The sequence below is a fragment of the Eschrichtius robustus genome, chromosome 6, assembly GCF_028021215.1.
Source record: "Eschrichtius robustus isolate mEscRob2 chromosome 6, mEscRob2.pri, whole genome shotgun sequence".
NCBI lineage: Eukaryota > Metazoa > Chordata > Mammalia > Artiodactyla > Eschrichtiidae > Eschrichtius > Eschrichtius robustus.
Genome location: NC_090829.1, coordinates 75,440,207 through 75,555,305, shown reverse-complemented (window position 1 = coordinate 75,555,305; position 115,099 = coordinate 75,440,207). Strand labels below are relative to the sequence as shown.

Below are 115,099 nucleotides of genomic sequence, written 5' to 3'. Positions count from 1 at the left end.
CGTGAGCCATAACTACTGAGCCTGCGTTCTAGAGCCTGTGAGCCACAACTACTTAGACCTTGTGCCACTACTACTGAAGCCCGCGCGCCTAGAGCCGGGGCTGGGCAACAAGAGAAGCCACTGCAATGAGAAGCCCACGCACCGTAAGGAAGAGTAGCCCCTGATCGTGGCAACTAGAGAAAGCCCAGGCAGCAGCAAAGACCCAACGCTGCCAAAAATAAATAAATAAAAAGAAATTGGAGGTTGCGATCTGACGTTTCCCTCTTGGCCTCTATCTTGCCTGCCATTATTGGTTCCATTCCTCGCCCCACCTACCCCCCCACACACCCAGAAAGATCCGAGCCGCGTAAATTATTGTCAGCAGGTTGAGTAACAATTAGCAAAAGGTAACACTTTTAAGTGTTTGAGAAAAGTGAAGCGCTTGGCTGAAGCCGTACTTGAGTTCTATCTTAAGTGTTTCTTGAAGCCCTGGAGATATCTGATAATTTTCTACAAACACCTCAGTTGAATTTTCGAACCTGCTTCCTAGACAAGCATTCACTATGGTAACCTGATGGGAAGCGCTCACTGGGTGTACCAGACTGTGGTACCTTGAAGTGCCCTGTATACAAAGTCTGGTCATCAATTTTTCAAGGAGAGAAACTGATCTTTCTGCCCAAATAACTTGGCTGTTCAAAGCTGTGACACACAATTTTCTCCTCCTCCTGATACTTCCTCTGGCTTGGTAGCAGTTTTTCCCACTCATCCCTAAAACCTCAAGTTATCATGTCCAAGTGCTATTATCACTTTGTTCAGAAATCGGTTATGACCTTTCTCATATTTTTTTTTACAATTATTTACTTATATGTTGGTCTGCCCCAACTAGACTTCAGACTCCTTTAAGGCAAGGACCCTATTTTATTATTTTTTTCTGTTACCAAACCTAGGATATTTACTCAATAAATGTTTAAAGGCATTTAATCAGTTTTTCAGGGAATATCCGTGCTACGCAAATTCTCAGGAATTTTTTTTTTTTTTTCTTAGTTCCCCCACCAGGGATTGAACCCAGGTCCTCGGCAGTGAGAGTACGGAGTCCTAACCACTGGACCACCAGGGAATTCCCAGGAACCATTTTTAAATCAGAAGACTATTTTATTAATTTATTATAGGAGAAATAGATATCTTCTTTCCAGGGACAGATTTGTATCTGTTATCCTCTGCCCTTTTCCCAGTTTTGAGATACCCAGGAAACTAAGTCCTAGAGCCATTGGGATAAGTGCTCTGTGCTGGTGACTTGAGCATCTCACCCTGCAGTGAGTAGTGTTAGAAAACAAAATTCAACTGAGTAAACTTTGAAGATCTTGTTGGCTTTATTCAACAATTCATGGAGCAGGCAGCATCCCATGTAGCAGATAGAAAGGCGTTCCAATGAGCTGTACGAAATGAAAAACTTTTATAGGAGGGAATGGGGGCAAGGAAGTTATACTAGCAAAAAGTGGATTGGCTGTAGCAAGGACACTTTCCTTTAGGGGACGGCAGGGCTCTAACGAACAGATTCCCTTACTAGTGCTGACCAAGTAATTCCTGGTTGACTGGTTTAAGATTCCATTTCGGGGAGAGCTGAAACTATAATTAAGTTAAATATTAAGTCCCGGTTTGGTGATGTGTGGTTAGCATAAGTGACTCCATTTGGGGCCTGTTGTCTTGTTTTAAACAACTGGAACAAGGAAAAGGACTCGGGGCTTTACAAAGCAATCACCTGAGGGGAGGCCACAGTGCTATCTGTGGTTTCTAAAAAAAAACCAAACAAACAAAATACTAAAACAGAGTAGGGACATCTGTTTCCCCTTCATTCACACCTCTGTTTGTGTGAAAAAAAAAAATTCAAGACTGCCTTTGAGGGGCTTCCCTGGTGGCGCAGTTGTTAAGAATCCGCCTGCCAATGCAGGGGACACGGGTTCGAGCCCTGGTCCAGGAAGATCCCACATGCCACAGAGCAACTAAGCCTGTGCGCCACAACTACTGAGCCTGCGCCCTAGAGTCCTCGAGCCACAACTACTGAGCCCGCACGCCACAACTACTGAAGGCTGCGTGCCTAGAGCCTGTGCTCCGCAACAAGAGAAGCCACCACAATGAGAAGCCCATGCACCACAACGGAGAGTAGCCCCTGCTCGCCACAACTAGAGAAAGCCCGCGTGCAGCAACAAAGACCCAACACAGCCAAAAATAAATAAATAAATAGGTTTAAAAAAAATACAATATCTAACAAGATATTTTTAAAAAAAGACCGCCTTTGATATCCATTTTAAGTCGTTCACCTAGATATAACTTTGTTCCTGTATCTTCTTAAGAGATGGCCTTGAAGAAACCAAATTTGAAAAATCAGAAGGGTGTTGAAGTGTCTAAAATACGGATAGAAAGGATTGCATGTTCATTTCCCCTTATCTTATATACATATAATACATGTTCATTGTGGGAAAATTAGAAGATAGTTATGCATAAAAATAAAAGCTATCCATGCTCCCACACCCAGAGAGAAACACATCACATTTAACATATATCCATTCAAATATCATACACATATATAATAAAAATGGAACCACACTACAATGCTAATTTATAATTTATTTTATTCACTTAGTACAGTAAAAACACCTTTCCATGCAATTAAATATATTTCTACAGAATCTTCTTAAAGGCTACACTTTTGTAAAAAATTGTAAAAAATTTTGTATTGTAAAAAATTACTATAACTTATTTAATCTTATAATCCTCAGTAGTTATAATTTGATTCTAAGCTTGACTTTTACAAACAACACTGCAGTGACCATCCTTTTATATAACATCTTTGAGTACCCAACCAGTTATTTCCTTAGGCTAAATAGGCATTGGAAGATTTACGGAAAATTTCATTTAAGCTCGGATAGTACCCGAGGAATTATTTCTGCTCTTTTACAAAAAAATATATTTCTTAAAAATTGATATTTGTGGGACTTCCCTGGTGGTCCAGTGGTTGGGACTCCTCGCTCCCAATGCAGGAGGACCAGGTTCGATCCCTGGTCAGGGAACTAGATCCTGCATGCTGCAACTAAAAAAAAGAGATCCCAAACACGGCAGCGAGGATCCCACATGCCGCAGCTAAGACCTGGCATAGCCAAATATTTTTTTAATTATTAAAAAAATTGATATTTGTATCCACTAGATAATACATCTTACCCTTGGGGCTGTCTATAAGCTAACTTTTTTTTTTTTTTTCTGGCCGTCTGCTCCACCCAGCTTGCAGGATCTTAGTCCCCCGACCAGGGACTGAACCCGGACCCCTGGCAGTGAGAGCACCAAGTCCTAATCACTGGACCACCAGGGAATTCCCAAGAAATTCTTTTTAATAAAGAGACAAAACTAGTGTTTATGTTAAGAGCCTGGGGTGGGAGAAGAAATGGTATCTCGAGCTTTTTAATGGGTCCATCTTTTGGACACCCTACCTTGAAGTTTTTATGTGCTTGGCACTTTACATACATTTTCATGAAATGCCCCTGCAAGGCAGGCATTATTTTCCCCATTTCACAAAGAAGCAGGCTTGGGTAATATTTGACAAGGTCACATAGCCAGCAAATAAGGGGAAGACCTGAGATTCAAACCCAGATTTATAGGATACCCAGTATCCAAGCTCTTGGGCCATGCTGCTCTGGATGGGGGAGAGGAAGAAGAGAGATTCTTCTGGAAAAGGGGGCAATTGGCAGAAATCGAGGGTTCATTCCTCACCTGAAAACCCAGAGAGAAGCACATTTCCTTGGATTATGAAGGCAAAGTCACTTCACTGGCTAAAGTCTGGGAAAGCCCAAAGCCAACTCCATGGAGATTTCCAATACAGATGCTCTCTGTTCTTCTGATTCAGACAGGAGAAGGATACCCACTCCAGCACCCCCTTGGGGGAGGACCGCAATGGTAAAAGTCTCAGGAGCAGGGGTGACCGGCCAGGGTGGCTCTAAGGCTGAGTCGCCTTCTGTGTGGACACATTCCCCACCTCATCCAGCCAGAGGAACTTCAGTCTCTTATATCTGAATAGCATGATTTAGGCTTCCATTTTGTCATGAGTTTAACAAATATTTATTGAGCTCCTGTGTTAGCCTAGAAACTTCATGAAACACCCATTCTCTGCTCCCATCATCCAGGTTCTGTCTCCCTTCCCCAGGATTCTCCTCCTGTGTCTGGCTGGCCCCCCAGGGTCTGTGAAGATCACATTCTTCTTGCTCTGAAACTACACCCTTCTCCTTGACCAGCAACCAGCCCCCAACCCCACCCCGTCTCTCATTTTAGTGTCAGTGTGGGTGACATCTGCTTCATGTATTCTGAAGATGTATATTAGGTACATACACACTCATGACTGTTATGACTTTCTAATGGAATTGATATTTTATCATCGTGAAGTGTCTCCATCTGTCTGATGATACTCTTTTTCTTAAAGCCCATTTTGTCGATATCAATATGGCCACACCAGCTATACAATGCTCATTGTTTTGTTTGCATGGTAGATCTTTTTCCATTTTGTTATCTTCAACCTATGTGTGTCTTTATTTAAAGTTTCTCTTATAGACAGTATAAGTGGAGGGGGGAGAGGAAGGCTGCATCTGTGAGAAAATTTAAATTACCATCAATCAGTTTAAAACATTTATGTCTTACATGGAATCTTCTGCTTGGAACTTCTGGTATCATTTGCCCCATGCTGTGTGGACTGCCACACGGGAACGCTTTGCTGTCACTTATCAGAGGCACAGCCCTCCTAAGGGGGATCCTATTCTTCTTCAGTCAACTGGCCAACCACCCCTGAGAGCAGCGGTTCCCAGGGTAGCAAAGCAAGGGGAGGGGCATGGCTGTGAATGTGGACACTCAGGAGCAGAATTAAGTGAGGGCAGGACACAGGAGAGAGGGAGAAGCATCTGGGATCTTACCTCTGCCTGAGAGAAGCATCCTGTCCAATACACGTTCAGAAAGGTGAGCAAGAAACAGGCAAGAGATATAAGCTTTTGTGACTGATGACCTTTGGGTAGCTTTTAAATTGTTTCTTCCTAAACTATTTTGCCCTTTTTATTGAATCTATAGAACAGTAAAGGACTTTCCAAATACGAGAAATAATTGTAAGTAAGTAAATTTATACTGAATGTACTTTGCCCTGTGTTTAGACTGGTTGTTTTCTCGACTTGGGATTTTTCCATGACCTCCTTCCCACATACTCATTAACCCTCTTCATTGAAGGCTGGCTTTTTTCTGTTCTGGCACTTCTCATCTTGTTTACTAGCTCTGTCTGTCTCCTCTTCCAGGCTAATGAACTCAGCAGTAAGAACGGGGTGGGCCATGCCTCACGTCTCTGTGTCCCCTGCACTCAGCATATAGGTCTGCTGAACTAGTGAATGAGTGGGAGGGGCACAACATACAAGACAAAACAAGCAAAGAAATAATAACAAACCACACTTTTACTTATGAAAGCCAGCCAGGCCTCCTGCCTACCCTAGCTCTCACTGTACCAAGCAGGCCAAAAGAAAGCCCTTCCTCCTCCAGCTTCTGCAGGCAACTCCTCACACAGGAATTCTCCCTGAAACTGCAAGGAAGGGGGGAGGTAAGAATGGTAGAATGGTTACGGTGGAATGGTGGCCAGTGCTGTCTCCTCTTGCATCCCTTCCCCAATCCCAAGGTGGGCCCTCCTCCCTAGCCCCTTCCCCATGGGATTGGTCCTGTGAGGACCCCAGCTTGGTCCCTGAGAATCATTTCCTTGAGATTGAGAGGCAAGCAGCAGGAGTCACTGTGTCCCTTTCTGCAGCTGGGCCCTAATCAGTCAGATCTCTGCTTCTACCAGGAGTGTCTCTGAGCCGCCCTACCATCCTCACCTCTCCCCTTTGTTAGGAAAGAAAAGCACTGACACTGCAGAGATCCGAGTCAACTGATTAATCCCAGAAACCACCAACTTCAGCCCTGAGGGGAATGGCAGAGGAGGGTTTTTTTTGTTTTTTGTTTTCCTGTATAAATAACCCAAACTGGAGATCATAGGTAAGGTATTGTCTCAGAGATCCTCTAATCCAACCCCTTCATTTTTCTGATGAGGACAGAGAAGCCCAGAGAGGCAGTTCAATTTGCCCACAGTCACTGCTAACAGCCAGTTAGTAGCAGAAGGTGGTTGGGACACAGCTCTGGTCCCGAACTCTGATTGAGGGGCAGAGAGTGCCTGATTCAGCTTCTTCTGAAGGCCAGGTGAGCTCACTCACGGGAACAGCCATTTCCTTGCCTGGAGGGGTGGAGGAGGGGGAGTTTTTTCTTTTCCACTTGAGGAGGGATGAGGTGCTGGGGACACAGCCACAGGTATCTATCAGCCAGTGAATGAATGAACAAATTGTGGTATATTCCAAACAATGAATTCCTATTCAGCAATAAAAAAGAATAAACTATTGATACACGAATCAACATGGATAAATCGCAGAAAATTACATTGAATGGAATAAGCCAGACGCCCTCCCAAAAGACCATATTGTTTGATTGTTCATATAAAATTCTAGAAAACTTGAACTAATTTATGTGACATAAAGCAGATTAGTGAGGTAGTGGGTTGAATTGTGATCTCCAAAAATCACCATTGGTGGTTGGTGACGTCCCAATTTCTGGAAACTGTGAATGTTACTTTACTTAGAAAAAGCGTCTTTGCAAATGTAATTAAGGATATTGAGATGAGATCATCGTCTTGGATTATCCTGGTGGGCCTTAAATCCAGTGTCAAGTGTCCTTACAAGAGGATACTAATACAAGTAGTCCCTGGAAATGGGAAAGAGGTGGAGAGAGGGGAGAGGTGGGAAGGAGAGATTACAAAGGGGTAAGAGTAAACTTTTGGGAATGATAAATATTTTCATTATCATGATTGTGATGATGTTTCATGGATGGAGACATATGTCAAAACTTGTCAAATTGTATACTTTGTTTTAAGTCCATTATACATTAACAGAACTGTTAAAAAGATGAAAGATCCATGGGTCTAAAACAAGATTCCACTCGCAATATTCTGGCTTTTTGGAAGTAGTCCACATAACATTGATATATGGTGCACTCTCAGAAAACTGATCATGAGATGAAACACCAACATATGAAGAACAGCTGAATAACCCCAGAATATTAAAATTTGGAGAACTGATATATATATATTGGTATATAAAGTAATCAAATATATTAAGTATTGCAATGTACAAAACATTCTCATCTTATATGAACTTCATTAGAACTGAGACCAATGACATCCTTGTAGTGAGATAGATTTTGATGCCCCTCCTTGACTTCTTCTGTTGGATCTTCTGTTTTTCATGATCTCTTATCTTCTCCAATTCCTGTTGTTGTTGTTTTTTTTCCCCCTCTTCTTATGTTTTGCTGGAGCATATACTTTAATAGCTTCCAGAAAAGGAAATGCTGGCATAAAATTTTTTTGAAATCTTGCATGTCAGATTTGTCTTTTGGCTGGGGATAAAATTCTAGGCAAAATTGGAGGTATTGCTCTTTTATTGTCTTTTAGCTTTCAGTGATGTTATTGAGAAGGCTGATGCCATTCTCTTTTTAGAATCTTCTCTTTATCCTTAGTGTTATGAAATTTCACAATGATGTGCTTTGGGTTGGGCTTTTATTTTTTTCTCTATTGTGCAGGGTATTCATGGCATTTCAAATGGATTCACATCATTTACTCTGGGAAATTTTCATAAATATATACATACACATCATACACACATATACATATATCAAAATAGTATCATCCCTTCCATTGGTTTTCTTTCCCTGGAATCCCCACTAGTTACATGTTAGACTTCCTGGATTGCTTCTCTCATTTCCGTATCATTTCTCTCCTATTGTCCATTGTTTATCCTTTTGTTCTATTTGCCGAGAGCTTTTTCTCACTTATCTTCTAGACCATCTATTGAGTATTTAACTTGAACTATCATATTTTAAATTTCCAAGACCTGTGCTTGTTCTCTGAACAGTCCATTTTAAAAATAGCATTTTGTTCATGTTTCGTGGAAGCAACATCATCTCATCTGCCTGAAGATTTAATTTTTTCTGAAGTTACTTCCCCTGACTTCCTGAATTATCTGCTTCCTCTAATTTCTTTTCTCCTGTTTGCTTTGATCTCTCTTTTATTCATGTTGGAAGCTTTCCTCAAATGTCTGCTGATCCTTAGCTATTAAAATGAGTAATGATATGCTGTCTATATATACAGTGTGGTGGACGATGGATATGTGTAATGTATTGGTGAGAGGGTGGAGGGTTATGTTGGAGGAACTGCTGACTTGGCTTTACTGTAAAGTAATTAACAGGGTTGTCAGCTGAGCTTTTTGCTGGTGGCCCCTTCAAATATATCGTAGGACTTCTTTTTTTCTGGAGTTGTTCTCCTAAAATGGATCTTTTAATCTCTCGCCTAAGGGTATAAGCCTGACTGCCAATATTTTAGGAATGGGATAGGGGAAGGGGCTGAAAGATCTGAATTGGTTCAATCAGAACCAATTGGTTCTGGTTCAATCTCTCAAGAGTCTCTTGTAGGGTGGAACAAGGGTTAGTCACCTGGATGCATTGTTTGGGGCTTCTTATGCAGACTTTGAACCAACCCTGTTGTTTTCAGCTCACTGCTCAACTCTGCCTTCCACATTACCTAGGTATCACTGATGCTTTTCTGGGATTTGGAAAGACCAATAGCCTTGCCTGTGTCAACATCCCATTCTCAGGAATTAAGTTTTAGCTTCTTCCCTCATCCAAGTCTCTGAGGATAGGGAGAGTATTTGCCACATCAGAGTCCAATGCAGGGTAGCAAAGCAATACTTTTATTTTATCCCCAGCCAAAAGACAAAGGAATCCCAGCCCCAAAGGAATACTCAGCAGATGTTTGTTGAATGAATGAAGGTCTAGCTAAGTGACTTGAAGTGAGCACTAAACTTTCTGAGCAATAATTTCTTCATCTGTAAAGTTTGAACAGCCATCCCTGACTTTACAATTTCACAGGGTTGTTGTGGAGTGAAGGGACTCAATACTTTTCTTCTTCTTCTTCTTATTTTTGGCGACAAGTAGGTATTAGAGGTGATGTTGGTTACAACTTGCAGAATTCAGTGAATCAATATGCAGATGCCATACCTCTCCCAATACACAATCTAAAGGCCAGAATTTTCTCTTTTTTTCACTTCTAGTCTTGGACTTCTTAACATACAATTCCTAATAGCCAGAAGGAAAGTGTACATTTAAAACTTTGCCCCAAAAGATAGAGATACAATTGCTACAAAGACTTGTTTCCCTGGCCAAATATTAACAAGGTGTAGATTAAAAAACAAAACAAAAACAAAAACAAAAACCAGAAAAGGCCTCTACCTCTTGTTAAGTGAATAAGCTACAGCAGATGTCAAGAAGAGAAGGACAAGGTAAAACAGTTACCCTAAAGTGGTATTATTTCACTCCTGTCAAGGGGGGAAGATTTCAATTACTCATAAATGTACTTTTAATAAGAATTTTAAAAAATCATATTTCAGTAATTCTTAAAGTGGTTCAAAAATTCAAAGAAATAAATGGGCATTCAAACGGTTCAAAGAACAAAACAAAAACCTCCAGTTTCATTTGATATTCTTGCTCTATTTCCAGTTTATTTAAAAGTCGTAAAATTAAAACATTTTAATTTAAAAAAACTGTTATTAAATTTACTCCCTTATTTCCCTAAGAGATTCCTGAAGGTAAGGATTTAAAATCAATGTCCTTCTCGAATGAACAGGGCAATAACTCCGCTAAATATAAACTTTCTATTTCTCTCCATTCATAAAACAGACAAAGGCATCATTGTTCTCTAGTTTTATTATTTTTTAATCTTCCCAACACATGAACTATAACTCATTTTGAGATTTTTCAGTGCATTTCACAGCAAAAATGAACAAGGGAATCATTAAAATGGTTGTACATTAACCAATTATCTTCTTATAATTTACAATTTGTTGAAAAAAATTATTATTTTGCTGTTTTCATCCTATTAGCCCCCTTCAATAAAACACAATTTATCAGAGCACAAAGCTTAAGCTTCTTATGATGATGCAACAGATACAGCCACTTACAATGGCTGATGGATAACAGGTATATGTTACACACACTGATTGGAAGACCACATCAGAAGAAACAGAGTAAGGCACCACTCTTGGAAAATTAAGGTAGCTTGAAGTAACAAGTGTTGAGCACCATAAGTAGGTGCTAAATAAATACGTGAATGAATGATGAAAGCCATAATTAGCACTATTCTATTAATTGCCAGCAATTCTTCAACCTCAATAAAATACTTATTTAAAAAAAAAGACTGTACCTGAATACAACTTCCTGATATCTTTTTTTCCTGATACCTTTTTATGTCATACTCTTTCTTCAGCATTTGCGTTTCCTTGAAAAAACAAAACATACCATACATGCACTTAGTCACATATATAACTTCTGAATTACTGACAAATATGAATAGTTGTTTTAAATTTTGAGTGAACAGAGGTAAGATAAAGCATACTTATCCAGAGGGATAGCACGTAATATTGGATATATTAACCTACAAGTGAAAAAAAGGTAAGGAAAACAGTAAGTCTTATTTTTTAATATTTGCTTGTTCTTTAATGCCTCAGTTCTTGAGAAGGGCCAAAATCTCATCATATTGACATGACCACGTTTTAAAAAACTGTCTCTCAAGTATAATATTTAATAAAACTAGGTATTGAAAAATGCTCTGAAATTTTTCAAGTCAATGCTGTTTTCAAGTATATTAAAATGCTCAGAAGAAAAAATTCTCCATGGTTATAATTCTAATCAATTTATAAATATACTTTTTAAAAGAGAGTTCCAACAGAGGTGGATAATGGATAAGTTCCTCAGACACAGGCACACAGTCTCTTTGAAGGAACAGAATGCCTTGTTACGACAACCTGGTTGACTTTTTTTTAACACTGATTTCAGGCACAATGGCTGAAGCCACTTCTGGGTCATCTTCTTCCTCCTCTTGATTTGTTGTAAAAGTAGTGAATACTTCAGTTACTGACAGAAAGCAAAGCACAAACTCTGAAAGAGACTTCAATTTTCACTACAAAGAAATCAAAATCACTGAGTTCTCACTGTTGTGTTTATCTGCTGCCCCCATGCAAAAAGAGGGGATTCAAACTTAGCTTTTGGAGCAGGAACTGGATAAAAGATTAATCATCTAATAATTCAGGTGAAAGGGCTTCAGATGATATTGCTCACATCACATGAACGGCTTGGTGAGAGGTCCATCGTGCTTCTTCAACACTTTGGTCTTGCTGCAGTTCTATGGTGCCCTAATTGGTACATTCGTGTGTAGTTAGTTTCAGTCTGTGCAATCAGGAAGCAGGTCACTCAGTGCAATGACTCCATTCTGGGAGAGTTTAGGGTAAATAGAGAAGTTCATTTGGTCGAGTCTTAGACAGTGTGTGTCACTCTGCTGGTTGTACTGTTGGAATTATTTTCCAAAGGGGTTTGTGATAAACCCAGCCATCTCCCTGAAACAAGTAGAAAAATAAATTAAAGAACCATTCCTCTATTATGTTCAGAATCAGTAACCAAAACTAGATGCAATGCCTTCATTGAAATCGAATTCTGTTCTCACATTTAAAAATAAGAGTTTGTGAAGAAAAAGCCTCTGTGCTTAAGACACCAAAAAATATGTGTGGTTTAGCTAGGATTAGGTGAGAAGTTCTGGTCTGGGAAGACCTAGTTTGTGCTCCATGAATATTTTACTTTGCAGGAGTCATTTGTAGCAATTCTGCCAATTTTGCGAAGATGCTGCAGATTGAGCCCCACTGATGGAGTGACAGGCAGCAGGTGGAGCACAGGAAATGGTCACCAAGGTACGAGCTGTTCTCTACACCTCAACCGGCATCTCTAGGATCTGAGTACTGTTTCCTAGTTCTTTCCTGACTCTACCCTATTAGTTTTCCCTGGTTCCTGTGAATAGAAGGATACCAAAAGGAGATAAAGTTAGTCAAAGAGTGAATGAAAGACAGGAGAAGACCAAGTGAGGAAAAAAGTGCTGCAGCAAATGCATGAAGCAGCATACTGGGGTGAGAGCTTGGTAGAGCTGAGGTCACAGTAGCTAAGACTGCAGTTCGGTGTTTATGCGACTAGGTGAAGTAAGTCAGATTTGAACCTCTGTCCGTAACCCCTATATCGCCCTCAATTTATTTGCGTTAAAAAATTTTTTTTAGGGACTTCCCTGGCGGTCCAGTGGTTAAGACTTCACCTTCCAATGTAGGGGGTGCGGGTTCAATCCCTGGTCAGGGAGCTAAGATCCCACATGCCTCATGGCCAAAAAACCAAAATATAAAACAGAAGCAATATTGTAACAAATTCAATGAAGACTTTAAAAATGGTCCACATCAAAAAAAAAAAAATCTTCAAAAAAATATTTAAAAATATATATTTACCCTACCTTACTCCAAAAATGGCTTACGCCCAGCAATTATGTGGGTCATAGTGACGAGGACTCTCTCCTTGACCAAACTTTAAAAGTTAGACTCCTCTGTCTCTCTTCTTGACTAAGCCTCATCCTAGGCCTGCTAAACTCAGTTTTAGCAAAAAAACATCCTGATGAACTAGTTTATCAAGAATTCTCTCATCTTTGATATCCAATGAAACTCTTCTCCTCGCATTTTTGATCTAATCATGTGCCTCCCCCGACCCACCATCCTTGACATCTGACCAAGTTCCTCTTCGTAATCTTCCATCCACTCCCTCATCCTGCCCACTGGCTATAAATTCCCACTTATCAACACATTCAGAGTTGAATTCAATCTTTTTCCTCTACTGCGATATTCTTGAATAAAGTCTTCCTTGTCATTTTTAATAAGTGTCAGAATAATTTCTCTTTAACAACAGAAACCATTATGTTGTTTAAATTAAATCACCTGATTGATAATTATCACAAAACACAAAAACACAAAAGATGTCTCCTAACCACATTACAGAATGCTAGGTTTAGAAGTTAAGACGTGCCACCTGACCATCTCACTTCACAGATGAAGAAACTGAGGCTCCGAGAAGTGAAATGAGTTGTCCAACTTCACCCAGGAAGGGCAGAGTTCTTTTCAGTGCACCTTCTATATAATTACCTACATTTTACAGATGAGGAAACCGAAGTTAGAAGTGGTAAATAAACTATCCAAGGTATGAATGAGGTTCAAACTTAACACATCTGCCTCCAATGTGGTCCACTATTCTGCAAAAGCCTTCCTGCTTGCATTTATATACATCTTAAGAAATCTTAAACATCCACTCAAGAGGATACGACCAATAGATCCTGATGGATGTGTAAAATCGCAAGAGAGGAAATGGAAGATCTAATAAATTAAATGTCAGTGAGAAATGGTCAGGAAAAGAAGGTAGGTATTATCAAATGATACTAGAAACACTTTAAATTCATTTATACTTTCTCAGGTTACTCTACCTCCTCTTTTTATATCAAGTGACTCTACTCCTCCATCTAACTAAAGCCAACTCCAAACTGGTCTGTTGGTTTGACAGCAATAATGAAAGTACCAAACAAGTGGAAAAGCTCTTGTTACTCATAACAATATGTATGAAACATCTACTAAGTGCCCAGCACTGTGTTTAGGACCACAGGGGAGACAAAATTGACTTTCAATAACATATGACTCTTCTTAGCAAAGAGCCATACCTGATGGCAATAGCGCCAAAGTTGTTATGAACTTCGTGGTACCAGTGTCAGCTAACTACCATCCTCATCAGCCTCACCTCTCCTCTGCAGTGCTTCTTACAGCACAGTCCATGGTCCTGTCACACACAGGATGTGACGCGGCAGCCCCAGGGGCTTAGGCAATCAGTATATGACACTAATCTAACCCATCTGTTGTTGTACCACTGTGTCATGGCACACCATTTAGAAAGCCATCTTACATCTTACCAACTAAAGAGGCCCAAACCTGAGTCAGCATCTCCAGTCTACTGTTTCATCAGGCAGTGAGTTAAGACTATCTAGGCAGAAAGAAATTCACTACTTTATTAGACAACTGCCATATCTTGCTATCACTTTCTACATTCTGTCTATCCAACATCACAAAGTATAATAAAGGGATTAAGTGGTAGGTTCTTAATAATATCTCTCAAATAAAGAATACATGAGAAGTAGCATGTTTACATGTCATGTTAGTTACAAGAACCAGGAGGCCTATCTTTTAAAATCTTTTAAAATTGGTTGCATCTTTTACCCATTACAGCTTCTTGCTCTCAGCCCCTAGAGTTCATTTTTAATGATTTATAGAAGTCTTCCCTTAGAAAAATTCTCCTCTTTAGAATCTGCTTCTGGTATGCTATTTTAGTGAGCTTGAAATGAAAAAAATCCAAGGTTACCAGACTATAATTTTGCATAGTAGTTACAAAGGTTTATCTTTTCATATAAAAATGAAGAGATGTAAAGTACTTTTCCTTGAATTCCTATCCATGTAAACATTTGGGGGACTTCCCTGGTGGTGCAGTGGTTAAGAATCCGCCTGTCAATGCAGGCGACACAGGTTCAAGCCGTGGTCCGGGAAGATCCCACATGCCGTGGAGCAACTAAGCCCGTGTGCCACAACTACTGAGCCTGTGCTCCAGAGCCCGTGAGCCACAACTACTGAGCCCATGTGCCACAACTACTGAAGCCCGTGCGCCTAGAGCCCGTGCTCCACAACAAGAGAAGCCATCGCAATGAGAAGCCCATGCACCACAACAAAGAGTAGCCCCCACTCACTGCAACTAGAGAAAGCCAGCATGCAGCAACGAAGACCCAATGCAGCCAAAAAGAAAGAAAGAAAGAAAGAAGAGAAGGAGGGAGGGAGGGAGGGAGGGAAGGAAGGAAGGAAGAAAGAAAACAGTTGAGAAAAATTATAGCAATGAAACTACTACAATAAACTGTAGGCTTTTAAGGGTAATCAAAATTCACAGACTGTTTTTCCAGATTCTTTCCTGACAGACCAATATTAAAATTCAATGAGTTTCCTTAGACTTGGCTATGGACAAGAAAACTTTTCTTGGCATCAGCTCTGGTCCATTATTCACCTTACTGTGAGTTCTACCAGAAAGTAATAAACAAAATAAAACAAAACCTTTAAATGCAGAAAAGACTTTAGGAATCATTTTGTCTTACCTCCAAAACTAGTGAATTAAACACTTCTACATAAGCCATGGTCTCTTACATGAGTCTAGCGATGGGGAACACATTACTATAAAATGTACGCTTGTCATTATTGGATATTTTTTATTGTTATACATTCCTTCATATGTTAAGCTCAAAATGCTTCCTGGTAGTCTGGGCCTAGCTCAAGTCTGCTATTGGAGCTGATAAGAAACTTCTACGCGATAAGCCTAACCTATATTTGAAGAAAGTTATAATGAATGTCTCCAATTTTCTGTTTTCCAGCCTAAACACCCCCCACATCACTCTTTTTTCCTTAAACATTGCAAAGATTCTAGTCACTTCTCACTATCCTCTGTGTAGCCATTTAAGTTTTTCATGCATCCTTAAAATGTGGTCTCTGGAAGTGAACAAAGAGTTTCACTGTGGTACAAAAGGCAACAAATTGTCAATTGCATATTCTGTTATTGAGATTAAAGATTAATGTCGGTATTTTGTGGCCAATTTAAATCCCCAAATCTATTTCATCTGAACTGCTGGTAAACTATTCTACTCTGAAACTATTCTACTTTGACAAACTGTGAAAAGCTCATGAAAAAGCTCATGGTTAAGCTTGACTATTTTTAGAAATAAAGATATTTAAGTGATAATTCAAGAAAGCCTACTAAGCTAAAGTTCTCACTAAGTAGATAATGAGTTTTAGTCTGAAGACATGTAGGACATATACCTCTTTAATAAAATATTTGGTTTTCCAAGGTGTGCCTGTTTCAGTACGATGCCTTTCTTCAGTCCTCTGGCGTTCTTCCAGGGTACGTTTATGCTCTGTGGCCTTATCGATTTCAGATTCCCTCAGAGAGTCTGTCACATTTCTCCACAATCGCCTGAAATCCGAAAACCACACATTTTACATTCTTCAAAAAAGATAATTAAATAGAACTGATACCCTCAAAATTAACAGTGATTTTAATAAATTACATTTCCCGAATCAGATCTATAATTTCATGCCTATGAGTTACAAGAATGCTGACACTATGTTGCTGATGTTAATGTCCAAGATGCTGCTGCTTCTGCTTCTTTTTAAATTAAAAATAATTTATATTTTCCCAAGTTATATAACCAAGATTTTTATTTTTAAGAAACTTAGGAAACAATAAGCAAAAGGAGAAATAAATTTTTAAAAAGCTGAAATAGAAGAGACCACTTCTGCTTCTGTACGTGATTAAATAATGGGCACCAGATTTACCCTCCTGCTTTCAATCAACTACAGAACCAGACAAAATATAATGAAACAATGGTTTTCAGACATCGAACAAAAGGCAGCACAGGACAGTGACTCCTGAGAGCAGGCAAACAAATGAGGGGGTCCTATGAGTGCTCCAACTGACGAGTTAGAGTTTGCAGGCACAGCACGGGGGCAGGGCGGGGGGAGCTCAACAAACTCCAAGCCAAAGAAATCTGCCAAGACAATTCTTTGGGGAAAGTATAGTCTGTTCAACAAATGGTACTGGAACAGCTGGATATCCCCGTGCAAAAAGGTGACCTTAGGCTCTCACCTCACAATAAAACTTAGAAGAAGATAAAAGAAAACAATGATACTCTCACCTCATCAAATAAAAACTGATTACTGAAATAAACACCATTAAAAAAATGAAAAGATGAGCAAGAGACTAGGAGACAATATTTATGAAACACATACCCAATAAAGGATCTGTGTCCAGAATTTACAAAGAACTCCTATAACACAATAAGACAACAAACAATTCAATTTAAAAAATGGGTGAAATTTATAAGCAAGCATTTTAAAAAAGAAGATATACAAATGGCTAATTAGAACATAAAAACATGCTCAACATCATTAGCCAGTAGGGAAATGCAAATTAAAATCACAATGAGATACTATTTCACACCAGCTAGAATGGGCATATATATAAGACAGGCAATAACAAATGTTGATGAAGATGAGGAGAACTGGAACCTTCATATGTTTCTGGCAGGAATGTAAAATGGTGCAGCCATTTTTGAAAATAGTTTGGCAGTTTCTTGAAAAGTTAGACATAAAACTACCACACAAACCAGGAATTCCACTCATAGGTATTTACCCACGAGAAGTGAAAACATGTCCACACAAAGGTCTGCACAAGAATGTTCACTGCGGTATTAATCATCATAGTCCAATACTGGAAATGTCCATCAGTTGGTGAAGGGATAGACAAAATGTAGTGTCACATAATGGAATACTTTTCAGTAATAAAAAGGAATGAAATATTGATACATGTTGTACCATGAATGAACCTGAAAAACGTGCTAAGTGAAAAAAGCTAGGCATAAGAGATCACATACTGTATGATTCCATTTATTTGAAATGTCCAGACAAAGTAAAATTATAGAGACAGAAAGTAGGTTCCCTGGGACTGGGGGCAGAAACAGGGATTAACTGTCAATGGGCATGAAGGACATTATGGGAGGATCAAAGGATTCTAAAACTAATTAATGGTAAAACCTGCACCACTAAGGAAAGTTACCAAAAATCATTGAATTGTACACTTAAAACACGTGAATTTTATGATATGTAAAATATAACTCAATAATATTTTTAAGTGGCAATTTTAATATTAAAGTAGAATTCAAAGCAAGAACTATGACCACGGATAGAGGATCATTTCATAATGGCCAAGGGTGGGGGGCAATGCAGCAAGAGGACGTGGAATCTTTTCAGGGTCAGCATTCTGGAGAAACAGAGTGTGGTTCCTATTTGCCAGGAAGCTTGAGGATGTTTCCAACAACCGTGTTACCATTCCTGAGAAAAGGGCATATAATCTTAAATGTGTATGGCCCAAACAACAGACGTTCAAATAACATGACACAAAAACTTATAGAACTATAAAGAGAAATATTCTATTAAAATTGGTAATTTCAGTAACTGATCTCAATACCTCTTCTCAACTGATAGAAAGAATGCACAGAAAATGAGTAAAGGTACAGAGGACTAGAAAAATACTATTAATCCACTTGATCTAATTGACATTTACAGAATACTCTCACCTAACATCAACAGAATACACATTCCCGTCAAGTGCACACAAAACATTTACCAAGATAGAATGCATTCAGTGCTATAAAACAAATCTCAATAAGTTTAAAGGATTAAAACCACACAAAGCACATTCTTTGACCAAAATGAAATTAAATTAGAAATGAATACTGAGAAGATATCTGGAAAAGCTCCAAGTATTTGGAAATTAAACAACACATTACTAAATAAGTTCAAGTCCAAAAAAAAAAAAAGAAAGAAAGAAGAAAAACCCACAAGGGAAATCAGAAAAAACATATCAAAAAGTTCAAAAGGTAGAGGCCAGATCAAGATGGCAGAATAGAAGGACGTGGAGGTCCCATCCCCCCACAAACACATCAAAAATATGTGGAACAATTCTCACAAAATACCTGCTGAATGCTGGCAGAGATCTCATACAACCAAAGCTGCAAAAAAGGTCACTAAGTAGTTGGGATTGACATGTATACACTGATGTGTATAAAACTGATGACTAATAAGAACCTGCTGTATAAAAAAATAAAATTAAAAAATTAAAAAAAAAAAAGATCACTAAGTAACTGGGCAGGATGAAAGAAAAAAACAAAGGAATCGGGACAAGACCTGTGCCCCTGGGAGGGAGTTGTGAAAGAGGAAATGTTCCCTCACCCTGGGAAACTTCTTCACTGGCAGGGAGATCAGCCGGGATGGAAAGGGAGTTTCAGAGGCTTGAAGGAGAGTGCAGTAGCCAGCTCGTGGCATGCAGAACAGAGAGAGACCTGCACAGAAGGTCCTGGCCAACTCCATGCACTCCCTAGCCCAAGATGCATGTCTGCTGGTGTGTGCAGGGGCTGGGTGCTGAAACTCAGGCTTCAGAGGACAGACCTGGGGAGCAGATTGGGGATGGCTACATGGAGACAGCCTGAAGGGGCTGGAGTGAGGCCCAAGCCCCAACCAGGGGTGTGCAGAGGAAGGAGCCTGGGTCTGCCACTGAAGCCCCATTGTTAACATCTGAGTGCAAAGGAAGGGGTGGGGCCCGTCACAGCAGCCTCATTCTCAGTGTGCTCACTGCAGGATGGGTCTGCCTCTATGAGTTCTGGGAGCACATAACCACACACGGAGGTGGGGCTGAAATCCGAGCCAATCCCCAGGGACTGCATTACTTTAGAAGCAGGGCTGAGATCTGAGCGTCCCAGCAGCTGTGCGATCTGCAGATTTACGTGCTATGGGTGGCTTTGTAAACTCAGTGCTTGTGGGACATCTGAGAAGATTACTGGTGCACCCATGGCCGGGGTGGGCCTGGTGACAGCAGCTGCAGGCTATGCAGGTACACACCAGAGGTGGGGCCAGGGATCTGGGCTGACTCAGTAGCTCCCACAGTGGGTCTAGGTGTGCGACTATGGCAGTCCTGATGCCTGACTTCAGCAGTTCTGCACCAACGGATCTGTGCTAGTGGCTTTGTGAGCACAGAGCCTGAGGGACACCTGGCCGACTGCCCGAATTCCCATGGTTGAGGCAGGGCTGAGGGCAGCACCAAAAACTGTACTTTGTGAGCCTGCACAATGGGTGACAGGCAACACCACAGAGCTCACTTCCCAGTGGACAGCTCCGACGGAGGAATACTCAGTGGCTCCTCTCCCAGAGGACGCGCTCCAGTCCTTCCTACCTCATACCACAAATCAGAAACAGATCTGGGGGTGTCTACTCCAAAAACTGGGGAGCAGGCCCTGCCCCCAGCAGGGCTGTGACACAGAGGAGACCCTGCTCAACATCCATTGCAGGCTCTGGCCACCACAACAATCACACCCCCATCAGTGGGAAACAGCCAACACACACTGAGGAAAGATGTGGCAGTCATACATACTAAAGACAGCCCTTATTCCAAAAATATTAGCCTCACAGAGGCTACACCAGGACATTCCCACATAAAGACAGCCCTTCAAGACCACAGTTGATTAACTGTTTCTCCTAAACTCACAGAGTCAGAGAAATACAAGTAAAATGAAGAAGCAGAGGAACCGCTCTCAATTAAAAGATCAAGAGAATTGCCCTAAAGATGAAACAGACATCTCCAGTATACCTGATTCTGAGTTCAAAAAGGAGATAATGAAAATACTGAAGGAATTAAGAAAGGCTATGGATAGAAATGCAGATTACTGTAAAAAGGAACTAGAAACTATTAAAGAGGTACCAATTAAAATTAGAAAACTCATTTGCCAAGACAAAAGCTGAGCTTAAAGGCAATAAATAGCAAACTGGATAACTCAGAAGAACGAATAAATGATCTGCAGGGTAGAATAATGGAAATCACCCAATCAGAACAGCAGACAGAAAGACAAAAAAAAAAATGAAAGCAATATACGAGACCTATAGGATAATATAAAGCATGCCAATCTATGCGTAATAAGGATCCCAGAAGGAGAAGAAAGAGAAAAGGGGATCAAAAATGTACTTGAAGAAATTATGGCTGAAAATTTCCCTAATCTAAAGAAGGAAACAGTTGTGGAGGTACAGGAAGCACAGAGGGTCCCAAACAAGATGAACCCAATCAGACCGACACCAAGACATATTTTAATTAAAATGGGAAAAGTTAAAGAGAGGATTCTAAAGGCAGCAAGAGAAAAACAAAGTTAATTAACAAGGGAACCTCCATAAGGCTATCAGCTGATTTCTTTACAGAAACACTGCAGGCCAGAAGACAGTAGCAAGATATATTCAAAGTCTTGAAAGGGAAAAAGGTGCAACCTAGGATACTCTACCCAGCAAGATTATCATTTAGAATAGAAGGAGAGATAAAGAATTTCTTAGACAATCAAAAACAAAAAGAATAAAGTAATACTAAACCTATCCTAAAAGAACATTGAAAGATCGTCTCCAAACAGAAGAGCAGCAAGAATCTACAGCAAAGAGAAAATCACAATTGGAAAGTAAATCACTTAAATAAGCCAGAACACAGATTAAAAAGTTTTTTTTTTTTGGAAAGCGATGATAACTACAATGAACAGCAGAAGGATAAACATGAAGATGTAGAAGAGGACATCAGAATCATAATACATGGGAGAGGAGAGTAAGAAAATGCAGATTTTTTTTTTTTAAGACTGTGTTTGAGCCTATATGACTACCAGTCTAAAGCAAGTAGATATAGTAATGGGCTAACATACTTTAAAACCAGGGTAACCACAAATCAAAAACATACAATATATTCACAAAAGCCAAAAAGAAGGGAACACAAGCATAATACAAAAGAAAACCACTTACAAATAGAACTATCATACGACCCAGCAATCCCACTACTGGGCATATACCCTGAGAAAACCATAGTTCAAAAAGAGTCATGTACCAAAATGTTCATTGCAGCTCTATTTACAATAGCCAGCACATGGAAGCAACCTAAATGTCCATCGACAGATGAATGGATAAAGAAGATGTGGCACATATATACAATGGAATATTACTCAGCCATAAAAAGAAATGAAATGGAGGCATTTGTAATGAGGTGGATGGAGTTAGAGTCTGTCATACAGAGTGAAGTAAATCAGAAAGAGAAAAACAAATACAGTATGCTAACACATATATACGGAATCTAACGAAAAAAAAAAAAAAGGCCATGAAGAACCTAGTGGCAAGACGGGAATAAAGACACAGACCTACTAGAGAATGGACTTGAGGATATGGGGAGGGGGTGGGGTGAGATGTGACAGGGTGAGAGAGTGTCATGGACATATATACACTACCAAATGTAAAATAGATAGCTAGTAGGAAGCAGCCGCATAGCACAGGGAGATCAGCTCGGTGCTTTGTGACCACCTAGAGGGGTGGGATAGGGAGGGTGGGAGGGAGGGAGATGCAACAGGGAAGAGATATGGGAACATATGTATATGTATAACTGATTCAGTTTGTTATAAAGCAGAAACTAACACACCATTGTAAAGCAATTATACTTCAATAAAGATGTTAAAAAAAAAAAAAAAAGAAAAAAAAAAGAAAACCACCAAACCACAAAAGGAAAAAGGAACAAAGAAGAAATACAACATCAACTGGAACACAAGGTTCAAAATGGCAATAAATACATATCTATCAATAATCATCTTGAATGTTAATGGACTAAATGCTCCAATCAAAAGACACAATGGGGACTTCGCTGTTGATCCAGTGGTTAAGACTCCGCGCCCCCACTGCAGGGTGTGCGGGTTCAATCCCTGGTTAGGGAACTAATATCCCACAGGCTGCACAGTGCAGCCAAAAAAGAAAAAAAAAAAAAAAAGAAGGACAGAGTGGGAAAAAAAATGACAGAGTGGCAGATTGGATAAAAAAAACAAGAGCCTATAATATGCTGCCTACAATTGACCCCCTTTAGGGCAAAGGACACACATAGATTGAAAGTGAGGAGATGGAAAAAGTAATTCATGCAAATGGAAATGACAAGAAAGCGGGGAGAGCAATACTCAGACAAAAAAGACTCGGACTTCCCTGGTGGCACAGTGGTTAAGAATCCACCTGCCCATGCAGGGGACACAGGTTCAAGCCCTGGTCCAGGAAGATCCCACATGCCGCAGAGCAACTAAGCCCGTGTGCCACAACTACTGAGCCTGTGCTCTACAGCCTGCGAGCCACAACTATTGAGCCCGTGGGCCACAACTATTGAAGCCCGTGTGCCTAGAGCCCGTGCTCCACAGCAAGAGAAGCCACCACAATGAGAAGCCTGCGCACCACAACGAAGAGTAGCCCCCGCTCACCACAACTAGAGAAAGCCCGCACACAGCAACAAAGACCCAATGCAACCAAAAATAAATAAATAAATAAGTAAATTTATATTAAAAAAAAAAAGACTTTAAAACAAAGGCCATAAAAAAACAAAAAGAAGGACACTATATAATGGTAAAATGATCAATACAAGAAGAGGATATTAAACTTGTTAACATATATGCACATGATATAGGAGCACCTAAATACAAAAAACAAATATTAACAGAAATAAAGGGAGAAACTGATGGGAATACAATAATAGTAGGAGACTTTAACACCTCACTCACATCAGTGGACAGATCTTCCAGACAGAAAATCAATAACACAACAGAGATCCTAAATGATACAATAGAACAGTTAGACTTAATTGATATTTTCATCCAAAAAAACCAGAATACACATTCTTTTCAAGTGTACGTGGAACATTCTCTAGGATTGACCACATACTAGGAAACAAAACAAACCTCAACAAATTTGAGAAAAGAAATTATTTGAAGGACTTCCCTGGTGGCACAGTGGTTAAGAATCTGCCTGCGAATGCAGAGGACACAGGTTCGAGCCCTGGTCCGGGAAGATCCCACATGCCGCGGAGCAACTAAGCCTGTGTGCCACAACTACTGAGCCTGTGCTCTAGAACCCATGAGCCACAACTACTGAGCTCACGGGCAAGAACTACTGAAGCCCATGCACCTAGAGCTTGTGCTCTGCAACAAGAGAAGCCTGCACACTGCAACAAAGAGTAGCCCCCACTCGCCGTAACTAGAGAAAGCCCGCGTGCAGCAACAAAGACCCAGCACAGCCAATAAATAAATAAATAAATAAATTTACAAATAAATAAATAAATAAATTCAAGCATCTTTTCTCACCACAACATCATGAAACTAGAAATCAACCACAGAAAGAGAAATGAGAAAAAAAAAAAAGGTTACATGGAGACTAAATAAGATCCTACTAAGAAACCAGTAAGTCAGGGCAGAGTCAAAGATGGTGGCAGGGGAGGATGCAGAGTTCGCATCTCCCCACAACTAGGGTGCCTGCCAGATGCTGGTGGGGGAACTTGACACACAAGGACACGGGAGGAACCCCCGAGTGACCAGGTAGGATGAGGTGGGGGAGTAAGGGGGGAGGAAAAGTGGAGGCTGGACAGCACCGGGCACCTGAGGGGTAGCTGGGATTGGGGAGAGGTTCCCACTCCTGGAAGGACCCTCGGGGGCTCGGAGGATCAGGGGGGAGCATGCCTAGCATCTCTGCTGCCCAATCAGGCCCCGGGAAGCCTGCAGGGCTCCCAGGCAGGGTCCTCGGCCCTCCCAAGCCCCTTCTGGGCCGTGTTGGTCCTAGGGGTGCAGGAGAGAGGTGGGGGAGAAGAGGAGAGGTGGGAGGGAGGGGCCCTCCAAGACCGAAGGATCAGGGGAGGTGCAGAGGGCGTTTCCCCCACCCACTGGGGCCCTGGGAGCCTGCTGGGCTCCCAGGCCTGGTCCTCTGCCCTCCAAGGCCCCCTCCGGCTGCGGGGGTCCTAGGGGCGTAGGAGGGAGGAAGGAGGGGAGAAGAGGAGGAGGGGAGAAGAGGAGGAGAGGCAGATGTGGGGGATCATCTGGAGCCAGGGGATTAGGGGAGGGGCCACGGGTGTTTCCCTGCCCACTTGGCCCTAGGAAGCCTGTTGGGCTTCTGGATCTGGTTCCCTGCCTTCTGGGGTCCCCTCTGGCTGCGTGGGTTGCAGGGACATACGAGGCAGGGAGTGGGGAGAAGAAGAAGAGATGCCAACGAGAAGGGGCCCACCAGGACTGGAGGATCGGTGGGAACACGCCTAGCGTTTCCCCCACCCACTCGGGCCCAGTGAGCCTGCTGGGATCCTAGACCTGGTCCTCTGCCCTCCAAGGCCAGAGGCACGCCTAAGCCCCACCCCCATCCCCTCAGGGCCTTTTCCTAAGCACAGGCCCCACCCACCACCTAAACCCCACCCCTGCCTAAGCCCCACCCCCCCCAGCCAAGGTCTTCTCAAGCTTTTTTTTTCTTCTTTTTCTTCTCTTTTTTTTTACTATTGTGGTTCTTTTTTACATTCAGGTCATTGTTTCATCTATATTTTTATTTTTTTTATTCTTCCTAACATCTGTTAGTTTTCTAATCTAATTTTATTTTTTACTCTTTGTTGTTGTTCTGCTCCATTTTTTCTTTTCTTTGTTTTTTCTTTTCTTTTTCTTTTTTTTTTTTGCCACCCCACACGGCTTGCAGGATCTTGGTTCATGAGCCGGGGGTTGGGACAGAGCTCCTGTGGTGGGAGCTCCGAGTCCAAACCACTGGAATAACAAAGAACCTCAGACCCCAAGGAATATGCATCGGAGTGAGGTCCCCCAGAGGTCCTCATCTCGGCACCAAGACCCAGCTCTACCCAACAGTGTACAAACTCCAGTGCTGGAAGCCTCAGGCCAAACAACCAGTAAGACAGGAACACAATCCCACCCATCAAAAAAAAAAAAAAAAAAAAAAAGAGACAACAAAAAAATATGTCACAGATGAAGGAGCAAGGTAAAAACCTACAAGACCAAATAAATGAAGAGGAAATAGGCAACCTACCTGAAAAAGAATTCAGAGTAATGATAGTAAAGATGATCCAGAATCTCGGAAATAGAATGGAGGCACGGACTGAGAAAATACAAGAAATGTTTAATAAAGATCTAGAAGAACTAAAGAACAAGCAAACAGAAATGAACAACACAATAACTGAAATGAAAAATACACTAGAAGGAGACAATAACAGAATAACTGAGGCAGAAGAACGAATAAGTGAGCTGGAAGACAGAAGGGTGGAAATATCTGCCAAGGAGCAGAAAAAAGAAAAAAGAATGAAAAGAATTGAAGACAATCCCAGAGACCTCTGGGACAACACTAAACATACCAACATTCGAAATATAGGGGTCCCAGAAGAAGAAAAGAAAAAGAAAGGGTCTGAGAAAATATTTGAAGAGATTATAGTGAACAACTTCCCTAACATGGGAAAGGAAATAGTCACCCAAGTTCAGGAAGCGCAGAGAGTCCCATACAGGATAAACCCTAGGAGAAACACACCAAGTCACATATTAATCAAACTAACAAAAATTAAATTCAAGGAAAAAATATTAAAAGCAGCAAGGGAAAAGCAAAAAATAACATACAAAGGAATCCCTATGAGGTTATCAGCTGATTTTTCAGCAGAAACTCTGCAGGCCAGAAAGAAGGGACAGGATATAATTAAAGTGATGAAAGAGGGGCTTCCCTGGTGGCACAGTGGTTAAGAATCCGCCTGCCAATACAAGGGACACGGGATCGAGCTCTGGTCCAGGAAGATCCCACATGCCGTGGAACAACTAAGCCCGTGCGCCACAACTACTGAGCCTGTGCTCTAGAGCCCGCGAGCCACAACTACTGAAGCCTGCACACCTAGAGACCGTGCTCCACAACAAGAGAAGCCACCGCAATAAGAAGCCCGCGTACCGCAATGAAGAGTAGCCCCTGCTCACTGCAACTAGAGAAAGCCCGCGCGGAGCAACAAAGACCCAACTCAGCCATAAACAAACAAACAAACAAATAGATAAATAAAACCAAAAACTGATGAAAGAGAAAAACGTACAAGCAAGATTACTCTACCCAGCAAGGATCTCATTCAGATTCAACAGAGAAATCAAAAGCTTTACAGACAAGCAAAAGCTAAGAGAATTCAGCGCCACCAAACCAGCTTTACAACAAATGTTAAAGGAACTTCTCTAGGCATGAAACACAAGAGAAGAAAAAGACCCATAAAAGCAAACCCAAAACAATTAAGAAAATGGTAATAGGAACATACATGTCAATAATAACCTTGAATGTAAATAGATTAAGTGCTCAAACCAAGATACAGACTGGCTAAATGGATACAAAAACAAGACCCATATACATGCTGTCTACAATAGACCTGCTTCAGACCTAGGGACACATACAGACTGAAAGAGAAGGAATGGAAAAAGATATTCCATGCAAATGGAAATCAAAATAAAGGGGGAATAGCAATACTCGTATCAGATAAAATAGACTTTAAAATAAAGACTGCTACAAGAGAGAAGGAAGGACACTACATAATGATCAAGGGATCAATCCAAGAAGAAGATTATATAACTATAATAATAAATATTTATATTATAAATAATATTTATGCACCCAACAAAGGAGCACCTCAATACATAAGGCAAATGCTAACAACCATAAAAGGGGAAATCAAGAGTAACACAATAAGAGTAGATGACTTTAACACCCCACTTATACCAACGGACAGATCATCCAAACAGAAAATAAATAAGGAAACACAAGCTTTAAATGACATAATAGACCAGATAGATTTAATGGATATTTATAGGACACTCCACCCAAAAGTGGCAGAATACATTTTCTTCTCAAGTGCACACAGAACATTCTCCAGGGTAGATCACATCATGGGTCATAACTCAAGCCTTGGAAAATTTAAGAAAATTGAAATCATACTAAGCATCTTTTCTGACCACAATGCTATGAGATTGGAAATCAATTACAGGAAAAAACACTGTAAAAAACACAAATACATGGAGGCTAAACAGTGTACTACTACATAACCAAGAGATCACTGAAGAAATCAAAGAAGAAATAAAAAAATACATAGAAACAAATGACAATGAAAACAGGACGACCCAAAACCTATGGAACACAGCAAAAGCAGTTCTAAGAGGGAAGTTTATAGCAATTCAATCTCACCTCAAGAAGCAAGAAAAATCTCAAATAAACAATCTAACCTTACACCTAAAGCAACTGCAGAAAGAAGAACAAAGAAAACCCAAAGTCAGTAGAAGGAATGATATCATAAAGATCAGAGTAGAAATAAATGAAATAGAAATGAAGAACACAATAGCAAAGATCAATACAACTAAAAGTTGGTTCTTTGAGAAGATAAACAAAATTGATAAACCTTTAGCCAGGCTCATCAAGGAAAAAAGAGAGTGGATGCAAATCGATAAAATTAGAAATGAAAACGGAGAAATCACAACAGACACCACAGAAATACAAAGGATTATAAGAGACTACTACAAACAACTATATGCCAATAAAATGGACAACCACAAAGAAATGGACAAATTCTTAGAAAGGTACAATTTTCTAAGACTGAACCAGGAAGAATTAGAAATATAAACAGACTTATCACAAGTATTGAAACTGAAACTGTATTAAAAATCTTCCAACAAACAAAAGACCAGGACCAGATGGCTTCACAGGTGAATTCTATCAAACATTCACAGAAGAGCTAACATCCATCCTTCTCAAACTCTTCCAAAAAATTGAAGAGGGAGGAACACTCCCAAATTGGTTCTATGAAGCCACCATCACCCTCATAGCAAAACCAGACAAAGATATTACAAAAAAAGAAAATTACAGACCAATATCACTGATGAACACAGATGCAAAAATCCTCAACAAAATACTGGCAAACAGAATCCAACAACACATTAAAAGGATCATACACCATGATCAAGTGGGATTTATCCCAGGAATGCAAGGATTCTTCAGCATATGCAAATCAATCAATGTGATACATCATATTAACAAATTAAGGAATAAAAACCATATGATCATCTCAATAGATGCAGAAAAAGCTTTTCACACAATTCAACACGAATTTACGTTTAAAACTCTCCAGAAAATGGGCATAGAGGGAACCTACCTCAACATAATAGGGCCATATATGACAAACCCACAGCAAACATCATTCTCAATGGTGAAAAACCAAAACCATTTCCACTAAGATCAGGAACAGGACAAGGATGTCCACTCTCAAGACTCTTATTCAACATAGTTTTGGAAGTCCTAGCCATGGCAATCAGAGAAGAAAAAGAAATAAAATACAAATTGGAAAAGAAGAAGTAAAACTGTCACTGTTTGCAGGTGACATGATACTATGCATAGAAAATCCTAAAGATGCCACCAGAAAACTACTAGAAATAATCAATGAACTTGGTACGGCTGCAGGATGCAAAATTAATGCACAGAAATCTCTAGCATTCCTATACACTAACAATGAAGAATCAGAAAGAGAAATTAAGGAAACACTCCCATTTACCATTGCAACAAAAAGAATAAAATATTGAGGAATAAACCTACCTAAGGAGGCAAAAGACTTGTACTTAGGAAACTATAAAACACTGATGAAAGAAATCAAAGGTGACATAAACAGACAGAGAAATATACCATGTTCTTGGATTGGAAGAATCAATATTGTGAAAATGACTATACTACCCAAAGCAAACTACAGATTCAGTGCAATCCCTATCAACTACCAATGGCATTTTTCACAGAACTAGAACAAAAACTTTACAATTTGTATGGAAACACAAAAGACCCCGAATAGCCAAAGCAATTTTGAGAAAGAAAAACGGAGCTGGAGGAATCAGGCTACCTGACTTCAAACTATACTACAAAGCTACAGTAATCAAGACAATATGATATTGGCACAAAAACAGAAATATAGATCAATAGTACAGGAAAGAAAGCCCAGAGATAAATCCACGCACATATGGTCACCTAATTTATGATGAATGAGGCAAGAACATACAATGGAGAAAAGACAGCCTCTTCAATAAGTGATGTTGGGGAACTTCCCTGGTGGCACAGTGGTTAAGAATCCGCCTGCCAATGCAGGGGCTGTGGGTTCGAGCCCTGGTCCGGGAAGATCCCACATGTCACAGAGCAACTAAGCCCATGAGCAACAACTACTGAGCCTGTGCTCTAGAGCCCGAGAGCCACAAGTACTGAGCCTGTGTGCCACAACTACTGAAACCCGTGCACCTAGAGCCTATGCTCCACAACAAGACAAGCCACCGCAATGGGAAGCCCGTGCACTGCAACAAAGAGTAGGCCCTGCTTGCCACAACTAGAGAAAGCCCATGCACATCAACGAAGCCCCAACGCAGCCAAAAAAAAAAAAAAAAAAAAAAAGGGGGTGCTGGACAAACTGGACAACTACATGTAAAAGAATGAAATTAGAACACCACCTAACACCACACACAAAAAGAAACTCCAAATGGATTAAAGACCTAAATGTAAGACGGGACACTATAAAACTCTTAGAGGAAAACATAGGAAAAATACTCTTTGGCATAAACCACAGCAAGATCTTTTTTGACCCACCTCCTAGAGTAATGAAAATAAAACCAAAAATAAACAAATGGAATCTAATTAAACTTAAAAGCTTTTGCAGAGCAAAGGAAACCATAAACAAGAAGAAAAGACAGCCCTCAGATTGGGAGAAAATATTTGCAAATAAAGCAATGGACAAAGGATTAATCTCCAAAATATACAAACAGCTCATGGAGCACAATATCAAAACAACAAACAACCCAATTAAAAAATGGGCAGAAGGGGCTTCCCTGGTGGTGCAGTGGTTGAGAATCTGCCTGCCAATGCAGGGGACATGGGTTCGAGCCCTGGTCTGGGAAGATCCCACATGCCACGGAGCAACTAGGCCTGTGAGCCACAATTACTGAGTCTGTACATCTGGAGCCTGTGCTCCGCAACAAGAGAGGCCACAATAATGAGAGGACCACGCACCGTGATGAAGAGTGGCCCCCACTTGCCGCAACTAGAGAAAGCCCTCGCACAGAAACGAAAACCCAACACAGCCATAAATAAATAAATAAATAAACCCAAAAAAAAGTTCAAAAAAAAAAGGAAAGTAGCGTCCTAGTACATGGTTCTCCTTCCTTCTGTCATGGCTTCCCAATCTCAGCTCAGTTCTGTCTAATTCCACTTAACACACACTTACTGATATTTAAATTTAAAAAAGGGCAGAAGACCTAAATAGACATTTCACCAAAGAAGAAATACATATGGCCAAGAAGCACATGAAAAGATGCTCAGCATCACTAATTATTAGAGAAATGTAAATCAAAACTACAACGAGGGGGCTTCCCTCGTGGCGCACTGATTGAGAGTCTGCCTGCCAATGCAGGGGACACGGGTTCGAGCCCTGGTCTGGGAAGATCCCACATGCCGCGGAGCAACCGGGCCCGTGAGCCACAACTACTGAGCCTGCGCGTCTGGAGCCTGTGCTCCGCAACAAGAGAGGCCGCGATAGTGACAGGCCCGCGCACCGTGATGAAGAGTGGCCCCCGCTTGCCGCAACTAGAGAACGCCCTCGCACAGAAACGAAGACCCAACACAGCCATAAATAAATAAATTAAAAAAAAAAAAAAAAACTACAACGAGGTATCACCTCACACTGGTCAGAATGCCCATCATGAAAAAGTCTACAAACAGGACTTCCCTGGTGGAGCAGTGGTTAAGAATCTGCTTGCCAATGCAGGGGACACGGGTTCAATCCCTGGTCCGGGAATATCCCACAAGCCACGGAGCAATCAAGCCTGTGCACCACAACTACCGCGCCTGAGCTGTAGAGCCTGCAAGCCAAAACTATTGAGCGCACATGTCACAACTACTGAAGCCCGCGCACCTAGAGCCCATGCTCCGCAACAAGAGAAGCCACTGCAATGAGAAGCCCGCACACTGCAACAAAGAGTAGCCCTTGCTCACCACAACTAGAGAAAGCCCACATGTAGCAACGAAGACCAAACACAGCCAAAAATAAATAAATAAATAAATTTCTTTTAAAAAAATCTACAAACAATAAATGCTGGAGACGGTGTGGAGAAAAGGGAACCATTTTGCACTGTTGGTGGGAATATAAATTGATACAGCCATTATGGAGAACAGTATGGACGTTCCTTAAAAAACTAAAAATAGAACTACCATATGACCCAGCAATCCCACTACTGGGCATATACCCATAGAAAACCATAATTCAAAGGGACACATGTACCCCAATGTTCACTGCAGCACTATTTACAATAGCCAGGACATGGAAACAACCTAAATGTCCAACAACAGATGAATGGATAAAGAAGATGTGCTACATATATACAGTGGAATATTACTCAGCAATAAAGAGGAATGAAATTGGGTCATTTGTAGAGATGTGGATGGACAAAGAGTCTGTCATAAAGAGTGAAGTAAGCCAGAAAGAGAAAAACAAATGTTGTATATTAACGCATATATGTGAAATCTAGAAAAATGGTACAGATGAACCTATTTTTAGGGCAGGAATAGAGACGGAGATGTAGAGAATGGACATGTGGACACAGTGGGGGAAGGGGAGGGTGGGACGAACTGGGAGATTAGGTTTGACATAAATACACTACCATGTGCAAAATAGATAGCTAGTGGGAACCTGCTGTAAAGCACAGGGAGCTCAGCTCAGTGCTCTGTGATGACCTAGATGTGGGGGAAGGTGGGGGAGGGAGGTCCAAGAGGGAGGGGATATATGTATACATATAGCTGATTCACTTCATTGTACAGCAGAAACTAACACAACATTGTAAAGCAATTTTACTCCAATAAAAAAAAAAGAAGAAAGGAAACCAATGGGTCAATGATGAAATCAGAGAGGAAATTAAAAAACACCTTGAGACAAATGACAATAAAAACACAACCATACAAAATCTATGGGACGCAGCAAAAACAGTTCTTAGAGGGAAGTTCACAGTAATAGAGGCCTTCCTCAAAAAACAAGAAAAACCTCAAATAAATAACCTAACCTACTATCTAAAAGAATCAGAAAAAGAAGAACAAACAAAACCTAAAGTCAGCAGAAGGAAGAAAATAATAAAGGTCAGAGCAGAAATAAATAAAATAGAGATTAAAAAAAATAGAGAAAAATCAATAAAACCAAGAGCTGGCTCTTTGAAAGGGCAAACAAAATCGACAATCCTCTGGCCAGGCTCACCAAGAAGAAAAGAGAGAGGACCCAAATAAACAAAATAAGAAACAAAAGAGGAGAAATACCAACCGATACCACAGAAATATAAAAAACTATAAGGGCTTCCCTGGTGGTGCAGTGGTTGAGAATCTGCCTGCCAATGCAGGGGACACGGGTTCGAGCCCTGGTCTGGGAAGATCGCACATGCCGCGGAGCAACTGGGCCCGTGAGCCACAATTACTGAGCCTGCGCTTCTGGAGCCTGTGCTCCACAACAAGAGAGGCCGCCATAATGAGAGGCCTGCGCACCACGATGAAGAGTGGCCCCCACTTGCTGCAACTAGAGAAAGCCCTCGCACAGAAACAAAGACCCAACACAGCCATAAATAAATAAATAAATAAATAAATAAAATTAAAAAAAAAAAAACTTTCTTCCAAAGAAAACAAAAGACCAATAACCCCCAGGAATGTAGACAAAAATCTGTAATTAAAGTTTAGCAAAGAGAATACAGTAGCATCTCTTAAACATCTGGTTCAATAATAGCCAGATTCTTATATCTGCTTCTACATTCAATCTATTGTGATACATATTGTTTTAGTTAAAGTATATAAGGAAAATATGGCTTTACACAGACATATAGCTGGAAAATGGAAGAATATTTTAATAGATATTTCAAATAACTCAGTTCTTTGATACCATACTAAAACTCAGCAAATGGTAGTTTTTAAAACATTAGCTGCAATGTGGAAACTGAAAAATGTCAATGAATTTTTCATGCTCTGCTACATGGAAATCCATTGGTCTAATTTGCACCTTGAATGGAATTTTTACCCATGTATAATTTTGTAATAACATGCATTGGTCATCTGAAAAATGATCTTCCAGATGTTGACATATTTTATCATATTTTAAAGATCACATTCATTAGTTTCACCATCAATTTCATCAGAAAACTCTTTACTAGGGAAGTTTTCAGTTTATTGTGACAAATACAAGTTTTCCAAAATTTTGATTTCTGTCTTTAAAGCTCCACTTTTTTCTCCAGTTTTTTTGTTTTTTTCGGCCGTGCCAGGTGGCACGTGAGATCTTAGCTTCCCAACCAGGGATTGAACCCGCACCCCCCTGCATTGGAAGCACAGAGTCCTAACCTCTGGACCACCAGCGAAGTCTCTTTTTCTCCAGTTTTACTGAGATATAATCGACATACAGCTCTGTATAAATTTCAGGTGTACAGCATAATGACCTGACTTACATATATTGTGAAATGATTACCACAGTAAGTTTAGTTAATCATCATTCATCCTCTCATATAGATGCAAAATTAAAGAAATAGAAAAAAAATTTTTTTTCCTTGTGATGAGAACTCTTAAGATCTACTCCCTCAACAGATTTCAAATATACCATACAGTAGTGTTAACTACAATCATCATGTTGTACATTACAACCCCAGTACTTATTTATCTTATAACTGGAAGTTCATTCAATTCCTTCACTCCTTACCCCACACTTCTGGTAACCACAGTCTGATCTCCTTTTCTGTGAATTTTTTAAATTAATTTTTTTATTAAGGTATAGTTGACATGTAACATTATATTAGTTTCAGGTGTACAACATAATGATTTAATATTTGTATTACTATGAAATGTTCACCACAATGAGACTAGTCAACATTAATCACCGTACATAATTACCAAAAAATTTTTTTTCTTGTGATGAGGAGTTTTAAGAACTACTCTCTTAGCAACTTTCAATTATGCAATACAGTATTATTAACTATAGCCACCATGTTGTACATTACATCCCCATGACATTTATTTTAAAACTGGAAGTCTGCACCTTTTGACCTACTTCATTCATTTCACCCACTCCCCAGCTGCCCACCTCTGGCATTTCAGCAATACACCAATCTCTGTTCTCTGTATCTATGAGCTGTTTGGTTTTGGTTTTGGTTTTTTTAAGATTCCACACATAGGTGAGACCATACAGTATTTGTCTTTATCTGTCTGACTTAATTCACTTGGCATAATGCTCTCAAGGTCCATCCATGTTGTCTCAAATGGCAAGATTTCATTCTTTTTTATGGCTGAGTAATATTCCATTGTGTGTTTTTGTGTGTGTGTGTGTATATATATATATATATATATATATATATATATATATATATATATATATATATATATATGACATTTCCTTTATTCATTAATCCATTTATGGACACTTAGGTTGTTTCCGTATCTTGGCTATTATAAATAATGCTGCAGTGAACATGGGAGTACATAGTTTTTTGAGGAACCTCCATACTATTTTCCATAACGGCTACACCAATTTATATTCCCATCAACAGTGCAGTGTTTTTTATTTTTCCCTTGGATTCCATATGTAAATGAGATCATATAGTATTTGTTCTTTCTCTGAGACTTCACTTCACATAAAGCCCTCAAGGTCCATCCATGTTATCACAAATGGCAGGATTTCCATCTTTTTAAGGACTGAATAATATTCCACTATATATATATATATATATATATATATATATATATATATATATATATATATATATATATCTATATATCTATACCTCACAACTTCCTTATCCATTTATCTGTGAATGGGCACTTAGGTTGTTTCTGCTTAAATTTTATTATTAGCAAAAAATACTGCCAATTGTTTTCCTTGAAGTGCCATGTTCACATCGTTCATTTATAAGGAAAATGTCTGCCCAATATTAAAATTAGAACAGCCTTAGTTTGTCTGTCAATCATTTAAGTAAAAATAGTGTTTCAAGAAAGGGTAATTTGCTTGTAACTCAAACAACTGCACAAGTGCTCTTTCTCCAGATAACCACTGTACTTCTTTATTATCTAACACAAGTGTTTTATGTATACTCCAAATTTGTCATGCAGAATATTAAAAGACAGGTAATCAATGTTCCAGATTTAATAAAACTAATAATCTGTACCGCTTTTCAAGCACATTTTAAAAAGAAAATGGCATTTAAAAAACTGCAAGGCTGAAAAGAAAAAAGTTGCATGGCAGTGAGGAGTAATACCACAACTACTTGTACAGTTTGGTGCCACTGCTTGATTGGTGCTAAGGCCCAGCAGTGCTACCCACCATTGCTTACATATCACCAATGCAAGTGCAAACAGAGAGAAAAAGGCGAATAATATCTTAGCATTATTATGAAAGTTTTTTCAACTTGCAGACCCCCTGTACAGGTCTCAAGCGCCCCGGGGGTCCACATACCAAACCTTGACAAACTCTCCTAAATAAATCCTAAATACACCCATAGAAGAATTTTTTTCAATCACTGCTGTTTTATTTTTTGACCCAACCTGAGTTTTCGGTTAAAAGGTATTAAATCCCTTTACACATCTACTTATAAATTGTTTGGTTTCATTTATGTGATCTTAAGATGTTTAACGCTTCCTTGTATTTGATACAGTAATACTTCCATGTGATATAAAATTTAAACAGTACAAAAGGGCATTCTGTGAAGAGTAAGTCTCTTTGTTATCCCAGACCCCAGTATTCCTCTCTGGAAGCAACCACTGTCAATACATTTTGGAGACTACCTTGTTAACACATATAGATCCACTTCATTTACTTTTTTTTTTTTCCCCCCAAGCCTTTAAGCAGCTCATTTACTTTTAAAGGTCTATGACATATATTGCCAAAATACCCTCTAGGAAGGCTGTAGCAGTTTACCTCTCTAACCAGCAATATGAAAATGTCTATTCGCTCATACTTTTTCCAAAAGAGATACCATTTTAAAAAATGAATTTGTCTTATTGTTTAATTTGTATTTCTTTGAATTCTAATTACACTAAACAATTTTTCATTTTCTTAGTGGGCATTTTTTTTTTTTCTATTTTTGTGAACTACCTCTTTGTGTCTTTGCCCATTTTTCTATTGGGGTACCCATCTTTTTGTTAATAATTTGGAAGAGTTTTTATGATAAGGATAGTAATCCTTTGACTACTAAATGTTAATATTTTTGCCCAGTTAATGTTTTATTTATACTAAAATGTGACTATGTATCACATAACATCATAGCTGGTACGGGGTTTAAGAGCATCAGATCAGACCAATTCTTTCAATTTACAGATGAGGAAGCTGATGCAGAGCAGTGAAGTGACTTGCCCAGGGCTGGAAGTTAGTGAAAAGGCTTAGATTAAGATCCAGAGTTTCTGACTCTTTCCTGGATGGATGCAAGGATGACATACCTGGATTCAAATGGGTCCTGCTTCTCCAGAGGTCTTACTCTTTTCTTCGTCACTGCCAATTTAGTCAAGTCCACGTACTTTGTCTCTCCATTGCTGTAAGTGAACTCAAGAACACTATTCCATTCCCCTTGTACTCTGCATACAACAGTGTTGGTGATGTTGTGCTTTACTTCACCTGTAACCCTAGAAGCAGGCAGAAAAAAAAAAGATATGCTCTAATAAGTAATATTGCTTATTTCTTAGGAATTCTGAAACCCAGAATGTACTTTGTGAATTCTGTTTAAATTAGTTACACATATCACTTCAATTTGTCAGCGCCAAAGTCAGTTACAATTACAAGTCAATTTGTCAGTTACAAAGTCTTTGTAAATCCCTGATAGTTCCCTAGATAATTTTTTCAAACAACAACAACTTAATTTGAGAAAGAATACTAGGAGTCAAACTGGAGACTTAGTTACCATAAATGATCACAAAGTGTGGTATTTTAAATGCTTGCTACAAACAACCATTATAATATTAAAACTAAGTAGGAATATGAAAAATATTAACATTTCTTTTTTATTACAGTATAAAAATGTTGCAACACTATACTCTATTCAACTTTTTTTCAAACTAGTCCTATTTAAAAGGTTAGAGTCCCTATATTTTAAATTCTGGATATACAGATTCTGTATAAAACCACATAAGCTTAATTTTAAATTAAATATAGAAACCAGACAAATCAGTAAGAGGTAGAAAAAAATAAAAGATACATTAAACATTTGTTAATTCTCTTGACAAAAAGAGCACTGGTATACAAAAATTATCACTATCTACACAAAACTCAGACAACTCAAGCACTAATGTTGTTGAAAGTTTAATGAAGAGTTATCTAGCTGGATTATCAACAGACAGACAGGATGCAGCTCAAATGAAGGTTGGACTAGAAACAGGTCTAATTATTTTTAATGAAGTACTTTATGTTCACTGTCGGACACAAACAACAACAGGGTCAGATTCGACAGAGGTTCAGAACTCAAAGAATAGTGGGCAAATGTTAGGTTCTGGTCAGTGTGCCAGGGATTATGGTTTATCTGGATTCAAAAGAGAATCCAGGGACTTCCCTGATAGTCCAGTGGGTAAGACTCCACGCTCTCAATGCAGGGGACCCAGGTTCGATACTTGGTCAGGGAACTAGATCCCACATGCATGCCGCAACTAAGTAGTCCGCATGCCGCAACTAAAACCAGGCTCAGCCAAAATATAAATGAATGAATGAATATTAAAAGAAAGGGGGGGGGGCGGAATCCAAAGGACCAAAGCCCAGGTTCAGGTGACAGCTCAGGAACCACAAGTAGCATTTGCCAGATATCAGCCAAGGACCTGGGAACCAGAAGGTTGTAGTTGAATTTAGGGAGTCCATAGTTTTTAAGCAGGAGAAGTGAATGGTCTACAAATTCAGAGCTCAAGGCAGAGGTGTAGGAGCCAATAAGCAAATGAGCCAGATCTTAAGAGATCAAGGTGTACGAGGGTTTGGAATCCAAGAGCAGACCAAACATCCAAAATTAAACGTTAGGCATAATTGTAGCTCATTGGACACAAAGAACACCAGGACTACAAGTCTGCTTGATTACAGCAGGAGTGGGAACTCTAGGTTATACCTCAAAGCGTTTGAACTTAAATAACTACATTGCTAAGGGTTTTTGCCTGACTGAATGTTTTTTGTGACATCCATGTTTCCTCTCTGATCCCACTTGCCAACATCGTTTCCTTCCTTGAAAATTTATCTGTAACTAAACATGATATGAACAGATGACACTGAACACTTACTTACCTCTTCCATCTTCCAACCACATATACCCAGAACTATATTCTGCAAACTGAGGAATAATAACCCGTTTCTCACTTGATCTTTCTTTTATTGCCACAATCTCTCAAGTTATCATTATCTCCTTCACAAGCCTTTCCACTTAAAAAGTAACAAGCCCTAGGTCCCTGTTCATGCGTGCTGGGTTACACGGGGTCTTTGCTGCTTAGTGCAGCTACACAGCAAGAGCATCGTGACAAGAACTGGGGCAGGGAACAAGAACTGCACATGCTAGAGGCAGGCCATGAGGAACTTGCAAAAGGAGCATAAGGAGGAAGAAGGGCCTCGCCTCATTTTGCTTATAACAATTCTTCTTAACAGTCTAATGCAGGGTTGGCGAACTTCTATAAAGGACCAGAAAGTAAATATCTTAGGATTCGTGGGCCAGGCTGTCTCTTTCACAACTTGACTCTCTCACTGTAGCAGGAAAGCAATCACAGACAATATGTAAATGAATATCTAAATGTCTAAAGCATATAAATCTAGGTCTTGTATCAAATAATGATATGGGATACGCTGCCTTTAAAATACTTACCAAAGAGTTAAATTTTAAGTTGCCATCCTACTCATCTCTAAAGTGAGGATAACTGATAACCGATAAGGCATTTACTCTCTCACTTTCTAAGAACAACATCAAGTTCACTTTTTTTTTTCATATTTACTTAATTATTTGGCTGTGCAAAATAAGTCTTAGTTGCAGAACGCAGGATCCTTGTTGTCGCGTGCAGTATCTCCGTTTCGACATGCAGGATCTAGTTCCCTGACCAGGGATCGAACCTGGGCCCCCTGCGTTGGGAGCATGGACTCTATCCACTGGACCACCAGGGAAGTCCCCAAGTTGACTTTTTTTTTTAATAGACTTTACTTTTTTTTTTTTTTTTTAAGTATTTATTTATTTATTTATGGCTGTGTTGGGTCTTCGTTTCTGTGTGAGGGCTTTCTCTAGTTGTGGCAAGTGGGGGCCACTCTTCATCGCGGTGCGCGGGCCTCTCACTATCGCGGCCTCTCTTGTTGCGGAGCACAGGCTCCAGACACGCAGGCTCAGTAATTGTGGCTCACGGGCCCAGTTGCTCTGTGGCATGTGGGATCTTCCCAGACCAGGGCTCGAACCCGTGTCCCCTGCATTAGCAGGCAGATTCTCAACCACTACGCCACCAGGGAAGCCCCCCAAGTTGACTTTTTAGATTATCTAGACCCTGTCTCTATAGCTATTTAGAATACCAGAAAATCATTGGATATATTAACTTGGCTTCACATAGAAAAATTTTATTTAAAGATTGAAAGTTAAGACTTCAGCTTTGGGTTTTACTGATGTACATGTAAGAAATACCACATGAAGGGAATTACATCTTATGCAGAACTAAAGATGACATTTTTCTATTATGTTACTCAATGCCACTACATAAGAATACTTGATACAAATCCCTTCAAAATTTAATACCAGGAAAGTAGTTTGTCTCTCCTGAAAAAAGTGATAGGCGTCCTTTATCAGACAATAAGAAGTATGTTGAGCATCACGTTGCTCTTTTTACTTTAGCAGAAGAGTATTTTCGGGTACAATAATTACCTAATCCCAGGTTCACAGCATTATTGTCCTTTTCCATCACTATGGTTACTATAATAACAGACTTTATTTTTAATTGTCTATTATACATGAGTTTTTCCTAAAAGCCTTATAAATGCTTTCCAAAGATAGGGTCCTGCATTCTAATATTAGACTAAAACCTTAGGCAGAGATCGTCTTTTTACTTTTCCATATCTTCAGTGTGCAGAAAAGTATGCCACTTAGCAGTTAGTTAACATAAATCTTAATGACATTATACTGCTACATATATTTAAAAAATCACCATCCTAAAGTGAATGTGGAAAATGGGATCAGGAGATGGACAAGGGCATGAGGAATAGTTAACTAGGCCTGTTTGGCTCCATCAGAGAGAGTTGTGGAAAATGAGGGAGTAAGGAAAGACAAGTGGAAGATAATATATTTATATCAAATGCAGACAGCAGATAATGTGTCTGCTTGATTGCAGACAGCAGTAGAAAAACTAGGCTATGTCTGAGGAGGGAGGCATGGTTATTAATAAAGACATGAAAGAGAGTCTTAGTTAAAATATTCTATAAAATTGAAGAAGAAAAGATATCAAAATAGAGAAGTATGTTTCAAATATGAATCTTTTAAACGAGAAATTAGGTAAAACCATTGGTCTTAAGGGAACTCAGAGTGGAAAAAATGAGGAAACTTTGGAGTCAACCAAAAGTATACTTCCAAGTAACAAAAAGATCCAATACTTGTGGCCTTGTGGATAGGTAAAAAAGTATGAAGGGAGAAAAGAAGCCAATTTAAATAAGAAATTCAAAGAAAGAAGATGGCAAATATAATGACTGATCACTAACAAACCAAGGATATCTATCTAAAATTATTAGGAGTCTTAAAAAAGTCAAAGTATGAAAACCAAGAGAAAATTTCTATGCAGGATATTTGCAGCAAGGAACCATCTAAATGTCATGGCAATGGTAAGATTTGGGGGATGAATTCTGATTCTCTAAATTAAGGTAGTCCTGGCAATATGATAAATTATAACTTATATTTATCATTATAATTTAAGGCAAGATAAAGCACTGGTTCAGGACAAAGGTTTGGATATTTTGCATTTGACAACAAAATTAACCTGAGCTCAAAACTATAATCTGAGTTTTTATAAAGGGACGTTTGAAACATAATCAAGACTTAAAAATTAATCAGAATAGCTATCATATAGTTGAGCTGTTACAAAAGAAGAAAATTCTGAACATGCAAGTGAGGTAACATTATGTGTACTACTAGATACGAAATAGGTGTTAACTGAAAACTATCAGAAAATTCATATGTAGAAATACAAATGAACGTATGTAGGGAAGCCTTTAACAGCCTCTTATTTCCTTCTCGGTAGCAGAGATTTAATAATGGAAAGGAACCCGCTGAATCATAATAAATATGGGAAAGTTCCCACTCATGGCTCAACATGTGATAACGCATATGGATAGAATAAATATGGGAAATCCTTAAAAGGGATTTTATCTCTTAATCAACCCAAGAAAGTTCACAGAGGAGAGGAACCTTATAATGAATAATAATGATTTCAAGAAAGTCCACAGTCGTGGACTTCCCTGGTGGCCCAGTGGGTAAGACTCCACGCTCCCAATGCAGGGGGCCGGGGTTTGATCCCTGGTCGGGGAACTAGATCCCACGTGCATGATGCAACTAAGAGTTTGCATGCCACAACTAAGAGTCTGCATGACGCAACGAATATCCCACATGCCGCAACTAAGACCTGGAGCAGCCAAATAAATAAATAAATAAATAAACAAACAAACAAATAAATAAATAAATAAATTAAAAAAAAAGATGTGATATATATCTTAAAAAAACAGAATATTACTCAGCCATAAAAAAGAATGAAATATTGCCATTTGCAACAACATGGATGGACCTAGAGAATATTACGCTTCTAGTGAAGTAAGTCAGATAGAGAAAGACAAATACTGTATGATATCACTTATATGATATCCACTTATTTCTTATATGTGGAATCTAAGAAATAATACAAATGAATGTATATGCAAAACAGAAACAAGACTCACAGATATAGAAAACAAACTTGTAGTTAACAAAAGGGAGAAGGAAGGGGGGAGGGGCAAATTAGGGGTATGGAATTAACAAACTATTGATACTACATATAAAATAGATAAGCAAAAAAGATATATAGCACAGGGAATTATACCCGTTATCTTGTAATAACCTATAATGGAATATAATCTGCAAAAATACTGAATTACTATGCTATATACCTGAAACACAATATTGTAAATCAAATATACTTCAATTAAAAAAAAGAAAAGAAATTCATCAATATCATTGTCAATAAAAAGTGCTGGACTTGGAAAATTTATCACTGTAGCTGTGTCCCCTAAGCATTTGACTCAATTATATACTTTGAAGAATGGTTTCACCAATGCAGGAATGTTACAGGGATATAGATTTCAACTTTAACTTCATATAAATAAAGGGAGTCTGAAAATGGAATAGGCTGCCTCATGCATTATGAGTTCTGTACTAATAATAATGTACCAACACAATGAACAAATCAGTTATCGGGTATGATGCAAAAGGATTTAGACACCTAGCAAATGTTGGTGTAGTGACTTCTAAAGTCCCTTCTAATTGTAAAGTTTGAATCCTGTGATCACTATGGTGAGAGGAGTAAGTAGAAGCACATATAACAAAGTGTGAACCATATTAAAACCTTCTCTAAGAATAAAAGACGACTATTCTGACAATCTCCAGTGATTCTGTTTGGGTGATCTGTAATTTTTTTTAAATTCTCTGCTTCAGTGTTTTTGAAATCTGTGTTTTTTAAGGCCCATTCAATGCCTGGGAGCCAATAAATCTTTCTTTCCACTTCTAAGACTGTTGAGTACCAGAGCTGTCCGGTGAAGAAGTAAAATAGCTATATGCACTGAAAGTCTCATATGTGACTGAAGAGAGTGCATTTTGGTATAACCATGTAAGAAAACTGTTTGGCAGTAATAAAGTTAAAGTTTCATTCCCTACAGCCCAGCAATTCCACTCCTAGGTATCTACCAAACAGAAATTCATACATACATTCACAATGTTCTAGCAGCACTATTTGAAATGGCCCCGAATCAACTTCTATACTTTTGTATGTATGTTATTCTTCAATAAAAGCTTTGTAGAAAAAGAAAACTATTCCTACTTCAGGACAGTCAGAATAGACATCAAAAGCTTAAGGAAAGAGTCAGTATCCTTTTGAGGATCCTATTAGGAAACTTGTCTTCACGTAGTTGGGTGATCTGGACGAGTGCTGAAAAGACCAACAAGCCACTAAAGGGGTATAATAACTGGCCGATTCCTAGATGGAATTAGAACAAAGCCACATTCAATACTGGTGCCTAAAGATATTGGTTTCCATCATTGTGCTTCTTGAACTATTTCTTATGATTAGATGTATTTTCATCCTAACTTGTAGCAATACTATCTCTACTGAGGTCTGGATCCAAGTCTGAATCCCTTTAAAAGCAGAAATTGGGCCAGAAGCTACATATCCATTTGTTAGGAGTTCTAGTTTACAAGAGAAGATAGATCTGTCACTATTTTTAAAACCAGATCGTGATTTCCAGAATGCCTTCAAAGATCAAATATATTAAACAAAAAATAAACATGAATAAAAATCCAATCCCATTCCACCTAAAACAAAGCAGAAAAAGAATAAGGAGTTATAGTACAAGATCAAACTGATAGAATAAGAGCCAGGTATCACTAAAATATTCTTACCGGTGCAGTTTGCCACCATAAAATGGCTTAGTATGAAAAGTGATGCTGGCTGAATACCCAGTTTTTGCACAGTTGACATTGACTTTGCCACCCAGTTCTACCCAAGGAACAGTTAAAATTGACCGGGCATATGCACAAGGTAGAGAAAACGTATACTCTTCTCCATGCTCTAGTAGACTGAGGATTCCTGAATGTGAAAACATAAAAGTGGTTAATATCTTTAAAAAAAAAAAAACAAAAAAAAACAGCTATGAAAAATCCATATTAAGTTTTTCTCCTGCCTGGTAAATGAACATCATAATTTTGCTTAATTTTCTTTTAGCTTTGGATGAAATTGGCTTCATTTACAATTGTATTTGACAACAATTCCTGGTAATAGTGAATCGAGGTTACTTTCATTATGACTTTATTATCCCTTTGGGGTTCATGGGACCAGAAAATGTTGCAGTGGAAACTGTTTAAGAGTTCTCTCTAATGCTCCTAAAAGTAAAATAAAACCTTAAGTCAGAATTTAAGTCCATGCTATACTGTATCATCATAAGATCTGATCATTAGTTAGTACTAATAACTTTTTAAGCAGTTTCTGGAATAACTAAATATCTAACATTATAGAGTCATAGACCTTAATCTCAGATGGTATGATGGGGGGCGGGGGGGGAGAAGGTGTTCTTCATTCTATTCATATTAAGAAAGAAAAAAAGTAATTTTATGATATAAACTAAGGTCCTCATAATAATTTTGTTTGCCAAATTCTGAAGTATTTAACGTGAAGTTACAAGAGTTAGAAGTGGTAGTTTTCAAATAAATATTATTCTAATGGGGCTTGTTCCATATTAAGTGATGCTATAAAGATGATTTTAAAAAACATATAAAAAAGGGAATTACAAAAAAAAAGGGGAATTACATAAATGAATAATCAATCTATCCTAGATAATTAAGAGACATTAAGGAGACTTGAGCTACATTACTAACCTAAGCTCATTACCTAGCTCACCATAAAAACAAATACCGAACTAGATGTGTACTACTAGTCTGAACTATGATGGCATGTCTCTCTAAATGAATGCTCGTTAACTACTGTGTTCTTAATGTTCACAAATAAGGGCAAAAATTATGGTAAATATTTTAATATAGTCTATTTTTAGGATAAATAGACAGACTGAGATTCTAAAGTAGTCTACTTTACATAAAGCAACGCCAACTATTAATTTGTACTGCCCTTAACAGTTTTCACAATGGGCAACAATTAATATTGAGCCATTTGAAAAGGAACATGGCTCTGTATGTGATACATTTAATATAATGGGAGCTGTCAGAAGACATACATAACATACTTGGTTATATTTCAAGTATTTAATAACTGTTGATTAATTCTAAGTTGGAAAGGATATCACGTACTTTTCTAAAAACATTTGGCCTTATAAACTAGATTCATGATCTTTGATTTCTAGGAATATAATTAACATAAGTAATATTCACTATGGAATTTAACATCTAAGAAATATATAATCAGTTTCTAATGAATGGGAAAATAAGACTAGTTAGGATAACTGAGATTCAAAGTATTCTAAAATCTCATTTATCTGATAATTAAACAGAATTTTCCCCTACTTTTCAATAAAAACATGGCTGCTGACAGAAGCAAAATAAACTGTCAGAAGTTCCATTCTCTGATTTAATTTACTTTCTATTGAGAGTGTCAATAGCAATTTAATTTAAAAAAGGCAAATCCATGAATATATAACTAGCAAATCAAAAAGTAACTATCATAGGGCTTCCTTGGTGGCGCAGTGGTTGAGAATCTGCCTGCCAATGCAGGGTACACGGGTTCAAGCCCGGGTCGGGGAAGATCCCACATGCCACGGAGCAACTGGGCCCGTGAGCCACAACTACTGAGCCTGCGCGTCTGGAGCCTGTGCTCCGCAACAGGAGAGGCCACGATAGTGAGAGGCCCGCGTACCACGATGAAGAGTGGCCCCCGCTCGCCGCAACTACAGAAAGCCCTCACACAGAAACGAAGACCCAACACAGCCAAAAATAAATAAATAAATAAATAAATTTAAAAAAAATAAATAAATAACTATCATATACATCCTTCTCAATTAATGCATGGTTAAGATATTAATGCTTTTCCTCATTTCTTGAGGTATTTCCTTTCTTGGAGCGGGAGAGGATACTATCACCAGATACTCTCTGTTTCATGAACTGGTAAGAGTAACTGTCTTCGGGGAGAGTGTGTCAAAGAATGAGGGTCTAAATCCGACTATGCCTTAACTTCTGTGATCCTGGACACATCCCATCACCTCTAGGCTTCAGGTTTTTCATCTCTAAAGCAAGTAAACTGATTTGTGAAGAGCCTAGGGTTAATGTGAGGCAGCTTATAACTGGAGATAGCAAACTATTTTTTTAACTAATAAAATATCTTCTAATGTTATAAAAGTTTTGATTAGTTTGAAACATTTGGAAATTGGTAAGACTCCCAGCACAACAGGAGTTAAAGATGAGGAAAGCTTAAAAAGGGGATAATATATTTTCTTCAAGGCTAAAATAACACAATTTCAAAATGTTAGGGTCATAAGCTTAATTAGGCCATGCTTATACTGCAAGTTTATATTTAGAACAAATTTTCCTATGCACGAGAGTGTTCCTTAACATTAAAATGGCAGACCATTATATTTTCATTAACTCTGCGATGATTTCTGTGGAGATTTTTTTGTTGTTGTTAATCTGTTTTTTCTAAACTTAGCCAAAAAATATTGTATTTCCTTAAATTGTTTTTTCATAATCATTTGCTGGAGTAGATATAAAGTTTGGCAATATATTTTAAAATATTCTATGAATATCTCCTATGAAATACAAAAGATATAGATATAGATTTACCTAGAAAATATTTCTTGAGTGCTGTTTATAATAACAAAAACATGTTTTAAAGCATTATCAATAACTTGGGAAAAAGAATATTCAGTGCAAAAAAGGAGGACAAAAAACTACATAGAGAGAATCCTAATTTTATAAAACTAAAAGTATGAACATACACACAAAGAAAAAATACAAAATACTAGCTAAATTTATCTCTCTCTGGATGAAGGGATTAGAGATACTTGTATTTTCTCCTTGATACTTTTCTAAGTTTTCTAAATTTTCTATAATAAAAATAATTTACATTTAAAATCAGAAAAAAAAGTAAAAAAAAAGAATTCATATTTGTTGATAGATATGCCCCCTCCCCCCGCCACCAGTATTCTGAAACATACTAGGAATTGGGAAAAAAAGTAGTACACATAGCAGTTCAAATTTATAACTAATATTTCTCTAGCTTCCCCAAATTTAAGGTTATAGTTTGATATTAAAAATTGGAGAATAATTTTTCTACTTACCTTCCCCAACCATTGTCACACCTATCGACATGCCTAAGAATTTGCTCTTAGTCCAGATGTGCACATTTACACACATCTTCCTCTCGGCACATTCTGCATAAAATCCTGAGACTGGAGGATGATGGGAAACCTGCTCAGCAACAAATCTGACCGTGTAACAGTCTGATCCCACCTGGCTCAAAGCCTCCTCTGACGGAGGAGCATGATTTGTGACAGCCTGGGTGGAAGAGCTGCTAATGACACTGGATGCTACCTCGCGTTTTGGCATCCTCCAGGAACAGTGAAACGTTTCTCCAATGATAGGATTGTATGGTTTCTTAGCAATGGCTCCCTTACGGCCTTCATGAAATGAGGTAAGGTAGTATTCAACAAAACGAATCATTCTGTCCTCAGCTGTAGCTCCATTAGAGATGGCTATAAACAGGTCTGGATGAGACATAAAGTCTGCATACATTTCCAACAGGGAACGCTTCTCTAGGATAAATGTAGGCAGCACCACCTAAAACAACAACAACAACAACAACAAATCAACCAGAGAGAGCAATACAAAAAAACAGTAATTAGTATCTTCAGAGAACTGAGGGGCTACTCTTTGTTGCGGTATGCAGGCTTCTCATTGCGGTGGCTTCTCTTGTGGCGGAGCATGGACTCTAGGCATGTGGGCTTCAGTAGTTGTGGCACGTGTGCTCAGCAGTTGTGGCTCACAGGCTCTAGAGCGCAGGCTCAGTAGTTGTGGCACACGGGCTTTGTTGCTCCGTGGCATGTGGGATCTTCCCGGACCAGGGATCAAACCTGTGTCCCCTGCATTAACAGGGGGATTCTTAACCACTGCATCACCAGGGAAGTCCCTATAATATTACATTTAAAAGAACAAAATAATGGGGAAAATGGCTATTACTTATTCACAACATGCAGGCCAGGACCATGGTTACCTTCTTAGTTGCTGTAGTCCCAGCACCTAGCACAGTGTCTGGAATATAAGAGGGGTTTGATAAACATCTGTTGTATCAGTGTCATTGTTAGACAGGAGGTATATGCGACTGCAGTTTAGTCACCAGGTTCTTTAATGTTGCTCAAAAAGTACCATTCTTTTAAATGTTATATGGCTGTTCATAATTTGTGATCAGTTAATGCTAATGATTTTATATATAAATACAATATATATGTATTTCTTCAATTAACAATGCACAAATGTGGGGAAACGATATTAAATTCATTATTCATGTCAAGAGAGACTTTACCATCTGGATTATTATCACAGAACATTCTTTTCAAATGTTCTTATGCCTCATAAACCCCAACACTGTTCTTATGCCTTACAAACCTAAATCTACTAAGGGACAGCAAATACCATAATAACCAAATAAACTCCTTACCTGACTGCTCATTTTAACCTATTTTACAACTAATAGTCTTTTCTGAACCACTAATATAAAAAATATTTCTAGAATAAAAATGATACCCAGTTGAATACTAAGGTTAGATGAATGTTTAAACGGGTTTCTTTATTCCTAAAATGTCTGCTTCTTAGTAGGCTATTAATTCAATCAATTTACTTAAAAACCCTCCTATGATTACTATAAGTCTAAGTAAAGAAAGAAAAGTGTTTTTGATTTTGAAATGCTTCAAAGTGAATGCTAAAGGCAAAATGCCTTCTATATTTAAGTTGCATTTTCAGGTGAGTAACTCACTGGAATCAAACAACCTTTTAATTTACACTTCCACTACCTTCAAAACCTCAATTTGAAATATACCTCGTGAAGTCAATTTTGAAATCCCACACTAATGCAAAGTAGTGTCAACAGTAACTCAAAGTATGTAATTCCACAGTAGTAAATGTTTGACACACATAGGTTTTGAACCTTACTGGCTTTTTAAATCAATGTCATGGATTAATTGTTAAATTAAGGCACACTAAATTAGATGAACTGGGAATGGAGAAGATGGGCCTAAAATTAAAAACTACAGAACAGTGCTTCTCAAACTTTAATGTACATATTACTGAAATGAAGATTCTGTTTCTCTAACTTCGAGATTGGGGGCTGAGATTATGCGTTTCTAACAAGTTCTCAGGTGATGGTGATGCTACTGATCTTCAGACCACACTTGTTTTCTTCTCTCAGTTTTATTAAGGCATAATTGACAAATAAAACTGTAAGATATTTAAAGTGTACACTGTAGTGATTTGATATACACATATATAGTGAAAGGACTCTATCAAATTAATTCAGGCCACACTTTTAAAGTAGCAAGGCTGTAGACCAGGGGTTTGCAAACTATGGCCTTTGGGCCAAATCTGGCATCCTGTTTGTGTAAATAAACTTTTGTTGAAATACATCCATGCCCATCCAACATATTATCTATGGCTGCTTTCACACTACAAAGGCTGAGTTGAGTACTGCTGATCCTTAAACAATATGGGTTTGAATTGCAGGTCCACTTATACGTGGATTTTTTCCAATAAATATACAAAAATATACATGTATAACATCATGTGCAAGACTTGTATTGAAGTGGATAGTCTATTCTTACACAGGCTTAAGGTGAGTAATATGTAATATAAAATGAATAATATGTTAGTTTTCTTACTGTTTTATAACCTCGCTTTCAAAGAATTACATTAAAGTACCATACCTCTCTCACAATGAGAGAAAAACTGTGTATTATCACAGGTATGTGGGTTTTTTTTTAAAATGTAAAAATGTTTCCAATATTGTTTCATGAATATGACTGCAATACTGTATGTCATAAAAATTTTATAACAATTCATTCATTAGTGTATAGGCTAGGCTACCATGAAGCTGATTACACTAGGCTACCATAAAGCAATCATATTGCTGCTTCTTCATTATCAATGCATGAATCATTATATCTGTAAATAAATATAAATTTTTTTCACATTATCTTTTCATTTTTGATGTCTAGTATATACTAGCAATACATATACATAGAAACAAAATTTGCATTAATTGAGTGTTTATGTTATTGGTAAGGCTTCCAGTCAACAACAGATTATTAGTAGTTAAGTTTTGGGGGAGTCAAAAATTATATGCAGATTTTCAACTACATGGGGGGTTGGCGCCCCTAACCCCTACATTGTTCAAGAGTCAAGTATAGTTCCAACAGCGATCTATGTCCACATAGCTAAAAATATCTACTATCTGGTCCTTTACAGAAAATGTTTGCTTATCTCTGTTATAGATTAATAATACCCAAAATGCACTATCCAAAATGGGAAGTAAGAATAAAGTAGAAGTATCAATGACTTTAATGGTTTTGTGGGATTATATCCTTTTCTTTAGATTTTCCAATTCTGTATCCCAATGGACCCCTTTTATTTTGTACAGGAACAAGACTATAGGTCTTCATTTGCCATGTGACTTAATGCTGCACAAAAAACCTATCACATTTTTTATGAAAATAAATGCTGATCAAGAGATTAAGAAACCAACTCATAAATATTAAAAAGCCTTGACATTAACAATCATAGGTATAGTCCTAATCTAATGATCTCCTTAGACTGTTTATCCCATTACTTACTCTTGTTAAGTCCATGCCCAGCTTGAGCTGTGATAAGAGATGTAGGATAACACTGCGTTGCTCTTCCACAGCTCCCAGGTCATCCTCCTTGTTGTCACAAGTATCCTCCACCTCATCATCTGCATTTATTTCTTCAGGTTCCTTGATGCAAAATAAAGCAAAAGTCTATTGTTACTAGTGCTTATTAATATTCATTAAGAATAAAAGTATAAACATCAGATGAAGACATTTATATTGGGCCTAAATGAATCTGAGAACAGACAAAAATCTTCCTGAAAATACAACTTCCATCACTTGGCCATGGAATAGATTTCCTTCAATGAACCCATTATCACTGACATTGAACATACTGTGGTTTTGTCATAAGTATCACACATAAAACACACCTATTTTGTGAAAACAGGATTTTTCAGAAAAAGTGAAAATGTCTTACCTGAAACTTAGGCTTTGCAGGCTTTGACCACCTGCCAGGGGACCCTACCACTACCTATAATTTAAGATGTTTTGAGAATTAAATATTTGCCCTATTTTTAAGCTAACACTATAAAAGTAAAATTTTAAAGTGACTGTACATGTCAAATCTAACTTCTGTAATCTATATTTAGATATTCACGCATCTCTGGAGTTGTCAGGAAGAAACTTTGGGGATGAAGAGAATTCTAGGTGCAGGTATAGAAAGCTTGTAGTTGCTTATGCAGTCTTAATGCCACAAAACGTTCTCTGCATAGTTTTTCAATCAATAAAACAGCCCCCTGAAAAACCAAAAATGTTTACTCTCATCTCAATAGGGTCTTCGCTCCAAATAACTGGTTAAGAGAAACATAATTTATTTCTATTTAAGCATAAATTTCATATTTTATTTCATAACTTTTGAAATAAAAGTTTCAAATCCCAAGATTCTATAATCTTATCAGATGTCACTTTCCATGTTTATGTGGGGATGGTGTCCCATCTCTCTCAGTGGTACCTCATTCCATTACCTTTGTGCAAGACAGCCTTCATGAGTATATTATCTTTGGTATTGTATTAAGTTTTAAGTTATGAGGATTTTAAAAAGGAAATGATTCTGTTAATGTCTCTGCCTTTAACTTTCTCTTCCCATAACCAAATCCTATCAAACAAGACGCCCATCTGTTCTATGTAGCTAGGCAAAGAAAACCAATCCTAATCAGGCAAAAAATCAAGAACTTAATGTTCTCAAAATATTAAAAACAAAATACAAAACTTGGTGACACAGTTAAAGAATAATGGGTTTCTGGTCATTCTTTTGCCTTTGTTTTTCTCCTTTTTCTTCTCTCTCCTTCGAACAAAGAAATCTTTACTAGCTCAAATTCTGATAAGTCAATTAATGGTCTAGTTCCTTTCTTCAGAGACCAAACAGAACAACTGTGTATATCAGAATTATTTCTGTTTTTATGACCTTGAGGAAAGATCCCAAAGGCAAGTTTCTCAATTCCCCTTTTCAATGGCTAGTAAGTCTTTCAGGAACTATTTCCTGTTTTCTACCCTAAGTCAGTTGCACAATATAGTTTAAGTATACCAGTGAATGTTTACTCATTATGAAACAGGGGAAAACCGATTATCCCTCTTTCTATATATGAATTCCAAATATAACAATTTTTCATTTGAGAAATGTTGAGGGGAAAAAAACTAACAGATCTTAATTAAATAATGTTCTCCAACCTTCTGAAACGTACTATTACATTTGAGGTCAGAACCTAGGACACAGATTAATAATGCAAATACAGCCTTAAACATTATTATACACAAAGTTATACACAAAGTTTACTTTGTGGTTTCCTCTAATGAAAATAATATTAAACTAAAGAGAGAAAATATAATCTGGTATGGGTATGTATGTATACGTATAGCTGATTCACTTTGTTATAAAGCAGAAACTAACACACCATTGTAAAGTAATTATACTCCAATAAAGATGTTAAAAAAAAATCTGGTAGAAAAACTACAAGAATACAGTTTTTGTTGTTTTTATAAAAATAGTCAAACCACTTACTAAAATAGAAAAAAAAGGAATTCTATTCACGATTAAATACTGATTCTAAAGCATGATGTGAATGGAAGAATTTGGAAGCTCTCTTTTCTTTTTGAAATGGCCCTTCTTAGAGATTGTCATGCCTTTCTTAAAGAAAAGCTTAAGGTTAGGGCTTCCCTGGTGGCGCAGTGGTTAAGAATCCGCCTGCCAATACAGGGGACACAGGTTCAAGCCCTGGTCTGGGAAGATCCCACATGCCGCGGGGCAACTAAGCCCGTGTGCCACAACTACTGAACCTGCGCTCTAGAGCCCGCGAGCCACAACTACTGAACCTGCGCTCTAGAGCCCGCGAGCCACAACTACTGAGCCGACGTGCCACAACTACTGAAGCCCGCTCCTAGAGCCTGTGCTCCGCAACAAAAGAAGCCACCGCAATGAGAAGCCCGCGCACCGCAACAAAGAGTAGCCCCCGCTCGCCACAACTATAGAAAGCCCGTGTGCAGCAATGAAGACCCAATGCAGCAAAAAATAAATAAAATTTAAAAAAAATAAGGAAAGCTTCAGGTTAAAAAAAAAAAGCATTACAAAAATTCAAATAAACATGCTCAAACATATAAAATCCCTAAAAACCCAGAATGGTTAGCAAATACAGTGGCAAGGCCTGTTGAATTTCTAGGAATTCATACTATTTGGAGATTGCATGGCAGAGGGAAACCCCAATATTCTGCAAAACTCATACTAATCCCATTTTTGTGCCTTCCTGATTTCTGACTTGGTCACTAAGGAACTGTGGGCTTCATTCTAGCCTCACTGAGGTTTACCTCCTCTATCACTTGACAGCAAAATTTCCACTACTGTAATATATGTTTCGAGCTTGCACTGACACTCCTATTCCAAAGAAGGCATATGTGAAAGTTTTGAAAAATTCAGGTCTTTTCTGGTATGCTTGAGTGGAGTCTAATGTCTTTTGTAATTAAAAAAAAAAAAAAATCTATGCACTTATTTTTTTCTATTTGCACTAGGTCATACACTTGGTCTACTCAACATTTCAAAAGATTTGGAAATTCAACGATCCTCTCCTCCCCACCTCTGTGCCCCATCTCTAACATATGCCTCTATCCTGACCTCCAACATGCTTTGTATTCTCATTTAGAAGTATGAAAATGTTGGAGTGTATGACCTATAGTTTATAACTTTTCACTTGTAAATTATATCTCTAGTCCTGATCTCTCTCCAAAGCTTTGGTTACATCATTTCCAGTTGCTTTTCATATACATTAACAATCATATGTCCTCTTCTCAAATAAAATTCAACATGTTCATAAACCATACTAAACCTTTTCTTTCAAAAAGCTCTTTCTTCCTAATTTTGCTAGCTTTGTGAATGGCACCACAATTTTAATCATTTAGTCTCAAAAACTTGGAGTCATCTTTGATCCAACCCTATATCCAGTCAATCACAAGCTCAATTGATTTTTCGTTTGAAATGCACATTACCTATTCATTTGTCTTCATTTCTACTTCCACACTTTAATTCTATCCACACTTTAATTCCAAGTCATATCATATACCAGTCTTTTAAAACATATCGCATCCCTCCCCATGCTCATGATCTCATTATGTATCACATTAAGACGAAATTCTTCTGCATGAGTTTTATGTTCCTTGGGGGCACAGTTTACACAGTATTCTATGGAGCAGTGCTCGGGGGATTATCATTCCACATAGCATGCAACATGAATGGTCATCTGGATTTGTAAAATCCAACAACCCTGGGGTCATTTTCCATAAACCAGGTACTCTGTTAAATTTATTTTATCTAAATAACAATCTTATAAGGTATTACTACCCTTGCTTTACAGATGAGGAAGCTAAGCATGGTTAATCAATTGGCCCACATGTTAGTAAATGACAGGACCTGGGTTCAAAATCATCAGGCAAGCCTTTTCTGCAATAAGTACACATGCCTTAGTATCCCTGCTTGTGTTACTCCCCCATCTTGAGATTCCCTTACTACTATTCTTCTCTTCAAACCTTGTCTCCTTTCAAAGCCCAATTTCAATTCCACTTTCTCTCCAAAGCATTCCTCATCCACTCTACTCATACCTCTCTTCTTTCCCTGAATGCCCATATCCCAAGAATCTAAGTGATATCTATTAAGATGAAAAAAAATAAAAAATACTGCTTTATGTTATCACCTCATTGTTTCAGTATACATATGTTGTGACTCTAAATAGATTTTAAGTCTCTTCAGTGAAAGAACTGTCCTCTATTTTTGTGTCTCCTCTAATTCTTAACGTTGGACTTGTCACATATTAGCTAACTTAATGAATACTTACTAACTGCTTGACTCCACAGATGAATTAGTCAAAAAGCTATAGGAAAAAAAGGATTTTTTTTCTTTCTTCTCCCCCACCCACCCTACTGCCACTGCCTGCCTCACTGAGTCAAGACCTTTGCCAGCTTTGGAAGTCCCTGTGTCATATGTTTCTCTTAAGAAGTAATTTGCTGTTATATAAATAACCATAAACCATGCATTACTCATGACTCAGTAATTCTAGTTGGGAATATAACCTAAAGAAATAATCCAAATAAAGGGGAGAAAAAAAAATAAAGCAGTAGACAAAATGATACAGCATTATTTATAAGAACAAAAAATAACAAACAACCTAGACATTCAATAGCCTACTTCAACCTAAAAACTTTTATTATATAGGCCAGAATAACATATAAGAATACTTATGAGAAGTAGCAAGTAAAAAGAGCTTAAAACAAAACTATCTATGTAATTATGATAACCATAAATATAACAGATGTAAATTCAAAAGGCAAAAAACCAGTATGATTTGTTACAGTGGTGGAACTATGAATAGAAGAAAACACTGTTTAGCTTCTGAGAAATGTGGAATTAATATTACTTTATAAAAATATTAAACCCTAAGACTGTGTGCTATTTTAAGTAGACTAACACTTTTAAAAATTGGTTTGGTATAGTGCTTACTATCAACAAAACCTTAATGTTAAACTTTTAAACTTATGAACTTAATAGTAAACACCTAGTAAATAATGTTAAATTAAGAAATGTAAGAGGTAAATATCATGCAAATAATTTTCTATTAGAAGAGCGATTTTCCAGAAAAAGAAAAACATGCAAATTTCATTTTTTAAATACATTTGAAGCAAAAGTAAACTAAAACTAAAAAGGCCACATAATTTAACCTGGAAAACTATGTACAAGTTTTACACAATAGACCCCTTCCAAAGCCAGTGCAGTTTAAGGTAGAAGAACAACGTCTAGAGTATGCTCTCATTATGTTGATTTGCATGTCCTGACAAAGAAAAGGTGCTTTTCAGTGATTCCTAATTTTTACTCCAAAACTCTATGTTCACATTACCTTACCCTTGCGAATAGTCCAGATTCTGCAACGCACTGCTCTTCTGGTACTGCCACTGGCTTACTCTGCTCAGTTGCAAAGGGCTGGTCAGCTCCATTTTTATAGTGGTTTGATAAAGGTATCTTTGGTTCTAACCACTCGATTGTCGTTCCTGATGAAGTAAGAGAAAACTTTCGCTGAAACTTGCTCATAATCTGTAAAGTTCAGCAAATGTGAATTTTATTAAACAATTTTCTTTTGAGCCTACAAGGCTAAAAGCAATTGAACCTGTTAAGAGGCTCTGCAAGACAGTGACTTTTATCTCATTAGCATGAGCATCACGATTGGGTATTTTACAACACAGCAACCTGCAACTTGAAATCAGATACCATTTAAATGAATCAACCCTGAATAGGACTAAACTCACTTCTTATGCAAATCTATGAATCATAAAGTGTATTCCTACCCTAACAGTTGATTTGCTGGCCTTTCTGCATGAACCCTGTCCCTCTAGTGATAAGAAGTATGCAGTTAGGCTAAAGGAAGTCACAATTACAGGAGGAACCTGGGACTGTGAAACGATAAAATCTGCTTCAATTTGGGGTTGAACCTTATTCTCAGTAGCAATTTTCTAACTAATCAAGATAACCCCCTTGATCTAATTTAAGAATTGCAAATACATGTCCATTATGTTTTTTCCAATCATATAAAAAAGCTCCATATACTTTTAAACTGAAAGGCTCTCCTACTGAATAAATAATAGCTGACCGAGTGAAAGACAGTGGTCACATTTAGAGACCTGTCATCTTCTCAATTAATGACTCAATGTCTCTTATTACCCTCAACTAGTTTAACAAAGTGGATTCTATGCCTAATCAATAATGGAAAATGTTCCATTTGATTTCAGAGGCTGATCTAGGTTTCACAGAAACTTGGTTATATAGTGCTACATTAAGGGATGCTCAGACAACCACAGCAGAAATTAAAAGGAGTATGGAATTTACTTAGTCTATAACAAAATCCCAGACTTGAGTAGAGGAATAAATTACAAAGTACCTATCAGGCTACCAGAGCATCTTGCCTTGCCACTCGGTTCAGTTTCACTTGGCACTGGGGTGGCGGGGGGGGGGGGGTGGGGGTGGGGATTCATAATTAGGGGAATGCCCTGGATAAGTTCATGCGGTCTCTTCCAAAATTCCAAAGAAATGAAACCACTTTGTTGCTACCTTGAAATGTTTATTTTTAATATCAATATCTAGATTTCCTTACTTCTCAAAACAAAATGCACACAAACACTAGACTTAAGAGATCTGTTTTAAGAGATCACTCAACTGATAAACCGTAACAAAACTCTTAATCAAACCAATCATCTGGTCTCAGGACACTTCTACATCAATAATCACTGCTGTGCTTTTGTATAATATACATTAAGACCTCAAGGGACTAAACACTAATTTCTATTCAGATTTCATTTCTTGGATCATTTCAAAATTTGAGTGGGAAGGTAATTCAGTTTTTTTTCTTCACAGTTTTATCTTCCTTCTCAACTGACAAGAATAAATTTCTATCTACTTAATTTAGAAAATATGGCAATTTATGGTGAGAAATACCAGTATTAGTTAATTCCCTCAAATACCCACAAATCTGTGCTCCAAAAAATAGTGATATGGGAGAATACCTTTTACTTTAGACACTTCTATAAAGTTTACAGTGTGTTTCACATTTTTAAGTAAAAAAATACAAATTTATATTGGGCATGCTTCATTAATCAACAAAGCAATCATTTAAAAAATAAGACTATTAATTTAAACTACACCAATGAAATTCTAAGAATTTAAAAAATTACATAGTATTTAATTAATCAAGTATTTATTTATTTTTTTAACTGAAGTATAGTTGATTTACAATATTATATTAGTTTCAGGTGTACAACATAGTGATTCAGTATTTTTATAGCTTATACTCCATTAAGAGTTATTATAAGATAATGGCTATAATTCCCTGTGCTATACAATATATCCTTGTTGGTTATCTATTTTACAAACACCTATCTTCAAACAACTATGAGGTAAAACAAAAATTAAAAAGAAAAAAGAAAAGCCTGGTGGGGAATGTACTAATATATTCACGGGGGCAACTTCTGCTTGGTAAGATAACATATGATTTTTCTTTCAGTTGCACGGTAGTTTCTAAATTTTTTATAATGAGTGCTTTATAACAGGAGAAAATTTATATTGGACTGCTTAGAATTCCTCTAAGACAACAGTCTGTGCTCACAATGCACAATTTAGGCTTTTCTATCTCTTTGGAATGCCCTCTCCCCTACCTCCCGCTCCTGAACTAATTGGTTTTATTAGCTTTTCTGTGCCTTTCCCAGACTTTTTTTCTACCAGAAGTATTAGTCCATTCACATGTTCTCCCACAGTACTTTGTTCCCATTGTAAGTGGCACTTTACATATTACAGTTAACTATTTACATCTTTCTTTCCCAAGTGGACCATGAGTTCCTTAAGTGGAACATACATAACTTATTGGCCTCTGTAATACTGCCCTGACCTATATCTACAATTGCCATTAGCTTGTTATTGTTAGCTTGAAATATTGAATTTAGGCACACACGAGGATGGGATTCATACCCTATCCATATCAAGATCTGACTTGGTAAACTTTTTCCTGCACAATGTCTCAACATCTTCCGAAAATATCTTTCTTCCACAAGCAAGGGGAGTTCCTTGGATAAGAAAACAATGAGTATTGGGAAACACTAAGTTACTACTATTAATACAATGTGATGGGGGTGGGGGAGTTGGGGAGATGTTGTTAAAAGGGTACAAACTTGCAACTAGCAGATGAATAAGTCCTGGAGATCTAATGCACAGCACAGAGAATGTAGTCAACAATATTATATTAAATATTTCAAAGTTGCTAAGAGACTAGATCCTAAATGTTCTCACTACAAAAAAGAAATGACAGGAAATTCCCTAGTGGTCCAGTGGTTAGAACTTGGCACTTTCACTGCCCAGCGCTGGGAAACTAAGGTCCCACAAGCTTCGCAACATGGCCAAGGAAAAAAAGGAAGAAATAAATAACAATTATGCGATGTGATTGAGGCATTCGCTAACACTTTGGTGGTACACAAATATATAAATGTATTAAATCAACATTTTAAACTTACACAATGTTATATGTCAATTATATCTCAATTTTAAAAATAAGTTCATTCATCTCATTTAATAGAAAAACTCATTTTTTGTTATCCCATGCAATAACATTCTTTTCCCCAGTAAACTAATTTCAACAAATAGGTGCTCTCAAATACTAGATGTACCTCTTATTTTTCAAACCGAAAGGTGGCTGATAGACTTTACTTTTTTTAGTAATTTATTTATTTATTTATTTTTGGCTGCGTTGGGACTTCTTCGCTGTGCGCAGGCTTCTCATTGCGGTGGTTTCTCTTGTTGCAGAGCATGGGCTCTAGGCGTGCGGGCTTCAGTAGTTGTGTCTCGCAGGCTCTAGAGCGCAGGCTCAGTAGTTGTGGCACACAGCCTTAGCTGCTCCGCGGCATGTGGGATCTTCCCGGCCCAGGGCTTGAACCCGTGTCCCCTGCACTGGCAGGTGGATTCTTAACCACTGTGCCACCAGGGAAGTTCTAGACTTTAATATATATATATCTCAATATGGAAATAATGAATAGTGGACTAAAGCAAAACTCAAGGAATCATTCCAACGTTTCTACTTTGATCGTCGAGAGAGAGTGATGCCACCAACTTTAACAGAAATATAGAAGACGTGAGTTTTGAGTTCAGTTTTTGACACGTTGAGTTTGAGGTTTCTAAAGGGATATGTAATTATATGAGACCTAAGATGGTTTTAGACTTGAAAAAGGACACAGTTAAAAAGACTTTGTATAACATTAGTGTGATAATTAAAAACCAAGAGGCTTGCTGGTTTTCTATTCGTTTCGTTTTGCTTAAGATTTTCTGGAGTAGAATTACAAAGAATATAGTTGGTCCTTTCCATGTTTTGACCTGCAATGTTAAGTCCTACCTTTAAGCAATAACTTACCTGAAGGCAATGAGCCCTTCTGATGTGATGCATGCTGCAACTGGAGAATATGAAAGCAGTCGTTTAAGCAGTTCATAGTTGCCATGGAAGTAGCCTTGAGCATTAAGAGATCCTGGTCCAAGGAACTAAGATGGCCAGAAGCAGGAAGGCATTCAATTCCTCTAATTAAGTCTCTTTGTTGTCCTTCAGCATGAGACATCATCTAAGGAAAACAACAATTCTGTGTGTCCCACTCATAATTTCTGTATAACATGTATACATACAGTTGCCATTTTAATTACAATATTCTGTATAACATGTAAACATATAGTTGCCATTTTTAGGGCATATTAGGCCTAGAAATCTATTTTCAATTTGTTTGGCTATTCTCAATAAGCATTTAATAGTGCTTCTCAAAAGATGGTAACTTTTGGGAGCTACACTTTTTCTTTGGCAGAAACAAAGATCAAAAGACTTCCACCTTTATATAAATTTCTTTAACAGTATACATTTATATAAGTAATCAGAAAGAACATTCCAGATCATTTTTAATAGCAGCATTAGATATTTCACTCCAAAGTAAAAATAATTCCCAGTCTGGGCTCTCAACCACTTTCTTCACAGCACATCTGGACAGGCTCAATTTGAACCTACAGTGAAATCATGATAGTTTACATGCTTCTGCTTTCCCAGTCTAACTTTCTGGTCCCATTAGGTTGATTTTAAGCAAATACTGGATATAAGCTTTTCAAGTTAAAAGAGTTCAATATGCTTTTTGATTAGGAGGCCTATCTATACAGTTCCTAACAGAGTCAGTGGAATAACAACGATGATGAGCAACCCAAGTTTTTAAAATGAAAACTGAATTTAGGGGCTTCCCTGGTGGTCCAGTGGTTAAGATTCTGTGCTCCCACTGCAGGGGGTTCGGGTTTGATCCCTGGTGGGGGAACTAAGATCCTGCATGCTGCCGCATGGTGCGGCAAAACAAACAAACAAACAAAACCCCGGAATTTATTATGCTTAATTATTTTCAATTGTGAACAGAAGGTTCTCAGATTGTCCACCCTTTGGAAATTATTTTAACTCACAAAGAAACTCTATAGTGGAGAGACTCTTTTAGATTTCAGAGACTCTTTTCCAGACAATTTTTAATACAGTTCATTGGAGGGCTAGTGAAAGAGAGATGCAAAATGATCCTACCAAGCAAATTAAGTGTGTCATACATGAAATAGCCCCTGAAAACACATGCGTAATACTGGATCAAACAGTCACCTTTACCAGAAAAAAGGGGTGTTAAATGAAAAGTGTGGGTATGAAGGTATCTATACAGATCTTCCTCCACTTACAATGGCGTTACACCCCGATAAACCCGTTAACTTGAAAATATCCTAAGTTGAAAATATCTTAAGTCAAAAATACATTTAATACACTTAACCTACAGAACATCATAGCTTAGCCTAGCCTAGCTTACCTTAAGTATGCTCAGAACTTTTACATTAGTCTACAGTTGGGCAAAATCATCTAACATAAAGCCTATTTTATAATAAAGTCTTCAATATCTCATTTAATTTATTGACTCTTGTGCTGAAAGTGAAAAACGAATGGTTGTATGGGTACAGGAAGGTTACAAGTGTATTAGTTATTTACCCTCATGATCACGTGGCTGATTGAGAGTTGTGGCTTGCTGCCTAGCATCAGGAGACAGTATCATACCACACATCACTAGCCCAAGAAAAGATCAAAATTCAAAATTCAAAGACCGGTTTCTACCAAATGTGTATCACTTTCGCACCATTGTAAAGTCAAAAAATCGTACCATTGTAAAGTCAAAAAATCGTACGCCGAACTATTGTAAGTTGGGGACTGTTTGTGTGTGTGTAAATGTTTTTGTATATAAATGCTAGGACTAACTCCCAATAATCCAAAATTATGAATAAGTACAAACACTTTGGAAAACAGTTTGGTAATATCTACTAGAGTTAAATATATAGAGCTAAATAAATATAATCCATGATCCAACATTCTTAGTTACATAACCAACAGATATGTATGTATATATGTCCATCAACTCAAATGTCTATCAACGATGGAACGAATTAAAAATATTAAAGTATATCCATGTAATAAATACCGTGCAGCAGTGAAAAGAAAGGAACTGCTACGCTCAATACGTAAGTAAATCTCCAACATATGCTGACTAAAAGGAAGCCATACCCAAAGGAGCACATACTTTTTCATTCCAGTTTTAGAAATTACAAAAATGGGCAAAATAAATCTATGGTATTAGAAGTCAGGATAGTGAGGAGGGTGTAATGATGGAGAGGCATGAGAGGGTCTTCTAGGGTGTTGGTAATATTTAATTTTTTGATCCAGGAGGTAATTACATGAAAATTACAAGATGCACACTTGTGTGTCAGGTTCTTTTATACATGGATACATGCTTAGAAGATTAATTAAGAACTGGGATGGAGATCAAGGGAAGGGGGCCAAACAGATCCATTAGGTTTACCTCTGGTCTAATGAAAAGAACTTCTATGGCTAATTAAACAGAGCAGAAAGCCAGATAAGAAACTGTAGACAAAATTCTATAATTAGTTGAGGCATAAGCTTCAAATTTCTAGAGACAGTCCTGGTTTATGCTTAGAGTCTGCTGTAATTGTATCTAAACCTGTTCCAGTTTGAAGAGCAAATTACATACTTACCCTATTTCTTCATTCTAAAAGAACTTCTTGGTATGTAATTAGAAATGGGAAGCTTATATTATGCCTCTTTTGTATTTCTCACTGGTCTAGGGGTCTTTAATATAATTGCTCTTCCCCTCTGCTTCTAGCAATGTTATGAGCAAATACTAACTTTTACACTTGTCAGATTTCTTAAACAAGTCACAATAAGTGCTAGTATTGCTGAGGGAAAAAATTACTGCTCAACTATATCTGAAACCAAGCTGAATTTATTACTTTTCAGGCAAGGAAGAACTGTTCTTCCAGAACAAATCAAAGAGCTCATCTTATACAGATTTTTTGGGGAAGTACAACATTCAAGGATGGGTTGACTTTACAAACAAAAGTAACAGAGTGGAGGAAGTATGGCCTTTAGGGATTGTCTAACGTTCAGAAGTAAGTATACTAAAACAGGGCTGTTAATGACTGAATTGAGCTGGTTAAACAGGCTCCATGTTACTTGCTAAGAGCTTCAATCTAGAGCCAAACAAGAGGCTGTTTTTCGCTTTCTTTCTTTTTTAAAAAATTAATTAATTAATTAATTAATTAATTAATTACTTATATTTTTGGCCGTGTTGGGTCTTCGTTGCTGTGCGGGCTTTCTCTAGTTGTGGTGAGCGGGGGCTACTCTTCATTGCAGTGTGTGGGCTTCTCATTGCGGTGGCTTCTCTTGTTGCACAGCACGGGCTCTAGGCATGTGGGCATCATTAGTTGTGGCTCGCGGGCTCTAGAGCGCAGGCTCAGTAGTTGTGGCACACAGACTTAGTTGCTCCGCAGCATGCAGGATCTTCCCGGACCAGGGATTGCACCCGTGTCCCCTGCATTGGCAGGCAGATTCTTAACCACTGCGCCACCAGGGAAGTCCCCTCACTTTCTCTCTTGAACTTAGAGAATATAACTTCTTATTCTCACCATAAGAAAAAATTTGAAAAACTGGACATTTAAATTAAAAACACCTGTTCACTTGACTACACTCTTCAGAGAGCATAAAGGAAAAAAGAAAAGATGTACACTTATTATCTGTATACTTTTCTATATTATGTTATAAGCCAAAAAAAGTTTAATAAAGGAAAAATCATAAGCAGGATACTGACAACATAAATAATCAGCTATCACAACATAACACTTAAGAGAAGAAAGTGTTTCCTTGTGCAAATGGCCCAAAAAAGCCACTTGCTAGTGCTGATGTTAGAAGTGAAGATGCCTGAGAAAGTGATGTTCTCGACTAGAAAAAATAAACTTTAAATTATAATTATAGCGCAAATGTTAAAATTTGGTTATGGTTCTTTCCAAAGCGAACAAATGAGTTGATCATATATTTACAATGAAATAGAACTGATTGTGTGAAGCTGTTTTAGTGATTGTTCCTGACATTATGAAACCAGTTCCTCAAGAAAGAAAAAACGTCAGGAAAGCTGAAAACTTGCTTAATCTGTGTTTTGTAGCTAGATATGGCAAATATGGTGATAGTGTACATCACTTAAGTGGCATCTAGTTTGTCTGAAAACCAGATGAGAATCATGATTTTATTGTTTGTATTTTAAATGTCTGTCTCCTTTACTAGACTGGTCATGTTAGCCCCTCCCAGGGTACAGCATAGTACCAGCATGAAGCACGCACTGATCAATGGAGGGATTGATAAATTGTACTAATAATAAACAGTAAATACTAAAATAGATCACTTTAACACTTTAGTAATAAATCTATGTTCAAGCACAATATGACTCTATTCTCAATAGTCAGTTGCTTTTGCCAACTGTTACTTTATCTATTGCTGGACTTACCCATGGACTTTGATTAAAATACTCCTTTCAAACTCACTTTGAATTATCTTTGCATTACAACCTCCTGGAGCTGGATCACTCTAGAACAGCAATTCTCAAATAGTACTCTGCAGATTCTTGTCGGACTCTTTTCGGGGGGTCTATGGAGTCGAAACTATTTTCACAATAATTTTAGGAAATTAATTTGCCTTTTTCACTTGGTGGCATTTGCACTGATAGTGTGAAAGCAATGGTGGGTAAAACTGCTGGTGTCTTAGCTAGAATGAAGGCAGTGTCATCATCATCAATAGTGCACTTCCATGCACTTAAGGGGGGGCGGGGAGTGGGGGGGAGACAGTTTTACTTAAGAATGTTCTTGAAAAATTAGTAAAAATTATTAGTTTTACTATATCTTGACTCTTGAGTATACATTTTTAAATAGTCTATATGAGAAATGAGAAGTACACTTCCATTGCATATCAAAAAAAGTGCACTTCTGCTGCATACTAAAGTACTGTGGTTGCCTAAGGAAAAGCACTTGTGAGACTGAGCTGCAAGCTGAACTAGCTGTTTTTTCCACAGATCACCATTCTGACATGAAAAAATCCCACCTCTTCCTGGCACACAGCTCTTAAAACCGTTGTAATTTCCTAAGTGATCAGAGCATAGGGACACCTTCTGTTACAATATTTGGTTTCCTGTAATAGCTTCAGAGCATAAAGGTGAAATGTGTCCTTTGTTATTCATAAAAACCGCTTTCAACCACAGTAGAATTAATGGAGTGATTTTTGCAGAATCCCTTGATGGGGGCTGATTGCCAGGGGACTCAACCCTGTTGATTAGAGGGTTGGAACTTTCAGCCCCACCCACCAACCTCTAGGGAGGAGAGAGGGGCTGAGGTTGAATTAATCACCAATGACCAGTGATGGAGTCAATCATGTCTAAGTAATAAAGCCTCCATAAAAACCCATAAGGAGGAGGTCCAGAGAGCTTCTGGTTGGTGAACACATGGAGGTGCTGGGAGGGTGTGCAACCAGAGAGGGCACGGAAGCTCTGCATCCCTTCCCCAATATCTTGCCCTATGTTTCTCCTCCTCTGGCTGTTCCTGAGTTATAGTCCTTTATAATATGCTGGTAATATAGTAAGTAAACTGTTTTCCCAAGTTCTGTGAGCTGTTCTAGCAAATGACCCAACCTGAAGAAGGGGTAATGGAAATCTCCCATTTATAGGTGGTTGGTCACAAACACAGGTGACAACCTCGACTTGCGAATAGCATCTGAAGTGGGGGCAGACACTATCTCAGATAAATAGTGTCAGAACTGAATTGAATTGTAGAACACCTAGGTGGAGTCTGCAGAGGATCAGAGAACTGCTTAGTGTGGAGGAAGCCTCCACACATTTGGTGACCGGAGGACAGAAGTATAGGGTGTTGCAGTAGAAAAGAGGAGAAACACAGGGATGTTTTTCCTTGACATAAATAATGACTGTTAGAAACTATGGCTCTTCAGGCTTGGGGGTATGTGGTAGACATCTCAAATTAAACAAAATGACTTGCCACTTCAAGAAAAACAACTGACAGTATTTGTGGCCAATTATAAAATCTGAGCTTTAAAATGAAATTACAATCTTGGAAACCTATGTCAGTTACCATGAGCTTGACAGGTTTCCAATACTGAAAGCCTTTTCTGATGAGATTAGTGGGGATCTTAATGAATGTGAATTTTCGATATTGTATATCAACATCTGTAAGACCTGCACAACTCTGAACTAATATTTTCCAAATGACTAATGCGTAGTGTTACAAAATTGTGCATAGGTTAAAGATCCATTCAAAGTGCAAGATGAACCAATATATTTTCATGAAACAGAATATGAAAAGTTCACTGATATATATTAGATTCCACACTGCATCTAACACTTAAGAAACTGCCACTGTCAAGTTTTGGTGGAAAAGAAACTGCCACTGTCAAGTTTTGGTGAAACTGCCACTGTCAAGAAACTGCCACTCTCAAGTTTTGGTGGAGAAACTGCCACTGTCAAGAAACTGCCACTGTCAAGTTTTGGTGGAGTATCAGAGAAGAATAGCCACAATTATCTTAAAAAGCTATTAAAATATTCCTCTTTTTTTCCAACCACGTATCTGTGTGAGGCCAAATTTTTTTTCACGTATTTCAACCAAAACTACATATGGCAATAAATTGAGTAAAATTATTTTGTTTGTTTTGGGAAAAAATAGTTGTTTGACATAAAAATATGTAATTTATATTAACATGTATGAATTTATTAATTTTTATTTTAAAATAAAACATTTAACATTTAAAATTTAAAATAAAATTTTAAAACTAGTATTTTTGAAATACCTGTTTTTATGTATAGATAACTAATAAATAAAATAAAATACCTGTTTTAATTTCTAATAAGGTAAATATTGGTAAATTTAACCCACGTAAAACAAAAGCTCTTTGAGGTCCTCAATCATTTTTAAGACTGAAAGGGATCCCAAGACCACAAAAAGCTTGAGAACTCTTACCTGGAACCATAGGTCAGCGTGGTATCAAAAGTTTTCTCAATGTCTTTGAAGAGAAAAAGGATCTGCATAGTCTCAAAGTACCTCCCCAAGACATTTATTAACTACAGAGGGAAAGACAGCAACTTTACAGTGGAGAAATCCAGTAGAAGCTACCTTAACCAAGTGACCAAGGCCAACATCACCAGTAATATGACATACTGACATCATGAACTCCTTGATATAGGCACTAAGGATACATATCTTCTAGGGTATTTTTCCCAAAAATGTATAATCTCACTCAAAGAATAAGAAAACATCAGATAAATGCAAATTTGGGAACATTAAATAAATATAACTGGATCCTCATAGGTGTCAAGGTCATGAAGGATAAGGAAAGACTGAGAAACAATTACAGACAGAAGGAGACTAGTAATAACAACAACTAAATGCAACATTTTAGGACAGGATCCTAAAACAGAAAAAGAATGTCAGTGGAAAAACTGTTAAAATTTGAATAAGGATTATAGTTAACAGTATTGTATCTATATAATTTCCTGGTTTTGATACTATGTTATGAAAGATGGTAACATTACAAAAAGTTAGGTGGGGGATATATAGAAACCCAGTACTACTTTTGCACCTTTTCTGTAAATTTAAAATTAGTCCAAAGTAAGCATTTAAAAAGTGTTCTTGGACTTCCCTGGTGGCCTAGTGATTAAGAATCCACCTGCCAATGCAGGGGACATGGGTTCCATCCCTGGTCCGGGAAGATCCCACATGCTGCGGAGCAACTAAGCCCGTGCGCCATAACTACTGAGCCTGCACTCTACAGCCCGCCAGCCACAAGTACTGAGCCCGAATGCCACAACTACTGAAGCCCGCGCACCTAGAGCCGTGCTCCGCAACAAGAGAAGCCACCGCAATGAGAAGCCCGCGCAACGCAACAAAGAGTAGCCCCCGCTCGCCACAACTAGAGAAAGCCCGTGCACAGCAACAAAGACCCAACGCAGCCAAAAATAAATAAATAAAATAAATAAATTTATTAAAAAATAAAAACATTAAAAAATATTTGTCTGAAGGACAAAAAATGGTATAAACTCTCCAAATGTACTATTTTCTCACAAATAGAATTATTCCATTGGAATACAGAATGTTCCTAATAGAGTTATAATTTTATAATTTGACCTGTTGAGTTCTTAAAAGCAAAAACATCAACCTAGTGAAGACACAGACACTCAACTAAAACTTTTTTTTTTTTTTGTAGGTGGCATTGGCACAGAGATTGCCAAACAATGGTCAACCCTCAAATCCTACGATAATTACTGGCGCCATAATTCAAGAAAGCTGCCATTAAATTAGTCAGTTCTGTAAGTAAATACCTGTCCTTCCTAAAGAGGTAGTTGTGAAACTTTGGGGACACACACTCTCTACATACAAGTGTCAGAGTTACATGCTAAACATTAACATGCTATCACAATGATATGAAAGGTATATTTAAAATCACAGAACATTATAGTGTGGGTACTGTAAGAAATTACCCCTGGGTGTGAGAATAACAAAAGAACCATTAGAACAAGAAAGAGAAGCGTGGGTGATTAAAGTCATCACAGTAGAAGAGAAGCTGAGATATGACAATAGTCTCAGTACAGCAGGTCCTAAAGATCCAAGCACAGCCAAGCAGAGGTCTCCACAGATAGCTAAAATCTCAAATACAAAAAGGTTCCTTTTCCGTGAAAATGTGCACCAAAATTCATGACAACTTCACGAGTTTTGCTTGTTTTGAATCTTTTACTGAAGTATATATACTGATTTACAGTATTACAGATAGAAAAGTACACTTCTCACAAGTATATAGGCTTGATGAATTTTCATAAACCAAACACACCCATGTAACCAACACCCAGATCAAGAAACAGATCATCATCAGCATCTCTGAAGAACCCTCAAGCTCCCATCACTAGCCATGATCAAAGATTTCCAAAAATTTCATGGCAGCCTAATTTTTAAGGGTTAAGAACACACTATGATACAAGTCTGCCCCTAGATATTTTTCTTTATTCTATCCCTTATCTTAACCACTTTTAATATTTCCTTTTCCTTCACTGTAGATTAATATATCAGTACCTTGATTTCCTTAAGACACAAACACCAATATTTATCAACAGATTGAATATCATCAACATAAATACTAAAAATGTATTGTTTTATGAAAAAAGGTATTTATAATAGTCACTTATTTATAACAGGACTAAAAAGTGAGTCAAAGCTATTGTTTGTTTATCTCAAGGATGTTACTTCATCTCTTTAAATCTCAATTTCTTCATCTATAAATACAAACCAAAATAACTTGATAGAGGGAACATTCTCCCCAGCTTCCTGCCTTAAATCATTTGGGTGTGATTTATAATACTATTTTCACAATTCACTACACAGATATTTATAAGCTCTACCAAAATTAACTCAGTAAAAAACACCCGGATTATTAAGAACCTAACAACTGCATCCTTTATTAACTAGAATTATTTGGTACGCAGTTTGAAAGAGAATGAAGAAAATGGTGAGATAAGGCAACATCAAGGATTTAACTATTCTATTTTTGTGTGTGTGTGTGAAATTCTCCATTTACATGTACCAGTTAAAGAAAATAGTCAGTTGTTTGACCATATAGTCTTTCCACTAGGCTGAATAACCCTTTTGATCATAAATTTTACATTAATGGAGTCTGTACTCTTACTTCAGAAATGAAAGATGCAGACTTTTGAAAGATGACAGTTTACACAGAACCTAGTTGACAGACTTGAGGAAACTTAGGACACCTAAAGAATCAGGGACTCTTTAAGACTTAAACATTGAGGGCCCCAGAAGACACAGGATTTAAAATTTTTGTGTGTCAAAACCAAGCAGTTAAGATTATTTTATGCATTTAACTTGATTTCAATTCATACTTACTTCTCTGACTTCCACAAGATGGTCTGGAGGTAAGTTAGTTCTTTTGCTCACTGATTGTAGTTTGGAATGTCCAACATTAAAAAAGGAAATGGCATTTTGACTGGGTCTCCTCTGGGATATAGGAGAATTACCACTAGATGCAAGTGAGAAGCTCCGTGATTTCAGAGGAGGATTATTCTATTAGACAAACAAAGAAAATCATTCCTTTTTTAAACTTTAGGTTAACCCTCAACCTATACTAAACTAGAGTCTTTTACACACAGTTTTAAAAATAAAATTAACCTCAAAATTGACTACAAGAATAGCTCTGAAGATGATAAAGTTTAAATCCTTCAAAGTTTAAGTATTTCACACATCCCATAGTAAACTGGTAACGTAGTTAGAAAATTAATTCCAGGTGTGTGCTGTCAAGAACTTCTTTTATACACGTTAGAATGTATTAGAATAACAAGAAATTTCTAATTTCAGATCTTTAAACATCATGATTGAAGCAAAAAATATACTCAGCAATACTCAATATAATAAATGTTCTAATGTAACATTCAAGTATCTTTGAAACAAACTAGCACTTTCTGGTCACTGCCAATGCTTAGAATCTTGCAGCACAAATAAAGCTTTTATGCTGGATTTCAGACTATAGGCCTAAATCACAACTTTAAAAAATTTAGCTATGGGGAAAAACCACTAGGAAGAAAAAGAAAAGTAGGTATGGAATCCTTTAACTATGCTTCCCTATATTATTTTTTAGACATTTCTAACCTCAGATTTCAAGTACTGAGACCCTCCTTTTCATCTTAAAAAATAAAACACCTCAAAGGAGATACACAAATGGTCTATAAGCACATGAAAAGATGCTCAACATTATTAGTCATTAGAGAAATGAAATCAAAACCACAATGAAATTCTACTTCACACGCATTAGGATGGCCATAATAATTGTAAAAAAGGACAGCAACAAGTATTGGTAAGGATGTGGAGAAATTGGAACCCTCATGTATTGCTGGTGAGAACATGAAATAGTCTGACTGCTTTGAAAAACAGTTTGGCAGTTCCTCAAATAGTTAAACAGAGAACTACCATATAACCCAGTAATTCTACTCCTAGGAATAACCTAGTGAACTGAAATCATGTGTTTACACAAAAACTTGAACACAAGTATTCATAGAAGTATTATTCATAACAGCCACAAAATGTAAGCAATCCAGGGAACTCCCTGGCGGTCCAGTGGTTAGGACTCAGAGCTTTCACTGCCATGGCCCGGGTTCAATCCCTGGTTGGGGAACTAAGATCCCACAAGCCACTCGGCATGGCGAAAAAAAAATAAAACAATCCAAATGTCCATCAACTGGTGAATAAACAAAATGTGGTACATCCATACAATAGAGTACTATTTGGCCTTAAAAAGGAATAAAGTATGATACATGCAATGACATGGATGAACCTTGAAAACACTGTGCTTATTGTAAGAAGCCAGACCAAAAAAGCACATATTGTATAATTCCACTTATATGAAATGTCCAGAATAAACAAATCCAATGAAACAGAAATTATATTAGTGTTTGTCAGGGGACTGGGAAGAGGGGACTAGGGAGTGACTACTGATGGATATGGGTTTTTTGGAAGGTGATGAAAATGTTCAGGAATCAGATAGTTGCAACAGTTGTACAATCTTGTGAATATACTAAAAACCATGAAATTGTACACTTTAAAAGGATAAATTTTATGGTATGTGAATACTACCTCAATTTTAAAATATAAAAAAATAAGTTAAAAATCTTTTCCCATTTTTGTGCATTAATATCGTATATGAATCCACATACCTTGCCAATAGCTTCAGTGTGGTGTTGTGTACATATCTGAAGTCTGCTAACCCAATGTTGTCGCTCTTTAGCATCTGTGGCTGATAAAAAGTATCTACAAGTTATTCACTTTTATATTTATTTTTAGAATACAATTAATTGTCTATAGCATGAAGAATAGATCACTGAAAATCAGGGATTGGTCTTACTCTCCCTAGAGCAAATGTCCCTGACCAGAGGGAGGTAGGAAAGAGGCAAAAGCATCAACCTTGTTAGGTAACACCATAGCTGGATGTGGCTATTTCATTAGGAGGATAAATTACATGCAGCTAGGTGGGTATATGACATGTCTTAACTTTCTCATAAAAATATGCTCTTCCTTAAAGAAATAACCTTTATTAAGCATTTAATGTATCCTCAGTATATTCTTTCAGATCTCTAGAAGCATGCTCAATTAGGGTTATTGTTATACTTTATGTGTATTAATTAAATAAAAAACAGAAACTTTATACATACAAATTAAATGTATCTAATCAGAAGTTATACTTTATTTTAATGAATACGAGCATTTTAATAAATCTCAATTATGTACATTAGTCACTAAAAACCACAAAGAGAGCATACCAACCAAATCAAGAAAGGGGGTAAAATACAAATCCATGGAAGACATAAAAAAAATTTAAAGAAGTCTGTGTTTTCAGAGTTTTCAGTAATCAGGATTTCCTCTACACAAATTTTTAGAGGGCCCAATTTTAAACAGACTTGTTCACTGTGCCACTTAAAAAAAGTCATTAATTAAAACAGATTTCATAAATCCTTAAAGCAATTCCAAGGTTTAAAATATTGTGTCTATATCATCAATGACGGCAGTTTCTATTTCCAAAACCTAAATGAAAGCAGGGAAGTATACCAACTTCTCAAGGAAGAAGAAAATCACACTATTAATTCTCATATTTCAGTCATACCTCTGAGTTTATACTGTTCCCCACTGGCAGCATTTACAGTGAAGGTGTGAGAGTCCTCATCACTGGGTGATATTACAGCTCCTGCAAGCTGCAAAGTACCTCTGGGTTTTTGATTTCTAGACTGTTCATTCACAAAGTACTCCAATAGCCCAGCTTCATTGTTTAAAACAAAAAACCTGTAATGATTTTAAAAAAGGTCATAATTTTAAAATATTTCCCCTAGTCAAACTAAAGCAAACCAAATTTTAATCACACACTTTTGAGTTTTTGCTATTAAATAAAATTCAAAAGCATCTCAAGAAGTACTTGGAAACACTAGATTGAATTTCCTAGCAGTAAATGTTACTGAAAAATTGAATGAGTTTAATAAAAGATATAAAACCTTCAGCTGTGAAAGAGGCATTTAATAGGGAAGAGGTATACTAGACAATGCAAAAAGGAACAAAGATATAGTATCCTTTCAGAGGAAGATTTCTCTCCAGAATTCATTAACAGGGAGGGTAAGTTGCCCAAGACAAATGGTAGTGAGAATTTTTATTTAAAATTCACTGGAAACAAATCAAAGCATGAGCTCTGAAGTCAACAAATGCTAGGTAAGAAATGAATCTGATTTAATATTTAATCAGTGAAATAAACAATAAGAATAATGCCAAGGTATTAAGATTTTGTGAACGCAACATTAAATAGGTCACAACTAAAGATTACTTATCCTCTTTAAAAATGAAAAAGCTGCAACTGGAGATGCAGAAATAAGGAACTTGAAACTAAATGATGAAATACTGATACACTTTGGAAAAGAATTTGATGTTCTGATTTGGTTTTAGATTAACTACTTTAGGAAATATGTTAATTCGGATTCCAATTTAAGTAGTGCAATAGTTCTTTTCTTTAGGAAAAAAAACCTAAAAAGTTTCTATTTCAAAAAATTAATGTTTGGGTTTACAGCAATTTGGCATTCTACATGTTAGTGTGTTCTGTAATAGAATCAGGTAGACAATTTGATCCAGTTCAAGTTCCTAGAAGATATTGTCTTAAGCAACATGGCAACCATATCAACCATACCAAACTGGAAGAGAATGGAATCAGCCTTTTATTCAGGGAAAGAAAAAGAAACGATGAGAAGAAAACACAAGTCGAAAGCGGATGCCTGAAAAGGGAGACGGGAAAGCAAGACTATTGTTTTTCTCATTCGTCTTTTAGCATGCTTGTGATTTTAAAAATTATGTTCACATATTCTGATGATATTTGATAAATTAATTTTAATATTTTTGAGAGCTTTAAACCTCCATTTCTTTAATTACTAGAGGAGTTAAACATTTTTTCATGTGTTTATTGACCATCTGTAGTTCTACTTAGTGAACTGCCCTTCACATTTTTCCCTATTTTTAAAAGGGCTGCTTAACATTATTTTCCCTAAGATTTGAAGGGATTATTTTAATTAACACAAAAATAGCCACTGAAATCATCTTAAATTCCTAAAACATATAAAGTGTCCTTAGTAATCTGCCATGGTCCGAATGTGTCCCCACCAAAATTCACATGTGGAAATCCTAACCCCTAAGGTAATGATATTAAGAGATGGGACCTTTGGGAAGTGATCAGGTCATAAGGGTGTAACACCCTCATGAATGGGATCAGTGCCTTTATAAAAGAGACCCAAGGGACTTCCCTGGTGGTCCAGCAGTTAGGACTCGGCACTTTCACTGCCATGGGCAGTGGTTGGGGAACTAAGACCTCCGCAAGCCGCGCAGTGCGGCCAGAAAACAAGAAAAAGAGAGAGACCCAAGAGAGCTCCCTTGGCCCTTTACAGCCATGTGAGAATACAATGAGAAGTCTGTGATCCAAAAGAGGACCCTTTCCTGACCATGCTGCCACCATAATCATGGACTTCCAACCTCCGGAACTGTGAGAAATAAATTTCTGTTGTTTATAAGCTATCCAGTCGGCGACATTTTGTTATTGCAGCCTGAACAGACTAAGTCATGCATCTACTACAAAAAATTCAGCAAGCAAATGTAAGGGGTCTGTTGGCAAGAAAGCAGTCTCTTGAATATACTAAAAACCATTGAGTTGTACACCTCAAATGGGCACTACATCTCAATAAAGCTGTGAACAAAGGAACAAATGAACAAACAAACAAGAAATAAGGAAAGGAACGAACGAAGGAAACAAGAAAAGAAAGAAATCTCTTCCGACTGTTCTAAGCAATAAGCACAATTCATTTCAAACAGTCAAAGGAAAAAGACTGGTCTCTTCTCTTACAAGCAGTCACTTCAAAGAAAATTTAGAGAATAACGTGTTTGGAAATCTCAAGTTTGCTGTGAACACATATTTCTTATCCCAAAAGCATTACCTCAAATTTACAACATGGGAGGTACTCACCTAAATATACAAAAGGAGGGATTGGTAAAATGATAGAAATGAGCCAATAACTGAATATCTTTCTAACACCAAGATGATATTATGGACCCACTGGCAATAACAGAGCACTTTGGGCTGTCTTTCATCATACATGAATTAATCCAAATGTTCTTCCTTCACCACTTCTCTGGAGATATTTTACAAGATGTGTAGATTGGGGACAGAGAGACAATCCACATAGTGAGAAAACTTAATAAAGCTATTTTGCCCAGAACGGTATGAGACTCTTGATTATAGTAGTTTTATCAAGTTGGCCTAACCAAGAAGCTAAAGAAATGCAGAAACAAAGACTTAAGATTCAGCACCTATCTTTACATGCAGAAAAGTCACCTAAGTTGTTAAAAGGAAAATTAAATAATTGTTTATTTTTTGCAATTTCAAAACAACAAAGACTGTCAGTTTGAGAAAATGACTAATCTTCAGAATAGCCCACAACTTAAGGTGAAGTATCATCAAATGGAACTTTAATCTAAAAAATATTCTGACTTGGAAGTATGTCTTATGATGGCAAAAATCAACTTTAGTGAAGATTCTGGATGGAAAGGCACCCATGTGCTTTGCTCTGACCATCCTAGACTTCAGTGCTGAGCATGTATAGAACTTCTAAGCCAACTGGGAAGTGATCTCATCTTCAGGAATTAGAGTTGAAAGTGAAAGGAAACGGGTTCAAGAGAGGGTCTTGCTCATTCCTAGGGCACTACATTCCAAAGCAAGCAGTTATTTATAGAGTACGCCCATGCTGGATTTCTCCAAGCTGCTCTAAGTTGCCCTTAGTCAAACAGAAATGGACTGCAGGGAAACTGCCTTGAATATCTGGCACAGGTGCAGTGCTTTTGTTACTTAAGCTTTATCTGCAGCACAGGGACAAAGTGGCTAGGCCTGCCAAAGAAACTGAGCTCTAAGCCTAAGGTCCTTAAACGTGGTCTTAACCTTTCTGTTCCTCTTTTATCATTCAATCTGCACATTCCATGCTGAGAACCCAGTATATCTCTGCTGTGCCACAAGCCTCCAGCCAGGTTGGCAGAATACGGAAGTTTTTTCTAAAGTGTTTTTGCAGCAATCAAGTTGACAAGCTGAGACCTCTCTGATGGGGCAAGTTGGTAAAAGATTCTGTGTTCTCAGTGGCAAACAGGGATGGGTTGTCTTCATCCCCACTTCCTGCTGCTGCTAAAACTGGCCTCTTAGACAGCTGGAGGGATCGCATGGGCAGAGGCAGTGCCCCTCCCTAAGCTGGAACTTTGGCTTGGATCTCTTAGCTAACTCCTCAGGCAACCAGTGGCCAATGGATCTTTTTGGAAGGCTCCCTCATGCAATGATACAAACACCTGCCCCTTCTCCCCATGGTCTCAAGTTGCCACTGACCTGAAATGCCATCATTAACATATATTAAATCTTATAAGCTTGGGTATATTTTGGAGCTTTCTTACTCTGTTCCACTTCTGAGACTTTCTCAATAATATAATATGAATGAAAGTTGTTGAATGGCATGGGGGAGAAAAGTTAACCTATTTCCCTTTTTAAAAAGAGAACAAAGAATAGTGCTAAAAGCAGAGTGACAAATTTTTTTAAAAAATATTTTATATGTCATTTAAATGTATAAGCTTTTAAAAAATTACATAAAAACTGAGGTGGGAAAATGCAAAATGAAAAGGCTCCCTTGACTTTGCTCTTTTTAAAAAAAATAAAAACTGAGAACCTTAGAGAACTACCCTTTTCACTTCAACAGGAATGATTCCCTTCTATGTTTTCACATCCAGCTTTGACCTCTCATATGACCTCCAACTTCCTGCATATCACTCCTATTTGAAAGCCCTACTGTTACTTCAAACTAAACATGGCCCAAACTGCCTTCTCTTTTAATAAATCACATGTTCATCATAGTGCTTCAACTATTTTTTGAAAGTCTGAAAACCATTCTTTCATATACTATGTCCCATTTTCTAGTTGTTTAAGGTAAAAATGCAAATTCAGCTCCAGTTATTCCAACATGCTTTTGACCTAGCCAAAAGCAGAGGTCTCCAAATGACATGTGAATAAGAAGCAGCATGTGATAATGCCAAGAACATAGACTTCGGAGTCAGAACTATTTGGGTTCAAATTCTACCTTTAACGCTTGTAAATCTAAAAACCACAATGAGATACCACTTAACACCCATTAGGATGGCTATTATTAAAAAAAACAAAACAAAACAAAAAACCCCACATAAAACAGAAAGTAACAAGTGTTGGGAAGATGTACAGAAATTGCAACTCCTGTGCATTGCTGGTGGGAATGTAAAATGGTGCAGCTGCTATGGAAAACAATATGGTGATTCCCCAAAAAGTTAAACACAGAATTACCATGTGATCCAGCAATTCCATTTCTGGGTATATACACAAAAGAATGAGAGCAGGAACTCCAACAGATATTTTGTACACCAATGCTCACAGCAGCATTATTCACGATTAGCCAAAAGGTAGAAGTAACCCAAATGTCCACCGACAGATAACTGGATAAACAAAATGTGGTATATACATACAAGGGACTACGATTCAGCCCTAAAAAGCTAGGAATCCTGACACACGCTACATAGGTGAACCTTGAGGACATTATACTAAGTGAAATAAGCCAATCACAAAAGGACAAATATTATATGATTCCACTTTTATTAAGGTACCTAGAGTAGTCAAATTCATAGAGACAGAAAGTAGAATAGTGGTTGCCAAGGACTCAGGGCAGGGGGAAATGTGGAAATATTGTTTAATGGGTACAGAGTTTTAGTCTGAGAAGATGCAAAAAGTTCTGAGATGAATGAAGGTGATAGCTGCACAACAATGTGCATGTATTTAATGCCACTGAACTGTATACTAAAAAATGTTTAAAATGGTAAATTTTATGTTATGTTTACTTTATCACAATAAAAAAAAAAGTTTAATCCCCTACCCTACAACTACCAATTCCACACAGTATTTAAAATAGCTGGCTTTGCTACTTATCGAGTGCTTGTTTGACCTTCGGCTGGTTATTTAAACTCTCCAAGGTCCCAGAGAACTTTTGAGAATCCTGAACAGGCACCTAATACAAATCTCTTTGCCATCTCCAAACCACCCTAAAAGCCTCACCACTGCAAGTATGCATTAGGCAAGTGGACAAATGATTCTAACTTCTGAGGCATTTGGAGGCTGCAATTTGGACAGATGTTAACTCCTCCTACCCCTTAAAGAGGAGAAGAAAGTCATCAGACTTTTAGAAAAAACATGGTAAATCTTTCTCTAACATGTTTCCCAGCCATATTTGTACTGAAGTAATATCAGAATATAAAATTATCAGCCCCATTTCTGGTCTCTTGGGAGAGAGATGTGACAGAATAATCACACTTACCTGTATTGCCACCCAGTGACAAGGTTGGTGTACTTCATTAAATAGCCACACACACTTTCCATGTGATCACTGTTTCAAAAAGATCAGAAAGGGCCAAAGTCAGTGAAAATTAGAAGAAATTCCAGGAAGTTAACTGTACAGTTTAAAAAATAGCTGTAGGGACTTCTCTGGTGGCACAGTGGTTAAGAATCTGCCAGCCAATGCAGGGGACATGGGTTTGAGCCCTGGTCCGGGAAGATCCCACATGCCATGGAGCAACTAAGTCTGTGCGCCACAACTACTTAGTCTGCACTCTAGAGCCCGCGAGCTACAACTACTGAGCCTGAGCGCCACAACTACTGAAGCGCACACGCTTAGAGCCCGTGCTCTGCAACAAGAGAAGCCACCGCAATGAGAAGCCCGTGCACCACAACGAAGAGTAGCCCCCGCTCACCGCAACTAGAGAAAGTCTGCGTGCAGCAACGAAGACCCAATGCAGCCAAAAATAAATAAATAAATAAATAAATAAATAAATAAATAAATAAGCTGTAGACACATACTTTTTTACAAATGCTTCAAACTTACTTCAGAAGTAAAATTTATAGGTTAACAAATAGAGCTATTTAATCCCCCATATTTCATATCCATAGGACTTTACCAGAGTTCTTCAAAGCAAGTATAATCCCCCATAAATTACTATACAATATTTCAAATATAAAATCATTATATATGTATACAATTACATAAATATGAACAAATATACTATAAATATAATTATAAATAAAAATATTTTATAACTTAATTCAATACTAAACAAAGAAAATCCAGTTTTATGGTTCTAGAATAAACTAAAAAAGGTCTCCAGGTCGAATAGTGCCTCCTCAATCTGGTGGGACATGTTATGTCTTTGATTCTTTGGGCTTCCAAAATGGAGATCCTGTTTTTGATGAGTATGACACCCCACTCCCACTCCCCCACCCCAGACAGGCATGCGGCAAAGTGCTCATTGCAAGTCTTACCACCGGAAAGATTTATTTGGGACCTGTATCGTTAGCCTTACTGAAAGTGAGTTTCTTTACCTCCTGCCCCCTTTTTCTATTTATCAGAAATGTTCTGTTACCGTGGTTCATAGAAAATGCAGTATCTTATTGATACTTTGTTTCCAATATTTTAAGTTTCCTTATACTTATGAAAAGATATTAAAGCTTCACCTACGTTGATGTATCTTTTTGATATATGGGCTTCATTTTTTATTTTGTAACTTACATTAAGAATTCTCTTTAAACTCATCTACTCTAAAGTTTTAACTTTAAACTCTAAGATGCAAACGATATTAAACATTTATTTTCTCTACTATCCCTGAATCACAGAGCTTATTTGGTAAAATTTCAGCTAACCAGCATCTAGGAAATGGAAAGTATAAGACAACTGGCAACCTTTAAAACATGGACATCAAAAGCAAAATCAAGAGAGCTGATACAACCAATAGAACAAAATTTTTTAAAGACTTAGGTTGATCTGAATGACAAATGAAAAGAGATGAAGATAAAGATACTCTCTTACACAAACACACAACAAAATGCCCATATTGACTATAAGATTCTAGTAGCTATTATTACTGGAGAGCAAGTAGGAGGATGCCTCAGGGATAAACTCAATGTTGGGTGCCCTTCTAATCTCATTTCTTCAAAGTGCTTGGAAGTTGGGTGCCCTTCTAATCGCATTTCTTCAAAGTGCTTGGAAATAAAGAACTGATCCCATGACTGAGTATATGTTACTTCTTTTTCCTGTATTTTTCTTCCATTCTAAGGCTAGCAAACAACACTGTTTACTAATATTAAGTGAAACTGCTCACGTCCTTTTGGTTTCATACGGTCACTAATCTCAAGAAGACAAAGGTTGTCAACCTCTAAACCGCCAACCCAAAGTTATGATAATTATACATGTATTCTGTCATGTTAAAACTGACAGTACCATTTGAATTCTCATTTCAGTAATTTCTAAAACCCACATCTAGAGGAAGGATTCTTCTCTAGAAACCCAACCCATTGGATTTTTGCCCTACTTCCAGCCCTATGTCACAGCAAAGCTATTTCTTTCAGTTCCACTGGTACTTGAAAAGGCAGAGATTTCTAGTCTGGCGCTCATGTTTTCCCCAGGCTTCAGGCTTAAACAGCTTTTTGGGGCCAGAGGAATCCCAATGCCCCTGGACTCTGCCCAAAAATAATTTCCCAAAGAGTTCCTCATCTGTTTTAGATATTTAACATAGAGCTTAGCTGTCTTGAACTGTTCTTGTCCTCAAAACTTATTTCTTCACTTATATATGGAATCTAAAAATAAAAACAAAAAAACCCCAAAACTCATAGAGAGAACAGATTAGTGGCTGCCAGTGGTGGGGGTGGGAGGTGAACAAAATGGGTGAAGGTGATCAAAAGACACAAACTTGCAGTTATATAATAAGTCAGTACTGGGAATGTTATTTATAGCATAGTGACTATAGTTGATAATATTGTACATTTGAAAGTTGCTAAGAGAGTAGATCTTAAAAGTTCTCATCATAAGAAAAACAAAGTGTAACAGTGTAGTGATGCATGTTTTTTTTAAATTTTATTTATTTATTTTTGGATGCATTGGGTCTTTGTTGCTGTGCACGGGCTTTCTCTAGTTGTGGCGAGTGGGGGCTACTCTTCGTTGCAGTGCGCGGGGTTCTCACTGCAGGGGCTTCTCCCTGCAGTGGCTTCTCTTGTTGCGGAGCATGGGCTCTAGGCGCTCAGGCTTCAGTAGCTGTGGCATGCGGTCTCGGTAGTCGTGGCTCGTGGGCTCTAGAGCGCAGGCTCAGTAGTTGTGGCACACGGGCTTAGTTGCTCCGTGGCATGTGGGATCTTCCGGGACCAGGGCTCGAACCCGTGTCCCCTGAATTGGCAGGCGGATTCTTAACCACTGTGCCACCAGAGAAGCCCAGTAATGCATGTTAACTAGACTTATTGTGATCATTTTGCAACATACAAAAAAAATTATATTGTACACCTAAAACTAATGTTATATATCAATAATATCTAAATTTTTAAAAAACCTTATTCTTGGTCTATTTTGTCCTGTAGCTTCATAACCTGAATATTTATTTACACTCTGTACCAATCTACAAAAGGCCTAGTGTGTCACATAACCTAAATTAAATATTTCCCCAAAGTACCCAGATATTCCATAATTCACCATTTTTTTATTTTCCCCTTTAATCTAGGTTCTCTACACCAAGCTTTCATTACTAGATAAGGCTATTAGCATGCTATAAAAACATTACAACTCAGTTATAGTTCACTTCCTCTGGTTCTAGGACTATATATATTCTTCAAATGGATACGTGAACTGTGCGGGGAATGTTTATTAAACTTCAAATAAACTATCTACAACTGAGAAGAACAAAATCTTCATTTCAAAGCAATCAAAGATTATGCCTCATGTCCCTTATTTTTGTTTAGTCCCTCATATTATTAAAGGTATTCCTCATTTTGGTCATATCTAAGTTATTTATATCAGTCATTTAATGACTATCAATGAATTTTTAAGAGTATAATTTCAGTAGCATCATTCATTAAATAAAATGAACGTGTATCCTCATATTCCACAGTACAGTAATGTTTTATGTTTAATTTTTAGTGTTTTTAATATTTTTGATGCTTGTATCCAAAGAGTTAACCTTCTCACAAAAATCACAAGAGGGATACTAACATGGTTCATTTGGTAGTAGTATAAAGCCAGCTTCAAAAGAAACAAATTCAAATATGTAATTATAAACTGCTGGCCTGCTTTTACTACAGAAAACAGACATCTGAGGTTACAAAGAACCAACTGAAGAGCAATCCATTCTTGGAACAGCTGGTTGCACTGTCCCTCTCTCATCCTTCCCCTTCTCTAGTCAGTGCAACCAGCTGATGTGGAACCACTGTGCCATCTGGTGGCTAGCATAAAAAGCTCTGTGAGTGAACATCTTTCGTTTCCTCTCCTTTCTTCTCTCTACTTCCTTATAGTTATTATGTAGTACTTCTAACACTCATGGTTTGCTCCCATTTAAAATGTATAAATTTAATAGAAGATTTACCTGTTAATATGAATAAAACCTAGTTGTTAAAGTGGGAATATACCACATATCTGATTATATCATACTAATATTCTGTGTTCTATGAATTAGAGATGATGGTCCAAAAGACTAATAACACAGAAAAATAAGCCATGAAAAAGTTAATTTCTTCTTCAATCCTTCAGCAACTCCACCACTCAACAAATTGTGTGTATTCTGATCTTGTTAACATTTTATTGAAATTAGCGCTAGAAGCTGATAGTCTATAAATACAGTTGATTAACTGAACTATATGTAAGTGGCATTATTCTATTTAATTTGAGGTTCATCACCTCCTAGGTATCTTAACAATGACTGCTTCAATTCCTAACTCTTCATTACTATAACACATATTTCTTAACCCTTCTTTATCAGACTTAAGGAAGATGTGTAGAAGCTTTTAAAATTAAACTACTTTTTCACCAACATTGAATTCAGTTAAAAAAGTCTGTTTCCATGGTTAGACCCAGGTAGACTAAACCCTGTATTTTGAGAACAGAGGTTCCGATCAATATTATATGTAGAGAAATGACAAGAACCTTGGAAGCCACAGAGACTGTTCTATTCTTCACTGATTTTCTTTCTTCATTTATTTTTAAATGTTAAGCATTTATTTGTATTTTAATAAAAACAAAATAATATATAAAATTAAATATGTGAAAATTAAACATAGTTTTAAAATGAAAAAATAAAATAAAATTAAGCTACTTTTTGAACAGTTTCACATCCTTTTATTTCAGTTCAACACAATTGCTCAGTACCTTCTAAACGCAAAGCACTCTGAAAATCCACTGAAAAGGATGGGGAAGTAAAAAAGGCGATTCCTCTCCATCCCAAATCCATTACCTAATATAAGAAAAATATACCTCCTTGAAGAAAAAGACAATGACCCACTGGGACTCTGCTTTTAGCTGTCATACAAATGAAAAGGGTAGTTTGTTAAAGACACAGGATTCATTAAACAAAGACACAGGATTCAATAGTGATTAGGTTGAAACGACGGGACCTGACTTATCAGATGTGAAATGAGAATGAGAGTGAGAGAGAAGGGACAAGGGGAACACCCAGATTTCCAGCTGGCACAACTGTGTAGATACGAATGAACGCCTTACGCCTTTATGGGGATCATAAAGGAAGTTTTGGATTTGTCCCAATTTAACATGTTGAATTCAAGGGACCTGTGGGACATAACACAGGGAGATATGCAATAAGGTAGCATAATTTGGATTGAACATACAGATTTTGGTAGTGATCAGCATATAAGCATGTAACTAGTATTTGAAACGATGAGAGTAAATAAAATCACCTAGGAAGTATTATAAAATGACAAGAGAAGGGACAGAGTCTAAAAGAGAACCCTAAGGAAAAGTTTTAAAGGCAAGAGGAGTACAGAGAGGAGATAAGTAGATGAGTAGTAGGAAGAAAATCAGGGATATTTCACGTAAGTTTTTGGTCAAGAATGTTTAATACTATTGAGGGGTGAAGGAAGATGAAGACTGAGAAGTTTCTATTAGAGTTAACAACCAAGGGAATTCCCTGGCAGTCCAGAGGTTGGGACTCGGTGCTTTCACTGCTGTGGCCCCTAGGACCCCACAAGCCACGAGGCACAGCAAAAAAAAAAAAAAGATTTAACAATCAAGAGATAACAGTTCCAATGTAATGATGAAGGCAGAGCCAGCTGGCAATAACTGAAGAGAGAAGTGGTTATGGTGATATGGGCTTAAATCAACGGTAGTTGTAAGTGCCTGACAGGCAGGATATAGCAACGAGAAAAAGGCTCACCACAACTGAGGAGAGAGATAGAGGGAAATGGGGGAGAGGTGGGCTCCAGAGCCCAGGTAGAGGAATTAGAGATGGATACCTTAAGGCATTTATTACAGGCAGAAATTTATGCAAGCTGTAGTAAAGAAGATGCCAGTCAAGCCACAGTTCAAAATTCCTACTTTCTACTAGGCAAGAACTATCCTCCAAAAAGGCTTAGCTTTGGTTCATTACCTTGTAACATAAATAGCATGAAGGGAGGGAGCAGTCTGCTTAGCTGAGGAAAAAGCAACTGACAACAGATGGGAATGACTGCAACACATGTACCTCCTGGTGCTGTAAAAAGATATTCCACAGAGCAGTGACTGCTTCTTACTCATCCTAGCAGTCCACGCAGCACCTAGTGTATAGCCTGGGATATAAACAGGTGTTCAATACATATCCACTGAATGAATTAGGCAATGGGAAGACAGAAGCAGAATTTTTCTATAAAACCACAAGACAACTGAGTAGCCTGCAAAAAAAAACACAAAACAACAACATAAAAAACAAAAAGAGAAACAAAAACCAGCAACAACAACTCAATTCACAGCCTGTATACTCAAATAAATCCCAGCTAAAACTAATTCTAATTTCAACTGTGTCTTAATCTATACCAAAAAGTATACAAGCCAAGGGAGACTCCCTCCCTTCTGCTAAGAGTCTTAAAAATGTTAATGCTCTTTGGTCCAAGAACTTCACTTCTAGGTATCCAGACAGACAATTAAAAATGTAGACAAACATAATATGCAAACATGTCCAGGAGTAGCACTATTTATAATAGTAAAAAAAATAAAGTGGAGAGACAAGGAAATGAATGCAGAGGAAAGGAAGAAAAACAAATAAGCTAGATGAATGGCATTAAGAAAATGATTAAGAAATATGATAGAATAGTATTCACCAATTAAAATGCTTATGAGTTTCTAACAACATGGGGAAACGCTTATTAATAGCACTAAAAGTGCAGGTTATAGAATTTTATATAGTGTGTAAAAAATATGCACAGAACAAAAGTACACAAAACAGTTAACTGTGGTTATCACTGGATGGAAGAATTATGGATGATAATTAGTTTGCTCCCTTTACTGTTTCACATTTTCCAATTTTAATATATTATTTTTATAATCAAATAAAACATTTTTAAAATGTTCAATTACATTGACTAGGTGGGACAGTCCAGGCACAGAGCTATTTATACTTATTAATAGGTATGGATTAAATTTTTTAAAACTTTCCCATGTGACTATGTGAGCATTGCTCTTTTGGGATGTAGAACTGTGTTTCCTAAAAGCCCTTACTTCTCAAATTAGGTTACACATATCCAAAACTGGGCTAGGTGGCTAGGAGAACAGGGTAAATAAAACTAGACTATCTTTCTAGAGCAAATTTACTTGACTATAAGAAGTTAAAGCATTTTTAATGTCAAAACTCACATAAGGACTCCCCTGGTGGCGTAGTGGCTAAGAATCCGCCTGCCGATGCAGGGGACACAGGTTCGATCCCTGGTCCGGGAAGATCCCACATGCCACGGAGCAACTAAGCCCGTGCGCCACAACTACTGAGCCTGCGCTCTAGAGCTCGCGAGCCACAACTACTGAGCCCACGTGCCACAACTACTGAAGCCTGCGCGCCTAGAGTCCGTGCTCCGCAACAAGAGAAGCCATCACAATGAGAAACCCACACACTGCAACGAAGAGTAGCCCCCGCTCACTGCAACTAGAGAAAGCCCGTGCGCAGCAATGAAGACCCAATGCAGCCAAAAATAAATAAATAAAATAAATAAATTTATTAAAAAAAAAAAAAAACTCACATAAATGTTAAGAAACTTGCTCCCTCCTCACATATTTCCACAAGGAGGACTTCTCCAGAGAACTCCTGTCCTTCTCTCCCCAGCCTTCCCCCCACTCTTTCCACAGCTGGGCATGAATGAATGGCTCAGCCCATTCTGGGCTCTCTCCTTTTTATCTGCCTGCCTACCCAGAGAAGATATTCTCATCTGCTCTGATGGAAAAAAGACCTGAGTATTCCAAGCTGCTTGTGACTAGGTGGATAGGCATGACTAATTCCAGGGTGAAATATTAGCTAACCTATTTAACCCATGTTAAAGGCACTTTCTTCAGTGAGTTTTTCCAGTAATAAAACAATTTCTTCACACCCATTAGTATGGCTATTATCAAAACCAAAACCAATCCAAACAAAACAAAACAGAAAATAACAAGTGTTGGTAAAGATGTAGAGAAATTAGAACTCTTGTGCATTGCTGGTGCAACTGTAAAATGGTGCAGCCACTGTGGAGAACAGCATCATGGTTCCTCAAAAAGTTAAACATAGAACTACTATATGATCCAGCAATTCCACTTCCGGGTATATACACAAAAGAATGAAAGCAAGAACTCCAACAGATAAAAATGTTCACAGAAACATTATTCACAACAGCCAAAAGGTAGAAACAACACTGGATAGTCCCATGTAAATCAATGAAGCTAGAACACACCCTCACACCATACACACAAATAAACTCAAAATGGCTTAAAGACTTAAATATAACACAAGACACCATAAAGCTCCTAGAAGAGAACATAGGCGAAACATTCTGATATAAATCATACCAATGTTTTCTTAGGTCAGTCTCCCAAGGCAATAGAAATAAAAGCAAAAACAAACAAATGGGACCTAATCAAACTTACAAGCTTTTGCACAGCAAAGGAAACCATGAACAAAACGAAAAGACAACCTACGGACTGGGAGAAAATATTTGCAAATGACGCAAATGACAAGGGCTTAATTTCCAAAATAGACAAACAGCTCCTACAATTCAATAACAAAGAAACAAAAACCCAATCAAAAAATGTGCAGAAGACCTAAAAAGACATTTCTCCAAAGAAGACATACAGATGGCCAATAAGCACATGAAAAGATGCTCATCATCGCTAATTATTAGAGAAATGCAAATCAAAACACCACTTCATACCAGTCAGAACGGACACCAACAAAAAGTCTACAAATAATAAATGCTGAAGAGGGTGTGGAGAAAAGGGAACCCTTTTACACTGTTAGTGAGAATGTAAATTGGTGCAGCCACTATGGAAAATAGTATGGTGGTTCCTCAAAAAACTAGAAATAGAGTTGTCATATGACCCAGCAATCCCACTCCTGGGCATATACCCAGAGAAAACTATAATTCGAAAAGATACATGCACCCTTTATGTTCATAGCAGCAATATTTACAATAGCCAAGACATGGAAACAACCTAAATGTCCATCGACAGACGAATGGATAAAGAAGATGTGAGATACACACACACACGCACAAATATACACACAATGGAATATTACTCAGTCATTAAAAAGAGTGAAATAATGCCATTTGCAGCAACATGGATGGACCTAGAGGTTATCATACTAAGTGAAGTAAATCAGAAAGAGAAAGACAAATCCCACTTATATGAGATACTTAGATTTGTCAAAATCAGAGACAGAAGGCCGAATAGTAGTTGCCGGGGGGCTGGCGGGGGGGGTGGGGGGGTGGATGAGGAGTTATTTAATAGGTACAGAGTTTTAGTTTGGGATGATAAAAAATTCTGGAATGAATAGTGGTGATGGTTATATAACAATATGAATACATTTAATGCCACTGAACTGTATAATTATAAAGGGTTAAAATGGTAAATTTTATGATATGTACATTTTACCACAATAAAAAAATAACCTGACGATTTGACTGCATCCTGTCTGATCCCTAATGTTCCCTTTCTCAACTGGTCCTGAACTCATGATATTATTTATAGACCTCTGAAAAACCCAATAACAAATATATTACAGAGTAGAATATAAAATCCTCATGAATTTTGAAGATATTATAGATAACTCCCAAGAAAGTGATATCAACCATGGGCTGCTTTAAATCACAAACTGTATCCACTGGGGGTACCTACTGTCTTATGCAGTTAAGAGAGAGTTCATGAAGAAAGTTCGAGAAGCACAGCTGTAAAATGGTTGCCTATACAGACCAAAAACAGAAGAAGTCCAATATATAATCTGATTGTTACAAACAACTAAATTTGAGAAATCCCTCATGCAGATAACTGGCCATTTGAAGATGGGACAGAAGAAACTTCTACATGGAAAAGCAGAAAGTCAATTCTAACGCTTCCAGAAAGTTAGGAAGTGGATTATCATAATGGGAAAAGCATGAGCTTAACACAAACACAGGTTTGAATCCCAGTGTGACCTTACGCAAGTAACACATCTGGTCCTATGTGTCTTTATCTGTAAATGCGGATAAGAACATCTAACTTCAGATTTATAATGAGGAAATAGGAAGAGATAATATATTTCAACCCAAATACATTTGAAGTATCTTTCAACATGGTAAATGCTCAGCAAGTATTGGTTTTCTCCCACTCCAGGGAGTCGATTCCTCTGTGGGGAAAGGGATCATTTTCTAGATCAGTTCTTTAGATCTGTCTTACCTTGTTAGCCTGACATTTTCAAGTCAGAATGATGGGACCTAAAAAGCCCTGAGTCCCCCACTTCTTTATTTAAAAAAATAATTATTGTATTTTTCCAGTAAGTATTTTGTCAAGAACTATGAAGGGTCTGAGATGTCACCCTATTTGCAAGCTAACAAGTTAGCTTGCCAGTTTCACGGATGCTGGCAGGATACATGAAACTCCTAAGTCAGAGACAAAAGACTTCAGTAGTCACAGCAATAGCAGTAGACAGATCATCAGCCCAATCACATGGGGCAATGCAGAGAGGGCAGGAGATGCCTGCACATGTGGTAGGTTGAGGTACAGAAAAGGAACCCTGAGTGTAGGGAACCCAAATCTTTTAAGGACAGTAAGTCTACCTGACCTCCATGGCAAGGAGACATTATGTTTATTATATTAGACAGTAAACAAACCTGACTTTTGCTCAGGAGGGAAATACTATCTCTATCCTCCAAGACTGTTTGCTATACAAATATTTTTGAAAAAACAGTAAAGAACAAAGGAGAATCAATACCTCTGCTAACAAGTCAGGCAGAAACATGAGAGACCCATTAAGAACTGTCTCCTAATGAGTATTACATACATATACTGAAAAGTTTCTTTCCTTTTTTTAAAAAATAAATTTATTTATTTATTCATTTTGGCTGCATTGGTTCTGTGTTGCTGTGCGCGGATTTTCTCTAGTTGCAGCGAGCAGGGGCTACTCTTCGTTGTGGTGCGCGGGCTTCTCATTGCGGTGGCTTCTCTTGTTGCACAGCACAAGCTCTAGGTGCACGGGCTTCAGTAGTTGTGGCATGTGGGCTCAGTGGTTGTGGCTCGCAGGTTCTAGGCACACGGGCTTCAGTAATTGTGGTGCACGGGCCTAGTTGCTCCACGGCATGTGAGATCTTCCCGGATCAGGGCTCGAACCCGTGTCTCCTGCATTGGCAGGCGGAGTCTTAACCACGGTGCCACCAGGGAAGTCCCTACAGTGAAAAGTTTCTTATCCAACCTTGTCTTCCAGCCACGAGTTCCCCTCCTCAGAGACAAGCATTTCTCTCAACTTTTTATGTATCTCTTCAGAGATATTCTATGTACCTACAAGTGTGCGCGTGCGCACATGAGCGCGCGCACACACACACACACACACACTCTTTTTTTTTTTTTAAATGGTTGTGATTAGGGACTTCCCTGGTGGTCCAGTGGCTAAGACTCCGTGCTCCCAACGCAGGGGGCCCAGGTTTGATCCCTCGTCAGGGAACTAGATCGCACATGCCGCAAGTAAGAGTTCACATGCTGCAACTAAAGATGCCACACACTTCAACAAAGATCCCACGGGCTGCAACTAAGACCCGGTGCAGCCAAAAAAAAAATGGTTGAGATTATATACACTGTACCTTGCTTTTTTCAGTTTTCTTACGGATGATTTCATTTTGGTCTAATTCATTCTTAGCATCTGCATAGTAATCCACTGCACAGCAGTACTACTAGTCCCCCTAGTGATGGACATTTGCTTCCAGGCTTTCATTATTACAAACAATACTGTAACAAAACAAATTACACATATATCTTTGAGTACATCTGTTAAAAATGAAATTGCTAGGTGAAAAGTACATGCATTTTTAATTTTTATAGATATTGCCAACCTGCTCTCCAAAGGCTGCAACCAATATAACTCCCACCTTTCAACACAAAAAAAGGGCCAGTTTCCTCATACCAGCCTATAGCACCATTGTTGGCCAACAAAAATAGGGTGAATTTTTACCTATAAGCAGGACTTTCAGACATTACTAGTAGGCTTTTCAATACCGCTTATGTTCAAAATTAAGTTTCTAAAGCTTAAGTATGAGGTAGTGTTATACTGTGGAATGCACACCTAAAAGGGATGGATACAGGATCTAGTTCTGACTTTCCCACTGACTAACACCATGAATGACACTGACCAAATCACTTAATTTCTCTGGGCCTCAGTTTTCTCATGCTTTAGCTAGATGACCCTTTCAATCTAAAATGTGTGTACGTTACTCATTACTCAAAATTCTAAAGGTTTTTTCTCAAAAGAAAATTATTTCAAAAGTAAAGTTTGCAAATAAGAGCAACATCATGTTTCACATTTAAAAATTTTAGAGAAAAGTAGGAAATTTTTTCTTGTTCACATAGTAGCATTTACTTATCCCCCATATACTCTCAAAAGGTCTTCGCAGTAAGCCATTTCAATGAGACCAAGACAGCACAGACCAAGAGAACAGCAGGGTACTAAAGTCCACTACCACCCTCCCTATCTGTATGTCTACTCTCTCTTTCTCTTTTTGTATGTACCTCTCTCTGGCTTTAAACCATACTTGGTTCCAAAAACACATTTAGAGTAACATTTAATTTCTGTCTGTATAGCATAATTCAAGAAAGAATGTTTTCTTCCCTTGTGCTAATTCTTTCAAAATTGAAAGTATAAAGAAAAAGCAGAAAACCATTTCCCTTCCTCCATATTTGAATAAAAAAGGGGGAAAAAAAGGTGACAACCACACAAGAAGCACCAAGCAATGTTCATTTTCATATATATATATACATATATATATATAACCTGACTAAAGAGTTGATCCTTCTTTTGAAAATTTTACACTTATTACCTAAGTAACAACAAATTCAAACGCTCAAGTTTTTTTCCTTAAAGAACCTATAAATATTAATTATTCAAAAAACAACACAAAATTTTAAAAGTTCATTCTACTACTTAAATAAAAGAAAAATCTGGGTATTCCCTGGCAGTTCAGTGGTTAGGACTCTGTGCTCTCACTGCCAAGGGCCCAGGCTCGACCCCTGGTCGGGCAACTGAGATCCGGCATGTTGCCTGGCACAAACAAAAAACTAAATAAATAATCTTTTTAAATAATAGTTTCATCATAATTTTTGGTGGATATATATATATATATATATATATATATACATATATATATATATATATCTTCAAACTCCCTATTACTACTAGGAAGTGGATCACCTCCCAATTACAAATGTGTATAATCAAATGATTGCATATCTTGTATAACTATAAAATCACTTGAAATTTTAAAAATATGACTTCAGGGCTTCCCTGGTGGCGCAGTGGTTAAGAATCCGCCTGCCAATGCAGGGGACACGGGTTCGAGCCCTAGTCTGGGAAGATCCCACATGCCACGGAGCAAGGAGGTCTGTGAGCCACAATTACTGAGCCTGCGCGTCTGGAGCCTGTGCTCCGCAACAAGAGAGGCCGCGATAGTGAGAGGCCCGCGCACCGCGATGAAGAGTGGCCCCCGCTTGCCGCAACTAGAAAAAGCCCTCGCACAGAAACGAAGACCCAACACAGCCATAAATAAACAAATAAATAAATAAATAAATAAAAGTTAAAAAAAAAAATATGACTTCAAAACATACAATGTATACTCTAAGATGAAGCCATGTCTCTGAGCTACCAAGAATATAATAAGAAAAAAAATTTTAAAGGCATAAGTATATTTTGTATAGACTTTTCCCAATTGCTGATTTAAACTAATTCACGATTTACCATGATAGCAAAACAGGATAAAATCCTACTCAAAGGCCGTCGCTCTCCAACACCAGCACCAGCTCTAGCTTGTTGAGCACCAGCCAAAGGAGAAGGTGGGTAAGTAAGAGGTCTCTATACCATGGCTCGTACAAAGCTGCCTGCCTGCAAATCCACCAGTGGTAAAGCACCCAGGAAGCATGGCTACAAAAGCCGATCGCAAGAGTGCGCCCTCTACTGGAGGTGTGAAGAAACCTCATCGTTACAAGCCTGGTACTGTGGCACTCCGTGAAATCAGACATTATCAGAAGTCCAGTGAACTTCTGATTGGCAAACTTCCCTTCCAGCCTCTGGTGCGGGAAACTGCTCAGGACTTCAAACCAGATCTGCACTTCCAGAGTGCAGCTACTGGTGCTTTGCAGGAGGCAAGTGAGGCCTATCTGGTTGGCCTTTTTGGAAACACCAACCCGTGTGCTATCCATGCCATAACAATTATGCCAAAAGACATCCAGGGCTTCCCTGGTGGCGCAGTGGTTAAGAATCCGCCTGTCAATGCAGGGGGCATGGGTTCGAGCCCTGGTCCAGGAAGATCCCGCATGCCCCGAAGCAACTAAGCCCGTGCGCCACAACTACTGAGCCTGCGCTCTAGAGCCTGCAAGCCACAACTACAGAACCTTGCGTGCGTAGAGCCCGTGCTCCGCAACAAGAGAAGCCACCGCAATGAGAAGCCCGCTCGCAGCAAGGAAGACCCAACACAGCCAAAAATAAAATAAATTTATTTTAAAAAAAAACTTAGCTGTTAACTGCAGAAAGGATTTATTCATTAAAAAAAAAAAAAGACATCAGCTAGCATGCCACATACATGGAGAACATGCTTAAGAATCTACTATGATGGGAAACCTTTCATTCTTTTAAAAAAAAAAAAAATCCTCTTCTTCCTGTCATTGGTAGTTCTGAACGTTAGATATTTTTTTCCCATGAGGTCAAAAGGTACTTAAGTATATGATTGCTAGTGGAAAAATAGGGGACAGTAATCAGGTATTGGCAGTTTTTCCATTTTCATTTGTGTGTGATTTTTTTTTTAATGATTTAATTTCATTTATTTTTGGCTGCACTGGGTCTTTGTTGCTGCACTCAGGCTTTCTCTAGTTGTGGCGACCGGGGGGGCTACTCTTCGTTGCGGTGGGCGGGCTTCTCCTTGCAATGGCTTCTGTTGTGGAGCACGGGCTCTAGGCATGTGGACTTCAGTAGTTGTGGCACATGGGTGCTAGAGCACAGGCTCAGTAGTTGTGGCACACGGGCTTAGTTGCTCCACAGCATGTGGGATCTTCCCGGACCAGGGCTTGAACCCATGTACCCTGCATTGGCAGGCGGATTCTTATCCACTGAGCCACCAGGGAAGTCCCTGAATTTTTAATATAAATGTGGGGACACAAAGCATTAATGCAACTCAGAATGTTTCAGTGAACAAGTTTCAGCAGTTCAACTTTATTATAATCATAAATAAACCTGTTAAATTTTTCTGGAAAAAAAATCCCACTCAGAATTTAATACTAAAACCTCACTCATAATAAAAAAAAAAGAATCAAATTAAAACTATACTGAAGTACCATTTTTTAACCTATTAAACTTTTAGATTTTTGCCAATCTAATAACACATTACACTGATGAGGCTGATGGGAAATAAGCACTCAATCATTGCCACTGTACACCCCAATGAGGAGAAATCTGATAACTACTATGAAAATTACAAATTGACTCAGTAATTCCGACTCCTGGGTATTTTTCCCACAGATATATTCATATGCTTGTGAAATGTGCAGAAGGTTATTCACTGCATCATTATTTATAACAGCAAAATTTTGGAAACAAATTAAATGTCCATCGACAGGGAACTTATTATAAAGGTGGACTGAATTGTATCCCTACAAAATTCGTATGTTGAAGTCCTAATGCCCAATGTGATGGTATTTAGAGATGGAGCCTTTGGAAGATGCTTAGGCACAGACTGGGGCCCTTATGATGAGATGTGCCCTTACAAGAAAAACCAGAGAGCTCTCTCATGCCTCTCTCTCTCAACCTCTCTCTCCCTACCCCCGTCCCCCTCCCCCTGCCATGTGAGCACACAGTGAGAAGCAACCCCAGCCCACCCCTCTGCCATGTGAGGACACAATGAAAAGAAGGTCATCTGCACACCTGGAAGACTCCCTCACCAGAACCTGACAATGCTGGCACCCTGATCTCAAAACTTCCAGCCTCCACCAACTGTGAGAAAATAAATTTGTTGTTTAAGCCATCCAGAGTACAGTATTTTGTTATGGCAGCCTGAACTACTATTACATACATATATGTGTGTGTGTGTGTGTGTGTGTGTGTGTGCACGCACACACACACACACACACATAGTATGATACCATTTGTGATAAAATTAAAAGTGGGGCAAATGTATATTGTATTTACTTAATTCTTTTTTAAAAAATCTCTGAAAGCACACACAGGAAGCCATGAGTGTGTACCCTCTATTTTTAGGTGGAAGGAGTCCTGAGCAGGTGGAGGATCGGGTGGAAGGAAGATTTTCATTACACACCTTTCAATATTTTTTTGGATCAAGTGAACATATTACCTATTCCCCAAAATTAAATTAAAAATACTTTTCATTTATGTTAGTTATAATGTGCAACATCTACAAAATTGTTAAACAAGTAATTCTTTATAGAATTGAGGGTATAGGCTCAGGCAGTATATTAAAAAGGCCTCTATCAAGGTTAGGAAACCTGTTCCAGAAGCAACATTGGTGGCATTTCATCTCACCATTTATATAATTTTCATTCTGTCCCTTTCTTCCCTCCCTCACTCCCTCTCTCTCCCTCTGTCTCTCTTTGCTATGTCCTTTTTCTGTCCCTGTTTTCCCTCCTGTTCCTTTTCTTTTTCTCTCCCTGTTTTCCCTCCTGTTCCTTTTCTTTTTCTCTCCCTTCTATCCCTCCGACTACGGTTTCCAGCTACAGCCAGTAGCAACCATACACTTCAGTCTACCCCTCCAGGGACCTTCCAGCCAACCTCAATAGTAGCAATGGAAGCAAACGGCAATGGCAGCCAAACTCAAGTACAGGGAAACTCCAGGTGGGAAATCATGTTTTGTTACAATACCTAATTAACCAAAAAGAAAATCCTTTCTTTCACCAGCAAACTAAACTACTCTATAAATTGTCCTAAAACCCAGATGGTAATGCCAAAACACTAATGTGACTGTTCAATCAGGCAATTTAGTTTTAAGTTAAATCTGAACAAGTCTGGACACAAATCATTTTATTAAACAAAATCAGTACAGTGGAAGATTCTTAGCTAGGAAAGATTTTCCCTCTCTCAAAGTAGTAAAATTTACATCAAGAATATTCTCCACTATTTCCAGAGTTCAGAGTGCTAACCATTACACCATGGGCCCTGCTATCTCTACTATATTCAAAACCAAAAACAAAAGACATAATTTCCCACAAGTCTATTTGATGGACAATTACCTCTGGGACCTAAATTACATGACTTATTCAGAAAATACTAAAAAAAAAAAAACTAATTTGTATGTTCTAACATTAAGTTGTTTGCATAGTTTTTTGTTTTTTGTTTTTTTAAATATTTATTTATTTATTTATTTAGGCTGCACATGGGATCTTTGTTGCAGCATGTGGGATCTTTTAGTTGTGGGCATGCGGACTCCTTAGTTGCGGCATGCATGTGGGATCTAGTTCCCCAACCAGGGATCGAACCCGGGCCCCATGCATTGGGAGCGTGGAGTCTTACCCACTGGACCACGAGGGAAGTCCCCTTTTTGTATAGTTTTAATACAGTATCACTTCTAGGAAAATATGAACTCAAATGGATTATATTTAAATTCGTAAAGCAGAAATATAAGAAATTACAGCATACCATAACAAACCAAAATCTTGTTCAAGGCTTGGTAGAGTTCTCACTAGATTTTTGGTACAGTATTTTACTATTTTCAGTTTCATGCCTATAAGTTGTCTTTCCCTTGTTTTTATTATCATCTGTAGCAGATTTCAGATAGGAAAACAAAATCTAGGGTACAGAAATATATATCCAACTTCCCTTTAACCCCTACAGAGAAAAAAGCAAACATTTATGACTTTTTCTTCAAATCAACCTCAAAAGAAGTGGTAAAATCTCAAAGACAGCAAACATTAGGTTATATTTAGGCAAATGTCATTTCCCCATTTGCAAATGGGTACTTTTCCCTGTAACAGAGTATTTAGAGTGGAAGATACCAGGTCTGACCACAAAAATTATTTCTATACTATACATTTGCAGACTTCTACCCATTTACTGAAATGCATACTATCTGATGATGAGGAAAAGAGATCTGTCTGTTTGTTAACAGAGGTTAGCTAGCACAGAGCCCAAAACAGGAAAAAGCAGGCCCATCATACACCCCAATTTGCTTCTCGGTTCCTCCTCTGGGTAGTTCTCATCTGTCCATTTTAAATAAACAAGTGGCAGATTTGCAGATTTGAAAATTTTTCTGAAAGCTGACATGAAGAAAAATAATGGAAACACACACATTTTATAAACTTTGAACATTACTATGAAAAAGGAAGGAAGGATCTAGAATTAAGAAATCTAAAAAAAAATAGAAATCTATTTTTAAACGGTGAATATAAATCATATGAGTATAAATTACTCTGGAAAGAAGAAAATTTAAGGCTAATCTAATAAATTCACATCTCATCTTTGGTTTTAAAAAAGTCTGTCATGACATATTTTGCAAATGTAGTTGAGGCTCTTCCCTTTTCTGATTCTTTTTCATGACCCTCCCAAACCAAGCCTTGGGGTCCCTACTTTCATTGTTCTGAGAGCACACGTTAATTTGGAAATTAACTAACAGAGGGCTTCACACATGGTAAACGCTCAAAAGTATTTGCTGCATGAGTTAAAACACTAGTAAATGATGAAACCACCATGTTCTAAACTAATTATTTATCAATAATTATTCATTCCTTTAGAGAGCTCATCTACTTTTAATATCTTTATGCAAATAACTACTTAGGAATAAAAGTTCTTTCACTTACTAGCTATATAACCTTGGCCAACTCATTTTGATTTCCGTTTTCTTCAACTGTAAAATGGGGATAACGAAGCCCTAGATGCCCTATCTTCGTCCAAGAGGATTAAATGTGATAACAGAAGTGAAAACATTCTGGATACTACAAAGGCAATTATCTACATTTCTAATGCACCATATCTCTAAGGTCACTTAAACATTCTGGCAACTTAAGCTGAACATACCTAAAAGCAAATGCATCATTTGACTCCCCCAAATCTGTTTCTCCTATAGACTTTTCAAAGTTTTATTCTGGATAACTGAAGTCAATTTTTACTTCCTTCCCTCACTACTACCTTCTACCCAATCACCTAATCAACCACCAAGGCCTGTCACTCTTCCTCTAATGATTTCCTTCTTTTCCAGCCTACTAACACCTTCCCTTTATTAGCTCATGTCTAGGTCATTGCAACTGATCTCCAAGTAGCTCCTCTTATTCCCCAACAGTCAAATTCAGCCTCCAACTCTCAGCTTTACTTCCAACTGTGTACTTGTCAAATCTATCTCAATCATAGATGACAATCTTGAGTCCATTCATACTAACATTTACGACAGGCACCTTCTTGCATGGCTTGCATTGATCCCCACCTGCTGGTATTCACACCTTTGTGTGGGCTGAACCTCATCTTTCTTCTAATGATTAGTGAAAAGTGATGTGACTTCACTTCCATGCCTAGGTTACGAAAGATTGTGACTTCCTTCTTGCTAGCACTCTCTTCTCACTTCCTCACTCTGATGAAACAAGCTGCCAAGTAGTAAGATGCTCTGTGGAGAGGCCCATGTGGCCAGGAACCAAAGGAGGCCACCAGTGGTCAGTTCATGAGGAACTGAGGTCTGTTTCCAACAGGCCAAAAGAACTGAATTGTGCCAAGAGCCACAAGAATGAGCCAGGAAGTGGATCCTTCCCAGCTGAGCCTCAAGATGACTGTAGCCTTGTGGAAGACCCAGAGCCAGATCACCCAGCAATGCTGCACAGACATTACTGACCCACAGACACTGTGAGACAAAAAAACGCTGCTGGGACTTCCCTGGTGGTCCAGTGGTTAAGACTTCGCTTTCCAATGCAGGGGGTGCAGGTTCGATCCCTGGTCAGGGAGCTAAGATCCCACGTGCCTCGGGGCCATAAAATCAAGACATAAAGCAGAAGCGATATTGTAACAAATTTAATAAAGACTTTAAAAATGGTCCACATCAAAAAAAAATCTTAAAAAAAAAACAAAAACGCTGCTGTTTAATTTGGGGATAATTTGTAACACAATAATAGATAACACACTATCTCATATATTTCTAAATAAACTCCAGGTGGATTAAAATTAAACATAATTAATTATAATTAACATAATTAAACATAAATTAAACATAAAACCACCAAATCATCTTAAAACTAAATGAAAACTAATATTCATAAAAATAATTTTCTATAATTTGAAGTGAAAGAAAAAAAGAGTAAGAGTCTGACTTATACAAGTTTTCTATATGCCTGGAAAAAGGTAATAAATTAAAATACAAAGACTATGGAAAATCTTTGCAGCAAGTATAGCAAAATACTTAACCATACAAAATTAAAATATATTATATGTAGTTATATATTTGTTATATAAAAAACTAATATAAATCTGAAACTATAGTGAAGAAATCAGTAAAAGATAGTGCCTCCAGGGAGGAAAGCTGGGTGGCTGGGACAAGTACGTAAGGTAAACATTTCACTGTATATCCCTCTTTTATCAAAGTAGTTTAAAGCATTATTGATATTAAAAAATTAATTAGTATGGAATATTTTAAAATAGACCTCAAGGACTTCCCTGGTGGCGCAGTGGTTAAGAATCCAATGCAGGGGACATGGGTTCGAGCCCTGATCCGGAAAAATCCCACACACCGTGGAGCAACTAAGCCCATGCGCCACAGCTACTAAGCCTGAGCTCTAGAGCCCGCGAGCCCAACTACAGCGCCCACATGCCACAAATACTGAAGCCCGCACGCCTAGAGCCCGTGCTCTGCAACAAGAGAAGCCACCGCAATGAGAAGCCTGTTGCACCGCAACGAAGAGTAGCCCCTGCTCGCTGCAACTAGAGAAAGCCCACGCACAGCAACGAAGACCCAATGCAGCCAAAAATTAAATAAATAAATAAACACCGACGTAATTAAAAACAAGTAAACACTTAAAATAGACTTCAAGTATATTAATAAAAATATTGAGAAAATATTAATAGAAAAATAAAAGATATAAGCAGCTATTTCACATAAGAAAAAATAAAATTAATCATAAAGAAAAATAAAGTAATAATGGATCAGAGACCTAAATGTAAGTGCTAAAATATAAAACTCTTAGACAAAAACATATGCGCAAATCTTTGTGACCTTGGACTTGGCAATGATTTCTTAAATGTGACACCAAGTATAAGCAAAAGAAAAACAGACTGGCTTCGTAAAAATTAAAAGCTTCTGTGCTGAAAGTAATTTCATCAAGAAATTGAAAAGATGGGAATTCCCTGGCAGCCCAGTGGTTAGGACTCAGTGCTTTCACTGCCATGGGCCTGGGTTCAATCCCTGGTCGGGGAAATAAGATCTGGCAAACCACGTGGCATGGCAAAAAAAAAATGTGAAAAGACAACCCACAGAACAGGAGAAAATATTTGCAAATCATATATCTGATAAGGAAATTGTATGCAGAATACATGAAGAACCCTTACAACTCAAAAAAACCCCCCAAAATCCAAATTAAACATGGCCAAAGGACATCAACAAAAAGTCTACAAATAATAAATGCTGGAGAGGGTGTGGAGAAAAGGGAACCCTCCTACACTGTTGGTGGGAATGTACGTTGGTGTATCAACTATGGAGTACAGTACAGAGGTTCCTTTAAAAACTAAAAATAGGGGTTTCCCTGGTAGCACAGTGGTTAAGAATCCACCTGCCGGGACTTCCCTGGTGGTGCAGTGGTTAAGAATCCGCCTGCCTCCCGGGTTTCGGCACCAAAAAAATAAAAAAAACCAAAAAAAACAAACAAGAAAAGAATCCGCCTGCCAATGCAGGAGACACAGGTTCGAGCCCTGGCCCGGGAAGATCCCACATACTACGGAGCAACTAAGCCCATAAGCCACAACTACCAGGCCTGCACTCTACAGCCCGTGAGCCACAACTACTGAACCCACGTGCTACAACTACTGAAGTCCGTGCACCTAGAGCCTGTGCTCCGCAACAAGAAAAGCCACCGCAATGAGAAGCCCCCACACCACAACGAAGAGTAGCCCCCACTAGCCACAACTAGAGAAAGCCCGCGCACAGCAATGAAGACCCAACACAGCCAAAAATAAATAAAAATAAAATAAAATAAATTTATTTTTAAAAAAACTAAAAGTAGAGTTATCATATGATCCAGCAATCTCACTCCTGTGCATATATCCGGAAAAGATGAAACTCTAACTCAAAAAGATTCATGCACCCCAATGTTCACAGCAGCACTATTTACAATAGCCAAGACATGGAAGCAACCTAAATGTTCATCAACAGATGAATGGATAAAGAAAATGTGGTATATATATATATATATATACAATGGAATACTACTCAGCCATAGCCATACAAAAAAATAATGCCATTTGCAGCAACATGGATGGACCTAGAGACTATCATACTAAGTGAAGTAAGTCAGGCAGAGAAAAACAAATATCATATGATATCACTTATATGTGGAATCTAAAAAAAGATACAAATGAACTTATTTACAAAACAGAAATAGGCTCACAGACATAGAAAACAAATTTATGATTATCAAAGGGGAAGGGGGTAGGGATAAATTAGGAGTTTGGGATTAACAGATACAAATTACTATACATAAAATAAACAACAAGAACCTACCGCATAGCACAGGGAACTATATTCAATGTTTTGTAATAACCTATAATGGAAAAGAATCTGATATATATATATACACACACATATATATATATATATCTGACATTTGCTGTATACCTGAAACTAGCACAATATTGTAAACCAACTATAGTTCAATTAAAAAAAAATGGCCAAAACCTCTGAACAGACATTTCTCCAAAGAAGATAATACAAATGACCAGTAAGTACATGAAGATACTCAACATTATTAGTCATCAGGGAAATGCAATTCAAAACCACAATGTGCCACCACCACCATTTCATACCCACTAGGATGGCTAAAACCAAAAAGACAGACAATAACAAGTGTTGATGAGAAGGTGAAGAGATTAAAACCCTAACACACTGCTGATAAGAAGGTAAAATGGTGCAGCAGCTTTGGAAGATGGTCTGACAGTTCCTCAAAAAGTTAAACAGTGGCTTCCCTGGTGGTGCAGTGGTTGGGAATCTGCCTGCCAATGCAGGGGACACGGGTTCGAGCTCTGGTCCAGGAAGATCCCACATGTCACGGAGTGACTAAGCCTGTGCACCACAACTGCCAAGCCTGCGCTCTAGAGCCCGTGAGCCAAAACTGCTGAGCCCATGTGCCACAACTACTGAGGCCCATGCGCCTAGAGCCCATGCTCCACAACAAGAGAAGCCACTGCAATGAGAAGCCTGCGCACAGCAACGAAGAGTAGCCCCCACTCGCCGCAACCAGAGAAAAGCCTGCGTGCAGCAACGAAGACCCAAAAATAAAATAAATTTTAAAAAAAGAGTTAAACAGTTACCATATGACCCAGCAATTCCACTCCCAGGTATATATCCAAGAGAAGTGAAAACATATGTCCACACAAAACTAGAACACAAATGTTCAAAGCAGCATTGTTCATAATAACCACAAAATGGAAACAACCCAAATGTCCATCAACTGATGAAGAGATAAGCAAAACATGGTATATACATAAGTGGAGTATTATTCAGCCACAAAAAGAAATAAAGTAACGATACATGCGACAACATTTATAAACCTTGAAAACATTATGCTAATTAATTTTCTAAGTCTGCAAAGCCAAAGCCCAGGGTTTGAAGCACAGTCTTTACTAAATTTCAACCACTCCCTAAGACATAACCTGAAATCTCCATTTTTTAAAACGGGATAGTAGCAAATTACAGGTAAGCACTTGAATTTACGGCTCTCAAGTTACAGAGAGAGCTGTTGAGGCCATGGAAAAGACTGAGATAACAAACAGAAAACGTGAGCTTAAGAACAGAAGATGATGAAGTATCACATCAGCTTCTAAAGGAAAAGAGCCAAAGAAACCAAAGAAATGAAAAAGGAGAAATTAGACGACAGAGCAATAAAGGAGAAACCAAGAGAAGGTAATGTCAAAAAAGCCAAGAAAAGAATAATAACAGATACATTTGCAGAGATATCAACTGGAATAGGAATCTAAAAACATTCATCATTTTTAACTCATATCCTTGGTAAGGACAGAGCCAACTGTCATGGGTTGAGCAATAAATGAGGGTTAAGGAAATGGAGGCAGTTTGAGTGTAAACTGTTTTTAAGGGGAAAGGATTTAGGTTAGTTTTCATTATTGTTGCTGTTTTTAAAGTCTAGAGCTTTGGGCCTCACAGGAAGAAGCCAGGGAAGAAGGAGCAATGCAGGACAATGGATAAAATTGTTTGGTCAGTGTCGTAGAGGACAAGGGGATAAATTCGATTGAGAGGTAGGCTGAAGGATTAGCTTCGAACAAGCCTCATTTAAGTAAAGAGATATGTCAGTATGTAAATGCAGTAATGCGTTATATATCTGCATCCTTGGGGAAGAGTTCCACATAACTGAATTTTCCAGATACTAAAGCATTTTTAAAAAAAATTTAGCTATTTTCCTTGAAATTGTTCACCACTGTATCTTACAGTTCTTTGCTTAAACAGACTGTGCTTTCCTGGATGACTTAAAGTCACTGTAACTATAATTATGTTACTAGGAAGTAATACAGCTTAGTCTGCATGTTAACTTTTCAAATCTTTGACTGTCCTATGCTGTCAGTTGCCATTTCCTGTTAAACTTCCCCTGATAACTTTTTTCATTTGTGCTTCCAACAGATTCTAGTTTGAAAATTATATAACCAGTAAATAATACCCTAAGTAAGGGATAATAGGGTCCTGAATCAAAGTTTAGGAGTAAAGTATATGGCTTTATGACAGTGTTAAGAAACCTGTTTCACTTTTTAATTCAATTAAGACTGGGTTTCAAAGAGTTGAGGATGTCAGAAGACTGACCTCTGGCTACATGAAATATTATTTTATCTTGCTTCCTTAAGTCATATCAAAATAGCCCTGCCAAGTTATTGATAATTTTATATGGTTAGTCTTAAACCACAAAAGAAAAAGCATCATGCATTCCAAAAGTGAGCTTAGACATCTCACAGTAACTAAATATACTTTCCTGTCATATAATCACTTAACAATAAAAAGTTATAATCTTCTACACTTTGTTTCTGTGTGTTAATATAGTCATGCATATTTCACATATATGCATATTATTCATGATAAATGTATATCCTTCATGAAATCTTGACTTTAATGGCTTTCAAATTTCACAACTACAAACAGCACAAAAGCTAAAAAGAACCGAGAGCTAAGCACACAGGCAGTCAGTTAACCAAAATTTAAGAATTCATTCCTATAGTTCCAATACCATGAGATATTCCAATTTCATTCATTCTTAAGATTCTGAATAATCCAGCAGTTCCACTTCCAGGTATTTATCTGAAGGAAAGGAAAACACTAACTCAAAAAGATATCTGGACCCCCATGTTCATTGCAGTGTTATTTACAATAGCCAAAACATGGACGCAACCTAAGTGTCCATCAGATGGACAACGATGATTGGACAAAGAAAATGTGGTATATATACACAATGGAATATTATCCAGCCATAAAAAAGAAGGAAATCTAGCCATGTGCACCAACATGGATGAACTTTGAGGGCATTATGCTAAGTGAAATAAGTCACAGAGAAAAGACAAATACTGTGTTATCTCTCTTACATATGGGATCTAAAAACAAAACAAAACTCATAAATATAGAGAACAGATTGAGGGTAGCCAGAGGGAGGGGTGGGTGAAATGGGTGAAGGTGATCAAAAGGTACAAACTTCCAGTTATAAAATAAATAAGTCCTGGAAATGTAATGTACAGCATGGTGACTATAGATACCATACAGATACCATATACTGTATCAAACATTTGAAAGTTGCTGGGACTTCCTGGTGGTCCAGTGGTAAAGAATCCACCTTACAACGCAGGGGACGCGGGTTCGATTCCTGGTCGGGGAACTAAGATCCCACATGCCGTGGGGCAACTAAGCCCACGTGCCACAACTACTGAGCTGGTGTGCCTCAACTAGACAGCCTGCGTGCTGCAAACTACAGAGCCCACGCACTCTGGAACCCACGCACCACAACTACAGAGCCCATGCGCCCTGGAGCCTGCGCGCCACAACTAGAGAAGAGGAAGCCCCACGCACCACAACTAGAGAAAGCCTGCGTGCTGCAACGAAGAGCCCGCACGCCTCAACGAAGGTCCCGCATGCTGCAACTAAGACCCGACACAGACAAAAATAAATAAAATAATAAATAAATAATAAATAAATATTTTAAAAAATAAGAAAGTTGCTAAGAGAATTCTCATTAAAAAAAAACTAACTCTGTGGTGACAGATGTTAACTAGATCTATTGGGGTGATCATTCCACAGCACATACAAATATCAAATCTTTATGTTGTACACCTGAACCTAATATAATGTTACATGTCAAATATTTCTCAATTTGGAAAAAACGATTCTGGATGGTTATACCCACCTATCCTCTACATATCAAAAACAAAAAATAAAACTACCATTGCTTCTCCAGTACTCACTTCCTGTTCCTTCAGTTTTTCATTCATATCAATGAAAATTAATAAATGTAGAATCTCTCAAAGACAGAGAGGTGTGAGTGGCCTGATCGAGTCAAACTGAAACATCTCACTAGTTTAGAGTTTCGGAGGCACTAGCAGTCGTACTTTTGCCTCTGTATTCAGATTATTTATGTACATCTCTCCTAAATCGCAAACACCATGAGGGCAAGAATCTTTTCTCATTGAATGATTCCATCCATCACTGGATAAACATGTTTTGAGCACCTAGCATTTGCTAGCCTCTGGAGAGAGCTGAGTTCAACAGTCCCTACCCTCAACAAGCAAGCAAGGGAGGCAGACTTATTGTAAACAAATTACAATATAGGAAAAACAAAAATGAGTATAGAATCAAATCAGAGAAAAAATTAGCTCTAGAGTCGTAGAGGAAGTTCAGGGATACATTTATGTGTTCTCCAAAAGGCCTTCAATAAGTACCTGTTGAATGAATGGACAAATGAATGAATTAAATCTTGCTAATGAAAGATGAGGGACTTCCCTGGTGGCGCAGTGGTTAAGAATCCGCCTGCCAGTGCAGGGGACACGGGTTCGAGCCCTGGTCCAGGAAGATCACACATGCCGCGGAGCAACTAAGCCCGTGCGCCCCAACTACTGAGCCTCCGCTCTAGAGCCCAGGAGCCACAACTACTGAGCCCGCGTGCCACAGCTACTAAGCCCGTGTGTTGGAGCCCGTGCTCCGCAACAAGAGAAGCCACCGCAATGAGAAGCCCACGCACCACAAAGGGTAGCCCCTGCTCGCCGCAACTAGAGGAAGCCCGCACGCAGCAACAAAGATCCGACGCAGACATAAATAAATAAATAAATAAAATTAAAAAAAAAAAAAAAGATGAGACCCCAGGTCCAAATGAAATGTATTAGTTACTTCTTAAGTTAGTGAATAAACGTCATCCTTCAGCAACTGCAGGAATGCAGACTCCAGCACACCCCGACCTCAGGCTATCACCGTGGAGAAAGGGCCGTACCTGTACTGCCAGCCTTTGGCACTGCCGCCTCGGCTGCTGCCGCTGCTGCTGCTTCCACCCCCACAGCTGCTGTTGCTGCTGTTCTTGTTCGGGGTCACCACGGTGGCCAGGCCCTCCAGCCTTCCTTCGCTCTCGGAGACTTTCATTGTTGACACTGGTTCACCCCCCTGCATCTTAACTCCAAAGTCCATTTGCCCTTCTTGGGCGGGAGAGAACAACTCTGTATTTTTGTAAGTGATAAGATTTAAGATCTGATCTGAAGGTGATCCCAGTTGCTAAACCAGACGGGGGCTGGAGTAGTAATCATCAAATGGTCCAGGGGAGGAATACAAGCATTCCCCCTGAAGGAAAACTTTTAAGAGGAGAGGGATAGCGATGAGGACAGATGTCCTTTCAATATATATCTCCTTCTGGGCAAAAGCAAGGAGAAAAAAAATCACCCTGCCAGAGGATTTGGTGGCATGCTCAAAGGAGAAGCAGGAGCAGCGTGGGGAGGTCGCGGACTCTAGCCAGGAGTGCTGGGCGAAGGACGGACCACGGACGGGAACCCGCGGCCTGACCTCTGGGCTGACGGACTGACCTGCCGCGCTCCCTCTGCTCCTCCGGCCGGTCCTCAGCGGGAGGGTCCGGTCCAACCCGCTCGCCGGTTCCCGCCGCAGCCCTCGAGAAAGAGCTGGAGCCGCCCGCGGCCAGCCCGGGAGGAGGGTCGGAAAAGGAGGCCGCCGAAGGCGGGACGCCGGCTCCCAGGGTCGCCTCGCCTCCAGGTACAGGCGAGCCGCTCGGGGCGACTTCCTCCAACGCACCCGGCCCTGGGCCCTCGACTGGGTTCCCAGGGGCAGGACGAGTCCCTTGCACTCTCTCCAGCCCAAATGTGAAAGCCACAGCTGCGGCCGCCACCCCACCCACAGCCCCCCGGCTGGTCACCCGCCCGCCTGCTCTCTCCCCCCACTTCCCTTCCGGAGTAGCGTGAGCTCACTTCCCCCAGAGCAGAAGCCCCTGGCGCCATCTTGGAGCAGGGCACGGGGCCCTGAAGGGGGCGGAGCCTCGGCGATGGCTGTGCTGGGGCGGCGGCGGACTCCGAAGAAAGGGAGGCGGTGGGCAGCAGAGGGAGGAGGCGGTGGGACAACCAAGGAGGGAGAAACAAAGGAGTTAGTGCCCTACTGGAGGGTGACTTCCGGCCTTCCTAACCCGGGCCAGGCCTTCCATTTGAGGGCCCATTTCAGTCATTTTAGGAAGAAAGCTTAGAAAAATAATATCATTTCTATAAGGAATTACAAAACCATTTCTTCATTTTAGTTATTTTGAAAAAAAAAAAAAAGCATGATATTGGCATAAGGCAAATCAGTGTTATAAATGAAAAAGAAACTGTCCTGGAAATTAGAGCTCTCGGTATCAAAGTATCAAAGTATTCCTTCTGACCTCAGACAACTCGTTCACCCTCCTTAGACCTAGATTTTTGCATTTGTAAAATGAGTGTTTAGGTGATTTCTAAAGTCCCTTCTAATTGTAAATAATAGTTTCTAACAACATGACTTATGAATTGAATGTACACCATATGTGAAACACTATGGCAGAGGCAAAGACGTATTATTCAAAGAAAGTAAATAAAGTAGTAGAGTAGATACAGATATACAGGTAATTAAGGCCATGAGGAAAATAAAAGGAGATGATATAGAAAATAAGAGAGATGGAATAGAGAACTTACTTTAGAAAGAACAGTTGAGGAAAGTCATCTATCAGGAGATGGCATTTAAAATGAGAGAATAAAGAAACGTGAGGAAGCTAAGGGCCTAGCAAGCTTTACTTTTGGGAGATGAGAGACCTGGGACCTGGAGCACAGTGAATAAGAGAGTGGTGTGAAATGAAAGTGAAGAGATAGGCAGAGAAATTTGGATTTTATTGTAAGTGCAATGGAAAGTCATTGAAAATTTTAATAAAGGAGGACTGTGATCTGACCTATGTTTTTAAAAGATCTCTCTATACTTTTCAGCAGATGGTGCTGGGACACTGGCTATTCACATACAGAAGAATGAAATTGGACCCCTACCTCACACCATACGCAAAAGTTAACTCCAAATATATGAAAGACATAAATGTAAGAGCTAAAACAATAAAACCCTTAAAAGAAAAACATAGGTGTAAATGTCCACAACCTGGGGTCAGGCAAAGCCTATTGGATACAACATCAAAGCATAAGTGACAGAAGAAAAAGTAGATTGGGTTTCATGAAAATTAAAAACATTTGTTCTGGGCTTCCCTGGTGGCACAGTGGTTGAGAGTCTGCCTGCCGATGCAGGGGACACGGGTTCAAGCCCTGGTCTGGGAAGATCCCACATGCCGTGGAGCGACTAGGCCCGTGCGCCACAACTACTGAGCCTGCGCGTCTGGAGCCTGTGCTCCGCAACAAGAAGCCGCAACAGTGAGAGGCCCGCGCACCGCGATGAAGAGTGACCCCCGCTAGCCACAACTGGAGAAAGCCCTCGCACAGAAACGAAGAACCAACACAGTCAAAAAATAAAAAATAAAAAAAAATAAACAAACATTTGTTCTGTAAACCATACCATCAAGAAGTAAAAAGGCAATCCATAAAATGGGAGAAAAATATTTGCAAACCATATATCTGACAAGGGACTTATATCCAGAATATGTAAAGAGCTCTTACAACTCATTAATAAAAAGATATATAACCAAATTTTAAAATGGACAATGGAACTGAATAAATATTTCTCCAAAGAAGATATAGCAAAGGTCAATAACTACATTAAGAAGTTCTCAACATCGTTACTAACCAAAGAAACAGAGATCAAAACCTCAATGAGATAGCGCTTCACACCCACTAGGATGGCTACAATCACAAAGGTAGAGAAGGGAATTCCCTGGCAGTCCCATGGTTAGGACTCCGAGCTTTCGCTGCCGAGGATGTGGGTTCAATCCCTGGTCGGGGAATTAAGATCCTGTAAGCCATGTGGTGTGGCAAAAAAAAAATATATATATATATTTTATATGTGTGTGTGTGTGTATATATATATATATATATATATATATATATATACCTTTTACATGAATAAATATATACCTTTTATATATATAAATATATACATATATATTATATATATATATATATATATATAAAAGTAGAGAACAACCAAACCAATGTTGGTGAGGGATGTGGAGAAATTGGAACCCTCATACACTGCTAGTGGAAATGTAAAATGTGGTTATATCCACACAATGGAATATTAGTTGGCCATAAAAGGAATGGAGTGCTAATATATGCTACAACAAAGACTGACTTCAAAAGCATTATGTTAAGTGAGAGAAGCAAGAAAGCAAAAGCCACATAGTGTGTGCTTCCATTTACATGAAATGTCCAGAATAGGCAAATCTATAGAGGCAGAAGGTAGATTAGTGGTTGCCAGGCCTGGGAGGAAGGAGGAATGGGGAGTGACTGCTAATGGGTATGAGGTTTTTGAGGGGTAATAAAAATGTTTTAAAATTAGATTAGTGGTGATGGTTGCACAATCTTGTGAATATACTAATACCCATTTAACTGTACACTTTATTTTTTTTTAATATTTATTTATTTATTTGGCTGCACTGGGTCTTAGTTGTGGCATGCGGAATCTTTAGTTGCAGCATGCGGACTCTTAGTTGCAGCATGTGGGATCTAGTTCCCTGACCAGGGATTGAACCCGGGCCCCCTGCATTGGGAGTCTTAGCCACTGGACGACCAGGGAAGTCCCTAGCTGTACGCTTTAAACGGGTGAATTTATGGTAGGTGAATTAAATCAAAATAAAGGTATGTTTTAAAAAACAAACTCTCTAGCTGCCACATAAAGAATTAAATTTAGTGGGAGAAAAAGAGGAAGTAGGGAAACTAGTCAGGAGGCTATTACAGGAAATGAAGTGAGAAGTGATGCTAACGATAAGACTAGGGTGATGGCAGTCAGGATAGAAAAAAGTAAGTCCATCTAAACTGTATGGAGGTAGGAGTGTCTACAGTGCTGTAAATAGATTGGATTTGCAACAGTGCAGTAATATTCTTACAGGCCTTTCCAATTCTGGTCTTTTCTACACTTTTCACAGGTCACAACTCTGATCATGCCCCTTTGAAACTCAGAACCTTCCAAAGACTTTTCATTATTTATGGAATAAATTCCAAACTCCTCTATCCAAGAAAAAAATAGCATGAAGTTTGTTGTAATAGCTATAGGATTTAAAGTTATCCTTTTATAGTCCAATACTGACTGAGATAAAGAGCTCTAAATAACCAATGAGTTCAGCCAGCTATAGAAGTAAGCCACACTTGGACTTCCCTGGTGGCACAGTGGTTAGGAATCCACCTGCCAACGAAGGGGACACGGGTTCAATTCCTGGTCCGGGAAGAACCCACATGCCGCGGAGCAATTAAGCCCGTGCACCACAGCTACTTAGCCTGTGCCCTAGAGCCCGCGTGCCGCAACTACTGAGCCTGTGTGCTGCAACTACTGAGGCCCGTGTACCACAACTACTGAAGCCCATGTGCCTAGAGCCAGTGCTCTGCAACAAGAGAAGCTACCACAATGAGAAGCCTGTGCACCGCAACGAAGAGTAGCCCCCGCTCGCCGCAACTAGAGAAAGCCCACGTGCAGCAACAAAGACCCAATGCAGCCAAAATTTAAAAAAAAAAAAAAAGAATGAACTAATTCCACTACTGATGAAATAAACAAATCCTGAAAGAATTTATAAAAAAAAAAAAAAAGTAAGGCACCCTCGACCAAGATCATCCAGGCTCCAATCAAGGAAAAGAAGCCTTGTGAGTGTACACCTTCACTGGAGAAATGGCAGGTGTGAAGGATGAACATGCCAACCCAAGGATAAGGGACAACATAGAGTCTGGAAAAGGCCTCAGCTTTAGAGACCCAGAAACTATTTTGTCATTGCTCCCAGTGGTGATGAGACTTGGGGACTAGCCCACGCTAACCAAATTCACAACAGACTGATGTGTAGCAACTGCAAAGATAAGTGTTACTTAATAATGAAAAACACAGTACAGAGTACTCAAGTTTGGTGCCAGCACTTTCCATGAAAGAAACTCAACAGGATAAGCTAAATTATTACCAGAAGTTTACATGACTGTCATGGAATCAGAGCCAGGAGAGTTGATTGATAGATGTTTTATTTTTTTTTTTTAAGTAAAAACTTTTTGTTGTTGTACAGTAGGGTCTGAGTCTGACTTTCATTCAATGTCTAAGGAGAAAAGAGGGCATACAATTTGAACAAGGGAAATAAAGAAAGGCACTTTTTTTAAATGCCTTCAAAGAAGGATATGTTCATCTTTTTGAAGAATTTAAGGTGCATTCCCCAGTATTCCAGCTGGATGATGGATCAATGCATCCTTCCACATGGAAAGAAGCTGCATAGCATAGTGGTCAAGAACATGGGCTTATGTGTCCATGCACATGGATACTGATTGCATGCATGTGACCTTAGGCAAGTTACCTAAACTCTTTGTACTTGTTTCCTTGCCTGAAAATGGGACTAATAATATTTCTGCTATGGATTGAATTGTGTCTCCCGAAAATTCATCTAATCTCCAATCAAAGTGATGATATTCAGAGATGGGACCTTAGGAGATAATTAGGTTTTGATGAGGTCATGAGCTTGGGGCCCCCATGATGAGATTAGTACCCTTGTAAGAAGAGACACCAGAGTGCTCTCCCTCTCTCTCTCACCTGGCCCCCTGCCATGTGAGGACACAGGGAGAAAGAGGCCATCTGCAAGCCTAGAAGACAGTTCTCACCAGAAACTGGTGAGTTTGATCTTGGACTTCTAGCTTTCAGAACTGAGAAAATCAATGTCTGTTGTTTAAGCCATCCAGTCTATGGTATTTTGTTATGACAGCTGAAGGTAAGACAATCTCCCTTTTGAGTGGTTATCAGCATTAAATGAAATGACACATGTGAAGTCTGACACATGACATGCTACGTGCTTAGCAACTGTTAGCCATGGTTACTAGAAGAAGAGGGTTTACCAAGTAAAATGAATGGTTGTGTTTGGTGAGGGCACCTTTCCCCTGGACAGCTCTGAAGACATCTGACATATTTCTATGGGAGAATACCAGCTTTGCCTCCCAGATGAAATGGAGTTTTCCAGAGGTAACAAAAGAGACCTGTCAGGGTACGTAAATGAAGAGTCCTAAGAACATTGCCTGGAATCACCAGCTTGTGGGTGTCTGGGTGAAAACGCAGGCGCACGGGTGATCCCTGCTTCAGTGTCAACCCCTCACAGAGACCTTCCCTGACCACTCACTCTGTACAGAGTAGCAGCCCTCCCCATTTCTCCACCCTTTTACCCTGCTTTAGTTTTCTTAAAAGCACCTGACATTATATGCTTTGTTGCGCATTTTTTGTCTGCTCACTAGAATGTAAGCTGCACAAGGAAAGAGTCAATTCTTTTTTTTTTTTTTTTGAAAGAGTCGATTCTTTTTTTCCCCACCTCTGTCTCCCCAGTACTCAAACATCGCCTGGTACATGTGTTGAATGAATGAATGAATTTATGATAGTGGTTAAGGACACGAAATTTGGCATCAGTCTTCAAATCTTGGCTCTGTCACTTAGGACATGTGATCTTGGGCAAGTTACTTACCCTGGTGAACCTGAGTTTTCTCATCTGTAAAATGGAAATCGGATGAAGTAAGAAAATATATAGGAAGTGCTTAGCACAGTGCCTGGCATCTAGTTAGCACTGAACCAATGCTGGCCACATTTTCTCTTTCTCACCCTGATGGGCAGAGGAGGGAAGAGTAATTTATTTCCCTGAAGCACAGGAGACCTGCTTTCTCTATGAGCCTGCAGCTGTGGCAGCTGGAACGAAGAGGTGGACAGGCCGCAGAGAAACTGGAGACAGGAGGGGAGTGGGGAGCAGTACTTAATCCCACGAGAGCTGCTGTGAGAATAAGGCTGTTCACCTGCAATTTCTATTTTTTAAAAAATGAAGGAAGGTGGGCTTCCCTGGTGGTGCAGTGGTTGAGAATCTGCCTGCCAATGCAGGGGACACGGGTTTGAGCCCTGGTCTGGGAAGATCCCACATGCCGTGGAGCGACTAGGCCCGTGAGCCACAATTGCTGAGCCTGCGCATCTGGAGCCTGTGCTCCGCAACGAGAGGCCGCGATAGTGAGAGGCCCGCGCACCGCGATGAAGAGTGGCCCCCACTTCCCACAACTAGAGTAAGCCCTCGCACAGAAACGAAGACCCAACACAGCCAAAAATAAATAAATAAATAAAATTTAAAAAAGAAAAAAAATGAAGGAAGGAAAAGAGAAAAACAGAAATTCTGAGAAGACAGAATGTTCACATTCACAGCAGATGTTACTACTACTGTGGTGAAACAAAATTTCAATGAACCAGGAGCCCCAGCCTCCCCGCCTCCAGCTTAGACTGAAATCCTTAGCCATTTCCCCATCCAGTGGGGTGATTCAGCTGAAGGGCTGTAAGCTAGCGAGTGTTTCACTGAAAACACTCCCCTGCCAAGCTCAAGGCTCCTTGCGGGAGTTAAAGAAGCAGACACTCTCAGGGCTTTTGTTTGAGAGGAGGAAGGAACCTTGACGAAGAGAGACTGGAGCTGTGCTCAGAGTTTGATAAAATGATTTTTTTCCTCCCTTTCTTTGCCTCCCCCAGCACCTCTCCCCTGAATCCCTATTGAACCTGAAAGTATTTTGCTTAAATAAACAGTAGACAGTGACATTAGCTCTTCAAACTGTTATAAAATGAGAACACAGTTTCCTTCAATGTGATGTGCTCAGCCTGTCTGTTTTTAGACTCATTTGGCTAGTGCAGGTAGTGTTTTGCTGACAGAAGCCCATAAAAATGCAAAGTCAATGGGAGCCACATGACCTTTCCATCATCAACTGGTGAATACCCTGGGAAAGGAGAGAAAGAAAAGCCAGCTAATGCTTTATCATGAACCCACATGGGTGTGAATTCTGGGGGTCAGCATGCGAATTTACTGTTCCCATCAAGTAAGTCAGTTGACAAGAGAACATTGATTTACTTGACAGGATATGTGCCAACGTCCCTTTTGAAAACACCGCATCCCATCACCAAAACAACAACAACCAAAAAGTAAATACTAGGGTAGCATTTTTCAATATGTGCTCCACACAATATTGCAGGATATTAATAGGTGTTACTTGATTTAAATTTTTTCTTGCTGTGATTAGATACATTTGAAAAACACTGATTTTTTTTTTTTTTTTTAACACCGGTTCCTTTATTGCAGGGCTTCTTGGAGGATTTAATATGCTAATGTACATCATATATCTTTCTAAGAGAGACAGAAGGTGCAATATTTCCCAAAATTATTTGACCACAGTACTCCTTTTACA

At 38.4% G+C, this 115,099-nt stretch overlaps 1 protein-coding gene and 1 pseudogene across 2 annotated transcripts; one reads left to right on the top strand and one right to left on the bottom strand.

Moving 5' to 3' along the window:
* Positions 1 to 9,691: 9,691 nt before the first annotated feature.
* On the bottom strand, positions 9,692 to 107,652 carry OSBPL11 (oxysterol binding protein like 11). Of its 2 annotated transcripts, XM_068546574.1 has the most exons (14): positions 106,735 to 106,810; positions 90,681 to 90,825; positions 78,916 to 78,984; positions 73,134 to 73,309; positions 72,190 to 72,269; positions 70,370 to 70,546; positions 60,450 to 60,651; positions 56,411 to 56,556; positions 51,019 to 51,159; positions 47,479 to 47,977; positions 44,102 to 44,288; positions 36,924 to 37,106; positions 15,870 to 16,023; positions 9,692 to 11,513 (listed from the first exon to the last, which is right to left on the bottom strand). In XM_068546574.1, exons 2-14 carry the CDS (start codon positions 90,713 to 90,715, stop codon positions 11,448 to 11,450), a joined length of 2,115 nt encoding a protein of 704 aa, XP_068402675.1. In that variant the 5' UTR covers positions 90,716 to 90,825; positions 106,735 to 106,810; the 3' UTR covers positions 9,692 to 11,447. The 2 variants fall into 2 exon arrangements, with proteins under 2 accessions (XP_068402675.1, XP_068402674.1); XM_068546573.1 differs by lacking the exon at positions 90,681 to 90,825 and having other exon boundaries at positions 106,735 to 107,652.
* LOC137766656 (histone H3.3A-like) lies at positions 92,946 to 98,899 on the top strand (annotated as a pseudogene).
* Positions 107,653 to 115,099: the final 7,447 nt, after the last annotated feature.

Coding starts and splice junctions, on each gene's coding strand:
- OSBPL11 (XM_068546573.1), bottom strand. CDS start 106,925: ATGGACTTTGGAGTTAAGATGCAGGGGGGTGAACCAGTGTCAACAATG. Junction 44,289..47,478: donor TGTGACAATGGTTGGGGAAG/GTAAGTAGAAAA, acceptor TTTCACATTCAG/GAATCCTCAGTCTACTAGAG. Junction 16,024..36,923: donor CAGGACCCATTTGAATCCAG/GTATGTCATCCT, acceptor TTCGGATTTCAG/GCGATTGTGGAGAAATGTGA.